The sequence below is a fragment of the Lotus japonicus genome, chromosome 6 (assembly GCF_012489685.1).
Source record: "Lotus japonicus ecotype B-129 chromosome 6, LjGifu_v1.2".
NCBI classification, from domain to species: domain Eukaryota; kingdom Viridiplantae; phylum Streptophyta; class Magnoliopsida; order Fabales; family Fabaceae; genus Lotus; species Lotus japonicus.
The window spans coordinates 29,830,966-29,975,144 of record NC_080046.1 but is presented as its reverse complement, the minus strand read 5'-3'; the positions used below and the strand labels follow the sequence as shown (position 1 = coordinate 29,975,144).

The following is a 144,179-nucleotide window of genomic DNA, read 5'->3' as shown; positions in this document are numbered from 1 at the left end:
TCAGAAGTTAATGCTGAAGTAGTTTCTCGAGGATTGTTTATTGGTAACAGATGCTTACCTTTAACTCCTTGGCCGGTAGTAAACGTTCCACTCTTTCATTTAATCTTCTGCATACGCATTAATTAAATACATTTTCTTTAATTTTTTTTATTTTCATTTTCTCAATCTTTTTAAACTTAGACCTTCTCTAAGGGGAAGTACCTTGTACTTCAAGCTAACTTTTTCACACCCCATGCTTTTTGCTTATGACAAAAAGGGGGAGTATACAGTTTTTGATGTGTAAGCTGTGTTAGTGTGATTTCTTTTTCTTTTGGAGAATGTAAGAGTTCCACTATTTATGACCATAGATCTGTCCGTGGGCATTTGCAAGGAATACATTTTCACTTCTTCTGAAGTGATCATATGCTAAATCGGTTGACTCTGATACTTTTACCTTGCTTTTGACTCTGAATATTTATGCGCTCTGATATTCACACATTATCTATGTCATAAATTCTCACTCTGAACTCTTTTATTATTTAGCTCAGAATCTAGATATTACTAATGTTTTCATTAAGTCTTAGATTCAGGGGGAGCTAAGCTCAGAATCAAGTTGTGACTTGGATTCAGAATGAGCAACATAAACCATTCATCTCAGGATAAGTTTATCTCTATTCTATAAACTCTGAGTGAATTCATTTTATTGTTTAATAATTGTTCATCAAAATACTTGGTTTTGTCATCATCAAAAAGGGGGAGATTATAAGATCAAGTTTTGATCTAGTAGTACAACTCTATGTTTTGATGATTACATGTTAACTATTGTGTATGAACAATTATGGTACTCTAACATTGTTTTCTGAGTGTTCTAATGACAGGCTATGACTCTGGTCTTATTACACATAAATTAGAAGCACTTTGCTCAAAGAGTAACCTCCGCAACGCTTTCGCACTCACTATGTTCAATCTGAACAGTAGATTAAGCTTCAGAAGATCAAAAGATAGTAAAGCTCTGATATGGATTCAGTTCACTTGAAGCTCTGAAGGATCAGAAGCTCTGAAGGTCCAGAAGCTCTGAATGTCCAGAAGCTCTGAAGGTCCAGAAGCTGAGTAGTGAAGATTTTGTAGTCCAAGAGTAAGCTGGCTCTGAAGACCAAATACTTCTCCTTTGAGTCCAGAAGCAGAAGGTACAAAGGTCAGAGGATCCAAGCTTCCTTCTGACTCTGATCACCAAGCTTCACAAGTTCCAATATGAAGCGTCGCTCTGATAAGAAGTCAACTAGAATAAAGGTCATGTCACTATCCAAAGTACAAAAGCAACTGTACCATTCCTGACGACCTTACCTAACTTATTCAGCCACAGCAGAACCAGGAAAACCCAGATCTTCCCTTCAACGGTAGCATTCCATACAAACTTCCAAACCTTATTCCTTGGAGTATATAAAGAGGTTGAAGATGAAAGATGCCGCCTAAGAAAGCTCACGCGATATTCATTTATTTTTCTTAAGCAATCTTTCTTCAAATTGTACCTATTGTGTTTACTATTAGCTTTCTGAGAAGCATTTCTTTGTAAACCCAAACCTTCAAACAGTTGTTTGTTTTTCCTTAAGGAGACCAAGGTTGGTCGGATCCTTGAGAAGACTAAGAGAGTGAATCTTAGTGATAGCTAAGTCAGTGTATTGTTAGTCAGTTTGCAGGTTGCAAGTGCAGTTGTAACAAACTCTAATTAATGGATTGCCTTCATTCTAAGAAGGAAGAAATCACCTTAACGGGTGGACTGGATTAGCTTGAGGGATTTATCAAGTGAACCAGGATAAAATCATTGTGTGCTTTCCTTAACTCTTATCTTAGCACTTTTATCTTTGGTGTTTGAAGAGATTTGTTAAAATCTCAAGTGAGAAAGATTTTAGATTGAAAACACTATTCAAACCCCCCTTTCTATCATTTTTCATACCTTCAAATAGGGACCCGATTGAGTGAAGCCCAAGAACAAAGATTATCAAAGCTATTGAGCGAGAACCTGGATCTTTTTGCTTGGAATCACAAGGACATGCTAGGAATAGACCCGAACTTCATTTGCCACAGGCTAGCGCTAAATCCCGGAATTAAACCAGTGACCCAGACACGCCGGCGAATGGGCGATGAAAAGGAAAAAGGCAATCCAGCAAGAGGTAAACAAATTGCTGGCGGCAGACTTCATCCGGGAAATTAAGTATCCTACTTGGCTGGCGAATGTGGTAATGGTAAAGAAGGCGAACGGAAAATGGCGAATGTGTGTAGACTACACAGACCTGAACAAGGCATGTCCGAAAAATTCTTATCCATTACCGAGCATAGACAAGCTAGTGGATGGAGCGTCGGGAAATGAGCTGCTGAGTCTGATGGATGCCTATTCGGGATATCACCAAATTAAGATGCACCCGTCGGATGAAGACAAAACAGCCTTCATGACCGCTAGGGTAAACTACTGTTATCAAACCATGCCCTTCGGGATGAAGAATGCGGGGGCGACGTATCAGCGGCTGATGGATAGGGTATTTGAGGGCCAAGTGGGGAGGAACATGGAGGTATATGTCGATGATATGATCGTGAAATCGGTTTTGGGATCAAGTCATCATGAGGATTTGACGGAAGCTTTTGGCAGGCTCCGAAAGCATAATATGAGGCTCAATCTGGAGAAGTGTTCTTTTGGTATACAGGGTGGGAAGTTTTTAGGCTTCATGATTACGTCAAGAGGGATTGAGATCAATCCAGATAAGTGTAGAGCGATCCAAGAAATGAAAAGCCTTAGCAGTGTAAAAGAGGTGCAGCGCCTGACGGGACGGATTGCGGCCCTGTCCAGGTTTCTCCCTCATTCAGGTGACAAGTCGGCCCCATACTTCAAGTGCCTAAAGAAGAATGCGGCGTTTGAGTGGAGTTCAGAATGCGAAGAAGCTTTTAAACGTCTCAAAGAGATGTTGTCGCGCCACCCGTGTTATCAAAACCTGCCCAAGGCCTCCCTTTGCACTTGGAACCTTAAAGCAACGTTTTGAGTGAGATTTCGAACTCTCGGAAAATTTAAAGTTTCTCTTTATTTTTCCATCGACCAGCGTTTCATTTCGGAACTCTGGACTGTACGCACGATAGGTTTCACTTTTCGGATGTCCGCCGACGCTAATTTCTTTGCTTCGAAACCCTATTTTCGAGCAATGGATGAAGACTTTTTCTATTCGGGACTTCTATCGAAGATTCCGTCCGCGATGCCAGATTTGTTTCGACGTTTCCAATCTTTCTTCAGAAGGAAGTTTTGTCGTCCGGCGATCACAGCAAAAAGTAGTTTTTCGGGACAGATTTAACTTACACCGCTTTTGAGATTTTCGATATCGTTTTTCCCATATCATAGATATTTGTTTTGAGTTCTGGATTTCTGACGCCAGAATCTCTCTTAGAATTCCTTGGTGAACGTGCTGCAAAAATCGGAATCGCGAAATTTTCATTTTCCCGCGATTTCACCCGCCTATAAATAGGCGAAAAAGCAAAATTTCTCTTCATTTCTTCCTTGTTGGCCGCGAGATTGAGGGGAGCTTGGGGGAGAGAGATTTTCGCGAAATCTTGACCAATCTTCGTGCAGTTCGTCCCTACTTCTAGGTATCAAGGTAACTAACACGATTCCTACCTCTGATTGTTGTTTCTGTTGCGTTTCTGAAGTCGTTTCTGTGCTCTAAGTTTTGAGCTTTTTCTATAATTGTCCGATTTCTCTGATTTCTCGCTTGGGTTATGTTCCTTATGTTCCCCTGAGTCTAAAACCTCTGTCAGTAAACTCTGATTGCGATTCAGTTGTCCAGGATCTGAAAAATTGACTCAAAACTCTTTTTGTCTCACATTTCGAAACTTTATTGTCGTAAAGCTATAATCTGACTTCGTGCCTTTAGGATTTGTTGTCACGGATGTCATGTGGATCGTTGCTGTCAAATCTGTTTTCAGAACGGATAACTTTGAAGTTTTGAGCCTTTATTTTGGACCAAAATGCCCCTGCGTAGTCGTATTTCGGCCCGATTGTCCGAAAATTGTTCTGACAGTTTCTTTGCCTTAGTTTTACCCTAAAACTACCTTGTGAATTGATTTGATCAAAGAAAAAGAGCCGAAGCCCTTTTTCCTTTGAGGCCGTGGACTATTTCCTTTAGGGGGGAGTTTTTCGGTTTCGAAAACTTGTCTTTTCGTACCTGATTGTCCTATTCTGAAGCTTTAATGCTTTGTCTATCGTTTATGTATTGTTTTGCGATCGAACTAATCGATTTTGTTTGGATTCTGCTTTGTTTTTCTCCGAGGTTCAGTTGAGGGAACTTTGGAAGACTCAGAGCAATTGTTTGAGGAGAACTTTGTTTGCGAAGCTGGAACAGCTCGAGGTTAGGGCAACTTACATATATATTAGCTATGATTTCATAATAGGCGTCGATAAATTCGACTTATGCTTTGCTATGATATTGATTATGATGATGGTTTATTGTTATGAATGTTTTCATAACTTATGATGTTGATGTTGTGTTGGATTGAGCGTTTTGACGCGACTTCGGAGTGGAGATTCATTGATCTGGTGATCTTTGACATTTCGGGTTGGATGAACAACCCTAGGCAAGTCCAAACGAGGGGTTTGAGGCTTAGCCATTTGTTGGGATTCGTTTGAATACTTAGACTTTCCCCGGGAAACTTCTTTTGGAGGGTTTTTGGAAAACTTAGAATGATTAGAATTTCGAAAACTAGAGACTCTGGGAGACTTAGACTTTGAGAAGTAAACTCATAACTTGACTAATTCAATTCGAAACGTTTTTACTAAACGAATAATCATAGGAGAACTAAAGGGGAAAATATTTACGAAAGACGGGGAAAAGTCGGCTTTTGTTGTGGGTTTGGAGAGTTTTGGAATTGGGGAAAGCCACTAAGGTGAGCTATGGTGATGATTGAAAGTCACCGAGTACTCTAGTACTCTTGGGAGTGTTGTTCGAGTCGTGCTGTATTGACCGGCACAGACTCTGGGCTTTGTTTGTGGGTTTTGTGGTGGGAGTTGTGTTGTATTGACCGACACTAACTCATGGTTTTGTTGGGATTGGGTTGTGAGCTAAACACTTCCGTGGTAAGGGCGATTCGTTGTTTGGCTAACCATATTGCATCAATCGGGTGAATAACGGGAATGGTTCACCTGTGCATATCATATGGTGAATAACGGGAATGGTTCACCAAGGATGAATAACGGGAATGGTTCATCCAGGATGGATAACGGGAATGGTCCATCCATAGTGAAGAACGGGAAGCTTCACTGAGGCGTGAGACTTCGTGAAAGCATGGAACTTCACTGAAGCGTGAGACTTCGTGAAAGTGAGTAAGCTTCACTGAGGCGTGAGACTTCGTGAAAGCAGAAACTTCACTGAGGCGGGAGACCTCGTGGAGACGGGAACCTTCGCTGAAACGGGAGACTTTGCGGAGGCGTACACCTTTGCTGAAGCGGGAGACTTTGCGGAGGCGTGCAACTTCACTGAAGCGTGAGACTTCGTGAAGGCGCGAAACTTCACTGAAGCGTGAGACTTCGTGAATGTGTGAGATTTCACTGAAGCGTGAGACTTCGTGAAAGCGTAAGACCCCATTGAAGCGTGAGACTTCATGGAAGCGTGAGATTTCATCGTCGTTTACCCTAGGGCAACGACAGGGAACATTGGTTTAGTTGGATACGTGTGTGTTGGGAGGACGATACATTGTTTGACTAACCTTATCACCTAACTTCATATGTTGAGATTATGATGATTTGATGTTGATGAACATCGTTAGGTATTAATGATTGAACTGTGTAGGAGATTCGAGAACATGCTATGTATATACCTTAGAGTAGGCAATACATAACTTATATGTATATATATACAACATATGTATATATCCCCTTTATCACAAGTTGATTGTATATCTATTGTATTCTGTAAGTTGACCCTAGCGCCTTGGCTTTGTTTGTATGTTTGTGTTTGGGCGGTCGGCCTGCTGCCAGGCATCTGTCAGCCGGTTCGTGATGATTCGTTGTGCGGGAAAGACCCGGAGCGGAACGACTATTACTGAAGCTTTCGACGAGGACCCGGACTTCATGCCTGATCGAGGGAGGGTCGATGATAGTAGTGTGGGGTATGGGTGGTTAGAGTCTTTTGGAGTTGGTTGTTACTGTAATAGCTCTGATTCGTTTTGCTTTTGGGACAGGGTAGGTTCCCGATGCATGGCTTTTTGTGTGATTCTCTTACGGAGGGATCACAGTGAGTCAGTCGGACCATAGGGGTCTTTGCTTAGGCCATTTTGAGGCCGACTTTCTCCTGGTGGTTTGTAATTATACTTTTTCTCACTCACACTTCTGGATCTGTAAATATTTGCCTACGGGCACACTACTTTGGAGTCACTGCGAGTGTGTGGGGCGTGGAAGTGCAGCTGAGGCTGTACATGTTTATATTTGATGTATATTGGTTAGTTTAGTAGTTGTGTTTTGTCTTTACTTCTTTATCGTTTTGATTTAAAGGAATCAATCGAAAAAAAATTACCTGTTTTCCGCGTAAAGATTATTTTTGGTTACTAAAGTGACACCTGGAAATCGGGGTGTTACATTGTGGTATCAGAGCTTAGTCGAGTCTTTTGGGAGTCTTTGGGGAATAGGTCTTCTGTGCTAGGTTGTGTGACTCTGCAAAGAGTGAAAATTGATTGTCTGCAGAGCGATTTTCGCTCTAATTGCTTGCGTTACTACTCAATCGGATTGAGTGGTTTGTCTAGTGCTACCGTATGGTTAGTACTAATCGGACGTTCGATGGGATATAGGATGGTGGATCTTAACCGGATGGCGGAGGCTACACGTGAGCATCATCAACGACTGATGGCGACGGCGATGTATCAACAAAGAGGAATGAACCGAACAGGAGCTGGGGGACCAATAAGGTCAGGATCTCAAGGCTACAACAGAAGGGAGAGCTACCATCAGTGGGGACCGTATCAGCGTTTCAAGGGAAGAGATCTTATCTCAAGAGTCTACAAACCAACGACTGCTGATACTGGAGGGGAGCCAGTTGGTGACAAAGGTGTGACATGTACTCGTTGTGGAAAGTTTGGGCATTTTGCTAACAAGTGCTCAGTGACTGGATGGAGATGCTTCAAGTGTAACCGAGAGGGGCATCTAGCTGTGAACTGCAAGACACCCCAGGAGGAAACGTCTGATAGTAAGATGAAAGGGAATGATGCTACCGAAGGGACATGAAACAAGACTCCGGGAAGAGCAGTGACGTGCTACAGGTGCAGGGAAGTAGGGCACTATGCTAGTAAGTGCAAGATCAAGGGAAAACTATGCTTTAATTGCAACCAACCGGGACATTTCTCCAGAGATTGTAAGGCACTCAAGGGCGAATCATCAGGGAATGTTGGGAAAGGAAAACAATTTGCTACAGAGGAAAGGATTCATACCAAGGAGGGGGCAAGAGCTGAGGAGTTGAACGAGGAAGAACGTGGGAACGATGGTAATATTTTAACTGTTCTTTTATTCTAGAATAACTTACTCTTTTCTCTTCGAAGCGAGTGTGACGCGCCTAACTTGTATTTACGACCTAGACTATGATCTTATGATTATTATCCCTAGTAGGACCTTATTCGAAGTTGCTCGTGTTTTAACTATAGGAGTTACACGAGGTTGGGAATAGCACACTAAGTCTAGAAAGTAGCCTTCCACCGATGCGATTATGAGGAAGCTAGTAGTTGAAGAACGAATCTTAGGGAGATTCCGTATGGGTAGTATACGTGTTATGTTGAGGGTGTGTAGTTCCGTAGCGGGATCCTTAAAGGATTTAGTATCAGGATATTTGTGACTACTGGAGGATAGGAACTCATTGACTGTTCCAGTGGGTTTTTCTAAATTTCACCTTCGATGTACTAGGCTTGATCAACTTAATATTGAGGGGGTGATATTCGGAATCAGAGCTGGTTATGGACTTTGATAGAAGGATGTGTAAGATGAATTTGAATTGATTGAGGATTAGTCGGATTTGGGAGGAAAGTTCGTGTTAAGCACTTGATTGTGAAAGATTAAGATTTAAATCTTTGGAATTCGATGAGTGTCGTATAGACATTGATTGGTTAGTTCGTGTGATTACTCCAAGTAGAGGTAGACCAAGTCAAGAGATTTAGTGCTGGAAAAGTATTAAGTAGTTTCTCGGAAGTTATGAAGTCATAGGTTATGTGATTGCTGAGGGGAGTTGTTAGAGACTAAATAAGTTGGATTTAATCATGTTTTAGATGATACCTTGATGGTAGCGAGATTGAGAAGAATTAGCTCTGAACTAGATTGTTATAGTCGAGTTCGAGGAATAAGTTTTGCTAAGCGTTTGATTAATATGTGGAGACATTATAGTCTTAAGAGATGAATTTTCGCTTGAAAAGTGTTGAATTAATGATTAAGTTGGAGAAAGAAAGTTTTAGCATAAGTTGAATACTTGAGGTTGTTGATATGGATTCCAAAGAAATATGCTGAGATTACTAAGTGAGATATACTAAGTTGGATTGAAATCTTACGGTTAAGATTGAATCTTGAGAGCCGAGAATCACGTACGAGTAGGAGATCTTATGGTTGTAGGTGTGACAATAGGAGTTGAATCTTAGAAGATTGAAGACCTGAAGGTGAGTTTCGGGTTAAGACCATTGAGGTGTAGTATAAGAGAGATCTTGAAGTAAGGGAATTCTGGGTTGTGTGGAGTGTTAAGGTTGGTGATCGATTGATGTTGATTATGAGGTTGCGGACATAATGACCATGTGATAAGATTTGAATGATGTTAGCATAATAAGTTGTGGATGTGAAAGCATGACGACACTGGTCAGGTCGTTTGGGTAAGTGAAGGAGTTATAGTTTTTAAGAAACTGATATTCATTTAAGAAGTATTGAAGGATTAAAGGTCATTAGAGGACCAAACTTGGTGAAGGTTTAGGTTTTAAATCTATGAATGTCTGTCTAAGGTGTGTAGGACTCGAAGTTTGTCAGAATTTGATTGAGAGATTAAGAAGTTGAGTGACGAGATGGTGATGGAGTGACAAAAAGGAAAGTGTTAGTATTAAGATGAATACTTGAAGTTGTTATGTTTGGACAAGTTCCTCAGAGTCTAAGAGGGAATGAAACTTTGTTATGGATTTTGATGGTGCACATTACGGGTAACAAGTGAATTTTGCTAAAGTTGAATAAGAATCCTAGGGCTAAGGTTGTCCTAGAGAGCTGAGATTCCTGTACACATAAGAGATTTGGTGGTGTTAGCGGTTACGGTAAGAGTTAAATCTCAGAATGTTGAAGGATCGGATGATAAGATGGCTAGTTAAGTCCCTTGAGGTATAGTTATGATTTAATCTTCTAGAGGATAAGTCTCGATTGGTGCGAAGTGTTAGGGATTTCAGTAAGTGTAAATAGGTTTGAGTGAGGGAAGTTCTAAGGAAGAAGACGATAATAATGGATTGTTAGATATTAAGAAGAGGATTATCTTATAAGTTGTTGATAACTTGATGTTGAAGGGGATAAGATTAGTGAAGGACAAGAAATAAGGACATAAGTCGATTTTTAATTCGAATGGTGACTAAGTAGGAGATTGATTTCATTGTGCGAGTGATGATAGTTACGAAGTTGGATGTGACGTTAATGGACTATTAGATTCCAACGCAATATTTCGTCTAGGAGTTATCGAACGGACAAGTGGAGTTTTGGACTGTAGATGAAGATCACGAGGACGAGTTGAGTATTTACCTTAAGATGACAGAGAGGCACCGAGTTTAAGAAGAATTTCGGACGACCGAAAGTAAAGAAGTAAGTGGCTAAGATGGTGCGACTGCACAGAATGCCAACCGGTATCATTTCAAGCAGAGGTCCGACGCAAGTAATCGAGTCAGACGACATGAGGTTGAATGATGTTTTGTCTTTTGAGACGCCGATAGTTAGCAGTGGGGATAGAAGAGTGAAACAGTTAAGGGGAAGGCAGATTGCTTAAGTAAAGATTTTGAGGAACAATGACACAGGCACTACTACATGAGAATTGGAAGATAAGATCGAGGAACTGTATTCCGGACTTTCTCAGAACTCTGAGTTTCGAGGACGAAACTTTCTTTTTGGAGGGGAGTATTGTAAGACCTGGATTTTCAGAACAAGTTAAGTTTCCGACTCACACGTAGAATCAGTGTAAGCGTGACAGGAGTTTGACATTTGAGAAAGATTAATGAAGAAGAAAGTTCAGGAATTGCTTGAGGAATGTTGCGTAGTTGTTTTCGGAGTTAGTGCGAGTCGTCTGCACACCTGCCTTATGGCGAGCGTGTCCAGAATAGGCTATTTCGCTCTTAAAGCAACGTTTTGAGTGAGATTTCGAACTCTCGGAAAATTTAAAGTTTCTCTTTATTTTTCCATCGACCAGCGTTTCATTTCGGAACTCTGGACTGTACGCACGATAGGTTTCACTTTTCGGATGTCCGCCGACGCTAATTTCTTTGCTTCGAAACCCTATTTTCGAGCAATGGATGAAGACTTTTTCTATTCGGGACTTCTAACGAAGATTCCGTCCGCAATGCCAGATTTGTTTCGACGTTTCCAATCTTTCTTCAGAAGGAAGTTTTGTCGTCCGGCGATCACAGCAAAAAGTAGTTTTTCGGGACAGATTTAACTTACACCGCTTTTGAGATTTTCGATATCGTTTTTCCCATATCATAGATATTTTTTTTGAGTTCTGGATTTCTGACGCCAGAATCTCTCTTAGAATTCCTTGGTGAACGTGCTGCAAAAATCGGAATCGCGAAATTTTCATTTTCCCGCGATTTCACCCGCCTATAAATAGGCGAAAAAGCAAAATTTCTCTTCATTTCTTCCTTGTTGGCCGCGAGATTGAGGGGAGCTTGGGGGAGAGAGATTTTCGCGAAATCTTGACCAATCTTCGTGCAGTTCGTCCCTTCTTCTAGGTATCAAGGTAACTAACACGATTCCTACCTCTGATTGTTGTTTCTGTTGCGTTTCTGAAGTCGTTTCTGTGCTCTAAGTTTTGAGCTTTTTCTAAAATTGTCCGATTTCTCTGATTTCTCGCTTGGGTTATGTTCCTTATGTTCCCCTGAGTCTAAAACCTCTGTCAGTAAACTCTGATTGCGATTCAGTTGTCCAGGATCTGAAAAATTGACTCAAAACTCTTTTTGTCTCACATTTCGAAACTTTATTGTCGTAAAGCTATAATCTGACTTCGTGCCTTTAGGATTTGTTGTCACGGATGTCATGTGGATCGTTGCTGTCAAATCTGTTTTCAGAACGGATAACTTTGAAGTTTTGAGCCTTTATTTTGGACCAAAATGCCCCTACGTAGTCGTATTTCGGCCCGATTGTCCGAAAATTGTTCTGACAGTTTCTTTGCCTTAGTTTTACCCTAAAACTACCTTGTGAATTGATTTGATCAAAGAAAAAGAGCCGAAGCCCTTTTTCCTTTGAGGCCGTGGACTATTTCCTTTAGGGGGGAGTTTTTCGGTTTCGAAAACTTGTCTTTTCGTACCTGATTGTCCTATTCTGAAGCTTTAATGCTTTGTCTATCGTTTATGTATTGTTTTGCGATCGAACTAATCGATTTTGTTTGGATTCTGCTTTGTTTTTCTCCGAGGTTCAGTTGAGGGAACTTTGGAAGACTCAGAGCAATTGTTTGAGGAGAACTTTGTTTGCGAAGCTGGAACAGCTCGAGGTTAGGGCAACTTACATATATATTAGCTATGATTTCATAATAGGCGTCGATAAATTCGACTTATGCTTTGCTATGATATTGATTATGATGATGGTTTATTGTTATGAATGTTTTCATAACTTATGATGTTGTGTTGGATTGAGCGTTTTGACGCGACTTCGGAGTGGAGATTCATTGATCTGGTGATCTTTGACATTTCGGGTTGGATGAACAACCCTAGGCAAGTCCAAACGAGGGGTTTGAGGCTTAGCCATTTGTTGGGATTCGTTTGAATACTTAGACTTTCCCCGGGAAACTTCTTTTGGAGGGTTTTTGGAAAACTTAGAATGATTAGAATTTCGAAAACTAGAGACTCTGGGAGACTTAGACTTTGAGAAGTAAACTCATAACTTGACTAATTCAATTCGAAACGTTTTTACTAAACGAATAATCATAGGAGAACTAAAGGGGAAAATATTTACGAAAGACGGGGAAAAGTCGGCTTTTGTTGTGGGTTTGGAGAGTTTTGGAATTGGGGAAAGCCACTAAGGTGAGCTATGGTGATGATTGAAAGTCACCGAGTACTCTAGTACTCTTGGGAGTGTTGTTCGAGTCGTGCTGTATTGACCGGCACAGACTCTGGGCTTTGTTTGTGGGTTTTGTGGTGGGAGTTGTGTTGTATTGACCGACACTAACTCATGGTTTTGTTGGGATTGGGTTGTGAGCTAAACACTTCCGTGGTAAGGGCGATTCGTTGTTTGGCTAACCATATTGCATCAATCGGGTGAATAACGGGAATGGTTCACCTGTGCATATCATATGGTGAATAACGGGAATGGTTCACCAAGGATGAATAACGGGAATGGTTCATCCAGGATGGATAACGGGAATGGTCCATCCATAGTGAAGAACGGGAAGCTTCACTGAGGCGTGAGACTTCGTGAAAGCATGGAACTTCACTGAAGCGTGAGACTTCGTGAAAGTGAGTAAGCTTCACTGAGGCGTGAGACTTCGTGAAAGCAGAAACTTCACTGAGGCGGGAGACCTCGTGGAGACGGGAACCTTCGCTGAAACGGGAGACTTTGCGGAGGCGTACACCTTTGTTGAAGCGGGAGACTTTGCGGAGGCGTGCAACTTCACTGAAGCGTGAGACTTCGTGAAGGCGCGAAACTTCACTGAAGCGTGAGACTTCGTGAATGTGTGAGATTTCACTGAAGCGTGAGACTTCGTGAAAGCGTAAGACCCCATTGAAGCGTGAGACTTCATGGAAGCGTGAGATTTCATCGTCGTTTACCCTAGGGCAACGACAGGGAACATTGGTTTAGTTGGATACGTGTGTGTTGGGAGGACGATACATTGTTTGACTAACCTTATCACCTAACTTCATATGTTGAGATTATGATGATTTGATGTTGATGAACATCGTTAGGTATTAATGATTGAACTGTGTAGGAGATTCGAGAACATGCTATGTATATACCTTAGAGTAGGCAATACATAACTTATATGTATATATATACAACATATGTATATATCCCCTTTATCACAAGTTGATTGTATATCTATTGTATTCTGTAAGTTGACCCTAGCGCCTTGGCTTTGTTTGTATGTTTGTGTTTGGGCGGTCGGCCTGCTGCCAGGCGTCTGTCAGCCGGTTCGTGATGATTCGTTGTGCGGGAAAGACCCGGAGCGGAACGACTATTACTGAAGCTTTCGACGAGGACCCGGACTTCATGCCTGATCGAGGGAGGGTCGATGATAGTAGTGTGGGGTATGGGTGGTTAGAGTCTTTTGGAGTTGGTTGTTACTGTAATAGCTCTGATTCGTTTTGCTTTTGGGACAGGGTAGGTTCCCGATGCATGGCTTTTTGTGTGATTCTCTTACGGAGGGATCACAGTGAGTCAGTCGGACCATAGGGGTCTTTGCTTAGGCCATTTTGAGGCCGACTTTCTCCTGGTGGTTTGTAATTATACTTTTTCTCACTCACACTTCTGGATCTGTAAATATTTGCCTACGGGCACACTACTTTGGAGTCACTGCGAGTGTGTGGGGCGTGGAAGTGCAGCTGAGGCTGTACATGTTTATATTTGATGTATATTGGTTAGTTTAGTAGTTGTGTTTTGTCTTTACTTCTTTATCGTTTTGATTTAAAGGAATCAATCGAAAAAAATTACCTGTTTTCCGCGTAAAGATTATTTTTGGTTACTAAAGTGACACCTGGAAATCGGGGTGTTACAAGGCAGGTGTGCAGACGACTCGCACTAACTCCTAAAACAACTATGAAACATTCCTCAAGCAATTCCTGAACTTTCTTCTTCATTAAACTTTCTCGAACAGCGAACTCCTGTCACGCTTACACTGATTCTGCGCGTGAGTCGGGAATTAAACTTGTTCTGTAAATCCAGATCTTACAATACTCCCCTCCAAAAAGAAAGTTTCGTCCTCGAAACTCAGAGTTCTGCGAAATGTCCGGGATACAGTTCCTTGATCTTATCTTCCAATTCCCATGTAGCGTCTCCCGTATCGTTGTTCCATATCACCTTCACTAAAGCAATCTGCTTCCCTCTCAGCTGTTTCACTCTTCTATCCCCAATACTCACTGGCGGTGCTTCAAAGGTCAAATCATCCTTCAGTTCAACGTTGTCTGGCTCGATTACATGAGTCGGGTCTGGAATGTACTTCCTCAACTGCGACACATGAAATACATCGTGTATGTTGGAAAGAAACGGTGGTAGCACAATCTGATACGCAACTGGTCCAACACGTCGAGTGATTTGGTAAGGTCCAATGAATTTTGGCGTGAGCTTCCTCGACTTAATAGCTCGTCCAACTCCCGTAGTCTGAGTTACTCGTAGAAACACATGATCACCTTCTTCAAACTCTAGGGTTCTGCGTCTCTGATCAGCATATCTCTTCTGTCTACTCTGTGAAGCTCTCATCTTTTCTCTGATATGCTTAACCTTCTCAGTCGTCTGTTGCAGCAATTCTGGCCCAATCAACAAACTCTCCCCATCTTGATACCAACACAACGATGTCCTACACTTTCGACCATACAAAGCTTCATACGGTGCCATCCCAATGCTCGCATGAAAACTATTGTTGTATGTAAATTCGATCAATGGCAGAAGATCATCTCAGCTTCCTCTGTTATCTAACACACAAGCACGTAGTAAATCCTCTAATGACTGAATAGTTCTCTCTGTTTGCCCATCAGTTTGTGGATGATACGCCGAACTCAATCTCAGCTTGGTTCCTAACGCATCATGAAGAGCTCCCCAAAAGTGCGAAGTAAACTTTGGATCCCGATCAGACACAATACTTGTCGGAACTCCGTGTAGTCTCACAATCTCCGCCACATAAATCTCAGCCAACTTTTCCACATTGTAGGTAGTTCTCACTGGTAGAAAATTCGCTGACTTAGTTAAACGATCCACAATCACCCAAATCGAATCGTGTCGCTTCTGTGTTCTTGGCAAAGCTACCACGAAATCCATGGATATGCTATCCCATTTCCATTCTGGCACGTCTAAACTCTGTAACATACCAGTAGGTCTTTGATGCTCTACCTTAGCCTTCTGACAAGTCAAACATGCAGCTACATACTCGGCCACTTGTCTCTTCATTCCCGGCCACCAAAAATTCAGTTTCAAATCTTGATACATCTTTGTCATTGTTGGTAAATCCGCAAGTGTACGGAATCCACCCGGTTTTAAATATCGAACCACAAGGATTGTGAGTGAATAGATTCGGTTCAAGCTTTGAGTTTGAAGGTTTGTTTTATTGAGGCAAACATATGACGAAGTAGTAATAAGGAAAAAGAAAATATAAATTCAGAAATGCAACAGAAAATGAAAAGAAAGAGTGATTTACTTTGGGTTCTTTCTCAACTAATCAATTCAAGCACATCATTCTAAGCACATGTTCTCATGAATCTCTCCTTGATGTTATAGCCTAAGCAACTACCTATCGATGCCTCGCATAGATAATTCTTTCAAACCAAAAGATAAGCCCAATTCCTTGTGTACTTAAACATTTGTTTGAAGCATAAAGATTATAAAGTTCAGGCCAACAAACCCCAACCCTTCCTCTATTCCTAGCAGCAAGTATAGAAGAGGTAATCCCATAACAAGTCCCTAATCTATAACAAACTTCAGTTCTATTATAGAAAAGCATAAAGCTAGCACATGTTCTAACTTGAAACATAAAGCATGGATATGGGATTCAAGGAAAGAAGAAGAACATGTGGGAAAGAACTTAAGATTATAACTCAAAAGGAAAAGTCTTACAAGAAAACCAAAGTAAAGAAGAGAGATTAGCCAAGCATGGCAAGAGCCATGCTTGGCTAAGAACCTTGAACACAAGCTTGGAAGCCCTCTCTCACTCTCCTAGATGATCCTCTACCTCTGAATTTTACAAAGTATCAAAAAATTACAAAGATTCCAAAAGAAAATGACTAAAATCCTATTTATAGGCAAAATTCACGAGGTTGGGCTGTTCCGGGCGCTCAGGCGCCAATTCAGAGCGCCTGAGCGCCAATTGCATGCCCAAAACATGCTCTCTGGAGCTAATTGGCGCCTACCCAGCGCCTGCCAACGCCTAGGCGCTCCAGCTCGCTTGGAAAAGACTCTTTGACTTTTGTAACTCCTCTTTCAATCCTCTTTAAGTCCTCCTTCAATTCCATGCTTCTTGGCCTTTCTTCTTCTCCAGTTTCTGCTCTCCATACCTAACCAACAAGTCAAGGAAGAATCTAGAAGCTCAAAGAGCTCATTAGCACAAGAGGTCCTTCATTTAACTCAAAAAAATCATGCAAGTCCTAAACTTAACTTAAAATGCAAGAAAACTCCCTATAAAACTACAAAATTACTAAACTAATGCAAATGCACAAATAGAAGTAAAAATGCATGAAAATGCATGAAACACTACATGAGACACAAGAAAAAGACTCAAAACCTACAAGGAAAAACCCTAAAAACATCATATAAACCCGGGTCATCAGTCATACCAGGATGAATGCTCCATTTGCTCTTGTGTCCTTCATCCATGATTAGTCTTCTCCATTCTGGATTGTTGGGTACACAAACCCTGTCTTTGCATCGTAGGATATCGTCAGTTCCTATCTTGAACTCCGGGTCCTTCCCTTGAATTACTAAGTTCCTCTTCTCTAGCAGAAACGCATCTTGCAGTTGTTGCTCTCTAATCTCTTTCATCAGTCCACTGGCGATTCTGATCATTCCGAACTTCAACTTTCCCTCAGACGGTGTCACACCTAAACTCATATCTCGAAATTGTTCCAGTAACTCCAGCTCTTTAACCATCATTGACGAGACATGCATCTTCCTACTCAAAGCATCAGCAACTACATTTGCCTTCCCGGGGTGATATTGCAGCGTAAACTCGTAGTCCTTGATAAACTCCATCCATCTTCGTTGCCTCATGTTCAGCTCCTTCTGATCGAACAAGTATTTAAGACTCTTGTGATCGCTAAATATCGTGAAAGTACAACCATAGAGATAATGCCTCCAGATTTTAAGCGAAAACACAATGGCAGCTAACTCCAAATCGTGAGTCGGGTAGTTCTTCTCGTGAGTCTTCAACTGTCTCGAAGCATAAGCCACCACTTTCCGATGTTGCATCAGTACACATCCCAAGCCTTGATGCGAAGCATCACAGTAGACCTCATAAGGTCCCTCCGGTTGTGGCAAAATAAGCACAGGTGACGTCATTAACCGTTCCTTCAGTGTCTGAAAACTTGATTCACACGCCTCAGTCCATGCAAAAGTTTGATCCTTCCTCGTCAGTTGAGTCAAAGGTCCAACAATCTTGGCAAATCCCTCAATGAAGCGTCTATAGTATCCAGCTAAACCCACAAAACTTCTGATTTCTGTCACTGTCTTCGGTTGTTCCCAAGCCAAAACTGTCTCCACTTTCGCTGGATCCACAACTATGCCTTCCTTTGAGATAACATGGCCTAAGAAATTGACTTCCTCCAGCCAGAATTCACACTTGGAAGGGTTCGCATACAGCTTTTTCTCTCTCAACACTTGTAAAGCTTGGCGCAAATGTTCTTCATGTTCCTTCGCGTCCTTCGAATATATCAGTATGTCATCAATAAACACCACCACAAACCGATCTAAGAATTCATGAAAGATGCGGTTCATGTAATCCATGAAAACAGCAGGTACATTTGTCACTCCAAACGGCATCACTAGGTACTCGTAGTGTCCGTAGCGTGTTCTGAAAGGAGTCTTCGGTATATCCTCAGTCTTCACTCTGATCTGATGATAGCCTGACTTCAAGTCTATCTTGGAAAATACGGCCGCCCCTCGTAATTGATCCATCAAATCATCTATCCTCGGTAACGGGTATCTGTTCTTGATCGTCGCCTTGTTCAGTTGTCGATAATCCACACATAATCTCGACTTCCCGTCTTTCTTCTTGACTAAAAGCACTGGCGCTCCCCACGGTAAAACACTTTGTCGAATGAATCCCTTTGCCGAAAGATCCTCCAACGACTCCGCTTCAAAACTAAACGCCCTAAAATCCTACGTATCGTACCCATAAGGAATTTCCATGAGGTCCTGGCTTCCTTATCGACGCATCGGTAAAACAACTTCCTAGCTCAGCGTGCTATCCTAGACCTCGTGTAACTTCTATAGTTAAATCACGAGCAACTTCGAATAAGGTCCTACTAGGGATAATAATCATAAGATCATAGTCTAAGTAGTAAATACAAGTTAGGCGCGTCACACTCGTTTCGAAGATAAAAGAGTAAGTTATTTCTAGAATAAGAAAACAGTTAAAATATTACCGTCGTCCCCACGTTCTTCCTCGTTCAACTCCTCACCTCTTGCACCCTCCTTGGTGTGAACCTCTTCCTCTGCAACAAGTTGTTTTCCTTTTCCAGCATTCCCTGATGATTCGCCCTTGGGTGCCTTGCAATCTATGGAGAAATGTCCCGGTTGGTTGCAATTGAAGCATAGACTTCCCTTGATCTTGCACCTACTGGCATAGTGCCCGCTTTCCCCACAGTTGAAGCATAGAGGTCCCCCGTCTGGACACTTGTTATTGTAGTGCCCCACTTTCCTGCACCTGTAACACGTCACCGTTTTTCCCGAAGTCTTGTTTCCTGTCCCTCCGGTAGCATCATTCCCTTTCATCTTACTGTCAGACGTTCCCTCCTGGAGTGTCTTGCAGTTCACAGCTAGATGCCCCTATCGGTTACACTTGAAGCATCTTCGTCCAATCCCTGAGCACTTGTTAGCAAAATGCCCAAACTTTCCGCAACGAAAACATGTCACACCTTTGTCACCAACTGGCTTCCCTCCAGTATCATCAGTCGTTGGTTCGTACGCTCTTGAGATAAGATCTCTTCCCTCGGGACGCTGATACGGTCCCCACTGATGGTAGCTCTCCCTTCCGTTGTAGCCTTGGGAACCTGACCTCATTGGTCCCCCAACTCCTGTTCGGTTCATTCCTCTTTGTTGATACATTGCCGTCGCCATCAGTCGTTGGTGATGCTCACGTGCAGCCTCTTCAGCGCGTATATAAGCGTCTTCCGCAGCCTGGTTCATCATTGCGTCGATCAGTGTAGCTATTGCCTCCGCCATCCGGTTAGGGTCCACCATCCTATATCTCATCAAACGTCCAATTAGTACTAACCATAAGGTAGCACTAAACAAACCATTCCATATGATTTAAGTAGTAACGCAAACAATTAGAGCGAAAATCGCTCTGCAGACAATCAATTTTCACTCTTTGCAGAGTCACACAACCTAGCACAAAAGAGCTATTCCCCAAAGACTCCCAAAAGACTCGACTAAGCTCTGATACCACAATGTAACACCCCGATTTCCAGGTGTCACTTTAGTAACACAAACAATTAAACTTTACGCGAAAAACCGGTATATTTTTTTTTCGTTTGATTCCTTTTAATATTAAAGCGATAGAAAATAAAGACATAACCCAACAAACTAAACTAAACGATGTACATCAAATATAAGCAAGTACAGCCTCAGCTGCACTCCCACGTCACGCGCACTCGTAGTGACTCCAAAGTAGTGTGCCCGTAGGCAAATATATACAGATCCGGAAACGTGAGTAAGAAAGTTATAAGTACCATCCACTATGAGAAAGTCGGCCTCAAAATGACCTAAGAAAAGACCCCTACAGTCCGACTGACTCACTGTGATCCCTCAATAAGAGAACCACACGAAAAGCCATGCGTTGTAAAACTCCCTTCGTCGGACGTCCGCGCCTGTCAGTCCGGTCCTCCATGACCCTTCCCCGGTACGTCGCCTGATGATCCACAGGATCGATCACCCAAGCGGTGGGGGCATGACGGTCCACCAACTCATACCTGATCCCTCCCGAGGGAGAGACCATCGAAACCCAATCCACCGTCGACATCTAGCAGCAGGCCGACCGCCCAAACACAAACATGAAACCAAAGCCAAGGCGCTAGGGTCAACTCACGGAATAGAGTAGATATACAAACAACATGTGATTGGGGAATGTATATTTATTATTATATATGTATAAATATATTCCTAGCATGTTATCGGCTCTAACAATAATTCAGTAATGCAACCAACATAGAATTCCAGTCAGGGTGAATGTATGCGTGAAATGCAATTCAATATGATCCGGATAGTTGTTTGGGATGGGCACCATCGAGTCAGTCCTAACACCGGCCTAGTGTTTAACCATTTCCGCTCGGGTGTCGCTTACAAACCCATGCATAGTCGGATCAGCCCGCTATGCCGAAGATACACCCAGGCGTTCTTCGATGAAGGCAATTCCCCAACATTCGTGAAGCATTCCAGTTCTTCACTATTGGTGAAGCATTCCCGTTCTTCACCGAATGATGCATGATGCAATATGGTTAGCCAAACATCGAATCGTCCTCCCAACGCAAGTGTTTAGCTCAAAACCCAATTTCATAAACCAAGAGTTTAGTGTCGGTCAATACAACACAACTCCAACAACAAGAGTACTAGAGTACTCGGTGACTTTCAATCATCACCGTAGATCGCCTCAGTGGCTATCCCCAATTCCCAGTAACTTCAAGACTTGACGACTTTTCCCCGTCTTTCGCAATCATTTTCCCCTTTAGGTTCCCTATGGTTCATTCGTTAATGAAAACGTTTCGAATTTAATTAGTCAGGTTATGAGTTTAATTCTTTGAAGACTAAGTTCTCTAAGGTCTTTAGTTTTCGAAATTCTATTCATTCTAAGTTTTCCAAAAACCCACCAAATGTAACCCCTGGGGAAAGTCTAAGTATATAAACGATGGCTAAGTCTCAACCCTTGAGTTTGGACTTGCATAGGGTTGTTCATCCAACCCGAAAAATCAAAAGGAATCAGTTCAGTGATTCTTCGCTCCGAAGTCGCGTCAAAACGCACAATTCAATACAACATCAATATCATAAGTTATGAAAACAATCATAACAATAAATCATCATCATAAACAATATCAAAATCATACATAAGTCGAATTTATCGACGCCTATCATGCAATCCTATCTAATATGTAAGTTTCCCTAACCTCGAGTTGCTCCAGCCTCGTGGTCTAAGTTTCCTTCACACACTTGCTCCGTAAAACCCAAAGTTCCTTCAACTGAACCTCGGAGATAACAAAGCAGAAATCCAAACAAAATCGATTAGCTCAATCACAATACAACTCATTAACGATAGAAAAAGCATTAAAGCTTCAGAATACAACAATCGAGTACGAAAAGACAAGTTTTCGAAAACGAAAAACTCCCCCCCCACACAAACATGCTCTCGGCCACTATGCACAATTAGGGGGGTCGATTTTTCTTCGATCTAATCTGATTACAAGGTAGTTTTAGGGTAAAACTAAGGCAAAGAAACTGTCGGAAAAATTTTCGGACGATCGGATCGAAATACGGCTATCCAGGGGCGTTTTGGTCCAAAATAAAAGCTCAAAACCTCAAAGTTAAAACTTCGGAAAACAAATTTGACAGCGATGTTCCTAACGACATTTGTAACAACTAATCCTAAAGGCACGAAGTCGGATTGCGACTTTTCGACATTAAAGTTTCAAAATGTGCGCAAAAAGGGTTTTGAATCAGTTTTTCAGATCCTTGACAACTCGATCAAAATCGGCGAATATCGGCAAGTGTTCTAGGCTCTTGGGCAAGTACAGAAGATAACCCAAGCGAAAAATCAAGAAAAACGGATAGTTTTACGAAAGCTCGAAACTTTGAGTACAGAAACGACTAAAGAAACGCAGTAGAAACGATGATCAGAGGTAAGAATCAAGCTAGTTACCTCGATACCTTGAAGTAGGAACGAACTGCGCGAAGATCGGTCAAGTTTCGGCAAAAATCTCCTCTCCTCCTTTCTCTCCTCAATCCGCGGCCTCCTTGGGAAGTTATGGGAGATATTTTGAATTTTTCAACTATTTATAGGAAGGTGAAATCGCGGGAAAATGAGAATTTCGCGATTCCGATTTTTGCAGCACGTTCATCGGTGAATTCTAAGAGAGATTCTGGCGACAGAATTCCAGAACTGAAAACAAATCTCTAACATTTGGGAAAAACGATTCAAAACGATCCAAAAGCGGTGTAAGTTAATCTCTCCCGAAAAACTACTTTTTACTGTGAAGGTCAGACGACAAAACTTCGTTCTGAAGAAATATTGGAAACATCGAAACAAATCTGGCAAAGCGGACGGAAACTTCGTTAAAAGCTCCGAATAGAAAAAGTCTTCATTCAATGATTGAATTTAGGGTTTTGAAGCAAAGAAATTAGCGTCGTCGGACTTCCGAGAAGTGAATACTATTGTGCGCACAGTCCAGGGTTCCGAAATGAAACACTAGTCGAAGGAAAAATAAAGAGAACTTTTTATTTTTCCAAGGATTTGAAATCTCACTTAAACGTTGCTTTAAAAGCGAAATTAGCCTATTCTGGACACTCTCGCCATAAGGCAGGTGTGCAGACGACTCGCACTAACTCCTAAAACAACTATGAAACATTCCTCAAGAAATTTCTGAACTTTCTTCTTCATTAAACTTTCTAGAACAGCGAACTCCTGTCACGCTTACACTGATTCTACGCGTGAGTCGGAAATTAAACTTGTTCTGTAAAGGAATTAGGTTTGGAAGTTTGCATGGAATGCTACCTTTGGAGGGCAGATATGGGTTTTCCAGGTTCTGCTGTGGCTGAATAAGTTAGGTAAGGTCGTCAGGAATGGTACAATTGCTTTTGTACTTTGGATAGTGACATGACCTTTATCCTAGTTGACTTCTGATCAGAGCGACGCTTCATATTGGAACTTGTGAGGCTTGGTGATCTGAGTCAGAAGGAAGCTTGGATCCTCTGACCTTTGTACCTTCAGCTTCTGGACTCAGAGGAGAAGTACTTGGTCTTCAAAGCCAGCTTACTCTTGGACTTCAGAATCTTCACTACTCAGCTTCTTGACCTTCAGAGCTTCTGGACCTTCAGAGCTTCTGATCCTTCAGAGCTTCTAGTGAACTGAATCCTTATCAGAGCTTTACTATCTTCAGATCTTCTGAAGCTTGATCTACTGTTCAGATTGAACATAGTAAGTGCGAAAGCGTTGCAGAGGTTACTCTTTGAGCATTGTGCTTCTGAATTATGTGAAATAAGACCAGAGTCATAGCTTGTCATTAGAACACTCAGAAAACAATGTTAGAGTACCATAATTGTTCATACACAATAGTTAACATGTAATCATCAAAACATAGAGTTGTACTACTAGATCAAAACTTGATCTTATAATACGAGGCTGTCATGGCAGAGGTTCACGGGGGGGGGGGGGGGTTTGCGCTAGTCACAATGGAGGAAGGTCTCTGGCTAGCAAAGTCCTCAGAGCAGGTTTTTACTGGCCTACAATAAGAAAAGACTGTGTAGAATTCGTGAAAAAATGCGAAAAGTGTCAACTGTTTGCAGACTTTCCCAGGGCCCCAGCGGAACAGTTGGCCACGATTAGCTCCCCATGGCCCTTCGCCATGTGGGGGGTTGACCTCGTCGGGCCCTTCCCCACCGCCAGGTCACAAATGAAGTTTATCCTCGTAGCAGTGGATTACTTCACCAAATGGGTAGAAGCTGAGCCCCTTGCGAGCATTACTGCAGCCAAGATCGTAAGTTTTTACTGGAAAAGAATCGTATGCCGAATTGGGGTACCAAGGGCGATCGTTTCAGACAATGAGACGCAGTTTGCAAGTAACCAAACAAGAGAATTATGTGAAGAGATGGGTATTCAGAGAAGGTTCTCTTCAGTAGAACATCCTCAAACTAACGGGCAAGCAGAGTCGGCGAATAAGGTGATCTTGCGAGGTTTGAAGCGCCGGCTCTCGGAGGCGAAGGGAGCCTGGTTGGATGAACTCCCGGTTGTAATCTGGTCTTACAATACACCATTCAGGATGACCTATGGGGCGGACGCCATGTTGCCCGTAGAAATAGACAACAGTTCTTAGATTTGTTGTCGGAAACACACGATGAGGCTCGCATCAGAGAGGCTGCAATGAAGTAGCGAGCTGCGGCGAAGTATGACTCGAAAGTGCGACCGAGGGCGATGCAGGAGGGGGACCTGATGCTGAAAAAATGAACCGGGAGCACTGGAAATAAGTTGAGTCCAATCTGGGAAGGCCCCTACAGAATTTTGAAGGCCTTAAGAAAGGTGGCTTATCACCTGGAGAGCTTGGACGGAAGGCGAGTGCCACGTTCCTGGAACGCGGCAAGCCTGAAATACTATTACAGCTAAAGGATTGACAGGGAGTTGGTCTCGGCGCGAGGATGATCAGTTAGGCGCGTCTCGCGAAGATTGAAGGTGTAAAAACAAAGACATGTTCTTGTTCTCCATTTTGAGAGTTTGTTGGCCAAAGCGCCTAAATGGTAAAAACAAAGACACGTTCTTGTTCTCCATCTCGGGAGTTTGTTGACTATCACGTCTGATTGAAAATACAAAAATTGTATCTAGCAATTTCAATCACACTGAATTGCGGCGAGAGCTAGGTGGGAAAAATTCCCTGAAGGTGGCGATCTCAACACGACCTTGAAGTCTGGGGATCGCTCCGGAAAAGCCGACGCAGTTCGCCGTCACTCGTCGGCAATGTGTGCGGATAAGCTTATTATCCCAAAAATCCCCCTGAAATATGGGCGCGCGAACATAACTAGGCATAAGTCTGGGTAAACCTATATGACAATTGGGTCCCTAGCAACAATAAGTCCTCGCCGGGGCAAAACCGGCGAGGCCACACCTGCTCTTACGGGAAATATTGGTGTGACGAAAGCCTCAGTTCAAAAATTGAGCAGAAGTCCTAGTTAAACAAAGCACACCATCAATGTCGTCAGACGTAATTCAGGAACAAGGGAACTATGGGGGGTGTTGAGAGAAAAGAATGTAAGATCAAGTTTTGATCTAGTAGTACAACTCTATGTTTTGATGATTACAAGTTAACCTTTTGATATGAACAATTGTGGTACTCTAACGTGTTTTTCTGAGTGTGTTATTTACAGGCTCTGACCTCTATTCCATCTCACACAGATCAGAAGCACTGTGCTTAAAGAGTGACCCAAGCATCGCTTTCGCATTGTCCATGTTCAGTCTGAACAGTGGAAAAGCTTCAGAAGATCTGAAGTAAATCAAGCTCTGATAAGGACTCAGCTCACTTGAAGATCTGATGATCCAGAAGATCTGACAACCAAGAGACTCTGAAGGCTCAGAAGCTCTGATGGTGAAGAAGACTCTGACGATCCAGACTCTGAAGAGTGAAGACTCTGAAGTCCAGAAGCAACTGGCTCTGAAGACCATGTACTGATCCTCTGAAGTGAAGATCAGAAGGTACAACGGTCAGAGGATCCAAGCTTCCCTCTGACTCTGATCAATCAGCTTCACAAGTTCCAACACGAAGCGCTCCTCTGATCAGAAGTCTACGAGGTTAAGGTCAAGTCACTATCCAAAGTACAAAAGCAAAGTGTACTATCCTGACGACCTACCTAACATCCTCAGCCACAGCAGAAGCTGGAATTTCCAGAACTGCCCTCCAACGGTAGCATTTCCATGCAACGTTCAACCCTAATCCTTGGAGTATAAATAGAGGCTGAAGATTGAAAGAAGCGGCTAGAAGCATTCACACACGCGCAAGAAATATTCAAATCCTTCTAAGCTTTCTTTCATCTTGAATTTCATTGTGTTTACTATAAGCTTTTCAGAAGCACTTTCTTTGTAAACAAGAACTTCATATACAGTTGTATAGTTTGCCTTTAGGAGATCAAGGTTGATCGGATCCTAGAGAAGACTAAGAGAGTGAATCTTAGTGTGAGCTAAGTCAGTGTATTGTTAGTCACTTGTAGGTTTCAAGTGCAGTTGTAACACATACCTGATTAGTGGATTGCCTTCATTCTAAGAAGGAAGAAATCACCTTAACGGGTGGACTGGATTAGCTTGAGTGATTTATCAAGTGAACCAGGATAAAATCCTTGTGTGCTTTTCTATCTCTTATCTTTAGCACTTAGTTCTCGAAAAGATTTGTTAAAATCTTTAAGGTGGAAGTTTTATCTTGAAAACGTTATTCAAACCCCCCTTTCTACCGTTTTTCATACCTTCAAAGAAAACTCCGGAAAAGCGCTAAAACAAACATAAAACGTAAAGAAATAAAGTTGAATTGATCAAACTTGAAAGCGAAATACAAACAAAGAGTTTTAAATGAAATTAAAAGGTGCAAAACGTTACAATAACTTCAAACAAATTAACATTACACTTTTCTCTCTTATTCCACAGCGTCTCCAAGGTCAACGTGAGCGACTTCCGGCGGATCTTCCGGACCCACCAGTCCGGCAGGGGTAATCCTTTTGAAAACTCCCAGGGGTTCAAGTTTGACATTTGGATGGAGGTGCTTGACCTGGGCTTTACAAATTAGGAAGCCGCGGATACGCTCGTTGGCCGTCGCGAAAGCAGCTTCTCTCCTTATCTTCTCTTCCAGGGCGACAGCCTGGGCATCCTTCTCGGCCAAGAATTTGCATTTCGATTCCAAATCTGACCGGGCCTCAGCAAGTAACTCACCTTTGGTCGCCAGCCCTTCGCGCAGATCGGCAATCTCCTTATCTTTAGCAGTAAGGTTTCCCTCTTGAGAAGCAATAATGGCCTCCTTGGCGCTAAGGTCCTTACGGAGTCCCTCAACCAGGTTCTCAAGTTCCTTCTCCTTCTCGTCCGCCGCTACCTGTGCAAGCTTCGCTTCCGCAAGTTTTTTCTGCATCTTCTTTGTCTTATCCACCTCAGTGGCTAACTTGGTGGACAGCTTGGAGCAGGTCTCGTTGGTTTGAAGGTTGATGGAATGAAGCCTTTCCACCTCTTGGCGGAGCCCCGCAATCCCGGTAAGGGGCCGAGCCTGCCAAGCCACCTAGGCGAACAGACAGCCGGCGTGAAGAAGACTTAACACAGCTTCTTGGGCAACCTCCTGCGGGTTTTGGCTGGGAACTTCCCTCAATTTCTCAAGGTAAGGGTGAGAGAGTAGGAAGGAGAAGGGATCGGCTGAAGAGCTTGCGGAGGGATCCTTTGGGTGGCCCGAGGGAAGTTCCTTCTCCTCGCCGCCAACCTTGGGGGTGGTGAATCATGAGCAGTCTGGACGGGCGGAGGAGACGGCGGGCGGTCAGCGGTCGGAGGCTGCTGGCCCGCCATCAAGGTCAAGGGGCAAGAGGTATCCACAGCAGGGGAAGTGTTCGCCTCGCCATGATGATCGGGCACCAAGGAGTCACGTGTGCTATCCGAGATAGCCGGGGCGGGCGCAATGGGTCCCTCGCCCGCATCAATCAGAGGTGCAACTTGGGAGCCTGTTTAACCCAGTTTCTTTTTCTGGGGTGAGCCCTCGCCCATCGGCGAGCTTCGCCTTTTATCTCCAACTTGGGCCGGAGAAGGTGCCTTAACGTTCCCGGAGAGGAAGGCCTCCAGCAGTTCGGAAGTAGAAAACTTCATCTTCCCTGAAAAGCAAAGGAAAGAATCGTTAGAAGAGAAGAAGATTAAGAGGAAGGTGTGAAGAAGGCGGTAAAAGGAAAAACCTAATCGAGGAAACAGTTTGGATCCTGGGGAAGGGCCAAGCAGGTCAGCGCAACTTAAAAGAGGAAGTTGGGACAAGACACCAATGGCGGAATTCTCTCGAGAGGAGGAACGCGTTTCGAGGGAATTAGACGTGGTTTTGGGACATTGTGTCCAATAAAAAGGGAAAAGGGCCTTCCCATCCTTTTGTGTAAACGACGTGGGGTAGGTGTAAGATCAAGATTTGATCAGTGGTTTCATCTCTATATTTTGATGATTACAATTAAGGTTTTTGAGGATGAACAATTATGGTACTCTAATGTTTGTCTTTATGAGTTGTGACAAACAGGTTCTGATTCTGACCCAAGTCGATTCCATCAAAAGAAGAAGAACCAAGGGTCCAAAAAGAGAGCTCTAAAGCTTATCATGTTCGTTCAGAACAGTGGCAAATCCTTCAGAAGTTCTGAAGATAGAAGCTCTCAAGAGGTACTGAAGAACCGAAGTCAGAAGTTCTGAAGACCAGTTGTTCCAGAAGGAACGGTCCTGAAAGTAGAAGACTCAAGTTCTGAAGACCTGCAAGAAGTTGGCTCTGAAGACCCAAGCTATTCTAGCTCTGACGTTCAGAAGTTCTGAGGAACTTGTTCAGAAGCAGAAGTTGCAAGGTCAGAGGATCCAAGCTTCCGTCTGACTCTGATCAGAAGCTTCACCAACGTCCATCTGAAGCACTCCAGATCATAAGTCAGCTGGTGAAAGGACAGGTCGCTGTCATAGTACACATCGTACATCTCAGCCTGTCTGCCACCTACCTCGTTCAGCCTAGTAGACTGATATTACAAGATTGCCACTCCAACGGACAAAACCCTAGCAACGGCTACACCATATGTCTTGGAGTATATAAGGGTTGAAGATAGAAGAAAGAAGCTAAGAAACTTTGTTGAAACTCTTTAACTCATTCTAACCGATCTCTTAGCAATATTTCTTCAGTGTTCTTAAACATCTGAGTTTACCATTAGCTTTTAGAAGCAATTCTTGTAAACCCAAAAGCTTTTACAAACACTTTGTAAGTTCCTGGAGAGACCAAGTTTGGTCGGATCTTGAGAGGACTGAATCAAGTTTGATTCAGTGTTTAGCTAGTCTTGAGAGGATCGGTAGATCAGCTTCTTGAGAGTATACTAGTGAGAAAATCAGTGTATTGTTAGTCACTTAGCAGGTTGCAAGTGCAGTTGTAACACTCATTGATTTTAGTGAATTGCCTTCATCAGAAGAAGGAAGAAATCACCTTCACGGGTGGACTGAGTTAACTTGAGCTTTTATCTCAAGTGAACCAGGATAAAATACTTGTGTGGTTTACTTCATATTCTTCAGCACCTTGTTCTTATCTTTGAGTTTGCAAAAAGTTTAAAAAGGGAATCCTTTTATTTAAAAACTCTATTCAAACCCCCTCCTTTCTAGTGTTTTTCGCACCTTCAGTTGGCATCAGAGCTCCGGTTCTGATTGAAACACTTAACAGTGATCAGTGATCTAGAACCTAGTGTGAAAAACAACGATGGCCCAAGCCAATACTTCCGCTGACAACAACAACAACACCAACCAACTCAGAGCACCAGTCTTTGATGGTGAAAAGTTTGAGTACTGGAAAGATAGAATCGAAAGTTATTTCCTTGGCACTGACCTAGATCTCTGGGATATGGTCATGGAAGGCTATACTGATCCAGTAGATGCTTCAGGAGTGAAGATCCCCCGTACTGAAATGACTGACGCTCAGAAGAAGCGTTTCAAGGATCATCACAAGGCGAAGTCTATGCTGTTCAGCTCAATATCATACATTGAATATGAGAAGATCTCTGAAAAAGAAACAGCAAAATCCATCTATGACTCCTTGGTCATGACGCATGAAGGAAATGAAGAAGTCAAGGAGACCAAGGCTCTTGCTCTCATAAAACAATATGAGCAGTTTAAGATGGAATCTGGTGAAACCATTGAGGAGATGTACTCAAGGTTTCAAACTCTGATTGCTGGAATCAGAGTGCTAAACAAGAGCTACTCTACTGGTGATCATGTCAAAAAGATCATCAGAAGTTTGCCTAAGGAGTGGATGGCTTTTGTCACTGCACTGAAACTCTCAAGGAATCTGAACTCTTTGAAGCTAGAAGAGCTTGTGAGTCATCTCAGAAGCCATGAGATTGAACTCAAAGAGCACAAGCCTCAAAAGAAAGACAAATCTATTGCTCTTAAGTCAAAATCTGACAAAGCGAAAGCTTATCAGGCAGAAGAGGAAGATTCCTCTGAAGAATTATCAGATGCGTCTGGTGATGAAGAGCTATCTCTTTTCACAAAGAGATTAAGCAAACTCTGGAAGAACAGACATAGCAAGGGCAAAGGACTGAAGAAAAGTACAGGAAGATTTGAATCTTCATCTAGTCAGAAGAAGTCCTCTAGGAAGGAAGTCACCTGCTTCAAGTGCAAGGAATCCGGTTACTACAAGAGTGACTGTCCCAAGCTGAAAAAGGACAAGAGACCAAGAAAAGTCTTCAAGAAGAAAGCTCTTGTGACATTTGATGTGACTGACTCTGATGAAGCTGAGTCAGAAGAAGACGAAGCTGTGGAAGCTCTGATGGCTACCACTAGCAGAGATGTTGAAGCCCAGAATGATATGATAGCTTCAGAAGATGACTCAGACTCTGAGAATGACGATGAGGTATTCTCTAATTTTTCTCCATCTGAGTTAAGAATTGCATTAGTTGAAATAATGGAGAAACATGATGTGCTTTTAAATAAACATAAAGAGCTTAAAAGAAAATATGTTGCTAAAACTAGTACATCAGAAGTTCATGAGAAGCCAGTCTCTGGACTCATTGAAGAGAACTATTCTCTTAAAAATGACAACTCTGTTCTTCGTGCTAAAAATGTCATGCTAGAAGATCAACTTGCATCATCTGATGTTAAGCATGAAACTCTGTATGAGAAAGCGTTTCAAAGGTTCCTAGCCAAAGGCATAGACAGAAGTCTTATGGCTTCAATGATCTATGGCATAAGCAGAAATGGGAACAGTGGCCTTGGCTACTCCCAATCTATGAGAGGTGAGTCATCTGAGCCCAAACGCGAACCCTTGCATAAGCATTTTGTTCCCGCAGGCACTGTCATTCCAGAAAAGGTTACACCCAAGGTGGTAAAACCAAAGGGAAAATTTAAACTTGACATGTCTAAATATTACAATCAAGTTCCCTTGTATTATCCTCCTGTTGCACCCAAAGTTCCGAAAACTTCTGGGAAAACTAACAAGAAAGGACCCAAGATATGGGTACCTAAGATAAAAATTATTCCTGTTGCAGACATCTTATGCAGCTCAGTTAAAACACCTATCATGGTACCTGGTTAGTGGATGCTCGCGACCCATGACGGGCATAAGGTCTATATTCTAAAGACTGATACTGCTTAAGTCAGGAGGAGACGTTGGCTTTGGAGGAAACCAGAAGAGAAAAATCATTGGAAAAGGTTCCATAGGAGATGGGAAATTTCCAGTCATTAATGATGTACTTCTGGTGGAAGGATTATTGCATAACTTGCTCTCCATAAGCCAAATAGATGACAAAGGTTATGACGTGATCTTCAATCAAACCGGCTGCAAAGCTATCAGTCAAATAGATGGATCTATTCTGTTTTCTGGGAAGAGAAGAAATGACATTTACAAAATCAAATCTTCTGAACTGCTATCTCAGAAGGTCAAGTGTCTCATGTCCGTTAACAATGAGCAATGGGTTTGGCACAGACGTCCAGGGCATGCCAGCCTCAGGAAGATCTCTCAACTAAGCAAGCTAAACCTCGTCAGAGGATTGCCTCGTCTGAAGTTCTCATCAGAGGCTCTGTGTGAAGCTTGTCAGAAGGGAAAATTCACCAAGAAGCCCTTTAAAGCAAAGAATGTGGTATCTACAACAAGACCCCTTGAGCTACTTCACATTGATCTCTTTGGACCAGTGAAAACTGAATCCATTGGAGGAAAGAAGTATGGGTTAGTCATTGTGGATGACTACAACAGGTGGACATGGGTAAAGTTCTTAAGGCACAAGGATGAAACAAACACTATATTCACCAACTTCATTACCCAAGTTCAGAAGGAGTTCCAAACTTCAGTGATTACTGTCAGAAGTGATCATGGTGGAGAATTTGAGAACAAAGCCTTTGAAGAATTGTTCAACTCTCAAGGGATCTCTCACAACTTCTCCTGTCCTCGCAATCCTCAACAAAATGGAGTTGTTGAAAGAAAGAACAGAACTCTTCAGGAGATGGCTCGCACCATGATGCAAGAATCAAGTATGGCCAAGCACTTCTGGGCAGAAGCAATCAACACTGCATGCTATATCCAGAACAGAATCTCCATCAGACCAATTCTGGAGCAGACTCCTTATGAGCTGTGCGAAGGAAGACAACCTGATATCTCTTACTTCCATCCCTTTGGAAGTACTTGCTACATGCTCAACACTAAGGAGCAATTGGGTAAATTCGATTCTAAAGCTTTAAAATTTTATTTTCTTGGTTATTCTGAAAGATCTAAAGGTTTTAGAATTTATAATATTGTTCATCAAACTGTTGAGGAATCTATCCAAATTAGATTTGATGATAAGCTTGGCTCAGAAAAGTCAAAGTTGTTTGAAAGATTTGCAGATCTCAGCATTGACCCATCAGAAGCTAATCAACCAAAGGTCAGTCCAAAGGATGTTGCTCCAGAGGAAGAAGCATCTGAAGATGCTCCACCAACTTCTGATCAACTTTAGAAGAAGAAGAGAATAGCTGCCTCTCATCTAGAAGATCTGATCATCGGCAACAAAGATGCTCCTGTCAGAACTAGGTCCATGCTCAAACCTTCAGAAGAGACTCTTCTAGGTCTGAAGGGACTTGTATCTCTCATTGAGCCCAAATTAGTTGATGAAGCTCTTGAAGATAAAGTTTGGATTCTGGCAATGCAAGAAGAGCTAGATCAGTTCACCAAGAATGACGTTTGGTCCTTAATGCCAAAACCCAAAGGTTTTCATGTGATAGGAACCAAGTGGGTATTCAGAAACAAGCTGAATGAAAAAGGAGAAGTCACGAGAAACAAGGCAAGACTGGTGGCTCAAGGCTACAATCAACAAGAGGGGATTGATTACACTGAGACCTTTGCTCCTGTGGCAAGGCTGGAAGCTATAAGGCTACTAATCTCTTTCTCAGTGAATCACAACATTATTCTTCATCAGATGGATGTCAAGAGTGCCTTCCTCAATGGTTACATTTCAGAGGAAGTGTACGTCAAGCAACCTCCTGGCTTTGAAGATGACAAGCATCCAGAGCATGTCTATAAGCTCAAAAAGTCGCTCTATGGACTGAAACAAGCTCCCAGAGCTTGGTATGAAAGGCTCAACTCCTTTCTCCTAAAGAATGAGTTTGTAAGGGGTAAAGGTGACAATACTCTTTTCTGCAGAACCTATAAGGATGATATTCTTATAGTACAAATTTATGTTGATGACATTATATTTGGCTCTGCTAATCCTTCTCTTTGCAAGGAATTCTCTAAGATGATACCGGCTGAATTCGAAATGAGCATGATGGGAGAACTCAAATACTTCCTGGGAATTCAAATTGATCAACGACCAGGAGTCACTTATATCCATCAGAAGAAGTATACCTTGGAACTTCTGAAGAAATTCAACATGAGTGACTGCAACATCTCTAAGACTCCAATGCATCCAACATGTATTCTTGAGAAAGAGGAAGTTTCCTCTAAGGTTTGTCAGAAGCTCTATCGTGGAATGATAGGCTCTCTTCTTTATTTAACAGCTTCCAGACCTGATATATTGTTTAGTGTGCATCTCTGTGCTAGATTTCAATCAGATCCTAGAGAGACTCACTTAACAGCTGTTAAGAGGATCCTCAAATATCTGAAAGGAACCACTAACCTTGGCTTGATGTACAGAAAAACATCAGAGTATAGACTTTCAGGTTTTTGTGATGCTGACTTTGCTGGAGACAGAGTGGAAAGGAAAAGCACCTCAGGGAGTTGCCATTTCCTTGGAGCAAATCTTGTCACTTGGTCAAGCAAGAGATAGAACACAATTGCTCTATCAACTGCAGAAGCAGAATATGTCTCAGCTGCCTCTTGCTGCACACAAACCATATGGATGAAAAATCATCTGGAGGACTATAGTTTGTCTCTGAAGAAGATTCCTATCTACTGTGACAACACAGCTGCTATCTCCCTCAGCAAAAATCCTATTCTACATTCAAGAGCAAAGCACATAGAGGTAAAATATCATTATATTCGAGATCATGTTCAGAAGGGCACTCTATCATTAGAGTATGTTGATACTGACCATCAGTGGGCAGATATCTTCACTAAGCCCTTAGCAGAAGATCGTTTTTTATTTATTCTTGAAAATCTGAACATGGACTTTTGTCCAGAGTAAGGTTCTCTTCAGAACTTCTGACCATAGTGCCACTGAAGTCATCAGATGTTACCTATTCAGAAGGTACTCGATCAGAAGCACGTAACCCACCGGTTAAACTTCTGCGGTAGGCAACAATACACGTGTCACTTCTTCTGTGACATAGTTCCTTGTGTCGCGTGGTGTATCTGCTATAATGATGATATCTACTCTCCTCCACTGTGCTATATTATGACTAATTATTTTAGAAACCATTGGTTTTGCTTTTTACGTTTTGTTTCTTAAAATCTCAACGGTTACCATTAAACCCACTATACGCACACTCTCACACACGATCTACTCCACACATTTACTCAAACGGTTTTCAAACCCTTTATGTGCATCGCATTTCATTCACTCTTCTCCCTCCAATACTTCCTTCCTTCTGAACCCTAAACCTCGCATACCTGAGAATCATGGGCAAATCAAGGAAATCAAAGGCAAATGTTACCGCTTCCTCCAAACTAACTGCTGAAGAGCAAGAGAAACAAAGATTTGAAGAAGCTCAGCAAATTCTGAACACGGCCAATGTGGTCACCTGCGTCAAGAAGGTTGAAGAACTGGTTGTGTGTAACGAAGCAAGAGTTGACTTCGACAACCTGGCTGAGCATGGGTTTGACATCAGGGATCAAGTAGATTTGCAAGGTTGGTCTGGTTATTTCAATAGGCTCTGTGGTCCTATCTATTACAAGTTAGTTGTAGAATTCTTGAAAAATGCCGTCTGCAACGACTACTTTGTCGTTTCTCATGTATTGGATAGGAATATTGTTATTTCTGAAGAATCCATTGCAAAATTCCTGGGAATGAAGTTCCAACAGGGCAAGAGAATCAAAAATGTGGATGCTAATGTTCCTGGCATGAGGAAATTAGTAAATAAGGTCATTTATGACAACTGGTCTTTGGAGAAGACAAAGTATAGCATAAAGGAATTGAAGCCAACAATGAAGATCTGGCAGAAGATTTTCATCTACTGCATTCACCCCAGAACGGGAGGAACTGATTACCTTAATGCAACTCAAAAGGTAATCATGTACTATATTTCTAAGGGTGAGCCTGTATGTCTTCCATTTCTACTCTTCAACTATCTGAAGGAATGTGTTGAGAAGTCAAGAACTACTGCAATTGAGACCAAGAGGTCTATCTCCTACATTCCTTATGGCAGGCTACTCTCAGATATCTTCACCCAGAATAAACTGGTCAAGACTTTGTCTGACCTCGGACTTCATGAGGATCTGGCTATGTCCATTGGAGATGCTCTCAATGGGACTAAGTTGAAGAGAATGCAGATCATTGACAAAGTTCAAGTTGAACCTGTTGAAGAATCATCTGAAGAGGTTCGTCAGAAGAACCACCCTATTGATGACTACCCTCTCTGGTCTAAGAAGGATAATCCAGCCAGCATTCTGGAATATGTGAGAATGCTCAGAAGTAAAGGAGAACCAATCACTCTCGAGGAATTCATCAAGAGTCTTCCTGATAGTCCTCCTGAGGTACCAACAAGGAGGTCCAAGAGAACAACCAGCAGCAAGCCTTCAGATCCCAAAGGCAAAGGGATTCTGATAGAGGAAACCAAGAAGATGAAAGCAGCATCAAAATCTGTAGTCATCAGGGAACCAATTCTAGAACCCTCTCCTGAAAGATCTCCAGTAGAGTCACCTCAGGAATCTCAGTCTGATAGCTCTGAGAGCTCTATGGCTTCTTCCATTGGAACTCAAGAAGAAGAAGTTTCACCTAGAAAGGATGTCAAGAGGAAGGCTGTCATGGAAGAATCTTCTGATGAGGAAACTAAAGATGATGATGTTCCTCTGGCCAAGAGGCAAAGAACTCAAGCAATCCAAGTTGAGGAAGAAGTTGAGCAGGATGATTGTGAGATTATTGGGAATGTGCTCCAGGTCATAAGGGAATCAGCAGAAGCTGAAGAATCTACCAATTCTGATGTAGAGCCCATAGGCAAGAGGATGAAACTGCCTCTGAAGGGTCCACTTTAGAAGAAGGAGTCAGAACCAAAGCAAGCATCTGAAAATGTTGCAGAGGTACAAAGAGAAAGGAGATCAAAGATAGCTTCAGATCGTGCAAGGACTGCTAGACTCACCAGATCTACCATACTCAGAGATTCAAGTAAGGAACTTACTAAAAGCATTAATTTAGATTCTGCTTTAGTAGTTATTCCTGAACAACCTGTACCTATATCTACATCCCTGCCAACCTCAACCCAAACAGTTCCACCTCAAACAGAACCTCACACACAAACCTTATCTCAAGCAGAAACACAAGCTCCTCACTTCAACACCCTAACTGCTACCACTTCCATTCCATCCATCCCAATTCAAACCTCCTCCACATCCACCACCACTGAGTCTGTACCTCTTTTCAATTCATTCATCAAGGGTATCGCTCAGAGTGAGGCCACCTTGATGGACTTAGTTCAACAATTCACACCCAAACCTTCATCCACCTCAAGAACCCTTCTGATAACTGAATCTGGAGAGATTCCTGCTAAGAAAGACGATGAAGATGAGGATGTTCAGATTCTAGAACCTCTTTTCAATGTGCAACCTATCCAGCAGGTAGCCTCCTACTTTGAAGATGTGCTCCCAGATGCTGTTGCTGAATCCTCCTATGTGTCCTTGTCTCACTACTCCACAGTAAACTCAAGAGATCTGAGTTTCACCTCACCTGAGAAGACTGCTACATCCAGGCAAAGACAAGAGACCATTCCTAAGATTGAACGCATGGATGAATCAGATCCTTCTGGACAAAGAAAAGCTCATGTGAATGAATCAATGCCTTTAGGGCAAATGAGAACTGAAAGTTCTAATGCATCAAGTTCTAATGCAACCAACACTCCTCAGCCAATCATGGATCTGGCACCCTCCTTCCGGCCACAGAATCTTATTCAGCTCATTCAGGAGTTCTCTGATGAAGCAACCAGAAGACTGCAATGGCTGTATCAGGTAATTGAGAATCAATTTGATGCCTCTCTGGTTGATGGTATGTGGTCTACCTTCGGACGATGGTCAGAAAGTAGAGCTTCTAAGATTGAGAAGCAGCTTAGCAGGGAGAAGCGTCTGAGAGTTCATGATGCCTCAGAGAGAGCTTATGAGTAGAGGCAGAGGGTGTTACACAAGGTTTGTGAGCCCATGAGAAGGGCAATGGCTGCAAGAACTCATGTTGTCTCTGAACGTACCTCAGAAGATGCTGATATGATTTCAGCATAGGTTGCAGAGGACAGTGCTGAAGAGATCATTATTCATGAGGCTGCAGAGGTTGATGAAGTTCAGATGGAAATACCTACTCAAGCTGCGGCAGAAGTTCAGGCACCTACAGATGTTCCTATTCAAGCTCCAGAACCAGCTTCACATCCGGAAGTTGCTCTCCTGGCTGCCAGAATTGATAGGATACAAGATGATCAGCAGAGACTGTTTCAAATGGTTGAGCATCAAGGACTCATTCAGAGTGAACAAAGTCGGCAGATTCAGGAATCCTCCGGTAGAATGGAGAACATGATGAAGTATCTGATCAAGAATCTCCCATCTTCATCAAAGCCTTGAACCCCTCTCATCTATCTTTCATGCATAATTTATTCATTTTAATTATCTGTGAACTTATCTCATGTTTGACCATGTTTAATTTTGCTACACTTACTTAATGCACCGTCCACTTCTCTTAGTAGCTCACATGCATTTATGATTCGATGAGTTTTCTGCATGTTTTTCTGTTACTTCTCTTATTTATAATCTGTTGCTTTCCTTATTCTCCATCACAACTCAATTCATTTCCTTCTCTCCTCAAATCACAATGTCTACTGTTGATTTGATTTATGAACTTAAGGCCTTGGTATTTGACCAAACCTTTCCTTGGAGCATCGATCTTTCACTCCCTCAAATCTCCCAAGCTCTTGGGAAAATTGAGTATCTGCAGAACTGCTGGCTGACCTCATTTCAGATCCACTGTCTGCAAACTCTTCAGGATGTTCTGAAAGAACTCCTTCGCCTGGCCTCTCGCCGGAAGGATCTGGAAGCTCAATTCGAGAGCATTTGTATGCTTCTTGAACATGAAAAGAGGGAGCGAGAAGATCAAGAAGAAGCAGGTCAAGCTGCTTCCTCCACTCCTGCTATCCATGAAAGTGAGATTCTGAAGGAAGAACTGGCTGCCCAGTTAGCCTCCATTGATCAGGACATTCGTCCTTTGCACCTTCAACTTCTTTCTATGAAGGAGTCTCGTGCTTTCTTATGTATCTAGGACTTGTTCTCCTAGTCTTTTCTATCCTCTGTACTCATTTTCGTTAATTAATAATAACAAGCATCTTATCTGCATTACTTCCTTGTTGTTATTGGTTGTGTATTTCACTCTTTTTGCTTATGACAAAAATGGGGAGTACATAAAATGGTTTTTTGATAAACTTTTAACTTTGCTTATATTATTTAAAACCAGTAGAGGAGAATAAGTATCAAATACTTATAGCACATAGATATTGCCAAGCGTCCTAAAACAAGGAATACATTTTGTTCAAATTTCTGAACTAATATGCCTCTGACGCCTTATTCCAATACACCCGGACAATACTCTATGTCTTCATGTGATCTACGCGAGTTCTGAACCATCAATTTCTGATGAGTATACATCTTTCTACGCGTATCTTCCGATCACATCACTAAGACTCCGAATCTAGACTCTTCATCATCTCATCAAGTCAGATTCTGGGGGAGTCAGGGGGAGACTCCAGCTCAGAATCAAGTGCAATCCTAGATTCAGAAGGAGCAACATAAACCGTTACACAAGGATAAGTTTAAACTCTGATCTCTTCTCTCTTGTGTATTCAGTTTATTGATTAAGAATTGTTCATCAAAATACTTGTTTTGTCATCATCAAAAAGGGGGAGATTGTAAGATCAAGATTTGATCAGTGGTTGCATCTCTATATTTTGATGATTGCAATTAAGGTTTTTGAGGATGAACAATTATGGTACTCTAACGTTTGTCTTTATCAGTTGTGACAAACAGGTTCTGATTCTGACCCAAGCCGATTCCATCAGAAGAAGAAGAACCAAGGGTTACCAAAAAGAGAGCTCTAAAGCTTATCATGTTCGTTCAGAACAGTGGCAAATCCTTCAGAAGTTCTGAAGATAGAAGCTCTCAAGAGGTACTGAAGAACCGGAGTCAGAAGTTCTGAAGACCAGTTGTTCCAGAAGGAACGGTCCTGAAAGTAGAAGACTCAAGTTCTGAAGACCTGCAAGAAGTTGGCTCTGAAGACCCAAGCTATTCTAGCTCTGACGTTCAGAAGTTCTGAGGAACTTGTTCAGAAGCAGAAGTCGCAAGGTCAGAGGATCCAAGCTTCCGTCTGACTCTGATCAGAAGCTTCACCAACGTCCATCTGAAGCACTCCAGATCATAAGTCAGCTGGTGAAAGGACAGGTCGCTGTCATAGTACACATCGTACATCTCAGCCTGTCCGCCACCTACCTCGTTCAGCCTAGCAGTCTGATATTACAAGATTGCCACTCCAACGGACAAAACCCTAGCAACGACTACACCATATGCCTTGGAGTATATAAGGGCTGAAGATAGAAGAAAGAAGCTAAGAAACTTTGCTGAAACTCTTTAACTCATTCTAACCGATCTCTTAGCAATATTTCTTCAGTGTTCTTAAACATCTGAGTTTACCATTAGCTTTTAGAAGCAATTCTTGTAAACCCAAAAGCTTTTACAAACACTTTGTAAGTTCCTTGAGAGCACAAGTTTGGTCGGATCTTGAGAGGACTGAATCAAGTTTGATTCAGTGTTTAGCTAGTCTTGAGAGGATCGGTAGATCAGCTTCTTGAGAGTATACTAGTGAGAAAATCAGTGTATTGTTAGTCACTTAGCAGGTTGCAAGTGCAGTTGTAACACTCATTGATTTTAGTGAATTGCCTTCATCAGAAGAAGGAAGAAATCACCTTCACGGGTGGACTGGATTAACTTGAGCTTTTATCTCAAGTGAACCAGGATAAAATACTTGCGTGGTTTACTTCATATTCTTCAGCACCTTGTTCTTATCTTTGAGTTTGCAAAAAGTTTAAAAAGGGAATCCTTTTATTTAAAAACTCTATTCAAACCCCCCCCCCTTTCTAGTGTTTTTCGCACCTTCAGTAGGCAGGGTGGACGATGACCCGGAAGTACCGGCGGGCCAGGCATGATTCGGGGCCAACCTGGTAAGGGGCAAATCGTTCGCGACCCGGCCGGGGCACCAGAATGACCCAACCATGGGTCTCCAGAGATCTGGGATCTACTTCGTAGAAAAAAGAAAGGCTTAATTGCAACTTTGGTCCCCGACGTTTACCAATGCCACGATTTTGGTCCCCCACCTAATTTAATTACATGGATGGTCCCTGACGTTGTAGGTCGTGTGCAACGTTAGTCCTACCGTTTATTTCTTAATGGAGGAGGCTTACGTGGACGTCCAGTTGGAGAGAGAAAGGAGGTATGAGGAGAGAGGGAAGTACGTGAGTATCACGTGACCCTTATCTGAACCCATTATACCCAAACCCCTGACCTCCCTGGAACGAAGAAGGTAACGCGATTTAGATCCCTAGGGTTTCAGATTTGGGTATAATGGGTTCATATAAGGTTCACGTGAGTTCACGTGATACTCACGTGCTTCCCTCTCTCCTCATACCTCATTTCTCTCTCCAACTGGACGTCCACGTAAGCTTCCTCCATTAAGAAATAAACGGTAGGACTAACGTTGCACGCAGCCTACAACGTCGGGGACCATCCATGTAATTAAATTAGGTGGGGGACCAAAATCGTGGCATTGGTAAACGTCGGGGACCAAAGTTGTAATTAAGCCAAAAAGAAAAGAGGGCAAGGGAAGGCACCACATCAACGCTGCGACAAAGAATTTCAAAGCACTTTAGATAGGCCCGGGAGCAAGGGTGAAGTTGGCAAGGAGAAACGTTAATGTCACAGAGCACTTGGGTGAGAAAGGGTGAAAAGGGAAGTTTAACACCAAGATCAAGAAACAAGTATTCATATACAAAGAAGAAGTGAGAATACTTGGGGTCATTAAACACATGGTGTTGCCAAGGGTGATCTTGCTCTTGGCAGCCGGCGGTGCGAAGGAGGCCCTCTAATAGCGGAGAACAGCAAAGCCCCCCAGCCCTGTGGGCAAGGTCAGAAAGGGATTCGCTGGTAGAAAGTTCCGATGGTTGTTCAAGAACACCCTGGCCAGAAGCCTCGGAGATGGGGGAAGGGAGAGTGGCAAAGGTTGCCAAGCGATGGGCTTTGATTTCCTCTACGGAGGAAAGGGCCCCTGCGGAAGGCATCGTAAAAATAGAAGGAGAAAGAAAGGATAAGAAACTAACCATGAAAGGACTGTGAGAAGAGGAGCAAGGGGGCTCGGAGCTTTGAGTTCGCAAGATCAGCAAAGGGAACCAGTGTGAGAGTCAGGAATGAATGTGGGAATAGTTGATGGAAAGAGGTAAATGATGGAAGGGGAAAGGATTTAAAGGCCGGGGAGAGTAGCGGTTGGGAAACCGTGCCTTGATGTGGCAGGGTAAAATGATTACTCAAGGGAGTGCGGCGAGAGTTTTGGGAAAAGGGAAAATAGTGCATTGAACGAAAGGTTACAACAGTTGAAGCTTATTGGTTTAAATTCAAATTGTCAGGCTCTACCGTGATTCGAAAGGACGTTTCAAAGATAGCGGTTGAGATTCCTTGGATTCGCTGACTTTTGTGTCACTTCAGGGCGCAACGCGTATCAAGGGGTCACGATTCAGGGCACGTGCATAACTACGGCGGGGCGAGCAGAACCAGTATCGTCGCCACAAGCTTGCTTGTGGTCTCAAGTCGCCTAGGAAGCGTGACGAGGCGTTCAAAACTTTAAATTTTTAAACTTTAAATTACCAAGCCATGTTGGCAATTGCTCTTTATTTACGTACCTTATTTTTTAGCACTAGTTAGCTTCTTATGGCCATCGCCTTGTTTCTTCTTGTTTAAAGACACACTTAGCTCTCATGCTTTGAGCTCGGTGTCTTGTGGACTTGTGGACTGGGCGAGACTCCAGGGTCTCTCGCCCAGGAGTGCTGGTGTAAGGTGAGGAGCGGACCAGGGACTTGGGCCTTCATCCCGGAGGCCCAACTGGCCCATTAGAATGATTTAGAGGCGCTAAGCCCAACTCCCCCAACTATAAATAGGGGAGGGATACCAAATGTAAAGGACTCTTAGCTCATTTGAGAAATAACAAACTTGAAATTCAGTTACACTCTCTCTCTAAGCGGTTACGCTCTCATTCTCTCTAGGAATCTCACATCACGTTCCTTGCACCTTAGGTACTATACCTCATCTCGATGTTCATGAAGGAACATGAATGATGTATCAAGTAGAACGAAAGAGTACGGGGTTAAGTTGATAGCCTTGTTAGGAAGCAATCATACAGAAGTCTGAATATCAAAGTTGATCTTTAATGGATGCTCGGTTGGGCGAAAATCACGACCGCTTTCACCAACACCAAAGAATGAAATCTGGTATACTTTTCCTTCAGTTAGCAAAGACTAAAATCGATAAATCAAAGTCTTCCTAACTGCAGCATGAATCTTACAGCCCTGAAATTTAAAAAGTAAACAAACTAAGCAATTTATGAATGCATTCCAAAAATTGCATTAAAACTGAGTGATTCAAAAAAAAAAGCGCTATACCTTGTCATCCATAAGTATCATGTCCATTGAAAAGGGTAGCTTTGAGCCATATAAGCTCGGACTTAGCCATAGACGATTGACTTTCACAACAATTGTCCAGGTCTCTTTGGAGGCATCGATTTTGACCAAATCGTCGATTTTTGAAGCCATCAGAAGAAATGTTAATTTCAAATATATCAAGTGCTGGAAAATGGACGGAATGATGGAGGAGAAATGTAACATAAGGGGGTATATATAGTTGAAATTAGGGTTAATGATGTCTAAAGTTGTCAAGAATATTCCATTACCAAATAGAATATGTATTTTTAATTATAAAACAGCTTTATTTGGCAACCAAAAAATCAAAGTGTATTAATTTGCCAAGGTACATAGTTCGTACAGTATACTCCGGCTCACTCTATTTCTATTTAATGATTATACAAACATATAATCAACTTTATTTTGTGATATTCCACACACGCAAATAGTGTTTAATTATTTTGACTTTTTCAAAAATTCAAGGTTTTGTAATTAGGGAAATAAAACTTACTTGAATTAGTTATTTTAGAATCATTTATCACCTTAATTATTGCTTTTAAATTGGAAACCATTAATTATTAATAAAGTTAATAACATAATTTTGGCTCAAAATTAATTGCATGACTATTTGAATTTTTGTCATAGGATTGATGTGCAATAAAATACCTTTAATTCAATTCAATTAAATTTATTATAAATAAGGAAAAACAGAGTTTTCTGTTTTTAAATATTAATTAGTATTAAATGTTGTATTATGATTTTTTTAAATATGTAAACGAATTAAATGTTTAAAATTGTCAATGATACATAATTAAATTAAGTGATGGTAATCAATGGTTATAATGAAACTGTTAAGAATTAATCAATGAAATTCGAAAAATAATTTCCTTAAACAAATTGTCATTGCATTAATATGTAAAAAACTATTTCAAATAGGATTAAAAAAAAACGGATTTACCATTTATTTAATATAGCATTTAATGTCTTTTATGAGTGTAAATACAAATTAATATAATTAAATGGTCTATTTAAAGAATTTGAAGAAAATAAATAATTATTTGAAAAAAGTGATTTCCTTAAATAGATAGCACAAAGTAATTTCCTTAAAAGGAATTTGAAGGAAATAAATAATTAATTGCAAAACCTTGAATATAATAAACCTTGAATACTATTAAAATAAACCTTGAACCGTAATACAATAAACCTTGTATATTATATTGAGGTTGTGTATATTAACTTAAAATATTACGTTATTAACATTCCCGGATCCCTGCATATTTTAATTGAAACAAATAAAATTTCAAACATTACGTTGTTAACTTTATTTATAACTTTTTCATTTAATGGGGGACAAACAAACAAAATTATAGGAAAATCACTTAGGATAATTAATTTGTGCGAGTCTCTCTGGTTGTGACACTTGTCAGCCAGAGAGGGGGTGAGATGAAATTGATTCTTAAAATGCCATGTGTAAAATTGTTTTGGATAAAGATTTTATATATATATATATATATATATTCACTGAAATTAAATATTAATTGTAGGGCGGAAATAAGTCAATTGGCCTGTTAGGGGTCTACAACTTGGCTCATAAGAGACTTGACCTGACTTGACTTGTTTATTAAAAAGGTTGGGTTTGATATTTTTTAAATGCTTGATTAGCTAAAAAGGACACACCCAAACTATCAAAAAAGTCTACTTGGCTTAACAAGCTGACTTGTTTCTATCATATTTTTTTTATCAATAATATAAATAATATTATTAAAGAGTAATGATATATAAGTTTTGTTATTTGAAAAGGAAATGCAATGATATATAAAAGGCGTATTAGTCGGCTGGTCTATTAGCTCGTGGCCTATTAGTCTTCTTTATTTGAAATTGTCTATTAAATATATTTTTAAGTAGACTTGTAGGTTAGGTAAAACCTTACAACAGGCCAAACCAGAACTTACAAGTTGGTTTGTTGAAAGCATAGTTTCAAAACTCGACTCGGACCGGGTGATCTGACCGGTTGGACCGAGACTCGGTCATCTAATTAGTTCGAGCCTCACATCGGATCGGTTTTGCATGCAGCTCAGTGGGAACCGATTTGGTTCGGTCGGTTCAATTGTGGATTCGGTGACTCGACCGGTTTTTGGTAAGATCGGAGAGTCGTCCATTTCATGTTTTTTAATTTTGTTGAGAATGGGTTTTGCATAGAGCCCAATTTAACTTAAAGTAGAGTTGCCCAACATTATTGATATATTGGGCTTATCTTTTTTTAATTTCTGTTGACTGTCATGCATCTAAGCCCAATTCTTTCTATAGAGTCGTTATCCATCAATTATTTAACTCCAAAAACGTGAAATTATTAATAAAAAAGGTGGTAGGGAGGAATCGAGCACATGACTTGAACGAGGGTTTACGAAACATTACAACTACACCACTGCCTAATTTGTTGATTATACATGCCATTTATTTTATATATGTTAACTTTATAATGTATTGCATTTTTTTCTTATTTTTTATTATGCACCGAGTTAAGCATTCGAACCAGTGACTCATTGGTCCGACCAATGACCCATTAACTCAGTACCACCGAGTTGATGACTGAGCCGAGTTTTAAAACGCTGGTTGAAAGGCCACAAGCTACCATAGATTAATCGAGATTATATGATAATTTGTTCTATTTTTTTTCCTTGTGAAGATTTGTTCGATCCTTCTGCATGCACTTGAATGAAACATGTGCTTAATATCACTCCACATGACACATTTAATACAAACTTCACTAGTTGACTGCGGAACCAGCTCTTGTAAAAGGGGAAGAAAAAACATAACAAATTCGAATCTAACATCTATTGACCCAGTCATTACGGTCTCTCAATATGAGGCACTGAATTTAGATGGAACAATTAAATAAGGATGAAAATAAATCAAGTCAAGTTAGGCTTTGTATGGTCCGAGCTGACAAATAGTCTAATATTGAAAATTTTATTACTTTTAATAATTTATAGTATAATAGTTAAAAAATTGGTTAACTTTTTTTGAATTAGTGTATTGAAAACACCTCTAGTGTAGCACCTAGCATAAATCACCTCAAGTGTGCTACTAAATTTTTTGTTTTCTTTTACGTTATTTTTTGTTGCTATCATTCTCTTTTTTTCTTTTGGTCTACATAGTATATTCTCTGAATTATGCCTTTCAAAAAATCCTTTGTGCTTGGGCAATCGTCGACTTTAGGTAATGAGTTTAAGAAGTGCTCATTGAACCAAATTTTCTGAAATTTTGATAATCAAACTCAAATCAATTAAATTACTTTAAATTTGGACATTTGGTTTAGATAATGAGTTTACTTTTCTTCAAATTAAACTTATGATACAATAGAGATCATGACCATGCATCATGGGCTGCAGCTTTGCATTGGACATCGGGGCGTGTCTAGTAATTTGTCAGGCGTATTCTTTAGAGGCTATTTCGTTGGTGTCGGGGAACTCCTTGTCATCTGTATGCTACACTTATTAAGGATGCCAAGGATTTTCTTAAGCACTGTTGGGTGGCGTTGTTGGTTCATACTTTGAGGAAGGGAAATTCGTATGTGGATTTCCTTGCCATTTGCCAAGCATGGAGCTCTCCATAATGAGCTGTTCATGGTGTTGCCTGCTCCGATTTTGGGGGCTATTTCGTTGGTGTCGGGGAACTCCTTGTCACCTGTATGCTACACTTATTAAGGATGCCAAAGATTTTCTTAAGCATTGTTGGGTGGTGTTCTTGGTTCATACTTTGAGGAAGGGAAATTAGTATGTGGATTTCCTTGCCATTTGCCAAGCATGGAGCTCTCCATAATGAGTTGTTCATGGTGTTGCTTGCTCCAATTTTGGATGCTATTTTGTTGGTGTCGGGGAACTCCTTGTCATCTGTATGCTACACTTATTAAGGATGCCAAGGATTTTCTTAAGCACTGTTGGGTGGCGTTGTTGGTTCATACTTTGAGGAAGGGAAATTCGTATGTGGATTTCCTTGCCATTTGCCAAGCATGTAGCTCTCCATAATGAGCTGTTCATGGTGTTGCCTGCTCCGATTTTGGGGGCTATTTCGTTGGTGTCGGGGAACTCCTTGTCACCTGTATGCTACACTTATTAAGGATGCCAAGGATTTTCTTAAGCACTGTTGGGTGGTGTTGTTGGTTCATACTTTGAGGAAGGGAAATTCGTATGTGGATTTCCTTGCCATTTGCCAAGCGTGGAGCTCTCCATAATGAGCTGTTTAGGGTGTTGCCTGCTCCGATTTTGGGGGCTATTTCGTTGGTGTCGGGGAACTCCTTATCACCTGCAAGCTACACTTATTAAGGATGCCTAGGATTTTCTTAAGCACTAATGGGTGGTGTTGTTGGTTCATACTTTGAGGAAGGGAAATTCGTATGTGGATTTCCTTGCCATTTGCCCAGCATGGGGCTCTCCATAATGAGTTGTTCATGGTGTTGCCTGCTCCGATTTTGGGGGCTATTTCGTTGGTGTCGGGGAACTCCTTGTCTCCTGTATGCTACACTTATTAAGGATGCCAAGGATTTTCTTAAGCACTATTGGGTGGTGTTGTTGGTTCATACTTTGAGGAAGGGAAATTCGTATGTGGATTTCCTTGCCATTTGCCAAGCATGGGGCTCTCCATAATGAGCTGTTCATGGTGCAAATGTTACTCTCTGGTGCGGCAGATTTTATATATGAGAGGGGCTAGGGACTAGGTTTTCATTTCTTGTTTTTGCATTTTTTTTTCATTGGGGCTCTGCTCCGCTCATCTACAAAAAAATAAATCATTTATAATCAATTTGATTTTAAGATTTATTTTATTTAAACTTTTTTTTAAGTGAGGGTGTTATAGACCCACAAGAAACAGAAAAAAAACAAATAGAAAATAAAAAACACAAGCACGAACTACTCTCACTCAAACAAACACCCTTAGAATTAGCCATAAGAAGCTGATCCGATCCAACTGGAGGATTATGCGAGATCACCATAAAGTGAAACTATCTTAACCATGAAATATGCACAAGCATTCCCCTCTCTCAACGTATGAACAATGGAAACATACCACTCCTTGGCCAACATATCTCGTTTGTATCCCAAATTAACGCAATACAAAGATGTTACTACACTTTGATAAATGATTGTATGTCATTCTCCATAACTGTCTTTCACATAATTCGAATATGTTATCTCATCCTTAGGGATCTAATGTTTTTATTACTAGACAAACATCTTCTCGGTGGAATATTTAATAAGGGCAGTTTGTTGTTATTGTTGTTTTTTTAAACTTTGTTTCTTGTTGTTACAACTTGGAAATTAACTCATAAGAGTAGTTTAAGAGTTAATTAAAATAAAAATTAATAAAACTGTAGATCCTAAGATGCAATTCTTCCTCAAATCATTCATCAGACTTTGTTGTAACGTGAAGTTCCTTTCATAGCTTTTATGTTGTACACTGGATGTACGGTTTGCAGAATGCACGTTCTTCTTTTTCTCCGAAGTTTCGTGTTTAAGGTTAAAGGTTCGTTTTTCATTTCCAATTTGCAACTGAGATTCCTTTAATTTTATCTTAAGGGTATGTGTCAGTTTTGGATAATAACTCAGCTTTCAGTTTCATGGAGTTAATTTTCTTCTTTGACATTCTCTTCTCTATAAACTTCTCAATATTCCTTTTGTGTATTTACTTGATTCTGCCACAGGAGGAATGTAGGTTTTATTTACCGCTTGAGAGCATTACCTCACTATGTATGACCCTTATTGAATATTCTTTTTCTCTTTTGTTACAACCCCTTATTGAATTTGATTTTTAGCATTCATTCAATTTTGAACATTAGGGTCACATTCACCAGTCACAAGTTTCAAGCTCTATACATATTTTAAGTATATTGTTGTTAGATATGTTAACATACATATAAGTGGTCCATATGTCATTTTCCAATACCTTCTGCCATTTTATGGAGGTGATATTTGTTTTTCCATATGTTCATATGAGAAAGTTAAGAGTCACCTAGACTTATAAGTATAAAACTGTTATTATTCCCTTTTTATTCATTTTCTTAATCATATAGGTGATCACAACATCCTCCTATGAAAGATGTCATTTTGCTTACCAATTGATAGTAAAATAAGTTTCATGCGACAATGCTATTCACAAATTGGTTTCAAGAGGAACTGTAGCAGGCATCAATTTAGCATAAGATGAACAAATTAAAAATTGGTACATTTTATCACCAAACGCGTAGATCAACTAAAAATAGATCGTTCGAGTTCCTGAATCCGGCTCGAACACGATTGTCTCATTGGAGGGTATATGTTGCTCAACAAAAAAAATAAATTGATTCATTTTTTAATTTAATTGTAAAATAAAGGCTACAAAAAATATTAAGTTAATAACCTGTCCATGAATAAGTTTTAGACAATCCATACTCGGCATAAGTTCAAGTTCTCTGTAGGAACAAATCAGGCTAACAAAACAACAATGAAATAAGATAAGTACGATGGACGATTAACGTAATTGTTTTTTCTATCCTGTCTGGTTCTTAATATTCAAACTTGTAATTTGTGAGAATATCTTATATTCTTATAAAGCTTGTTAGTTTGCATTGTTCTCTCTTGAGATGTATCTACGTTGCCATGGTTATTTGATGCTTCACATGATGGTAAAGACAATTTTGAATAATTTCAAGGGCACTTTAGGCTATTAATAAATATGTTAGTGTTGAACTGAAATATGCTATATGATAGTTCTGAAGTTGTTTAAGGTGATTGAGTTTTTTCGTTTACAGCCATACATTAGAAAATATGGCTTCACAGTTATCAGGAAGCAAATTGGCATTGAGTCATAAGCATGATTGGCTTGTTCTTCTTCTTCTTGCTGCAATGGATGGGGTATTAAACATGATAGAGCCTTTTCATCGCTACATTGGGAAAGACATGATGACAGATCTTATGTTTCCATTGAAAGAAGACACTATACCTATGTGGGGTGTCCCAGTACGTACCTATCATCATCCCAGTACGTACTATCATCACTATGTGCATGTTTGGAAGCTTGTTAGAAAACCACGGTGAAGTCAAAATCATGGTGGACAGACTTCTCATAGCTTTTACTTCCATCCGCCATGATTTTGGCTTCACCGTGGTTTTCGAACGAGTTTCCAAACACATGCACATAATTAAGAAAAAAAACTTAACTTTATGATCATTCTTGGAACAGATCCTCTCCATTATCATCCCCGTTCTTATCTTTGTTGCGTTTTACTTTGCCAGAAAGGATGTCTACGATTTACATCATGCAATATTAGGTACTTCTTTTTCTCCTTTCTCAGTCTGTTATTTGTTTTCTGACTATTATGCTTTTAACCCCTTGTATCTCACTTGAATGGCTTCTTTGATTTTGGACAAATAGGTCTCATGTTTGCTAGCTTGATAACTGGAGTTATCACAGATTCCATAAAAGATGCTGTTGGTAGACCACGACCAAACTTTTTCCAACGATGCTTCCCAGACAAAATACCGGTGTGTTTCATTATGATTCTTGGTATCTAGTAACCTTTTAGCTTCTTATGTTCTTACCTTTGGCTTCTGTTTATTACTTACTTAGTGCATGTTTGGAAATTTTCTATAATTGATTTTAAAGTCAAAATAAACTCTTGCAAGAAGCTTATGTGAGTAGCTTCTAGATGCCATAATTGCTTTTGAAGAAAGAGAAGCTGATGCAAACAAGCTATTAGTCCTATGAGTATGAGTGTGCATGACCTTTTCTTCGCTTATTTCCCTGACATTGGTTCATGCAGGTGTTTGATGAAGACTCTGGTGATGTTCTTTGTACCGGGATTAAGTCGGTTATAAAGGAAGGATACAAAAGTTTTCCAAGTGGACACACTTCTTGTAAGTATTAGAATATCAATTTAAAAAATATTGATTAGCTAATTGTTGATGACATGAAGCCAGTCTAGAAGGTTCACTAATAATCATTGAATATCAAGATTATCCCTTTGTTCAGTAATGTTTGTTTAAAATTGAATGCTTTGGTCTTGAATTTGGTAACTAATGCATGTTTAACCAAATGTAGGGTCCTTTGCTGGTCTGGGATTCCTTTCATGGTATTTATCAGGGAAAGTTAGAGTGTTTGATCGCAGGGGCCATATTGCCAAACTATGCCTAGTTTTGCTTCCTTTACTTACAGCTTCTCTTGTCGGAATTACTCGAGTTGATGATTACTGGCATCATTGGACTGATGTATTTACTGGAGGTCTTATAGGTGATTAGTTACCGTAAATTTCATAATACATTTAGTTCATTGCATTATTTGATCTTCATTTTCTGCTAAGATAATGCCTGCTAGCTAAGTCGCCTTGATTTGTTGTTTCAGGAATTACCGTTTCTTCAATATGCTATTTGCTACTCTTTCCCTTTCCCTCTTATGCACATGGTACTTTTCACTGTTCTTGATTATCTAATATTTGAATTTTGATCCAAGACAACATACCTTGCATGCAAAATTGTGGGGAAAATAAAGCTGAGAGATATAAATATGATATATATTCCAACCTGCAGCTATGTTATGCCTTATACTATTTGGTTGTACCATAGGAAATTAGGAATTCATGAAATTGCCATATTGAGCTCCTGAATTGTAAAGTGTGGACTGCATCATAGAAACAATGAAGAAATTACTTAGTGAAAAACTATGCAGATTATTAGATACCTAAATAGTGTCGTTTAGATCTCAATGGAGTATATTTCATCTTATTTTCTATGTTTTTTCTTTTCTATATTGGGGGCGCCATATGCAAATATAAGTAATCTCCTTGTTCAATTACAACATTATAGGCGCGGACAGCTGATCCTTTCTAGTAACATGACAACTGGAGAGAAATCTCAATCATTATGAATATTTTTTTATTTTGCCCTAATATATTTTGGATGGTTGGGACCTCTCTCCGGTAGTCATGTCCTTAGAGGGACCCCATATATAATAGTGTCATTTCCATAACACTCAATTATTCAGATTTCCTTTACTTATCTGCTGGGTGGTGCTTAGATAAGTGAAGTCTAAATATAATATATTTTTGTGCAAATTAATATGTAGGTTGGGCACCTTATGCATTTTTTCATATGATGGAAGAAGGTCAATATTGTTCCCGACGAGGAAGTCCATCTCCAGTTGCAGAAAGGATAGATGAGATGTCCCTTCAAATGGAGGACATGGAAAGTGGGACGCGCTATAAGTGTGATTATTCCTGATTTTTTTTTTCATTTTATAAATAGCAAGAAAGTCTTGTTTCATCATTTCTCTTGTAAATTATGGAAAATACTAATAGTAAGAACTAAGAACTGTGTATTACTTGGTAAAGGTAAACAAATTTGCACGCATGACTGAGCTCAGAATGAATGAATTTTCAAATTGCTCAGAGTGATGATTTACATATATACATTACTTGTTCACACTAGAGAGACTTAACTGACTTTGTAACTGTTACAAGTTACAACAACCTATAACAGCTTCAGTTACTATAACAGACTTATTCTAACTACCATAACTAACAAATATTGAAGTTTTCCCTTCTATCCCCCTTAAATTCAAGGTGGCTGAATCTTAACTTTAAGCCCACACCTTTGAAACGCTGAGGCAAAGCCTTTGTTAAGGGATAAGCTATCTCTTTAGTTGACGGAATATGGTGAGTTTTTAACTATTTTTGTTGCATCTTATATCAAATGTTCAAAGATTTTGGTATGACAATGAAGAATAGGATTACTAGGAAGCATTACAACACTAAGGTTGTTGCAATAGAAGAACGGAGAAGAGGTAGAACTAAACCGAGCTTCTAAGAGTAAGGACTGAATCTAGGAGAGTTCAGCAGCTACGATAGCTAGACCTTTGTAATCAACATCATGCTAGACCGAGACTCGAGTTATACGAATGTGATAAGTAGTTTGTAGAAGTAGACTTAGAGTCTGTTTGGATGAAGAACAAAAAGCACTAATTGGAGCTTATTCAGTGCTTCTTCTAGTAGATAAGCTTCAATAAGTATCATCTAGTCCGTATCCAAATGGCTTCTTATTGTCATGAGCTTGATCATAATTGATAAGTTGTGGTAGTTGTGGACTTGTGGCATAGAAGTAGACTTATTGTCATGAGGAGACAATAAAAATTCATTAGCAAATTAACAATGAAAAGGTGGAAGTTGTAGTATTTTAAAGGCATAACAAGAATTAAAGGAATAACATGAGAGTTAATAGTAGTATTTTATTGAAACTTAGTTACAGCTAAAAAAATGCTATTGGACTTGAAGTGAATTTGTAACTCATCAAATTTACCATACCTTGAAATGTATTCTTTGCCATTAGAGACCCAAACAGAGATAACCTTTGTGATTAAGGATATAGCCAATTAAAACACAAGAAGCAGACCTGATTTCTAATTTATGTTTGTTGTAAGGCCTCAAATAGGGATGGCAAAGGCAGCCAAAGGTGGAAAACATGTAATATGTTGACTAATGCGTTCCAAAGGCTGCTTTCACGTTTTTGACATTGGAATCCCAAATTTGGCTTTCTAATGCATGCTAACGAAAATTCAGGTGGAAAAAAATATTCTTAATTCTTTTTAAGAAAGGTTTTAGGTTGAGTTTTGTGTATGTAAACAACTTCAGTAGAGCTAGCTCCGTCATGATGTAAATATTTGTGGCTCGAAAGGAATTGCCACTCAAACATAATTGTGCAAAAATGTTGCCTCTTTGAAAAAAAAGCTACACATAAATATATGTTATGTTGCCTTGAGTAAATTTCATCCCGGGTAATCCGCCACTTCAGGTTTCAAATTTATTTCTCCAATGTTATAATGAAGACAGCTAGTGAACTAGCATTTCAATCCAGGATTTCATGCTGTTGTGCCACCTTGAGCACGCGTGTTCATGAAAGGAAGAAAGCTCTCAATGCACTTGCATAAGCTTTTTTTAGCATTCAATGTCATTGATGAAGAAAGAGAGGAAGAAATAGAAAGGAAACAAAAAAGGGGATCCAAAAATGAAGAGGGTAACTTAATCTCCGTAGTCCTTACTAGTTTTTTTCATATGGACTGGTCACCCCCTTCTTGTTTCATCTGAGATTCAACCATGGTTTCTTCCACCACCCTTTTACTTCCTCTGATCTTATACCTCTCTTTCTTTTCCTCCTTCTTCATCTCTCCCTCTCAATCTCACAACAAGGTTTCCTTAAACTTGTACTATGAGAGCCTGTGCCCATATAGCGCCGACTTCATCACCACTTCCCTCCCTAAAATCTTCACCGACAACCTTCTCTCCATTGTCGACCTCCGCCTCGTTCCTTGGGGAAATGCTGATATTATCAAAGGCAACAAAACCTTTAACTGCCAGGTATATAAGCTACTCTTTTTGTTTATCTCTGTTATTTCATTCATGAAAAAATTGCTGCTGATTTTTAGTAATTTCCTTTTATTTATTGATTTGGATTTGGTCATGGATGAGGATTGCAGCATGGCCCTCATGAGTGCTTGCTGAACACCGTTGAAGCGTGTGTAATTTATCTCTTGCCTGATCCGGTAAGAATTGCTTTGACCCTTTGGAAATGATAAGAAACTAAAGAAAAAAATGAACTAACTCTGAAAATGTATGGTTTTTTTTTTCATTTTGAAGTTTTAAAAAGGGTTCTTTTTAATTGGGATGAGGAGCTACTTTGATTATTAGGATTAGATGAAAAACACTGGTAAATCCATTATTTCCATGGTTATGGCACAGGTCAATGTCCATCCAAGACTGTTAAATTTTCAGATCCACTACTGCCCCTGCAGCAGCAAAATAACAAGTGTATAAAAGTTTTGACGAATTTAACCTTACTTAAAGTTTTTTTACCTTTTCCGGATATTTTAATGTTGCAGATCATTCTTATTTTAAATTTCTTATCATATTGTTGGTTCGTTTACAATAATACTTTGCATGTTTATTAATTGTTACAGTTATAAGTATTCATACGTTTCTCACCTTTACTAGCAGGGCAAACATTTTCCTTTCATCAATTGCGTTGAGCATATGGTGCATAAAAACAGGTACAAGAAGTGGAAGTCTTGTATTAGGAAGTTGTTGCTAGATCCAAATCCTATTATAAATTGTTATCGTGGAGAAATTGGAAAGCAAGTTAGTGTTTTTCTCTGATTTAGTTTGTTATCATGTTCTTTAAGAGAGATATTAATATGTATATTCCATTTTTTCTATCATAAGAAAGGCATAAAAAGATTCTAAAGGCCTCTCTCTTGTAACCTCTTTATGCAGCTTGAGCTAAAGTATGCAAATGAAACAAATGCTTTGCAGCCACCTTATAAGTTTGTTCCATGGATAGTTGTGAATGGGGTGCCACTTAAAGAGGTTAGTTTTTCAGTTTTCATTGAATTTATAGCTCTAATAAACAAATTTTGTGTACTAATCAAATTTGTGCTTTACACATATAGGTTATATTGAGAAATGGCAGTAACACGTACACTCTTTTAAGAACACACGTCAATAGTCAATACACTTATGGTTATTGATTTATATTTTGAAAAGTCAACACATTTCTCTCAATTCTTAAAAAATGTATTGTCTTTTCAAAATGTAAACCAACCACAATGAATATTTTGGAGTGTGTCACTAGTCTTTTCAAAAAAGTGTATTGGAAACTCAGAAGAATCTGCAAAATTCTCTTACTGCAGGATTATGAAAACTTCTTAAGCTATGTATGTAAAGCTTATCAAGGTCCAAATAAACCCAAAAATTGCACCCAAGCATCATTCCTTCGTACTGTTCGGGAAGTGGGAGCAATGCCTAAACATTCAGTTTCTTATAAGAAAAGAGTGATGCCAATATCGAAAAAACAAGGGTGAAAGATTATTATATATGTGGGTATATTAAAAGTGTACAAATAAACTTATCTCATGTTAATTCACCATAGATAAGGAAATCAAATTTCTACTTTTCGAAATGAGATAATCTCATATTGAACTTTTTTCTTTACTTTTTTTTCATTTTCGTAAAAAAATTCTTAATCTCTATGAAATTTTAATTGTTTATTGTCCCAAATTTCAAAATCTCAACTTCTTTAACTTTTTTTCAAAAGCAAATCACAATCTTAACAATTACAATCTTGTATCTTAACAAGATTGTATCTTAACAAGATTGTAAAATACAAACCCTCCTAAAGTCACAATCAATAAAGGAGATTGGACAAAAACACCAACCACAAAAGTTAAACCCTCAAAGAACTAAAAAATCTGAAAAACCCATGAATCTCGCACGGCCAAACAAGATTCCAACCACAAACCTAATTCCAACAAAAAACTTCTAGCTTGGAATCTTCATCAGCATGAACGCATGTTTCAAAGCCAAACAGAAAACACCTAAAACCAAAAACCCAAATCGAGCACCAAACAACCACGAGGAAATGACCTCCATTAGGGTACGAAAGCAGCGATAGGTTCAACAAAAAATGGATCTATGAAGTCACAACAAAACCCAACAAAAACACAAACCCTTCTCTGCAACGAAAACCCTCAAGATCAACATTAAAATGTTGAGGTCGGAAAACAAGTGTAGCCTCAACGACCCAATGTCCATCACCAAACAAACCACATCAAAAGAATAGAGGCCTAGGAACCAACCCTGCCTCTGCCGACAGACGCATCAAACTGCACCAACAAACCAGCGATACACATCCACTAGAACCAAAAATTGTCGCACTAATGCCTATTTGGGAACACAGCCCTACCGCCGAGAAGAACCGAAATGTATAAACCGAGCAACAACGCAGATAAGGCAACGTCAAAAGAAAAACTTTCCAACCCAGATCCGCTTCGAGTTGCTCACCGTCACGACCTATAGGGGAGCTTCCACAGCCAGGGACAACCACCATGGAGGAAAGCCACAGCGAAGGAGGGGAAGCCCAACCCACCGTCCAAGCCTGCCAACCAAAATACTCTAAAGCTTTCCCAAAACGACGAGAAGAAGCAAAAAGTCGGTTTGCGAAGTCACCCCTTTGATCAACGACCTCAACCTTCACAAGATTAGAACCCTTGCGCGAAGACCAGCCATCAAGCGTAACTGCCATTGTCACACCATAGCATTCTAGGGATACCGAAACCCTAGCAAGGCCTCTCAATAGAATCTTTTTCTTACTTCCATTCCAGATTTCGACGACATCTGACTAAATTGGAAAGGATGAAATCCCAACCACCTTCGATCGCCTAGTCTGTAGTGGATTTTCCAGCATCATCGTTGAAAGGACCCAAATACTGGTTCGATTAAACAAACCTGAACTACCACATATTCGCGCCACAGTTGAAGACTTGTTAACCACATTACCCGGCACCTTCTCTAGCGCCGCATAGGCTTCGCCGTCATCTCCTTCACTACCTTAGTCACTTTCACTTCCACTTCCACTTAACGCTGACTCGTGCTTTGTATTCCTTATATCTTTTTATCAAGTTCACCAATTATATATATTTTGGTTCTTTTCTTCCCCTTAATGCCCTTTTCCCCTTCCCAAACACCACCTAACCTCCACAGCCTTCGCCCATCTCACCCAAAATTTTTCGACCTAGTTAGTGAAGTTTGCGTGGGGATGACAACAAGATGAGGCAAAGTCAGATTATACTCTCCCCACCCCCATCCCGATTGAGAGCGGAGCGGGTTAGGGGTCAAGTTTAATGAATTGAGGATAACATATGATTCTCAACACCTAGCTCGAGGGTTAAGGGAAACCCAAAACTTCGCTAATTTTAATTTTTTATTTAATCTTATTTTTATATATACTACTCTAAACAAATCATGTTGGAAACACATTTCAATTCAAATGATTAATACGTCAAGAATATTATAAATAAGAAAATTAAGAATTAAATCATAATTTCTAGCGAGTTAAACATTTTATCATATTTCTAATAATATCATTATTACATTGGATCGATTTCGAAGATGGGTTTTAGGCGGGTACTATCATATTAGTATCCCAAACCCATTTCTACCTCTGTCTCTTTTGGTTTTTTTTTTTCTTCTTTTTCTAAACTCATTTAAAGCAAGTTTTTTTTTGTAAGAAAGTTTTCGGTGTAACGTGAAAGGAACCTGAACAACTATTTGCAATTTCGAATGACTTAATGAAGAAGAAAGTTCAGGAAATGACTAAGGATGGTACTATAGTCAGTTTAGGTTATAGATCGAGCCATTTCTACACACGGCTAAGGTCGTAAGTGTCCGAAAAAGGCTATTTCCGCTCCTAGAGCACTGTTTAAGCGAAATTCAAAATCGTTAGAAAAATAAGAACCTTCGAGTATTTTTCCCATGACCAGTGTTTCGCTACGGAACTCTAGACCGTACACACGATAGGTTTGGCTTCCCGGAAGTCCGTCGAAGCTAGGCTTTATCTTCTCGGGGACTTTAATTAAGACTCTGAATGAAGAGTTTTTTATTCGGAGCTTTTAATGAAGTTTCCATCCGCGTAGTATCATTTCTTTCAACAATTGCGATCTTTCTTCAGAAGCAAATTTCTTCATCCGACCCCAACTGCAAAAAGTAGTTTTCCGACGTAGTTTGATTCATACGGAGTTTGAATCGTTTTCTTCAATTTAAAGAACCTCGTTTTGAGTTTTGGCATTCTGTCGCCAAATATTCACTTCTTATCAGCAGATGAAAGTACCAGGATGACTGGATACGCGAAACCTTCAATTTTACTTTTTTAACCTCTGCTATAAAAGGAGGGAAATAAGATATTTTCTCATTTCCCCCAATCAAGAGAGAGAGAGGGAGAGATCTTCGTGAGTTCTTATCTGATCGACCCGATTTCAGTTTCTTTGGATCGACATCGAGGTAACCTTCCTTATTCTTACCTCATTTTCTATTCTCTGATGCTTTTCTCTATGTCTTTCTATGCTCAAAGTTTTGAGCATTTTCCAAAAACATCTTTTTAATTCGATTTCTTCTCTCAATCATCTTCTATGCCTTTCTTGTGTTCCATATTCACCGTCGCTGCGCTCGGATTTTCTCTGAGTCACCGTAGATCTGAAAAACTGTGGAAATACCCATTTTCTCCACAGGTTTGCTTTTTGAACCAAAAATTCACGACTTAATCTAGTGCCTTTAGAATTAGTTGCTATAAACGACATTCTCTACGAACCTATCAAACTTCATTTTCAAAATTTCAACTTTGAGTTTTTGAGCCTAAAGTCTTGACCCAAATACCCCTAATTGCATTTCAATTCCGATAATTTTTCCGGGCATTGTTTTACCCTAGTTATAACCTTAGATTACCTAGGAATTAAATTAGAATGAAGAAAAAGCGCCGAAACGCTAAAATGAAAGGGAGTGGCCGAGAGCACCTAAGGGGGAGGAGAGAAGATTCTTTTTTGCGAAAACTCGTCCTTTCGTCTTAGATTATCATACTCTGAAACTTTTAAAGGTTCATCTAACGTCAGTCATTACTGTTTAGACTGTATTTGACTGTATAATGTTATTTTTGCTCAAAGGCTTAGTTTTGGAAAACTTGGAAGCTATTGAGGAAGCGAGTGAAGAACCCTTGCACTATGAAGCTGGACGATTTGGAGGTGAGGGCAACTTACTTGCTAGTTAATGACTTAGGCGTCGATAACTTCTGAAGGTATGAAAAACGATAGAAAGGGGGGGGGGTTTGAATAACGTTTTAAATCCAAAACTCAATCCACTTGAGATTTAAACAAATCTCTTCAACCACCAACGATAAGAGTGCTAAGATAAGAGTTAAGAAAAGCACACAATGATTTTATCCTGGTTCACTTGATAAATCCCTCAAGCTAATCCAGTCCACCCGTTAAGGTGATTTCTTCCTTCTTAGAATGAAGGCAATCCACTAATCAGAGTTTGTTACAACTGCACTTGCTACCTGCAAAGTGACTAACAATACACTGACTTAGCTATCACTAAGATTCACTCTCTCAGTCTTCTCAAGGATCCGACCAACCTTGGTCTCCTTAAGGAAAATCAAACAACTGTTTGAAAAGTTTAGGTTTACAAAGAAATGCTTCTTAGAAAGCTAATAGTAAACACAATTAGTACAATGTGAAGAAAGATTGTTGTGAGAGAATATTTGATTTTTGCGTGAGCTTCAACAAGGTTTCTTCCAACGGCATCTTTCATCTTCAGCCTCTTTATATACTCCAAGGAATTAGGTTTGGAAGTTTGCATGGAATGCTATAGTTGGAGGGCAGATCTGGGTTTTCCAGGTTCGCTGTGGCTGAATAAGTTAGGTAAGGTCGTCAGGAATGGTACAATTGCTTTTGTACTTTGGATAGTGACATGACCTTTATCCTAGTTGACTTCTGATCAGAGTGATGCTTCATATTGGAACTTGTGAAGCTTGGTGATCAGATTCAGAAGGAAGCTTGGATCCTCTGACCTTTGTACCTTCTGCTTTTGGACTCAGAGGAAAAGTACTTGGTCTTCAGAGCCAACTTACTCTTGGACTTCAGAGTATTCACTACTCAGCTTCTGGACCTTGAGAGCTTCTGAACCTTCAGAGCTTCTGATCCTTTAGAGCTTCTGATCCTTCAGAGCTTTTAGTGAGCTGAATCCATATCAGAGCTTTATGATCTTCAGATCTTCTGAAGCTTGAACTACTGTTCAGATTGAACATAGTACGTGCGAAAGCGTTGCGGAGGTTACTCTTTGAGCATTGTGCTTCTGAATTATGTGAAATAAGACCAGAGTCATGGCCTGTCATTAGAACACTCAGAAAACAACGTTAGAGTACCATAATTGTTCATACACAATAGTTAACATGTAATCATCAAAACATAGAGTTGTACTACTAGATCAAAACTTGATCTTACAATCTCCCCCTTTTTGATGATGACAAAACCAAGTATTTTGATGAACAATTCTTAACCAATAAACTGAATTCACTCAGAGTTTAGAGAATAGAAATAAACTTACCCTGAGGTGAATGGTTTATGTTGCTCATTCTGAATCCCAGTCACAGCTTGATTCTGAGCTTAGCTCCCCTTGAATCCAAGACTTAATGAAAACATTAGTAATATCTAGATTCTGAGCTAAATAATAGAAGAGTTCAGAGTGAGAATTTATGACATAGATAATATGTGAATATCTGAGCGCATAAATATTCAGAGTCAGGAGCAAGGTAAAATTATCATAGTCAACCAATATAGCATATGATCACTTCAGAAGAAGTGAAAATGTATTCCTTGCACATGCCCACAGACATATCTATGGTCATAAAGAGTGGAACTCTTAAATTCTCCAAAAGAAAAAGAAGTCACACTAACACAGCTTACACATCAAAAACTGGTTGAATACTCCCCCTTTTGTCATAAGAAAAAAGCATAGGGTGTGAAAAACTTAGCTTGAAGTACAAGGTACTCCCCCTTAGAGAATGTCTAAGTTTAAAAAGATGGAGAAAAGAATAAAATAAAAAAATTAAAGAAAACGTTTTTAATTAATGCATATGCAGAAGATTAAATGAATGAGTGGAACGTTTACCACCGGCCAAGGAGTTAAAAAGAAGCATATGTTACCAATAAATAAACCTCGAGAAACTGCTTCAGCATTAACTCTTGGAGACTGAACTGAGCTTATAAATAGTGGTTAAAGCAAATCAGTCTTCACATCTCGTTTTCACTTGAATTCAGTATTGCAATGGCATCCTTCATAGCATGCATCGAGCAATTGAGGGAGAAGGCCTTTGATGAAGACCTCTTCATCAATGTGCGCCATCCAGAGGAGCCGAGTGTCTATAGTCTGACAAACCAGCTACTAGGCATGAGCCTGAGTCCAGAAATGGGCAACATCCTCAGAGGCTTCCTCTGATTCGTGGAGGAAATGCAAGTATTCTTCCAGAAGGAGCTGGACCTTTATGAGGAGATCAGAGCAACAGAGGTGGCTCTGGAGACTGTGGCGGAGGGTCCTGAGAGGCAGGAGCTGCGCCGGAGCTTGGTCCACTTAGAACATAGGCAGCATCGTCTGGAGCTTGAGAAAGCAGCGATGCGTAGGCAATGTAGAGCATTGAGGAAAAATCTCCCTTTTAGATGTATAAATGCATTTTATGAATTATGTTTTTAATAAAAGAAACTTGTTTGTTGATTTAATGCGTATGAATGAGAATTAAGTAATGATGAACAAGAATCATGCAAGCATATAGGAAGGAAAAACGATAATTGAATAGAAGAACCAGAGTTAAACGTGAAAACATAGTAACATAGTAGAAAGGCAGAATAAAAGAGAGTTCCTAAGGACTAAGGTTTGGGTGTCCTCTTCAAAAGTTCTGTGCACATCTCTTTCAGACTCTGAAGAAGAGCTTCATGAGAATCAAGTCTTTGTTCAATTAGATCAAGTCTTGAATCTGACTGAGGTTGAGCAGACGGAACAGCTTGATCAGAGAGAGGAACTTGAGCAGATGTGGAGGCAACATCAGTAAATGGAATAATTCCAAGTGCCTGATTTCTAAGTGCCTCATCTTCAGCTTGTAATATAGCTGCTTGTTCCAGAGCTTGCAACCTTGCAGCTTCACGTTGTTCTGCTTCAAGCCTTGCAGCTTCTTCTTCTTGTTCTTTCTTCTTTCTAGCTTCTTCAATAGCAGCATGAAGTTGATTTCTCAACCTTTGTTCATTCATTGCTTCTCTTCTTCTGAAACGCTGACTAGCAGCTTCAATTATTTGATCCCTTTCAGCAGTAAGGAAACCTATCATCACTGCCGCTTGGTCAAGCATCCAAGTGCAATGACGATCCCAGTCTTCAGCAACCAAGTCTGGTTTCTCACTGAGGTCAGTGCGACCTTGCACATTGCGAACCCTTAAAGATGCTTCATGATTAAATAAGTTGATGCAATCTAGCAGGGTGGTTGGTCTGAGTTGGGTATAGGGAACAATGGAAAGATGGGTTTCAGGTGAAGAGGGATGATTTCTACTAGTAGCTTCAGAAACACCATGAGGTGAACCAATTTGCACAGTTTGAGGTTCAGAGTTATTGGTCTCAGGGTTTGGATGAGAAACTTCAGTCTCAGGATTTGGAGATTGGTCAGAGACAGAGTTTTCATTTTGAGGTGGAGGAGAAGGAAGACGAGGTGGTGCTACTGAAGACAAAGGGACTGCATGGATTGGAAAATCAGGAGCTTCCAGAGGTTCTGGCCTTGGTCCAGAGTAGCGGTTTGGACTAGGAACAGTTAAGAAATATTCAGGAAGTTTTGAAACTCTTTCTCTGGAAAGTTGAAAGAATTGGCGTGAAGCTTCAGATTTATTTGAAGGAGAGGAAAATGGAACATTTGTTGGAAAAGATATTGAGGGAGCAGGAGAGAGAATTTCTCTGTCAGAGGGTTCCTGATTTGAGTGATCAGAGGGTTGAGGCTCAGAGTTAGACTTTTCAGTAGTTGGTATCTCTAGAGCTTGTGTCTCAAAAGCCTGTGGTTCAGAGGTTTGTAGAGTGTATGGAAGGATTATGGGTGAGGTTGGTGTGATGGACTTAGGGGTTTAAAGCATTTTCCAGAGGGGTTCTTCCTCAATGGAGGGTTGAAAGAATGAAGCCCTAGGTGGGGAATTGTGTGAAGTGGGTTGATCAATTTGTGTGGTTTCAGGGTTGGAAGCAGCAGGAATTGCATCAAGCAGATTTAAATCATCATCATTAGAAAGAGCAATAAACTTACTTGAAGCTCTGACTGCAGATCTGGTGACTCTGGTAGAGATTGCAGGTTCCAGATGAATGTCTTGCGTTGCAATTCTGACCTTCTTTGCCTTCTTCTGAGGTGGTGGTTCATCATCATCATCATCATCACCATCAGAGGGATCCTGTGTCTCAGAGGGTTCCACTTGCTTTCTCTTTGTCTTCTTCTTCCTGGGAGAGTCAAAGTCTGGAGGTTCTGGAAGATTTCTGAAGAATTCATCCACGTCAATCACAAAGCCTTGTTGCTTCAGATCATCAAGATAGATCCTGATAGCCTCTGGATCATCAGCCTTTGACCAGAGAGGATAGTCCTTCAGAGGGATTCTTCTTCCTCTTGACTTTGCAGTAGCAGGGTTAACCTCAACTTTTGTTTCTACCAATCCCATTCTCTTCAAAGATGTAAGACCTGGATTTACAGAGCAAGTTAATTTCCGACTCACGCGTAGAATCAGTGTAAGCGTGACACGAGTTTGATGTTTGAGAAATATTAATGAAGAAGAAAGTTCAGGAATTGCTTGAGGAATGTTGCGTAGTCGTTTTAGGAATTAGTGCGAGTCGTCTGCACACCTGCCTTATGGCGAGAGTGTCCAGAATAGGCTAATTTCGCTTTTAGAGCAACGTTTAAGTGAGATTTCGAATCCTTGGAAAATTTAAAGGTTCTCTTTATTTTTCCTTCGACCAGCGTTTCATTTCGGAACTCTGGACTGTACGCACGATAGTATTCACTTTTCGGAAGTCCGACGACGCTAACTTCTTTGCTTCGAAACCCTAAATTCAAGCGCTGGATGAAGACTTTTTCTATTCGGGACTTCTAACGAAGTTTCCGTCCGCGCCTCTAGATTTGTTTCGACGTTTCCAATCTTTCTTCAGAAGGAAGTTTTGTCGTCTGACCATCACAGCAAAAAGTAGTTTTTCGGGACAGATTAACTTACACCGCTTTTGGGATTTTAGATATCGTTTTTCCCAAATGTCTGAGATTTGTTTTGAGTTCTGGAATTCTGACGCCAGAATCTCTCTTAGAATTCATCGGTGAACGTGCTGCAAAAATCGGAATCGCGAAATTTTCATTTTCCCGCGATTTCACCTGCCTATAAATAGCTGAAAAGTCAAAATATCTTCATTTTCTTTCATTTGGGGGCCGCGGTTCAAGGAGAGGAGAGGGAGAAGAGATTTTCGCCGAAACTCGACCGATCTTCGTGCAGTTCGTTCCTACTTCAAGGTATCGAGGTAACTAGCTTGATTCTTACCTCTGATCATCGTTTCTACTGCTTTTCTGTAGTCGTTTCTGTGCTCAAAGTTTTGAGCTTTTTGTAAAGCTGTCCGTTTTTCCTGATTTCTCTGTTGGGTTATCTTCCCTACGTGCCCAAGAGCCTAAAACCTCCGTCAGTATTCGCCGATTGTGATCGAGTTGTCCAGGATCTGAAAAACTGATTCAAAACTCTTTTGTCGCACATTTCGAAACTTTATTGTCGAAAAGTCGTAATCTGACTTCGTGCCTTTAGGATTTGTTGTCACGGATTTCGTTAGGATCATTGCTGTCAAATTTGTTTTCCGAACTGATAACTTTGAGGTTTTGAGCTTTTATTTTGGACCAAAACGCCCCTGAACAGCCGTATTTTGATCTATTCGTCTGAAAATTGTTCCGACAGTTTCTTTGCCTTATTTTTACCCTAAAACTACCTTGTAAACTGATTAGATCGAAGAAAAAGAGCCGGAGCTCTTTTCTCCTTATGGCCGAGAGCTATATCAATGGGGGGAGTTTTTCGATTTCGAAAACTTGTCTTTTCGTATCCGATTGTTGCATTCTGAAGCTTTAATGCTTTGTCTATCGTTAATGTGTTGTATTGCGATCGAACTAATCGATTTTGTTTGGATTCTGCTTTGTTTTCTCCGAGGTTCAGTTGAAGGAACTTTGGGTTTTGCAGAGCATTCGTGTGAAGGAAGTTTTAACCACGAGACTGGAGCAGCTCGAGGTTAGGGCAACTTACTATTAGCTATGACTGCATGATAGGCGTCGATAAGTTCGACTTATGCTTTACTTTGATGTTGATTATGTTGATGAACTGATGTTATGATATTGTCCATAACTTGAAATATTGTGATGTTGTTGAATTGTGCGTTCTGACGCGACTTCGGAGTGGGGAATCATTGAACTGGTGATCTTTGATATTTCGGGTTGGATGAACAACCCTAGGCAAGTCCAAACTCAAGGTTTGAGACTTAGCCATTTGTTGTATACTTAGACTTTCCCCGGGAATTGCTTTTGGTGGGGTTTTTGGAAAAATTTAGAATGAAACAGATTTTGAAAACTAGAGACTTTGGGAAACTTAGACTTCGAGAAATAAACTCATAACTTGACTAATTCAATTCGAAACGTTTTCTTTAACGAATAAACCATAGGGAGTCTCAATGGGAAAATGTTTGCGAAAGACGGGGAAAAGTCGACTTTGTAATGGGTTTTGGGAATTGGGGAAAGCCACTGAGGCGATCCACGGTGATGATTGAAAGTCACCGAGTACTCTAGTACTCTTGTTGTTCGAGTTGTGTTGTATTGACCGACACTAACTCTGGGTTTTGGGTGTTGGAGTTGTGTTGTATTGACCGACACTAACTCCGAGTCGTGTTGTATTGACCGACACTGACTCTGGCTTTGATTTTGGGTTTTGTTATTGGAGTTGTGTTGTATTGACCGACACTAAACTCCGAGTTGTGTTGTATTGACCGACACTAACTCTTGGGTTTGTTTTGAGATTGGGTTTGAGCTAAACGCTTGTGTGGTGAGGACGATTCGATGTTTGGCTAACCATATTGCATCAATCGGGTGAATAACGGGAATGGTTCACCTGTGCATCTTTTGGTGAATAACGGGAATGGTTCACCAATGCATTAATGATGAATAACGGGAATGGTTCATCATACGGTGAATAACGGGAATGGTTCACCAAGGATGAATAACGGGAATGGTTCATCCATAGTGAAGAACGGGAATGCTTCACTTGTGGCGAACGGGAACGCGTCACAATCCGGATCATATTGATTGCATTTCACGCATACATTCATTCTGACTGGAATTGTGTGCTGTTTGATTTATTGAAGCATTGTTAGAGCCAATAACATGCTAGGATTATTCATATATATATAATGACATATATATATATCCCCTTATCACATGTTGGTTGTATATCTACTCTATTCCGTGAGTTGACCCTAGCGCCTTGGCTTTGGTTTCATGTTTGTGTTTGGGCGGTCGGCCTGCTGCCAGATGTCGACGGTGGTTTGGGTTTCGGTGGTCTCTCCCTCGGGGGGGGATCAGGTTTGACTTGGAGGACCGTACTGACGAGCGTGGACGTCTGACGGAGGGAGTTCTACGACGCATGGAGCTGAGCTTCAACTTGCCGTCTTCAGTTCGCTGTGGACTCGGTACTGGGAGGGTAGGTTTAGGCAGGCGACATATTTTGTGTAGAGCTCTGATTCATCTTACTTTTGGGACAGGGTAGGTTCCTGACGCATGGCTTTTCGTGTGGTTCTTTTATTGAGGGATCACAGTGAGTCTGTCGGACAGTAGGGGTCTTTGCTTAAGCCATTTTGAGGCCGACTTTCTCTTGGATGACTGTATATTTGATACTTTCTCACTCAAACTTTTGGGTCTGTATTTATTTGCCTACGGGCACACTACTTTGGAGTCACTGCGAGTGCGTGTGACGTGGGAGTGCAGCTGAGGCTGTACATGTGTATATATTTGTATATTGGTTAGTTAGGGTTGGGTTATGTCTTTATTTCCTATCGCTTTATTTAAAAGGAATCAAACGAAAAAAAATTACCTGTTTTTCCGCGTAAAGTTTATTTTTGGTTACTAAAGTGACACCCGGAAATCGGGGTGTTACAAAAGATGTAGGAGTGAAGACATCACCAACAATTGTTGTTAGGTCTTCTGTGCATCCAGCTTTGGTCAGAGCAGATATCAGTTTGCTCTCGATGAAGAAGTCAGATAGTAATCTGCCAAAAGGTATGTACTTGATGGCAGACTTTGGTGAAGCAGTAGTCCTTGACTTTTTGATGCACTCCTTCAGATAGGAGAAGAGAAAGTAAGGCAGACAGACTTTGGGGTACTCCTTGATGAAGAAAAGCATCACCTTCTGAGTGAAATTGATGTAATCTGGAGAGCTTCCCTTTGGTCTTTGATTCATGCAGTTCAGAAGGATCTTGTGCCAGATTCTCAGGTCAGGATGAAGATCCTTAGTCTTGCAATCAGTTTTTCCCGGTCTCCATGTAGAGTATAAGGCCTTGTTGACCTTCTCCTTGGTACTTGTCTTGACTTTTGACTCTTGCAACTGAAATCTGTAGCCACGACTTGTATCTGCACCCAAAAGTCTTGCAAAAGACTTCTCTGAGATGATGATCCTTTTTCCCATAACAAAGGACACAACCTGATACTCGTTGCAATCAACATGCTTCCAGAATTCCTTCACCAGTTTATCATAGATTGGACCATGTAATCTATTGAAATATCCTTCCCAGCCTTGAGCCTGTACTTCAGGACGAAGATCAACCCCATTAGCAGCAATGTTGTCTAGGTCGAAACGCCATTCAACAAGAACTTGAAGTTCTTCTGGAGGGAAGACGCATGTAACTGCACAGCTCCTTTAGGACAAAAGAACAACATCCTCAGCATCTTGGATTTGTGCTTGAGCACCCTCTGTCGATCTGGGACGCAGAACAGGACCTACTTGCCCTGTTGGAAGACCCACTACCATCCTTGGAAACACTCTTCCATCGGCTGAATCAGCCCTTTCACCGGAATCAGCTCTTTCAGATCTCACCATTGTTGAAGGTTGGAGGTTTGGGTAGAAGAGGGATGAATGAGAGAGAGAGAGAAATGAAGAGGATAAGGGTTTTTGCAAACAGGAGAGAGAAGCAAATAACACAAGTGATGGAGAACGTATGTGCGTAGCGGTTTTTAGAAAGTAACCGTTGTTGATTGTAAAACAAAAGTAAAATCAACGGTTGAAAATTAAAGACATCATTATGAACAGTTAATACACAAAACACACGGTGGAGAATAAGCACATCTACACTCATTACAACAGATTATCCGAAGGGCACAAGGAACGAGGCATCAGAATGGACTGACACACGTTTACTGTCTTGTCTCAGAGTAAGCACCAATGGGTACTTAGCATCTGACTAAGTTACCTTCTGAACTAGATATCTTCTGATGAGGAATCATCATAGTCAGAGGTTTTGATCCATCTTCATACTGGACAAAAGTTCATATTCAGATTTTTCCGTATAAAATTAAATCTATCCTCTGCTAAGGGCTTTGTGAAGATAGCTGCCCATTGATGGTCAATATCAATAAACTTCAGAAGAAGTACGCCCTTCTGAACATAGTCTCTAATAAAGTGATACTTTACCTCAATGTGTTTTGCCCTTGAGTGTAAGATTGGATTCTTACTGAGTGAGATTGCAGCAGTATTATCACAATAAATTGGAATGTTTCTCTCAAGGATTTGATAATCCTCTAGCTGATGTTTCATCCAGAGCATCTGAGTGCTGCAAATAGCTGCTGAGATATATTCTGCCTCTGCAGTGGATAGTGCAATAGTAGACTGCCTCTTGCTTGCCCATGAGACTAAGTAACTTCCAAGAAATTGACAATTTCAAGAAGTACTCTTCCTTTCAGTTCTATCTCCAGCATAATCAGCATCACAGTAACCTGAAAGCTTATACTCTGATGTTTTCAAGCCAAGGTTAGTGGAACCTTTCGGATATCTGAGAATTCTCTTAACAACAATTAAGTGAGTTTCTCTAGGATCTGATTGGAATCGAGCACATAAATGTACACTAAACAGATATCTGGCCTGGATGCAGTTAAGTATAGAAGTGAACCTATCATTCCACGATAGAGCTTCTGACATACTTTTCCACTGGCATCTTCTTTCTCCAGAATGCATGTAGGATGCATATGAGTCTTAGCAATTGTTGATTCTGTCATATTGAACTTCTTCAGAAGTTCCTTTGTGTACTTGCTCTGATGGATGTAGGGTTGCTTCTGGTTTTTGATCAACTTGTATTCCCAGAAAGTACTTGAGTTCTCCCATCATACTCATTTCAAATTCAGCCTGCATCATCTCAGAAAATTCCTTGCAGAGAGATGGATTAGCAGATCCAAATATAATATCATCAACATAAATTTGCACAATTAAGATATCATCTTTGTGAGTTTTGCAAAAGAGAGTTGTATCTACTTTACCCCTTACAAACTTATTATCCAGAAGGAATGAGCTGAGTCTCTTATACCATGCTCTGGGAGCTTGCTTCAGACCATAGAGAGATTTATTCAATTTGAAAACATGGTCAGGGTTCTTCTCATCTTCAAAACCAGGAGGTTGGTGCACATACACTTCCTCTGAGATGTATCCATTCAGGAAAGCACTCTTAGCATCCATCTGATGAAGAATTATGTTGTGATTTACTGTGAATGAGATCAGCAGTCTGATAGCTTCCAATCTTGCTACTGGAGCAAATGTTTCAGTATAATCTATTCCTTCTTGTTAACTGTAGCCTTGAGCAACTAGCCTTGCTTTGTTTCTGACTACATCTCCTTTTTCATTCAGCTTGTTTCTGAAAACCTATTTGGTTCCAATGATGTGAGCGCCTTGAGGTTTCTTGACAAGGTTCCAAACATCATTCTTGGAGAATTGATTCAATTCTTTTTCCATTGCCAGAATCCAGTCTTTGTCTTGAAGAGCTTCATCAATTGACTTTGGTTCAATTAAGGATACCAATACTTTCAGACTAAGCCGAGTCTCTTCAGAGGGTCTGAATGCTGATCTTGTTCTGACTGGTTGATCTTTGTTTCCCAGAATCAACTCCTTTGGGTGAGAGGCAACAATTCTGCTCTTCTTATGAGGCTGTGAATCAGAGGGACCAACTACCTCTAGAAAGTCTTCCTCTGGCTCAGCTTCCTCTGGAGCTTTGCCTTTATCATAAACATTTATACTCATATCTGCAAACTTTTCAACTAGCTTTGACTGATCAGAGTCAAGCTTATCATCAAATCTAACATGAATAGATTCTTCAATAGTTTTAGCATCAATATTATAAATTCTAAAGCCTTTAGAACGTTCAGAGTAACCAAGTAATAGACATTTAGAAGATTTAGAATCAAACTTATGCAATCTATCCTTAGTATTCAGAGCATAGCAAACACAACCAAAAGGATGAAAGTAAGAAATGTTGGGTTTTACTTTCTTCCACAATTCATAAGGAGTCTTATTCAGAATTGGTCTGATAGAGATCCTGTTCTAAATGTAACATGCTGTGTTTACTGCCTCAGCCCAGAAGTGCTTTGCCATGTCAGTTTCTTGAAGCATGGTTCTAGCCACCTCTTGAAGAGTTCTATTCTTCCTCTCAACAACCCCATTTTGTTGAGGAGTTCTAGGACAAGAGAAATCATGTGCAATTCCATAGGAATCTAACAGACTCTCAAACTTGTCATTCTCAAACTCTCCACCATGATCACTTCTGACACGCATAATTCTGCAAGCCTTCTCGTTTTGCACTTGGGCAATAAAGGTAGAGAACACAGAATGAGACTCATCCTTGCGGGATAGAAATTTTACCCATGTCCAACGGTTGTAGTCGTCAACAATGACCATCCCATATCTCTTGCCACCTATAGACTCAGTTTTCACTGGTCCAAAAAGGTCGATATGCAGAAGTTCCAACGGCCTTGAGGTGGAAACAACATTCTTTGCCTTGAAAGGGACTTTTGTAAATTTGCCTTTCTTACATGCTTCACAAAGAGCATCTGAAGAGAACTTCAGAGTGGGTAAGCCCTTGACAAGGTCAAGCTTACTCAGCTGAGAAATCTTTCTCATACAGGCATGCCCTAACCGTCTATGCCATACCCATTGCTCTTCATTAACAGAAAGAAGGAACTTTACTTTCTGAGTTTCCAACTCAGATAATCTGATCTTATAAGTGTTGTTCCTCCTCTTGCTGTTAAACAGAACAGAGCCATCGATCTGACTTACAGCCCTGCAAGACTTTTGATTGAAGATAATATAATAACCCTTGTCAGCTAATTGACTTATGGACAATAAGTTATGATTTAAGTCGTCTACCAACAGAACATTATCAATGCATGGACTATTATCAACACCAATAGTACCAGAACCAACAATTTTACCCTTCTCATTACCACCAAAGCCAACTTCACCTCCAGGCTTAAGTTTTAGCTCTTGGAACATACGCCTTTCTCTCGTCATGTGACGCGAGCATCCACTGTCCAGATACCATGATTGGTGTTTCAGTGGAGCGATCAAGGATATCTGCAACATAGATAATCTTATCCTTAGGTACCCATTTTCTGGGTCCTTTCTTGTTAGTTACCCCAGAGGTTCTGATGACCTTGGGTTTCTCAACATGATAATGTAAAGGGATTTGAGCATGACACTTGAGCATAGAAGGAGTTCCCTTTTTACGAGAGGGTTTAGCAACTTTAGCAGGCAATGATTCAGGCAAAGTGGTACCAGAGGGTACAAAATGTTCATACAAAGGTTTAGCCTTAGGCATAGGAGGCTCATTTCTACTGGGTCCAGAATAGTCAATGCCACACATTCCATTTCTGCTTACGCCATAGATTATTGAAGCCATCAAGCTTCTATCTACACTTTTAGCTAGGAATCTTTGAAAAGATTTTTCATATTTGGATTCATTTTTAATATCAAAGGCATCACAAGCAACAACTTCTTCTAACTTAAGGATCTGGTTTTTAAGCACAGAGTTAGAGTTTGCTAAAGCATGATTATTTTCTTTTAACTCAGAAATAATTTTATCATTTTCAGCAGAAGTCTTAGACACAGCAGAGAAATATTTGTTCAACTTTTTATGCTTAGTCAAGAGAGAGTTATATTTATCCATGATATCAGACAAAGCACATTTAAGTTCAGAGGTAGAGAAGGAAGCGAATACCTCATTTTCATCGTCAGAGTCTGGATCTTCCTCTAATGCGGATTCAGAGTTAGTTGCTTCTTTTGACTCTGCTTCCTTATTCTTGACAATAGCCATGAGTCCTTCAACAACTTCTCCATCAGAGTCAACATCCTCTGACTCTGATTCATCAAAAGTCACCATGAGTCATTTCTTAGCTTTGAAATGCTTCTTTGGCTTCTTGTCCTTTTTTAGCTTAGGACAATCACTCTTGTAGTGCCCTGACTCTTTGCATTCAAAGCATCTGACTTCCTTTGATGAAGACTTCTTCTGACCAGAAGAAGATTCATTCTTTCCTTTATTCTTTCTAGAGCCTCTGTGCTTGCTCTGCCTGTGCTTCCAGATGCGGTTGAGCTTTCTGGAGATCAGGGCTAGCTCATCTTCATCAGAATCCTCAGAGTTTTCTTCAGATTCTTCTTCTTCTGCTTGGAGAGCTTTAGCCTTTTCAGATTTGGATTTCAAGCCTATAGACTTCTTCTTCTGATCCTGATGTTCAGCACGCTTCAGTTCATGGCACTTCAGTATGCTTATGAGTTCTTCCAGACTCATCTGATCAACATCTCTTGCGAGCTCCAAGGAAGTTATCAGAGGCATCCAGCTTTTAGGAAGGCCTCTAAGAATCCTCATGACATGATCAGCAGTTGTGTAACTCTTGTTGAGAGGTCTAATTCCAGCAATGAGTAACTGAAATCTAGAGAACATGTCCTCAATGGACTCACTGGATTCCATTTGGAAGGATTCATACTTTCTGATCAAGGACAACGCCTTTGACTCCTTCACCTTCTTGTTTCCTTCATGGGTCATCTTCAAGGAATCAAAGATACCCTTAGCATACTCACGATCTGTGATCTTTTGATATTCTTCATAAGAAATTACACTGAGAAGAATAGTTCTAGCTTTATGATGCAATGAGTAAAGCTTCTTCTGCTCTGCATTCATCTCTGTTCTGGAGATATTCTTACCATCACCATCAACTGGACGCTCATAGCCATCCACTATAATATCTCAGAGATCTGCATCAAAGCCCAGAAAGAAGCTTTCAATCCTGTCTTTCCAGTACTCAAAATTTTGACCATCGAACATAGGAGGCTTTGCACTGTAGACATCTTTTTGCGCTTCAATGGTGGCAGCCATCTTAGTGACCGGCCCGGATCACTGAACACTGTTAGGTGTGGTAATCAAAACTTGCGCTCTGATACCAATTGAAGGTATGAAAAACGATAGAAGGGGGGTTTGAATAGCGTTTTAAATCCAAAACTCAATCCACTTGAGATTTAAACAAATCTCTTCAACCACCAACGATAAGAGTGCTAAGATAAGAGTTAAGAAAAGCACACAATGATTTTATCCTGGTTCACTTGATAAATCCCTCAAGCTAATCCAGTCCACCCGTTAAGGTGATTTCTTCCTTCTTAGAATGAAGGCAATCCACTAATCAGAGTTTGTTACAACTGCACTTGCTACCTGCAAAGTGACTAACAATACACTGACTTAGCTATCACTAAGATTCACTCTCTTAGTCTTCTCAAGGATCCGACCAACCTTGGTCTCCTTAAGGAAAATCAAACAACTCTTTGAAAGTTTAGGTTTACAAAGAAATGCTTCTTAGAAAGCTAATAGTAAACTCAATTAGTACAATGTGAAGAAAGATTGCTGTGAGAGAATATTTGATTTTCGCGTGAGCTTCAACAAGGTTTCTTCCAACGGCATCTTTCATCTTCAGCCTCTTTATGTACTCCAAGGAATTAGGTTTGGAAGTTTGCATGGAATGCTACCGTTGGAGGGCAGATCTGGGTTTTCCAGGTTCTGTTGTGGTTGAATAAGTTAGGTAAGGTCGTCAGGAATGGTACAATTGCTTTTGTACTTTGGATAGTGACATGACCTTTATCCTAGTTGACTTCTGATCAGAGTGATGCTTCATATTGGAACTTGTGAAGCTTGGTGATCAGAGTCAGAAGGAAGCTTGGATCCTCTGACCTTTGTACCTTCTGCTTCTGGACTCAGAGGGGAAGTACTTGGTCTTCAGAGCCAACTTACTCTTGGACTTCAGAGTATTCACTACTCATCTTCTGGACCTTCAGAGCTTCTGAACCTTCAGAGCTTCTGATCCTTTAGAGCTTTTAGTGAGCTGAATCCATATCAGAGCTTTATGATCTTCAGATCTTATGAAGCTTGATCTACTGTTCAAATTGAACATAGTACGTGTGAAAGCGTTGCGGAGGTTACTCTTTGAGCATTGTGATTATGAATTATGTGAAATAGGACCAGAGTCATGGCATGTCATTAGAACACTCAGAAAACAACGTTAGAGTACCATAATTGTTCATACACAATAGTTAACATGTAATCATCAAAACATAGAGTTGTACTACTAGATCAAAACTTGATCTTACAACTTCAACTTGTTTATTTGATTGTGTTGATATTGTTTGAGTTGAATTGGAAAATGTTTTTTGAGGCTTCGACCGTTGTTAAACTTGAGACTTGTGTCTCATTTTCTGGGGCTTCGGCCGACATATGTGTTTATGATTTGATTTGCTTCTATGATTGATGTTGACTGAATCACATGCTTTATATGTGCTAAGTGGCTAATCGTAGGATGTGTTGATATCTGTGAATAAGCTTTGTTGGATTGTGCTAACTGATTGTGCAACTACTTATATATATTGGGGAATCGTCGGAGTGTGGGAAAACGTGAGTTTAAACCATGCTAGTGACAGAACCTTTAAGGGAATGATTGACTGGTCGAACCAAGGTTCGCACCTTTAACGTTTTAGGAGATCGAGACCTTCTCAGGGAACTACACGGGTTTAATGGAAATCTTAGAACTTATAGAGTTAGAGACAAAAAGGAATAGAAATTGTTTTACAAATGAAATTCATAATACGCGAAACAACATTTGAACACTTTAACATATTGATAACTTATTGAATAATGCTTAGAGCTTGGATAAGAGTTTTGGGAATATGAGAAGTGTTGATGATCCTAGTTTTGGGGAAACCTTGTGTGCTTTAGCACCTTTTGCCAATGCGCAGTTTAATGTTTAGGCTACCTAAGAGATAAGTCTGGGAAACTAATAAGTTTCTAAGTACTTTGTACTCTTTTGCTCGAAGAGCAGTTCGACCATCTAAAAGATGAGTCAGATGACTCGAGTAGTCATCAAGGGTGTTTGCACTCTTTGTTATGGGAATTTGAGGTCGATAATTCGACAATTACCTTAGGCTATTTTAGAGACTGTTAGAACATGTTGCCATGCATTTTGTCAAAACAACCGATTGTCGAAGCAGATGCCGTGGCATCTGACCTCGTGAAGCTAGGGCATCAGTCGTCAGCTTGTGTTTCTGTTGTAGGCCTTCTGAAGATTTACTGAAGATATGTTTTTGAGTTACTTGAGGAGCAAGTAGCTATTCCATAAGGGTTTATTTGTTGGGTAGTTATTTGTTGAAACAATCTTTGTTAAAAGATTGGTTTCTATCTTTACTTGTGCAATAAGAAACCGAATCTATCAAGATTGCGTTTTGAATTGCTGTTACTGCAATCTGTTTCTTCAGCCCGTGCCAACCCTAAAGCCCATGCTACCGCTGCTGAAGTCTATAAAAGGATGAAGACCTAAAACATGAAGTGTTGAAGCTGATAGAGAGAGATTGAGTGTTTTAGGATTTGTTAATTGTGCTTTGTCCTTTGTTGGTTGTGAATCTGTCTTTGCTCACTGATTCTATAAAGCAAAGAGAGATTCTGTGTGTTTGATTGCGTTCAAACTCTACTTGTTTATTGTGTTCACCAATCACTGTGGCAGTGATTGAGAGAAAGTGAGAGGGGCTCTCATACTTAGGTTGAGATTCTAAGTAGAAATACACTGGGTAGATTAGGAAGTGAACTATGAACTGAGTTGTTCATGAGTGTCTGTAATTCCTGAATCTTGAGATAGTGGATTTCCTTTCTTTGGGTGCAAACCCTCCAGATGTAGGTGAAAGTTTTCACTGAACTGGGTTAACAATTACTGTGTGTTATTGTTTCTGTTGTTAAGTTTTGTTTTACTGTTAAGCGGTTGTCAAACCTCTTGTCCCAGCATCGTGCAGGACAATCGTATCAGAGGGAACCTGAATTACAATTGGCATCAGAGCAGGCACCCTGTTCTGGTTGGGTGAGCTCCAGGGAGTTTTATTCAAGTTCTCATGGATAACAAGGAGGGAGGATCAGTCAATAGGCCACCCATTCTGGATGGTACTAACTATGACTACTGGAAGGTTCGCATGACAGCCTTTCTCAAATCAATTGACAACAAGACTTGGAAAGCTATTGTCAAGGGTTGGAAGCACCCCACTAAGGCTGAGGTTGAAGGCACTTCTACTACTGTTGTGGAAAAACCTGAAGAAGAATGGACCAGTGTTGAAGATGAAGCTGCTCTTGGAAATTCAAAGGCTCTAAATGCTATCTTCAATGGAGTTGACAAGAATATGTTTAGGCTGATCAATACGTGTACTGTGGCAAAGGATGCTTGGGAAATTCTGAAAACTGCACATGAAGGAACTACTCGAGTAAGGATGTCAAGGCTTCAGATGCTTACTACTCAGTTTGAAAATTTGATGATGACTGAAGAAGAGACTATTTCAGAATTCCACATGCGTGTCCGTGACTTGTCTAATGCTTCATTTGCTTTGGGAGAACCTATGTCAGATGAGAAGCTTGTAAGGAAGATCTTGAGATCTCTTCCTCAGAAGTTTGCTATGAAAGTCACTGCAATTGAGGAGGCTCAAGACATTGAGAACATGAAGGTTGATGAACTTATTGGCTCTTTGCAGACATTTGAGTTGAAACTGAGTGGAAAATCTGAGAAGAAGAATAAGAGTATTGCTTTTGTGTCAAACACTGATGAAGGTGATGATGAAGATTATGCGGGTGAAAATCTTTCTGAGGCTCTGGTCATGCTAGCAAGAAAATTCAACAGAGCATTGAGAAAGATTGACAAAATAACCAGGCCTAATGTCCAGGACATGAAATTCGATAACAAACCCAAATATTCTAATTCACAGAGGAAGACCAAAGAAGAAGAAAGATCTGGTCAGAATAAAGGAGTGCAGTGTCATGAATGTGAAGGATATGGTCACATCAGGTCTGAATGCGCCACTTATCTAAAGAAGCAGAAGAAAGGTATGATGGTAACTTGGTCAGATGAAGACACTGAAGATGAGGAGGAGATATCTGCAAACAAAGTCAATGCTTTCTCTGGAACCGTCTATGAGTCTGATACAAGTGATGAGGACATTACAGATGAGGAACTGGCTGAGACTTACAAGCTGCTACACATCAAGTGGGAAGAAGCATGTAAACTTGTGAGAGAAAAGAAAAGTGAGATAGAACAACTTATCTCTCAGAATGAAAGGCTGAAAGAGCTCAGCACAAAGCTAAAGGAAGATCTGGAGGAATGGCAAAGTAAGTTTAATAATGCTGACGTTATGGAAAAGGCTAATCTAGTGTTGATTAATGCAGGACTTCAAGAGGAAGTGGCAACTTTGACAAGAAAGCTTGAAGCTACTCACAAATCCGTTAGAATGTTGAACAGTGGTTCTGATATGCTTGATGAAATTCTGAAAAAAAACTAGCAAGCAAGGAGGGAGTCTGAAGGGAATTGGCTTTGACTATAGAACAACAAACAAAGAAAATCAGAAAGGTTCAAAGAAATTTGTGTCTGCTGCAAAACAAACTGAATTCAAGAAGTCCAGAAATTATCAGGTGTCAGATTCATTGCCTCGACATGCACCTCTGCATGTGAAACCCCAGCTTAAGCTTGATAAAACTGTACCTTGGAAGTGTCACTACTGTGGTAAGAATGGTCATATAAAGCCCTACTGTTACAGGTTATATGGTTATCCTCAGATGCACGATAAAAAGCCTGTTCAGATGAGGAAGCAATGGAAGCCCAAGGGTGAAGTCAGATGTCAGGTAGCCTACACGTCTTTCAGAGCATCATCAAAGGAAGATTGGTATTTTGATAGTGGCTGTTCAAAGCACATGACAGGAAACAAGAGCTTCTTGCAAGACATCAGAAGTCACTCCACCAACTATGTTACTTTTGGAGATGGAGCTAAAGGAAAGATCAAGGGAGTAGGAAATCTTGTTAGCACAGAATCTCCTAACTTGAACAATGTGTTACTTGTAAATGGTTTAACAGCCAACTTAATCAGCATAAGTCAACTGTGTGATCAAGGATATGATGTGAAGTTCAATAAGATAGAATGTGTTGTGACCACTGATGATGAGAGAGTTGTGATGAGAGGAGTCAGATCAAAAGACAACTGTTATATGTGGACATCAGAAGATAAAGCTCATGTTTCCAGATGTTTGTTAACTAAAGAAGATGAGGTGAATGTATGGCATCAAAGACTAGGACATCTCAACTACAGGAGCATGCAAAAGATTCTTGCAGATGAAGCAATAAGGGGATTGCCCAATTTGAGCTTGGGAGAAGGAAAGCTATGTGGAGAATGTCAGATTGGTAAGCAAACCAAGGTGCCACACAAGATGCTCCAGCATCAGACCACGACAAAGGTTCTGGAATTGCCTCACATGGATCTCATGGGTCCCATGAAGGTTGAAAGGTTGGGAGGAAAAAGGTATGTGTTTGTCTGTGTAGATGATTTTTCAAGGTATACATGGGTTGAATTTATGAGAGAAAAATCAGAGACTTTTGAAATAATCAAGAATCTATGTATGAGACTTCAGAATGAGAAGGACTGTGTGATTGTGAGAATCAGAAGTGATCATGGAAGGGAGTTTGAGAATTCAAAATTCTTGGAGTTCTGTGGAACAGAAGGTATTAGCCATGAATTTTCTGCCCCCATCACTCCACAGCAGAATGGAATAGTTGAAAGGAAAAATAGAACTCTCCAGGAATCAGCTAGAGTAATGTTACATGCTAAGAAGATTCCACACCAGTTCTGGGCTGAAGCTATGAGTACTGCCTGTTACATACATAATAGAGTCACCATCAGGGCAGGGACATCCTCCACACAGTATGAGCTATGGAAAGGTAGAAAATCGTCTGTAAAATACTTTCACATATTTGGAAGTAAATGTTATATCCTTGCAGATCGTGATCCTAAGAGGAAGCTTGATCCTAGAAGTGATGAAGGAATTTTCATGGGATATTCTATGAACAGCAAAGCTTATAGAGTTTTTAACTCTCGCACAAGGACCATGATGGAATCTGTGAATGTGACTGTAGATGATGAACCAAGCAAGAAGGAAGAAGAAGTTCTGAATGAAGATGATGATGGTACTGATGTTCCAGCCGATGCTCCAGCAACCGCCCTCGACAATGAGTCAGAAACAAGTGCTGATGAAAAGGAAGACAAAGATATCACATCAAACAAAGCTCCATCAATCAGGGTTCAGAAGAATCATCCTCAAGAAAACATTATTGGTAATCTTCAAGAAGGGGTGACTACCAGATCCAGAAGTATAATTGCTCACAGTTGTTTCATCTCTAAGATAGAACCCAAGAATGTCAATGAAGCTCTCACTGATGAATACTGGATAAATGCTATGCAAGAAGAGCTAGAGCAGTTCAGAAGAAATGAAGTGTGGGAGTTAGTTCCTAGACCTGAAGAAGTAAACATCATTGGTACTAAGTGGATCTTCAAGAACAAATCAGATGAAACTGGAACTGTCACAAGTAATAAAGCAAGGTTAGTTGCTCAAGGATATACTCAGATAGAAGGAGTTGATTTTGATGAAACCTTTGCTCCTGTAGCTAGACTGGAATCTATAAGACTCTTGTTAGGTGTAGCTTGTCTCTTGAAGTTCAGACTATATCAGATGGATGTGAAGAGTTCTTTTCTGAATGGCTATTTGAATGAAGAAGTCTATGTTGAACAACCTAAAGGATTTACAGATCCGCATCATCCAGATCATGTGTACAAGTTGAGGAAGGCGTTGTATGGTTTGAAGCAAGCACCTAGGGCTTGGTATGAAAGGTTAACTGAATTCCTTGTAAGCAATGGTTACAGTAAGGGTGGAATTGATAAAACTCTGTTTGTAAAGAATGACAAAGGTAAGCTCATGATAGCACAGATTTATGTGGATGACATTGTCTTTGGAGGAATGTCGAACTCAATGGTGGAGCATTTCGTCCGACAAATGAAATCTGAATTTGAGATGAGCTTAGTTGGTGAATTGAATTATTTTCTAGGACTACAAGTGAAACAAATGGAGGATTCTATGTTCATATCACAGAGTAAGTATGCTAAAGGGTTAGTCAAGAAGTTTGGGCTTGAAAAGGCTGGTCACAAGAGAACTCCTGCTGCTACACACATCAAACTTTCCAAGGATGAACAGGGGGAAGATGTTGATCAAGGTCTCTATAGAAGCATGATTGGAAGCTTGTTGTATCTCACTGCTAGCAGACCAGACATCACATTTGCTGTCGGAGTTTGTGCTAGGTATCAGGCAGCTCCTAAAGCCAGTCATCTGCTACAAGTCAAGAGAATTATCAAGTACATCAATGGCACAAGTGAATATGGTATTCTCTATACTCATGATACAAATTCCTCTTTAGTTGGATTCTGTGATGCAGATTGGGCAGGTAGTGCAGATGATCGAAAGAGCACATTTGGTGGATGTTTCTTCCTAAGGAATAATTTGGTTTCATGGTTTAGCAAGAAGCAGAATTGTGTCTCATTGTCTACAGCTGAAGCAGAATATATTGCTGCAGGAAGTAGTTGTACACAACTCATGTGGATGAAGCAAATGCTGAAGGAGTATGATGTTGAACAGGATGTCATGACATTGTACTGCGACAATCTCAGTGCAATTAATATCTCTAAAAATCCCATACAGCATAGCAGGACCAAGCATATTGACATTAGACATCATTTTATTAGAGACTTGGTAGAGGATAAAATTGTTAATTTGGATCATGTTACAACTGACAAGCAATTGGCTGATATTTTCACAAAACCCCTTGATGCAATCACTTTTGAAAAATTAAGAGGAAGTCTAGGGATTTGTCTTTCTGATGCATAGCAATTAGCGTGCTCCAGTGTGTTAACGGCTAGTTTATTCTTGGTCATCATTAACTGCCGTTGTGACATCAGCAGAGAGAAAGTTACTTCATGGTTCACTTATCCTATAACTACCTCCAACGGGCAAATTGTGTTCTCTCAACCGCTTGTGCATCTATCTTCTTCAAGATTTATCATCTCTCATTTGCAATTCTGTTTCGTTGTTCTGTACTCTGTTTGTAATTGCTCTCGATTCATCATGTCTCAAAGTTCAGGAAAGAAGGAATCTGTCAAGGCCAAGATTGAAAGAACTGCTAAAGGAGTCAAGTGTATGGGTTTGAAGAGTGATTCTTCTCAACCACCTTCTGTGTCCAAGAAAGCTCCCAAGAAGATGAGATCACGAAACCCAACGTGTAAGGTCTACAAATCACAGGTAAAGAATAGCAAAGCCCCGAATGTTCCTATCCTTGAGGATGTTCCTGACGAAGAGGAAATCAATGATGAAGATTCTCCTGTGAAATCGCCCCCTGATGTTGTGCCTGATGTTGAGACATCTGGGTCTAAGGAAAGTTCTGCTCAAGAAAATTCTGGAAAGGATTCCACTTCTCATGAAGATTCAGGTGGTGCTACCCAGCCTGATATCTCTGTATCATCCTCTTCAAAGGATGCTGATTCAAAGAATGATAACTCTGCGGGTATCAATTCTGAAGAGCCAATCCAGGATCCAGCCACTGTTCAGAGCATCTCTGATGATGCTTCTGATGATGTTCCTCTGACTGAGACTTTTGCTGATAGTGTTGCTGCGAGGATGAAGAAGAAAAGAAGGATTTCTTCTCCTGAAATCACTCCTACTCCATCAAAGAAATCCAGACAGGCCAGTGTGAAGAGTAAGGGAAAGCAAAAGGAAGAAAAGACTCCCACTGAGAAGAAGAAGAGGAAGATTCTAGTTGAAGTTGAAGACTCTGAGTCAGATGTTGAAGTTGGTATCCAGGACATTCGATCTTCTGAGAAAAAGAAGTTTTCTGGTAAGCGTATTCCTCAGAATGTTCCTGCTGTTCCTATTGATAGAGTGTCTTTCCACTCAGAAGAGAACGTTCAGAAGTGGAAGTTTGTCCGCAAGAGGAGAATGGCCAAGGAAAGGGAAGTTGGTTCTGATGTTCTTGAATGCAGAGATGTTATTGCACTTATTGAGAAAGCAGGTCTGATGAAGACTATTCAGAATGTTGGAAGGTGCTATGAGAAGCTTGTGAGAGAGTTCTTGGTGAATCTCTCTGTTGATGTTGGACTTCCTGAAAGTGCAGAATTCAGGAAAGTCTATGTGAGGGCTGAATGTGTGATGTTTTCACCTGCTGTTGTCAATCAAGCACTTGGCAGAAGTGCTATTGAATTTGTTGATGAAGAAGTGTCCATGGATGATGTTGTCAAGGAGCTTACTGCAGGTCATGTGAAGAAGTGGCCCAGCAAGAAGTTGTTGTCTACTGGAAATCTCAGTGTGAAGTATGCTATCCTTACCGGATTGGTGCTGTGAATTGGGTTCCTACTCAGCATACCTCTGGTGTTTCTGCAATGCTTGCCAAGTTGATCTACAGGATTGGCAAGTCTATTGCTTTTGATTTTGGAACTTTTGTGTTTGAGCAGACATTGAAGCATGCTGATACTTGTGCTGTGAAGCTGCCTGTTTCATTTCCTTCACTTCTTACTGAGATCATTCTGAAGCAACATCCTCAGATTCTCAGGGCTGATGATGTGGCTGTGTCTCGTGGTGTTCCAATCACTTTGGATCAACGTTTGTTTATGGAGCCACATGTTCTAGACATTGCTTTACCAACCAGCAGAACATCTGCTCCTCCTGTGACTGAATCTGGTACTAAGGCCATAATTGCTGAATTACAGGAAGTTTCCAAGGCTTTGGAGGAGACAATCAGGGTGAGCACTGCTAGGAAGCTTAAAGTTGATGCGTTGCTACACAAGCTTCAAGAAGAAGAACGTCAAGGTGGTGAGCACAGTGCTGCTGCTACAGCTGCTCAGAAAGCGAGGAATGAAGAGGAGGAAGGATATGAAGAAAGAGCAGAAGGGTCTGGGGAGGAGTCAAGTTCTGAAGACTAGTTTGCTCTGATCGTGTGCTATTTTCCTTTGTTTTTGGATGCACCCTTTGCAAATTTGTGCTAAAAAGGGGGAGTAGTTGTAGTTGAGATTGAAGATTCTTCTCCTATGAGTGTTCTGATCGTGTTAACTTTGATAGTGTTAGCTTTGGTTTGTTTAATTTGAAGACAAGTTCAAGATCATGGCTATGTTTGTTTCAAGAGGCATTTTCTGATAGCAGGATTTCTGATAGAGAGGCATTTTCTGATAGCAGGATTTCTGATAGCTTATGTGTTGCTAACTTCTGATAGCAATAGTTCTGAAACGTTGCATCTGATTAGCAGTATTTCTGACAGCTTATGTGTTGCCAACTTCTGAAGGCAGTATTTCTGAAACGTTGATGTATTAAGCTGATTTATTTTGGTGTCATCATATGCTAAGGCCTGATTGTACTTCTGGTTGTGTGTTTGTGCTGCTAAGTGTTTTTGTTCCAACTATGTCTTCTGAAGAATGGTAGTTGGTTGTGTAGTTGCATCAGTTGAGGGGGAGATCTGACTAAGGGGGAGAATTGTTTCTCTAGTTTTTATCCTCTCTAATTGTGAGTTGTTTTAGACAAAATTTGACAAAGGGGGAGATTGTTAGAACATGTTGCCATGCATTTTGTCAAAACAACCGATTGTCGAAGCAGATGCCGTGGCATCTGACCTCGTGAAGCTAGGGCATCAGTCGTCAGCTTGTGTTTCTGTTGTAGGCCTTCTGAAGATTTACTGAAGATATGTTTTTGAGTTACTTGAGGAGCAAGTAGCTATTCCATAAGGGTTTATTTGTTGGGTTGTTATTTGTTGAAACAATCTTTGTTAAAAGATTGGTTTCTATCTTTACTTGTGCAATAAGAAACCGAATCTATCAAGATTGCGTTTTGAATTGCTGTTATTGCAATCTGTTTCTTCAGCCCGTGCCAACCCTAAAGCCCATGCTACCGCTGCTGAAGTCTATAAAAGGATGAAGACCTAAAACATGAAGTGTTGAAGCTGATAGAGAGAGATTGAGTGTTTTAGGATTTGTTAATTGTGCTTTGTCCTTTGTTGGTTGTGAATCTGTCTTTGCTCACTGATTCTATAAAGCAAAGAGAGATTCTGTGTGTTTGATTGCGTTCAAACTCTACTTGTTTATTGTGTTCACCAATCACTGTGGCAGTGATTGAGAGAAAGTGAGAGGGGCTCTCATACTTAGGTTGAGATTCTAAGTAGAAATACACTGGGTAGATTAGGAAGTGAACTATGAACTGAGTTGTTCATGAGTGTCTGTAATTCCTGAATCTTGAGATAGTGGATTTCCTTTCTTTGGGTGCAAACCCTCCAGACGTAGGTGAAAGTTTTCACTGAACTGGGTTAACAATTACTGTGTGTTATTGTTTTTGTTGTTAAGTTTTGTTTAACTGTTAAGCGGTTGTCAAACCTCTTGTCCCAGCATCGTGCAGGACAATCGTATCAGAGGGAACCTGAATTACAGAGACAATATTCTTAGCTAGACACTTACGTTTGTGAGGACGATACGATGTTTGGCTAACCATATCGCATCATTCATTCATGTTTGAGGTTATGTGGCGGGAAACCGAACCTCGGTGGAACCAGTGGTGATTGAAAGATCAGGTTTCCACATAAGAACACCAAGAGTGTTTCTTAAGTAGCAGACTTAGTAGCTAACCTACGGGTTAAGGCCGATCTGACTACATTTAGGTTGTAAGTGACACCTGAGCGTTATGGTTAACACAAAGGCCTGTGAAAAGACCGACTCGAAGGTGCCTAGCCTGTCCGGAGCTTTCTTTTAGCATGAAATTGCATTTCAAACCATGCACTTGATGATTTGATGATTTAATGATGATAAACATCGTTATGTGTTTTGATGAGTTGATGTTTTGCGTATGTTGTTATTACAACCTGAGGATATGATATTATATGTCATGATAAGATTTATCGAACTTATATGTATCTATCCCTTATACTTTATATGTTGTCTGTATTATCTACTTTATTCTGTGAGTTGACCCTCGCACCTTGCCTTGTGTGTATTGTTTATGTTTGTGCGGTCGACAAACTGCCAGATGTCTCTAGGGGAATGGTTCACGTTGGTTCGCCCTTCCGGGGGAATCCGATACTAGATAATTGATCGAATCGACCTTGCCGCATGGGAGTTGGACCCTGCCAACCACCGTGAGATTGATGGACATGGAGACCTGACGAAGGGAGTACTACGAAAGTATACAGTATCCTTTGACCTGCCACCGATTGTTCACTTTAGACCTGGCTGTGGGATGCGGCCACCTACACCACTGTCGTCGTCGTCTAAGGATGATGATCCGTCCGAGATTGATGTTGTTGTTGAGACACCCTCTAGACCGACACCTCCTGCTACTATGGACCCTACATACATTGCGTCTTCTTCGAGGCTCGTTGAGCCAAAGGAGGAGCCATTCGTCATACCTTCTACTCATCTGGGTGCGTCCACTTCCTCTCGTGGATATCGCGTGCAACCTTTGGTTCACGTGATTGAGGAGGAGATTGCCACCGATGTGGTTGACTTGGAGACCGGCTTGACTAGGGCGGCGCGTAAGACTGTGAGGAGGGAGGTTCTCGATCTGGATGTCGACATGATCATTGTGGATTCCAACACTGAGGGTGACTACACGAGTGAGGAGGGGGAGGAGGGTTGGGAGACCTGCTTCTTCGCGTGACTGGGTTTTAGGTGTATATAGTCGTAGCTCTGGTTCGTCAGTTGTACATTTTGGGACATGGTAGGTTCCCGACATTTTGCTTTTTGTGTGGTTCTCTCTATGGGAATCACAGAGAGTAGTCGGACGATAGGAGGTCTTGAGGAGGCTGTTTTGGGCTAACTCTCCCACATTTGGTGGATTGTAATTATATCACTTACACTTGATCACTGTTTGCGTACACTTTGCCTTCGTGCATACTTCTGTCACTTGCAGGTATTGGTGATACTTATAGTTACAGCATGGGCTGTATATATAGTTTATCGGGGTGATGACCCGGGTTTATATGATGTTTTTAGGGTTTTTCTTTGTTAGTTTTGAGTCTTTTTCTTGTGTCTCATGTAGTGTTTCATGCATTCTCATGCATTTTTATCTTTTCTTGAGTCTTTGTTTTGTTTTGGTAATTTTGTAGTTTTATAAGGGCTTTAGTTGCATTTAATTAGAGTTTGAGAGTCATAGGCAATTTCCACTTGTTTTGGAGCCTTTGTGCAAAACTAACCTCTGAATTTCTAGATATTTTCCTAGCTTTGTCATCAAGTTTTCAGGTTGTAACAGCTGAAGATGGAATGTCTAGAGGTTTGGAGAATTGAAGAGAGGCTTAAAGAGGAGTAAAGAGGAGTTAAAATGAAGATCAAAAGGTTTTCCAGCGAGTCAGAGCGCCTAGGCGTGCTCTATTGGCGCCTAGGCGCCAATTGCTTTTTCCAGGGTTCTGGAATTGGCGCCTAGGCGTGCTTAATTAGCGCCTAGGCGCCAATTACCTTCCAGGGGCCATATTTTCAGCATGAATTGGCATTCAGGCGCTCTGAATTGGCGCCTGAGCCCCCGGAACAGCCCAAACTCGGGATTTTTGCCTATAAATAGGATTTTAGTCATTTTCTTTTGTAATCTTGGATACTACTTTCATTTTTACATAAACTCAGAGGTAGAGGAGCATCTAGGGGAGTGTGAGAGGGCTTCTAAGCTTGTAATTCAGGTTTTTAGCCAAGCATGGCTCTTGCCATGCTTGGCTAATCTCTCTTCTTTTGCTTTGGATTTCTTTGTAAGACTTTTTATATTTGAGTTATAATCTTAAGTTCTTTCCCACATGTTCTTCTTCTTCCCTTGAATCCCATTTTCTGAATTTCAATCTAAGCTTGTATGCATGCTTGCTTTTTGCTTTTCTATAATCAGAACGGAAGTTTGTTATAGATTAGGGAACCGATTTGGGATTACCCCTTCTATGCTTGCTACTAGGAATAGAGGAAGGGTTGGGGTTTGATGGCCTGAATTTGCATGATCTAAAACCACATATAAATGACTAAGTACACAAGGAATTGGGCTTAGCTTTTAGTATGAGAGAATTGCTTATGTGAGGAATCAATAAGTGAGTAACTAGGCTATATCATCAAGGAGAGATCTATGAGAACATGTGCTTAGAATGATGTGCTTGAATTGATTAGTTGAGCAAGAACCCAAAGTAAATCACTCTTTCTTTTCATTATCTGTTTCATTTCTGAATTTATATTTTCTTTTCCTTATTTCTACTTCGTCATATGTTTGCCTCAATAAAACCAACCTTCAAACTCAAAGCTTAAACTGAATTTAGTCACTCACAATCCCTGTGGTTCGATATTTAAAACCGGGTGGATTCGTACACTTGCGAATTGACCAACAAGTTTTTGGCGCCGTTGCCGGGGATTGTTTGTGATTTTTGGTTTGAGTTACGAGTTTGAGGTAAAGTCTACCTAAGACTCAAACTTAGGGCTGAATGGGAGACAACCCATGTTTCTTTTTTCTGTTTTACGTTTTGTTTCTTCTGTTTTTTTTTCCAGGAAATAAAAAGGATACAATGGCGCTCGAGCGGTGGCAATTAGCACTTGAGCACCTTGTTTTCCAGCATTTGAAAGACCAAAGGAGAACACTTGGAAGCACTCAATCACTTGGAAGGAGGTTCTTTTCTTACTCTGAATTTTAGTCCATGCATTTTTAGCATATTTTTCTTTTATAGATTTTGTTTAACTTTTTTATCATGCATTTTGTTTTTATAGAGTCTTTCATACCTTGGTCTTTTTACCCTTTACTCAAATGACATGTTCCCAAGTCTTGCTCACTCACATGACGCTGGTTTTGAAAATGTTTTTAAGTGGATACTTTGTGCTTTCTTTTGGGGAGTGATTGTATGTTGGGAAAGAGAGGGAGAGACTTCAGTCTTCTAAGTGTTATTTTGAGGATAGAGTTGATGTGAGCTCACAAGGGTCCATCTTTGACCCTTCACTATATAATTTCCCTGGAGGATCCTGACTCACTTGCACTTCTTGGTTCTGTGTTTCATTTTATGCCTCCTTGAGTGTAGCTCTATGAGACTTGCATTTTTGAGACTGGTAGGTTTTCTCGGACTTCAAAAATTGTTTTATAACATCTTTGTCCCTAGTTGACCCTTTTGAGCCTTATGGAGATTTCCTTGGTATCTATGTTTAATGGGCTGGTTGTTTGGAGGATTCAATGGGGAGTTGTGGTTCTTAACTCTTGATGGAGCTTGTTTATAAAAAGTGCAATTGTCTCTTGCCCCAAAGGAAAAAATTGAAAAAAAGTCAAAAGAGAAAATGAACGGAGTTCCAAAAAAAAAAAAGAAACAAAAAGGGGTTAAGAGACTTGAGTGCTAAGTATCAATAGCTTGAAAGCTCCGGAATTCCAAATTGGACCACACTCAAATCTTGTGCAACCTTAGTCTTCCTTAGGGACCACCTACCTTGTGCTTTACCTAGCCAACATCATAACCCTTTTGAAGTCTCATTCAATAATGCATTGTCAACTTTAGTTGCTCTTGAGGAAATGATTCTCAGAACCTATGAACTTGCTTGTGTGCTCAGTGCACTAAACAATTGTCTCATGCTAGGATGTTAGCTCTAAATGCTTCTCATAGTGGACTCTAATTCTTCTTTATCTAAGAGTAGCATAAAATTGATTGTTGAATCTTTCTCTTGGAACTAACTGCATTTACTTGATCCCCCGGTTTTCTAAAAATGTATCCTTCTTTTGGCATGTGTGTTGGGAGCAATTCTTTGTGCTTGAGGGCAAGCTAATCTTAGTGACGCTCGAGGGCGAGCTGTCGTTGAGTATAGTGGTGTGATGACCCGGGTTTATATGATGTTTTTAGGGTTTTTCTTTGTTAGTTTTGAGTCTTTTTCTAGTGTCTCATGTAGTGTTTCATGCATTCTCATGCATTTTTATCTTTTCTTAAGTCTTTGTTTTGTTTTGGTAATTTTGTAGTTTTATAAGGGCTTTAGTTGCATTTAATTAGAGTTTGAGAGTCATAGGCAATTTCCACTTGTTTTGGAGCCTTTGTGCAAAACTAACCTCTGAATTTCTAGATATTTTCCTAGCTTTGTCATCAAGTTTTCAGGTTGTAACAGCTGAAGATGGAGTGTCTAGAGGTTTGGAGAATTGAAGAGAGGCTTAAAGAGGAGTAAAGAGGAGTTAAAATGAAGATCAAAAGGTTTTCCAGCGAGTCAGAGCGCCTAGGCGTGCTCTATTGGCGCCTAAGCGCCAATTGCTTTTTCCAGGGTTCTGGAATTGGCGCCTAGGCGTGCTTAATTGGCGCCTATCCAGGGGCCATATTTTCAGCATGAATTGGCGTTCAGGCGCTCTGAATTGGCGCCTGAGCCCCCGGAACAGCCCAAACTCGGGATTTTTGCCTATAAATAGGATTTTAGTCATTTTCTTTTGTTATCTTGGATACTACTTTCATTTTTACATAAACTCAGAGGTAGAGGAACATCTAGGGGAGTGTGAGAGGGCTTCTAAGCTTGTAATTCAGGTTTTTAGCCAAGCATGGCTCTTGCCATGCTTGGCTAATCTCTCTTCTTTTGCTTTGGATTTCTTTGTAAGACTTTTTATATTTGAGTTATAATCTTAAGTTCTTTCCCACATGTTCTTCTTCTTCCCTTGAATCCCATTTTCTGAATTTCAATCTAAGCTTGTATGCATGCTTGCTTTTTGTTTTTCTATAATCAGAACGGAAGTTTGTTATAGATTAGGGAACCGATTTGGGATTACCCCTTCTATGCTTGCTACTAGGAATAGAGGAAGGGTTGGGGTTTGATGGCCTGAATTTGCATGATCTAAAACCTCATATAAATGACTAAGTACACAAGGAATTGGGCTTAGCTTTTAGTATGAGAGAATTGCTTATGTGAGGAATCAATAAGTGAGTAACTAGGCTATATCATCAAGGAGAGATCTATGAGAACATGTGCTTAGAATGATGTGCTTGAATTGATTAGTTGAGCAAGAACCCAAAGTAAATCACTCTTTCTTTTCATTCTCTGTTTCATTTCTGAATTTATATTTTCTTTTTCCTTATTTCTACTTCGTCATATGTTTGCCTCAATAAAACCAACCTTCAAACTCAAAGCTTAAACTGAATTTAGTCACTCACAATCCCTGTGGTTCGATATTTAAAACCGGGTGGATTCGTACACTTGCGAATTGACCAACAAGTTTTTGGCGCCGTTGCCGGGGATTGTTTGTGATTTTTGGTTTGAGTTACGAGTTTGAGGTAAAGTCTACCTAAGACTCAAACTTAGGGCTGAATGGGAGACAACCCATGTTTCTTTTTTCTGCTTTACGTTTTGTTTCTTCTGTTTTTTTTTTCCAGGAAATAAAAAGGATACAATGGCGCTCGAGCGGTGGCAATTAGCACTTGAGCACCTTGTTTTCCAGCATTTGAAAGACCAAAGGAGAACACTTGGAAGCACTCAATCACTTGGAAGGAGGTTCTTTTCTTACTCTGAATTTTAGTCCATGCATTTTTAGCATATTTTTCTTTTATAGATTTTGTTTAACTTTTTTATCATGCATTTTGTTTTTATAGAGTCTTTCATACCTTGGTCTTTTTACCCTTTACTCAAATGACATGTTCCCAAGTCTTGCTCACTCACATGACGCTGGTTTTGAAAATGTTTTTAAGTGGATACTTTGTGCTTTCTTTTGGGGAGTGATTGTATGTTGGGAAAGAGAGGGAGAGACTTCAGTCTTCTAAGTGTTATTTTGAGGATAGAGTTGATGTGAGCTCACAAGGGTCCATCTTTGACCCTTTACTATATAATTTCCCTGGAGGATCCTGACTCACTTGCACTTCTTGGTTCTGTGTTTCATTTTATGCCTCCTTGAGTGTAGCTCTATGAGACTTGCATTTTTGAGACTGGTAGGTTTTCTCGGACTTCAAAAATTGTTTTATAACATCTTTGTCCCTAGTTGACCCTTTTGAGCCTTATGGAGATTTCCTTGGTATCTATGTTTAATGGGCTGGTTGTTTGGAGGATTCAATGGGGAGTTGTGGTTCTTAACTCTTGATGGAGCTTGTTTATAAAAAGTGCAATTGTCTCTTGCCCCAAAGGAAAAAATTGAAAAAAAGTCAAAAGAGAAAATGAACGGAGTTCCAAAAAAAAAAAGAAACAAAAAGGGGTTAAGAGACTTGAGTGCTAAGTATCAATAGCTTGAAAGCTCCGGAATTCCAAATTGGACCACACTCAAATCTTGTGCAACCTTAGTCTTCCTTAGGGACCACCTACCTTGTGCTTTACCTAGCCAACATCATAACCCTTTTGAAGTCTCATTCAATAATGCATTGTCAACTTTAGTTGCTCTTGAGGAAATGATTCTCAGAACCTATGAACTTGCTTGTGTGCTCAGTGCACTAAACGATTGTCTCATGCTAGGATGTTAGCTCTAAATGCTTCTCATAGTGGACTCTAATTCTTCTTTATCTAAGAGTAGCATGAAGTTGATTGTTGAATCTTTCTCTTGGAACTAACTGCATTTACTTGATCCCCCGGTTTTCTAAAAATGTATCCTTCTTTTGGCATGTGTGTTGGGAGCAATTCTTTGTGCTTGAGGGCAAGCTAATCTTAGTGACGCTCGAGGGCGAGCTGTCGTTGAGTATAGTGGTGTGATGACCCGGGTTTATATGATGTTTTTAGGGTTTTTCTTTGTTAGTTTTGAGTCTTTTTCTTGTGTCTCATGTAGTGTTTCATGCATTCTCATGCATTTTTATCTTTTCTTGAGTCTTTGTTTTGTTTTGGTAATTTTGTAGTTTTATAAGGGCTTTAGTTGCATTTAATTAGAGTTTGAGAGTCATAGGCAATTTCCACTTGTTTTGGAGCCTTTGTGCAAAACTAGCCTCTGAATTTCTAGATATTTTCCTAGCTTTGTCATCAAGTTTTCAGGTTGTAACAGCTGAAGATGGAGTGTCTAGAGGTTTGGAGAATTGAAGAGAGGCTTAAAGAGGAGTAAAGAGGAGTTAAAATGAAGATCAAAAGGTTTTCCAGCGAGTCAGAGCGCCTAGGCGTGCTCTATTGGCGCCTAAGCGCCAATTGCTTTTTCCAGGGTTCTGGAATTGGCGCCTAGGCGCCAATTACCTTCCAGGGGCCATATTTTCAGCATGAATTGGCGTTCAGGCGCTCTGAATTGGCGCCTGAGCCCCCGGAACAGCCCAAACTCGGGATTTTTGCCTATAAATAGGATTTTAGTCATTTTCTTTTGTAATCTTGGATACTACTTTCATTTTTACATAAACTCAGAGGTAGAGGAGCATCTAGGGGAGTGTGAGAGGGCTTCTAAGCTTGTAATTCAGGTTTTTAGCCAAGCATGGCTCTTGCCATGCTTGGCTAATCTCTCTTCTTTTGCTTTGGATTTCTTTGTAAGACTTTTTATATTTGAGTTATAATCTTAAGTTCTTTCCCACATGTTCTTCTTCTTCCCTTGAATCCCATTTTCTGAATTTCAATCTAAGCTTGTATGCATGCTTGCTTTTTGCTTTTCTATAATCAGAACGGAAGTTTGTTATAGATTAGGGAACCGATTTGGGATTACCCCTTCTATGCTTGCTACTAGGAATAGAGGAAGGGTTGGGGTTTGATGGCCTGAATTTGCATGATCTAAAACCTCATATAAATGACTAAGTACACAAGGAATTGGGCTTAGCTTTTAGTATGAGAGAATTGCTTATGTGAGGAATCAATAAGTGAGTAACTAGGCTATATCATCAAGGAGAGATCTATGAGAACATGTGCTTAGAATGATGTGCTTGAATTAATTAGTTGAGCAAGAACCCAAAGTAAATCACTCTTTCTTTTCATTCTCTGTTTCATTTCTGAATTTATATTTTCTTTTTCCTTATTTCTACTTCGTCATATGTTTGCCTCAATAAAACCAACCTTCAAACTCAAAGCTTAAACTGAATTTAGTCACTCATAATCCCTGTGGTTCGATATTTAAAACCGGGTGGATTCGTACACTTGCGAATTGACCAACACGGGGTATGTCTTAAGTTTTGAACTAAGTCCTCGTTGGACAAGTCTTGCTTTAAAAAGAAAAAAAAAGTACTTGCATTTTCTGCACTTAGTTTAGAATCGGTTACTATTGTGGCTACCCGAAAGTCGGGATGTTACATTTTTCTCATCAAACTTTGGTGGGGTTGGGATTTCCATGAGTTTAAGTTTGAGCTGAAGTATAAGGAGTTCAATTTAACACCGATATCACCTAATTTTCACCCCCTTTAATGTAGTAAAGGACCGAAATGGCCTCGCGTATGTTTACTATTGATTTTTGAGAACTCGAAAAGTGATGTAAGTTAATGTTCTGGAAGACTTGAAACATTATCATTTTACTTTCTTTCGGGATCTAAAACCTGTAATATACTCCCTTCGTTCCAGAAAGTTTGTAGTTTTAGGTTGTGGCACATAGAGTAAGAAAGTAATTATTGATAGTATAATTTGACTAGATTGCCCTTATTTAAATTTACTAGTATGATTGCAATTATTAAGTTATACTTAGATAGGGAAGAATGTAATTAATAGAGAAGAGTTGTGGTTGGTTAATATGAAAGGCGATAAGTGAGAGAAAATATATTAAATGAGGGTATAGGTGGAAAAAAAATTAGCAAAAAATGCATTGGTTTTCTAAAACAACAAACATTTTGGAATATTGAAAGAAGGTCCAAAACAACAAACATTTTGGAACGGAGGGAGTATTTCCTTGTTTTACGTTCCGGAAGATGTAATTCTTAATATATAAAATTGTGTGTCCTCGGATCTTGAAAACTTGGAATTAAAAAGCCTATGATATATGTTTTGGGTTTTGCGGTTCCCGAGAGACAAACTTAAATGATTTTGACAACTTGAAGACCCATTAATATGCTTTTACAATTTTGGTTTTTAGAACCTAGAATTGTTAAACTAATTTGAGTTCAAAATTTTAGAATCTGGTACTTTCAATACAGATTTGCATTCTGAATTTTAAAACCTGGTATGTCAAAATACATACCGGGAATTAAAAACTGAAAATATTTACTTACATAAAATTGAAAACCCGAAAAATATGGATCTAAATCACCTAAGAAAGTAGAATGCGAAGAAAATGAAGGCCATGTAGAACGCGATGGAAGAAGAAAAGGAAGAACAAAATGAATGGAGTGTGGAGAGAGAGTGAGTGTGGTCTGGTGGTGAGGAAGAAGAAAATGAAGGATAAAGAAATGAAAAGAGTATGGTGTGATGGGGATAAGTAGTGGGGGGTATTTTGGACTTTAAATTAAAATTATTAAGTATGGTGAGAAATTGAGTGAGGGGAGTTGTTATTGGTGCTACCCAACATTTATTCATGTCACATCTAAAGTGGTGAAAATACTAAAATACCTTTAATGGAAAAATATCTTATCCAAATCACCAACCACAACACTTTCATTTGAATTTCTCTCTCTAAACCACCCACCACCCTAACTATTCTTCTTCTCCCTCCCTAACGCTTGAACAATCTCCCTCCACTCAAGGCTCCTTCTTCCTTTCTTCTCCATTACCCATGGCAAGCACAGCTCCTTCTTCCTTTCTTCTTCTCAATTGCCGTCGCTCGCCGCTTCGTGTGCACAAGCAAGCGAGATTGCTTCCTTTATCGTTTTCTCCATTTTTACGCACTTTAAAATACGTTGTGTTGGATTTTCTCGTATTTTAAAATGTGTTTCAAATACACTTTAAAATGCGTTTTAGTCGCATTTGAAAATGAAAATGTGTTTCAAACGCACTTGAAAATGCGTTACGGATACATTTTAAAAGTGCGGACAAAAAAATATAATTTTTTTTTTCAGATTTTATAAATTTAAAGTTGACATAATAGATAAATGTGAGAGTGACATCAATAAGAACTCCCTTAGTGAATTATATGCCTAAACTTGTGGGATGAATGTATACCGGTAGCACGTCTACATTAGTTTCATGCGTAACACGCGTCATCAATTCTCCAACTGGCTGCAGTCCTCTGTCTTCGTGCTCTTAGCTTCACAACTCACAAGCAAAACCAACAAAAAATCTCGACCCCCTGTAACTGTAACTGTCCTGTGCTGGGGTCACAACCCAATTCTCATTCCCAATCTGAGATTCAGCTATGGTTTCTTCATCCATCATTTCTCTTCCTCTCATCTTATACCTCTCTTTCTTTTCCTTCTTCTTCGTCTCTCCCTCTCAATCTCACAACAACAACAACAACAACAAGGTTTCATTGGCCTTGTACTATGAAAGCTTGTGCCCTTACTGCTCCAATTTCATCGTCAATTACCTCCCCAAAATCTTCACTGATGACCTCATCTCCATCGTTGACCTCAACCTCGTTCCATGGGGTAACGCCAAGCTCAGAAGTGCCACCAACTTTACCTGCCAGGTATTCTACTCTACTCTTTGTGTTTGCTTTATTATGCTCGTTTTGGCGTTTTCTCATTCATGACAAAACTGCTGCTCATTTTATCTATTTATTTATTTATTAATTTGGGTTTGGTCATGGATGAGTATTGCAGCATGGCCCGAATGAGTGCTTGCTGAACACTGTTGAAGCGTGTGCAATTGCTGCATGGCCTGAACTGGTAAGAATTGCTTTTCACCTTTGGTAGTTAGACAGACAGAGAAATCAGTGAACTATCTAGGAACATGCATGTTTTTTTCTTGTATTTTATCCATAATTTCCATGGTTATTATAGCAAGGACAGTTAAATTTTGGGAAAAAATTAGGATTATGCTCTCTTTCTATTTATGTGTCTGTGATCTATTGAAACAATTAGGATCCTTAATAGCCACAAGAGAGACTGGATTGTTTATCCAAAAAAGAAGAAGGAAACTGCTTGAAGGGAGACAACTGAATGAAGCACCATTTGGAGAGAGCTAGAGATCACATGACAAGTTTGCTGATGAATGTAGACGTCCCACATGACACTAAGGTCGGGGATTGGGTCTATTTGAAAACCAGACCCCATAGACAAGGGTCAATGCCTCTAGGCTGCACCCCAAATTGGAAGTTAGATATTATGAGCCATATTTGGTGGTAAAAAAGGTTGGTGCTGTAGCATTTCAACTGCAACTCCTTCCTCAGGCATGCATACATCCAATTTTTCATGTGTCCTAGTTAGAATTGAAAACAGAATTAGGAGGAAAGAAATATTTGTATTGTGAGAAAAGAAAAATTACATGGATCACTTACCTTGGGCAGAATACTTATCCAATTTTTCATGTGTCCTTGGTACTCAAAGCCTAAAGGTCTTTAACACTAGGCCGATTGTATAATCCTGTTGCGGTCCTTGGTACTCAAAGCCTCAGCATACATGGGAAAGTAAGGGATCAAGTGATAAGTCCAATGGCAAGGAAAATCTGAAGACGAAAAGCAAAGAGATGATCCAAGGCCAATTCCCATAGTTCAACATTGAGGATAAGGTTGTTTTTCTTGAGGGAGTTATTGTTAGGATCCTGAATAACAAGAGAGAGTGGACCGTTTATACAAGCAAGAAGAAGAAAACTGCTTGAAGGGTTTATGCTACTTGTCAAGACAATGGGTTAGTTAGGAGTCAGTTATGTTAGTTTGGGGTTTGTTTGTTAGTATTCAAGGAAGCTTGGGTTAATTATGACTAGAGTTATAAATAGTAGTCATTTTGGTAATAACTAAGGACATATTTAGATATTCACTGGGTTTGATTATCGGAGACCATCTCAGTTTGTTAAGGGGAGTTCCCCTTGTCTCAGTAAAACAAATATTTCTATCGTCACTCTTAATTTGATCATACTGTTCACTGTTGTTTGTTTTAAAAATACAGCAAGTTTTTTACTCTTCTGAATATTTTAATGTTGCAGATCACTGTTAATTTCCCCTATCACTTTATTCTTGTTTGTTAATACCCATAACCTATCAGAAATGGCCTTACTTGTTTAAAAATACAGCAAGTTTTTTACTTTTCTGAATATTTTAATGTTGCAGATCACTCTTAATTTGATCATACTGTTCACTGTTGTTTGTTATAATAATACTTTGCAACTTTGCATGTATACCACTGTTAGAATATTTATATATTTCATGCCTTTTTGCAGAGCAAGCATTTTCCTTTCATCTATTGTGTTGAGGATCTGGTGTATCAGCATAAGTACAACGAGTGGGAGTCTTGTTTTCAGAAGCTGGGTCTGGATTCAAGACTTATTGACCATTGTTATAATAGTGAATTTGGTAAACAGGTTAGTGCTTTTTTCTTATTTAGTTTTAGTCCTGGAAATATCATGCTATCACAGAGATATAAGTATGAAGATTTTCCATTATCTTCATAAGAAAGACAAAGTGTTCTAAACGTTTTAAATAGTCTTTAGTTAGTTAGTTATACTTAGTGAGTTAGTTAGAATGTTATTGAGGCATGTGGCCTATAAATAACAAACATTAGAGAGTTAGGGGTATCTTTTGTATCATTTGGGTATTGGGATTAGGAAGAGGGTGTGGACTCTCTAGAGAGTGTGGACTCTCTCTCTTGTATTGTGCTCTAGTTCCCAATTTGGGAATTAGGGATTTGTGAGAAATAATATCAGATTTCAGGGTGGTTCTATCATTGGTATCAGAGCACCAATCTAGGTGCCTGAACCACAAATCTGCGCATGGAAGAGACAAAGAGCAAGCTGAGAATTTCAGAGGAAATTCCAATTTTTGGTGGAGATGAAGCTCTGGAATGGATACAACGTTTGGAGGTTGTGCTACGAGGAGTTTCAGAAGAAGAGAAGTTGCAGGCTTCAATGGAGGCTTTAGAAGGAAGAGCTCTTACCTGGTTTCAATGGTGGAAACGTTGTAATCCGAATCCATCATGGGAAGGGTTCAAAATTGCAATGGTGAGGAGGTTTCAGCCCTCAAAGATTCAGAATCCATTTGAGTTGCTTCTTTCTCTGAAGCAAGATGAAACGGTGGAAGATTATGTGAAAGATTTTTAGAAGTACGTGGGTGCTCTTAGGGAAATTGATCCAGAATTTGTCAAAGGAATCTTCTTGAAAGGATTGAGGGAGGAGATCCGAATAGAGGTACGATTGATCGAATCTTACTCTCTTCCTGAGGTTATTCACAAAGCCATTCTTATTGAACAAGAAAAGAGAGAATCTGAGGTTGCAATCAAGCGAACAGCGGCGGCGACATCACGGAGAGATCCTGATGTAGCAGCGGCAACAGCCGAGAAAGTACCGGACGCAGAGGAAGACTTAACTTTTGAGTCGCAGAAACCCATTCTTGAAGCGGAGGAGGCGGTGATAGCGCCAGCGGAGTCGTCGCAAGGGAAACTGGAGATCGCAGTGGTTACTGTGCAGGAAGGAGAAACAGAAATCAGAAGCAAGTCTGAAGCTTCCGATAACCCAATCGGAGGAACGGCCAAGGTGTTAACAGCGACAGAGTTCAGATTTTCACGTGGGTTACCATTCGTGGGGCCAGGAACGCTCCAACGGCCGCCATCAAAACCACCTAGCAACGTGATGCGCCAGGAGGTTGGTGTGCCATGGTGGGTGACGACGAAGGCGGAGATGATCTTCACTTGCCACGAGAAGGGAGAGGAAGATGAAACAGAGTCGGGTCTTCTCTGGTCAAGTTGGGCGGCCGAACGGGCACCGGCAGCGCCGCCGAACTTTGTCGTCAGGGGCGTTGGTAACTGGGTCTTAGCGCCACTGGTTGTGTCGAGTTGTGTGGCGATGGGAAATCACGAACGCAGAGCAAGGTGGGAAGAGTTTGTCGTCAGGGGTGGATGGGAATGTTTCTGGAATGTGCCAGCAGCAGAGGTGTGGCCAGAGAGGATGAGGTACCAGCTGGACTTCTGCCCTGACAGAATGGGCCATACCCAACTAAGGAAGAATTGGGCCTTGCAACCGAATAGTGGAGTGATGGGATTAAGGGTAAGCCTGTGGTCAATGTATATGTTAGGAAGGAGAAGGACTCAAACTGAATTAGTCCTTTAGGGTTATTTTTGTAATATCTTCAGTTTATAAGGACTGAATTAGAATAAGTGAATATTGGGGGTAACAGCTTTATATAGCTGATAGTTAGAGTTAGAGAGTTAGTTTTCTGGTTGTTGGTGGGCTCTAACTGAATTGAGGAATTCAGTTGTAACTCTCATCTCTCTCTCTCTCTTCTCTCTCTTCCTGTAACCGTTCTTGATTCCCCAATCTGAATAATATTCATCTCAATTTTGGAAGATTCTTCACTGTTCTTGTTTCAATTCTGTTCTTCAAATTCCAGATCTAACATTGGTATCAGAGCACCGATTCTGGTGCCCTGATTTCGCTTCTGTTGTGGAAATCGCCAATCTCTGTTCTAGCAAACATGGTGAACACTCGCGCATCTGGTTCTAGCGGCGAAGAAGGAATTCCAGAGAGGGAAGCTTTCAGAACTCGCATGGAGTTGAATGAAGCTAGGACGAAGCATCTGGAAGATGCGATTGAGGAGAATGCGGTTAGAGCAAAGAGGATCGAAGAATCTCTCTATGCGGTGTTGTCCAAGCTTGGAGTTACCACCGTTGATGAAGCCTTGAGCCGCGATTTGCGAACTGCAATTGGAATCGATCCTAGTCTTGAGCGCGATAAGGGAAGCAATCGATGGAGGAAGCTTGAGATTCTGATTTTTGGAGGTGACGATGCTTATGGTTGGACGCACAAGCTGGAGAGGTATTTTGAGCTGAGAGGAGTTTCTGATGATGATAGAATGCAAGCTACCTTGATCGCTCTTGAAGGCAAAGCTCTCAGTTGGTTCCAATGGTGGGAAAGGTGTAATCCAAATCCTACTTGGGACGGTTTCAAACTGGTAGTGATTAGGAGGTTCCAACCAGCTATGATGCAGAATCCATTTGAACTTCTTTTGTCTCTTAAACAAACTGGAACTGTAGAAGCTTTTGTAGAGGAGTTTGAGAAGTACGTGGGAGCACTCAAGGAGATAGATCAAGATTTTGCTAAAGGAATCTTCCTGAATGGCTTGAAGGAAGAGGTCAAAATGGAGGTAAAACTCTTTGAACTTCCTACTTTAACTGCAGTTATACAAAAATCTCTGATGATTGAGCAGAAAAATTTGGCTTTGGGAAAATCTGCTAGTTATAATTATCCAAGATCAAACAACTACAATAGAACTGGAACATACAATAAAGTAGTGACTATTGATACCAAGGGAACCAGTGATAAAAAGCTGGAAACTGTGGCTGGTAACTGTAACACCCCGATTTCCAGGTGTCACTTTAGTAACCAAAAATAGACTTTACGCTGAAAACAGGTAATTTTTTTTTCGTTTCTTTCCTTTAAATCAAAGCGATAAAGAAGTAGAGACAACACCCAACAACTAAACTAACCGATATACAAATATATATACATCTGTACAGCCTCGGCTGCACTCCATGTCACGCGAAGCCGCAGTGACTCCAAAGTAGTACGCCCGCAGGCAAATATACAAACCAGAACTGTGAGTAAAAGTATCAAAATACAGTTATCCAAGAGAAAGTCGGCACTCAAAAATGGCCTGAAAGGAAGACCCCTATACTCCGACAGACTCTCTGTGATCCTCCTCAAAAGAACCACACAAAAAGCCACACATCGGAACCTACCCTGTCCCAACAAGAAACTGACGATCAGAGCTCTACACAAAAATGTCGCTAATCCTAACCTACCCTCCCAGCTCAGCTCACCAGTCATCCTCCTCCTCATCGCTGCTCGGCGAGTAGCTCTCCCCACTGCTCTCGGAGTCAGAGTCGGAATCCACCGTAATCATCTCGGTGTCCAAGTCCATAACCTCCCTCCTCACTGTCCTGCGCACCGCCCTAGTCGAGCCGGTCTCCACATCCACCTCTCCTGTGAGAACATCCTCCTCCTCCACCCTCATCAAGGGGTCCACACGGTAGCCGTGCGGTGAAGAGAAAGATAAGAGACGTGAGACAGATGGGACAACAGACTCCCTCCTCGGCTGTACGAGCCTAGAGGACGACGCCACGTCGGTAGAAGCGATGGCAGTAGCCGGAGGTGGCACAACAGGTGTAGAAGCAGCAGCAGGCTCGATCTCCTCTGGGTCCTCCTCAACAGAAGGTGAAGTCGGAGGTGGTGCAGGTGGTGCATGTCCAGTGCCTGGTCCACAATGAACTGAGGGCGGCAAGTCAAAACTCAGCTCCATACGCCGTAGCACTCCGCTCGTCAGGCGTCCTCGCTCATCCGTCTGGTCCTCCATGACCCTTCCCCTATACGTCGCTCGGTGACCAGCCACATCGATCACCCAAGCGGTGGGGGCATCCCTATCCAGCAACTCATATCTGATCCCCCCCGAGGGAGAGACCGTCGAGAACCAGTCGGCCATCGACATCTGGCAGCAGGCCGACCGCCCAAAGACAAACATACAAACAAAGCCAAGGCGCTAGGGTCAACTCACAGCAATAAGTACATATACACACAACATGTGACAGGGTATATATATATATATATATATATATAAGTTGTTATATAAGCATATAAGTAATCCTAGCATGTTATGGCTCTAACACTACTTCAATAAACAAACAGCACACAGTCTCAGTCAGCATGAATGTATGCGTGAATGCACAATATGAATCCGGATTTGTGACGCGTTCCCGTTCGCCACAAGTGAAGCATTTTCACTATGGATGGACCATTCCCGTTATCCATCCTGGATGAAATCCATCCTGGATGAACCATTCCCGTTATTCATCCTTGGTGAACCATTCCCGTTATTCACCGAATGATGAACCATTCCCGTTATTCATCATTAATGCAAGGTGAACCATTCCCGTTATTCACCATGATATGCACAGGTGAACCATTCCCGTTATTCACCCGATTGAATGCAACGTGGTTAGCCAAACAACGAATCGCCCTTACCACGAAAGTGTTTAGCTCACAACCCAATCTCAACCAACCCAATGAGTTAGTGTCGGTCAATACAACACAACTCGGAGTAAGTGTCGGTCAATACAACACAACTCCAACAAGAAAACACAAGGGTCTAGTGTCGGTCAATACAACACGGCTCCACAACAATCCCCAAGAGTACTAGAGTACTCGGTGACTTTCAATCATCACCATAGCTCACCTTAGTGGCTTCCCCCAATTCCGATAACTCTCCAAACCCACAACAAAGTCGACTTTTCCCCGTCTTTCGTAAATATTTTCCCCTTCAGTTCTCCTATGCTTAAACGTTAATAAAAATTGTTTCAATTCGAATTAGTCAAGTTATGAGTTTATTTCTCAAAGTCTAAGTTTCCCAAGTCTTTAGTTTTTCAAAGCTCTATCATTCTAAGTTTTCAAAGATCAACCACCCAAAATACATTTCCCGGGGAAAGTCTAGGAATTCCAACGAATCCCAACAAATGGCTAAGTCTCAAACCCCACATTTGGACTTGCCTAGGGTTGTTCATCCAACCCGAGATATCAAAGATCACCAGATCAATGAACCTCCACTCCGAAGTTGCGTCAAAACGCTCAATCCAACAAAAGCACAACATCACAAGTATGGAAAAGCATCATAACATCAACTCATCATCAAAAACAACATCAGATAAAACATAAGTCGAATTTATCGACGCCTATCATGCAGTCATAGCTAATATATAGTAAGTTGCCCTAACCTCGAGCTGTTCCAGCTTCGCAAACAAAGTTCTCCTCAAACAATTGCTCTGAGTCTTCCAAAGTTCCCTCAACTGAACCTCGGAGAAAAACAAAGCAGAATCCAAACAAAATCGATTAGTTCGATCGCAAAACAATACATAAACGATAGACAAAGCATTAAAGCTTCAGAATAGGACAATCAGGTACGAAAAGACAAGTTTTCGAAAACGAAAAACTCCCCCCCCTTAGGAAATAGCCCACGGCCATAAGGAGAAAAGAGCTTCGGCTCTTTTTCTTCGATCAAATCAGTTTACAAGGTAGTTTTAGGGTAAAACTAAGGCAAAGAAACTGTCAGAACAATTTTCGGACAATCGGGCCGAAATACGACTACGCAGGGGCATTTTGGTCCAAAATAAAGGCTCAAAACTTCAAAGTTATCCGTTCTGAAAACAAATTTGACAGCAACGATCCTCATGATATCCGTGACAACAAATCCTAAAGGCACGAAGTCATATTAAGTCTTTTCGACAATAAAGTTTCGAAATGTGAGACAAAAAGAGTTTTGAGTCAATTTTTCAGATCCTGGACAACTGAATCGCAATCAGAGTTTACTGACAGAGGTTTTAGACTCAGGGGAACATAAGGAACATAACCCAAGCGAGAAATCAGAGAAATCGGACAATTTTAGAAAAAGCTCAAAACTTAGAGCACAGAAACGACTTCAGAAACTCAGCAGAAACAGAAATCAGAGGCAGGATTCATGATAGTTACCTCGATACCTAGAAGTAGGGACGAACTGCACGAAGATTGGTCAAGTTTTCGCGGAAATCCCCTCCCCCCTTGCTCCCCACGAAATCAGCCACAAATGGAAAGAAAATGAGAGGATTTTGCTTTTTCGCGCTATTTATAGGCGGGTGAAATCGCGGGAAAATGAAAATTTCGCGATTCCGATTTTTGCAGCACGATCACCGAGAAATTCTAAGAGAGATTCTGGCGTCGGAATTCCAGAACTCAAAACAAATATCTAGGATTTGGGAAAAACGATATCGAAAAACTCAAAAGCGGTGTCGGTTAATCTGCCCCGAAAAACTACTTTTTGCTGTGATGCTCAAACGACAAAACTTCCAACAGAAAAAAGATTGGAAATGTCGAAACAAGTCTGGCAACGCGGACGGAATCTTCGTTAGAAATCCCGAATAGAAAAAGTCTTCATCCATTGCTCGAAAATAGGGTTTCGAAGCAAAGAAATTAGCGTCGGCGGACATCCGAAAAGTGAAACCTATCGTGCGTACAGTCCAGAGTTCCGAAATGAAACGCTGGTCAATGGAAAAATAAAGAGAATCTTTAAATTTTCCGAGAGTTCGAAATCTCACTTAAAACGTTGCTTTAAGAGCGAAATAGCCTATTCTGGACACGCTCGCCCTAAGGCAAGTGTGCAGACGACTCGCACTAACTCCGAAAACAGCTACGCAACATTCCTCAAGCAATTCCTGAACTTTCTTCTTCATTAATCTTTCTCAAATGTCAAACTCCTGTCACGCTTACACTATTTCTACGTGTGAGTCGGAAACTTAACTTGTTCTGAAAATCCAGGTCTTACAATACTCCCCTCCAAAAAGAAAGTTTCGTCCTCGAAACTCAGAGCTCTGCAAAAAGTTCGGAATACAGTTCCTTGATCTTATCTTCCAATTCCCATGTAGTAGTGCCTGTGTCATTGTTCCTCAAAATCTTTACTTAAGCAATCTGCCTTCCCCTTAACTGTTTCACTCTTCTATCCCCACTGCTAACTATCGGCGTCTCAAAAGACAAAACATCATTCAACCTCATGTCGTCTGACTCGATTACTTGCGTCGGACCTCTGCTTGAAATGATACCGGTTGGCATTCCGTGCAGTCGCACAACCTTAGCCACTTACTTCTTTACTTTCGGTCGTCCGGAATTCTTCTTAAACTCAGTGCCTCTCTGTCATCTCAAAGTAGATACTCAACTTGTCCTCGTGATCTTCATCTACAGTCCATCACTTGTTCGTTCGATAACTCTTAGACGAAACATTGCGTTGGAATCTAATAGTCCATTAACGTCACATCCAACTTCGTAACTATCATCACTCGCACAATGAAATCAATCTCCTACTTAGTCACCATTCGAATTAAAAATCGACTTATGTCCTTATTTCTTGTCCTTCACTAATCTTATCCCCTTCAACATCAAGTTACCAACAACTTATAAGATAATCCTCTTCTTAATATCTAACAATCCATTATTATCGTCTTCTTCCTTAGAACTTCCCTCACTCAAACCTATTTACACTTACTGAAATCCCTAACACTTCGCACAAATCGAGACTTATCCTCTAGAAGATTAAATCATAACTATACCTCAAGGGACTTAACTAGCCATTTTATCATCCAATCCTTCAACATTCTGGGATTTAACTGTTATCGTAGCCGCTAACACCACTAAATCTCTTATGTGTACATGAATCTCAGCTCACTAGGTCAACCTTAGCCCTAGGATTCTCATTCAACTTAGTAAAATTCACTTGTTAACCATAATATGCATCATCAAAATCCATAACAAAGTTTCATCCACTCTTAAGCTCTAAGAAACTTGTCCAAACATAACAACTTCAAGTATTCATCTTAACACCAACACCCTCCTTTTGGGACTCAACCACCATCTCGTCAATCAACTTCTTAATCTCCCAATCAAATTCTGACAAACTTTGAGTCCTTCACACCTTAGACAGACATTCATAGATTTAAAACCTAAACCTTCTCCAAGTTTGGTCCTCTAATGTCCTTTAATCCTTCAATACTTCTTAAATGAATATCCGTTTCTTAAAAACTATAACTCCTTCACTTACCCAACGACCTGATAAGTGTCGTCATGCTTCCACACTCACCCCTTGGTCCTGATATCCATAATCATAACTTATTATGCTAACATCATTCAAATCTTATCACATGGTCATTATGTCCGCAACCTCATAATCAACATCAATCGATCACCAACCTTAACACTCCACACAACCCAGAATTCCCTTACTTCAAGATCTCTCTTATACTACACCTCAATGGTCTTAACCCGAAACTCACCTTCAGGTCTTCAATCTTCTAAGATTCAACTCCTATTGTCACACCTACAACCATAAGATCTCCTACTCGTACGTGATTCTCGGCTCTCAAGATTCAATCTTAACCCTAAGATTTCAATCCAACTTAGTAAATCTCACTTAGTAATCTCAGCATATTTCCTTGGAATCCATATCACCAACCTCAAGTATTCAACTTATGCTAAAACTTTCTTTCTCCAACTTAATCATTAATTCAACACTTTTCAAGCGAAAATTCATCTCTTAAGACTATAATGTCTCCACATATTAATCCAACGCTTAGCAAAACTTATTCCTCGAACTCGACTATAACAATCTAGTTCAGAGTTAATTCTTCTCAATCTCGCTACCATCAAACAATCATCTATAACCGGATATTAAATCCAACCTATCTAATCTCTAATAATCCCACGTCAGAAATCACATAACCTATGACTTCATAACTTCCGAGAAAATACTTAAAGATTTTCCAACATCAATTCTATTGGCTTAGTCTACCTCTACTTGGAGTAATCACACGAACTAACCAATCAATGTCTATACGAAAATCATCAACTTCCAAAGGTTCAAATCTTAATCTTGTACAATCAAATGCTTAACACAAACTTTCCTCCCAAATCCGACTAATCCTCAATCAATTCAAATTCATCTTACACATCCTTCTATCAAGGTCCATTATCAGCTGTGATTCCGAATATCACCCCCTCAATATTAGGTTGATCAGGCCTAATACATCGAAGGTGGAAATTTAGAAAAACCCACTGGAACAGACAATGAGTTCCTGACATCCAGTAACCACAAATATCCTGATATCAAGTTCCTAACGATTCTGCTACGGAACCACACACCCTCAATCCATGTAAAAGATTAATCCTTCCTCGTCAATTGAGTCAAAGGTCCAACAATCTTGGCAAATCCCTCAATGAAGCGTCTATAATATCCAGCTAAATCCACAGAACTTCTGATCTCTGTCACCATCTTCGGTTGCTCCCAAGCCAAAACAGTCTCCACTTTCGCCGGATCCACAGCTATGCCCTCCTTCGAGATAGCATGGCCTAAGAAATTGACTTCCTCCAGCCAGAATTCACACTTGGAAGGGTTCTCATACAGCTTTTTCTCTCTCAACAATTGTAAAACTTGGCGCAAATGTCCTTCATGTTTATTCGCGTCCTTCGAATAGATCAATATGTCCTCAATAAACACCACCACACGCCGATCTAAGAACTCCTGAAAGATGCGGTTCATGTAATCCATGAAAACAGCAGGTACATTCGTCACTCCAAACGGCATCACTAGGTACTCGTAGTGTCCTTAACGTGTCCTGAAAGCAGTCTTCGGTATATCCTCAATCTTCACTCTGATCCGACGATAGCCTGACCTCAAATCTATCTTGGAAAATACGGTAGCCCCTCGTAGTTGGTCCATCAAATCATCTATCCTCGGCAACGGGTATCTGTTCTTGATCGTCGCCTTGTTCAATTGTCGATAATCCACCCACGATCTCGACCTTCCGTCCTTCTTCTTGACTAAAAGCACTGGCGCTCCCCATGGTGAAACACTCGGTCGAATGAATCCCTTTTGCCGAAAGATCCTCTAACGACTCCGCTTCAAAACTAAACGCCCTAAAATCCTACGATTCGTACCCATAAGGAATTTCCCTGAGATCCTAGCTTCCTTATCAACGCCTCGGTAAAACAACTCCCTAGCTCCGCGTGCTATTCTAGATCTCGTGTAACCTCTATAGTTAAATCACGAGCAACTTCGAATAAGGTCCTACTAGGGATAATAATCATAGGATCATAGTCTAAGTAGTAAATACAAGTTAGGCGCGTCACACTCGCTTGAATATAAAAGAGTAAGTTATTCTAGAATACGAGAACAGTTAAAATATTACCATCGTTCCCACGTTCTTCCTCGTTCGACTCCTCAACTCTTGCTCCTCCCTTGATATGAATCCTTTCCTCTGTAGCAAGTTGTTTTCCTTTCCCAACATTCCCTGATGATTCGCCCCTGAGTGCCTTGCAATCTTGGGAGAAATGTCCCGGTTGGTTGCAATTGAAGCATAGACTTTCTTTGGTCTTGCAGTTCACAGCTAGATGCCCCTCTCGGTTACACTTGAAGCATCTCCGTCCAATCACTGAGCATTTGTTAGCAAAATGCCCAAACTTTCTGCAACGAGTACATGTCACTCCTTTGTCACCAACTGGCTTCCCCCCCAGTATCAGCAGTCGTCGGTTTGTACTCTCTTGAGATAAGATTTCTTCCCTCGGAACGCTGATATGGTCCCCACTTATGGTAACTCTTCCTTCCGTTGTAGCCTTGGGAACCTGACCTCATTGGTCCCCCAGCTCCAATTCGGTTCATTCCTCTTTATTGATACATTGTTGTCGCCATCAGTCGTTGATGATGCTCACATGTAGCCTCCGCCATCCGGTTAAGATCCACCATCCTATATCCCATCGAACGTCCGATTAGTACTAACCATACGGTAGCACTAGACAAACCACTCAATCCGATTGAGTAGTAACGCAAGCAATTAGAGCGAAAATCGCTCTGCAGACAATCAATTTTCACTCTTTGCAGAGTCACACAACCTAGCACAGAAGACCTATTCCCCAAAGACTCCCAAAAGACTCGACTAAGCTCTGATACCACAATGTAACACCCCGACTTCCAGGTGTCACTTTAGTAACCAAAAATAAACTTTACGCGGAAAACAGGTAAATTTTTTTTTTCGTTTCTTTCCTTTAAATCAAAGCGATAAAGAAGTAGAGACAACACCCAACAACTAAACTAACCGATATACAAATATATATACATCTGTACAGCCTCGGCTGCACTCCATGTCACGCGAAGCCGCAGTGACTCCAAAGTAGTACGCGGGGGAGAGACCACCGAGAACCAGTCGGCCATCGACATCTGGCAGCAGGCCGACCGCCCAAACACAAACATACAACCAAAGCCAAGGCGCTAGGGTCAACTCACAGCAATAAGTACATATACACTCAACATGTGACAGGGTATATATATAAGTTGTTATATAAGCATATAAGTAATCCTAGCATGTTATGGCTCTAACACTACTTCAATAAACAAACAGCACACAGTCTCAGTCAGCATGAATGTATGCGTGAATGCACAATATGAATCCGGATTTGTGACGCGTTCCCGTTCGCCACAAGTGAAGCATTTTCACTATGGATGGACCATTCCCGTTATCCATCCTGGATGAAATCCATCCTGGATGAACCATTCCCGTTATTCATCCTTGGTGAACCATTCCCGTTATTCACCGAATGATGAACCATTCCCGTTATTCATCATTAATGCAAGGTGAACCATTCCCGTTATTCACCATGATATGCACAGGTGAACCATTCCCGTTATTCACCCGATTGAATGCAACGTGGTTAGCCAAACAACGAATCGCCCTTACCACGAAAGTGTTTAGCTCACAACCCAATCTCAACCAACCCAATGAGTTAGTGTCGGTCAATACAACACAACTCGGAGTAAGTGTCGGTCAATACAACACAACTCCAACAAGAAAACACAAGGGTCTAGTGTCGGTCAATACAACACAGCCCAAACAACAAGAGCACTAGGTGTCGGTCAATACAACACGGCTCCACAACAATCCCCAAGAGTACTAGAGTACTCGGTGACTTTCAATCATCACCATAGCTCACCTTAGTGGCTTCCCCCAATTCCGATAACTCTCCAAACCCACAACAAAGTCGACTTTTCCCCGTCTTTCGTAAATATTTTCCCCTTCAGTTCTCCTATGCTTAAACGTTAATAAAAATTGTTTCAATTCGAATTAGTCAAGTTATGAGTTTATTTCTCAAAGTCTAAGTTTCCCAAGTCTTTAGTTTTTCAAAGCTCTATCATTCTAAGTTTTCAAAGATCAACCACCCAAAATACATTTCCCGGGGAAAGTCTAGGAATTCCAACGAATCCCAACAAATGGCTAAGTCTCAAACCCCACATTTGGACTTGCCTAGGGTTGTTCATCCAACCCGAGATATCAAAGATCACCAGATCAATGAACCTCCACTCCGAAGTTGCGTCAAAACGCTCAATCCAACAAAAGCACAACATCACAAGTATGGAAAAGCATCATAACATCAACTCATCATCAAAAACAACATCAGATAAAACATAAGTCGAATTTATCGACGCCTATCATGCAGTCATAGCTAATATATAGTAAGTTGCCCTAACCTCGAGCTGTTCCAGCTTCGCAAACAAAGTTCTCCTCAAACAATTGCTCTGAGTCTTCCAAAGTTCCCTCAACTGAACCTCGGAGAAAAACAAAGCAGAATCCAAACAAAATCGATTAGTTCGATCGCAAAACAATACATAAACGATAGACAAAGCATTAAAGCTTCAGAATAGGACAATCAGGTACGAAAAGACAAGTTTTCGAAAACGAAAAACTCCCCCCCCTTAGGAAATAGCCCACGGCCATAAGGAGAAAAGAGCTTCGGCTCTTTTTCTTCGATCAAATCAGTTTACAAGGTAGTTTTAGGGTAAAACTAAGGCAAAGAAACTGTCAGAACAATTTTCGGACAATCGGGCCGAAATACGACTACGCAGGGGCATTTTGGTCCAAAATAAAGGCTCAAAACTTCAAAGTTATCCGTTCTGAAAACAAATTTGACAGCAACGATCCTCATGATATCCGTGACAACAAATCCTAAAGGCACGAAGTCATATTAAGTCTTTTCGACAATAAAGTTTCGAAATGTGAGACAAAAAGAGTTTTGAGTCAATTTTTCAGATCCTGGACAACTGAATCGCAATCAGAGTTTACTGACAGAGGTTTTAGACTCAGGGGAACATAAGGAACATAACCCAAGCGAGAAATCAGAGAAATCGGACAATTTTAGAAAAAGCTCAAAACTTAGAGCACAGAAACGACTTCAGAAACTCAGCAGAAACAGAAATCAGAGGCAGGATTCATGATAGTTACCTCGATACCTAGAAGTAGGGACGAACTGCACGAAGATTGGTCAAGTTTTCGCGGAAATCCCCTCCCCCCTTGCTCCCCACGAAATCAGCCACAAATGGAAAGAAAATGAGAGGATTTTGCTTTTTCGCGCTATTTATAGGCGGGTGAAATCGCGGGAAAATGAAAATTTCGCGATTCCGATTTTTGCAGCACGATCACCGAGAAATTCTAAGAGAGATTCTGGCGTCGGAATTCCAGAACTCAAAACAAATATCTAGGATTTGGGAAAAACGATATCGAAAAACTCAAAAGCGGTGTCGGTTAATCTGCCCCGAAAAACTACTTTTTGCTGTGATGCTCAAACGACAAAACTTCCAACAGAAAAAAGATTGGAAATGTCGAAACAAGTCTGGCAACGCGGACGGAATCTTCGTTAGAAATCCCGAATAGAAAAAGTCTTCATCCATTGCTCGAAAATAGGGTTTCGAAGCAAAGAAATTAGCGTCGGCGGACATCCGAAAAGTGAAACCTATCGTGCGTACAGTCCAGAGTTCCGAAATGAAACGCTGGTCAATGGAAAAATAAAGAGAATCTTTAAATTTTCCGAGAGTTCGAAATCTCACTTAAAACGTTGCTTTAAGAGCGAAATAGCCTATTCTGGACACGCTCGCCCTAAGGCAAGTGTGCAGACGACTCGCACTAACTCCGAAAACAGCTACGCAACATTCCTCAAGCAATTCCTGAACTTTCTTCTTCATTAATCTTTCTCAAATGTCAAACTCCTGTCACGCTTACACTATTTCTACGTGTGAGTCGGAAACTTAACTTGTTCTGAAAATCCAGGTCTTACAGTAACCCTGTAGTTGGAATCTCTGGTGCTGTGGGAACAGCTAGAAGTGGGGAATATAAACATCTCACTAGTGCAGAAATGAGGGAAAAAAGGGAAAAGAGGCTGTGCTTTAGGTGTGATGAGCCTTTTAGCAGAGATCATAAATGTAAGAACAAACAATTAAAGATGATAATCCTTGGAGAGGAGGAGGAGGAGGAACCAGGGGAAGTTGAGGAAGAAGGATTAGAACAGCTCAACTCACTACAGTTATCATTGTACTCTATGGCTGGATTGACCACTGCTAAATCTTGGAAGATTGCAGGACAGTTTAGAGGTCAACAAGTGGTAGTTATGGTTGATTGTGGGGCTTCTCACAATTTCGTAGCAGAGGAGTTCGTATCTAGCATGCAACTTCCAAAGAAGGATACCCCAAGTTACACTGTGGAGGTGGGAGATGGCCATAAAGTTAGGTGCCAAGGAAAGTGTGTTGACTTGTTGCTTACTGTGCAGGGAGTTGATATTGTACAGGATTTCTATTTGTTCACCTTGCAGGGAGTAGATTTGGTTCTTGGCCTTGATTGGTTAGCTAGCTTAGGAGAGGTTAAAGCAGATTTTGGACAATTGAAGCTAACTCTTAAACAGGGCAATGAATGGGTTACAATCACTGGAGATCCTTCACTTACAAAGTCTCAGTTATCTTTGGCAGCCTTCAGGCAGGTTTTGAAAACAGAAGAGGAAGGATTGGTACTGCATTGCACAGGAACCAGTGAGGAGCAGAAGCTTGAGGCTCCAATTCCAGTGGAATTGCTGGAAGTTTTGCAGCAGTTTGGTCAAGTGTTTATTGATCCAGAGGGGCTGCCACCAACCAGAATTCATGATCATGCCATTCATCTTAAGGAAGGAGCTGAAATTCCCAATTTGAGACCTTACAAGTGCCCTTATTTTCAGAAGTCAGAGGTGGAAAAGCTGGTTGGGGATATGCTTCAGGCTGGAGTGATAAGGCCAAGCATCAGTCCCTACTCAAGTCCTATTATTTTGGTCAAGAAGAAGGATGGAGGGTGGAGATTTTGTGTGGATTATAGAGCCCTGAACAAAATCACAGTGCCTAATAAATTTCCTATTCCTATCATTGAGGAGTTCTTAGATGAAATAGGAGGAGCACAAATCTTTTCTAAACTAGACCTCAAATCTGGTTACCATCAGATTAGGATGAGAACTGAGGACATTGAGAAAACAGCCTTCAGAACTCACGAAGGCCATTATGAGTTCTTGGTTATGCCATTTGGCTTGACCAATGCTCCTTCGACGTTCCAAGCCTTAATGAATGCAGTCTTGAACCCAATTCATACAATGTTATTGAGGCACGTGGCCTATAAATAACAAACATTAGAGAGTTAGTGATAGGTACTCACATATTAGATAGTTAGTTAGAAGGTAGTAATAAGGCTTGTTGCCTATAAATAAGGGTGGTTAGTGAACATTATGGGATCTTTTGTATCATTTGGGAATTGGGTTCTAAAGAGAGAAGTGGTTCTCTCTTGGGTTAGGGAAGGTGTTTGGTATCCTTCCTTGTATCTTTCCCCTAATTCCCAATTTGGGATTAGGGTTCTTCATCAATAATACTTCTACATTTTCTGGGTTCTATCATTGGTATCAGAGCACCGATTCAGGTGCCTGGCCAAGAAAATCCCACAATAAAACAACATCAAGAAGGAGATGGCTGCAGATTTCGGGAATTTTCTCTCACCAAGGGAAAAGATGGAAATCATTGGCATGTTGCGAGAGTTGCAGAAAGAATTCGCAGAGAGCAGAAAGGAACACGAGTCAATTAAAGAGCAGTTGAGAGATCTGAATGAGCGAAGGCAGAAGATGGAACAAGAAAGGCAAGAATCAGAGGCGGCAATCGAGGCGGAGCAAGCGGCGGCAGCGGCGGCGTTGTTGAGGGGAAGTGAGACCGCAACTGTGGCTGGGAAAGCATCTAAAGAAGAGGAAGACTCAACCTCTGCGATTCAGAAACTGAATCTTGGAACAGAGGGTGAATCGGAGACGACAGCGGGGGAAGAGCGAGTAGCGGCGGAGGTATCGCCGGCGAATTTGGAAACCACAACTGAGACTGATTCAGCGGTGGCGGAGGCGACTCAGAAATCCATTCTTGAAACAGAGGAGATTCAGAGTCAACAGAGGAAGGAGAGAGAGTTGTCGCGGAGGAAGGTTGGGCGATCACGGGGACGTCACGGAGGATGACGGCGGCGGAGACACTATTCTTGAGTTTCAAGTCGACGAAGAAGCACGAGGAAGATGAAACAGGGAAGGTCGTCCTCGTTCCGTCAATGGCAGAAATCCAGGAACTGAACATTCAATGGGAAAAGGAGGAGGGATTCGCCGTTTGGCCCCAACCCATCGATTTAGTGTTCAACAGAATTGTTCCAAAATTGGGGGTGAAGAGAGGCAAGACTCTGTATTTCCAGAATGATGGAGCATTTGAGAAGGTGTTTCAACCCGGAGCAAAGGCCACATCGATGGAAACCAGCAAGCAACCTCCATGGAAGCGACCACGCGCAATTCTTGGTGCGCCGGAGAAGACAAAGTGGCCACCAGCAGAATCGCCTAACTTGGAGGCTTTGGGGGCGTTGACGTGGACGGTGTTGGTTGACACTTGCCGCGAGAAGAGAGAAGCAGGTCCAACAGAGTTTGAACTTCTCTGGTTAGGAAGGGCGGCCACACGACCACCGTCAAAGCCACCGGACTTCGTCGTCAGGGGCAGTGGTAGCATAATATTCACATCGCTGGATGTGTTGAGTCGGGAGGTGATGAGAAACCACATCTGTGAAGCATGGGGGGCAGAGGACACAACTGAACTGACATTTTTGGGTCAACTGTTTGACCAAAGGAGCCCAGCCCAAAGCACTTTTCACCTCACAAAGGGAAAGATTTGGGCCAACTTATCAACTTTTGGGTCAAAACCCAATTTGCCCATGTACTTGAAGCAGGGAACCAGAACTCATTTCAAAGAGTTACAGACAACTATGTTGTTGACTACAGTTTGGGCATTGAAGAAGATGGGATTGCTGTGTCAAAATTATATTTCAGCTTTGATTGTGAGATGCAACACAGGTATGCATATAAATTTTTTGGTAGACTGGAACAAGACCATTGTAGTACGAACAAATGGAATGTTGAAGCTTTTATTGCTAGTTTAGGCCATTTACAACATGGTACAGGAAAGAAGCATGACAGTATTTTTGGGTTATTAATTGATCCGGGGGGACTTTTGCTTTCACCAATTCATCAAGAGGCTGTAGCAGGCATTGAGTATCATGGTGATTTGGAAAATATTAGTTTGGAGGGGTTTTCTTTTGGAAATTTCTATGGTTTGCTATTCCAATTGGTGGTGATCACCAATTCATACATAGTTGTGATTATTTGCTTCATGCGCTGGGATCCAGGAGGAAACGGGAATTGTCAGTTTTGGATCTTTGGCATAGCTGTATTTGGGATTGTTCACTGTTGTAGCTTGTATTTTGTTACAGCCACAATTGCAAGGGAAAGGGAGGATTGTGCTATTTGTATTAGTTGAAATATTTGGTAATATTATTGATATGAAAAACTGTACAGGGATTCCTCTTCTTATAGAGGGAATTACATAATGTGATTGATCAAAGTCAAAGAAGGAAATCCTTGACTAAAGAGAGAATTAGGGAGAATGAATGAAAATAAGAAACTACCTAAAATAAACTAAGTACAAACAGGAAACAACATAATTATATACAAACCAAAATATAACTGCTAATTAAGAGCATTAAATGCTCTATTTCACAGTCTGTTGACACTCCCCCTCAAGCTGGCCTAAAGATATCCTCCATAGACAGCTTGCTAGTTATGTTGTCAAAGGATTTCTTGGGTAATCCTTTGGTTAGGATGTCTGCCGATTGCTCTGCAGTGGGAACATATGTAATACAAATCTGCCCACTTTCTATCTTCTCTCTGATGAAGTGTTTATCAACTTCGACATGCTTGGTCCTATCATGTAGGACCGGGTTGTGTGCAATAGATATTGCAGACTTGTTGTCACAATAAAGCTTTATTGGAGGAGAATTGAAAACCTTTAATTCCTGTAGAAGCTTTTCCACCCATAATGCCTCACAAATTCCATGAGCAACTGCTCTAAATTCAGCTTCTGCACTACTCCTTGCTACAACGGTTTGTTTTTTACTTCTCCAACTAACCAAGTTTCCTCCAACAAAGGTGCAATAGCCTGATGTTGATCTTCGGTCTGTCACACTCCCTGCCCAGTCTGCATCAGTGTAGGCTTCTACCTGAAGGTGCCCACGGTTTTTATAAAGAAGCCCCTTCCCAGGTGATCCCTTCAAGTATCTTAAGATTCTAAAAACTGCCTCCAAGTGTTCATGACCTGGTGCATGCATAAACTGGCTTACCATGCTTACAGCAAAGGCAATGTCTGGACGGGTGTGAGATAAGTATATTAGCCTTCCCACTAGTCGCTGATACCTTCCTTTGTCCACCATATTTTCTGTTTCAGCTGGTTGCAGCTTTAAGTTGGGCTCCATGGGTGTTTCTACAGCTTTGCATCCAAGTAATCCTGTTTCTTTTAAAAGATCCAGAATATACTTTCGCTGGTTCATAAAGATACCTTCCTTTGATCTTGCAAACTCAATTCCAAGGAAGTATTTCAATGGGCCAAGTTCCTTGATTTCAAAAACTTTAGCAAGTTTCTCCCTCAGATTTTTGAGTTCCAAGCTATCATCACCTGTCAGAATAATATCATCAACATATACAATCAAGATAGCAACCTTATTATCTGCTGAATGTTTATAGAACAATGTGTGATCAGCTTGGCTTTGGATATATCCAAGCCCTTTTACCACTGTTCCAAACCTCTCAAACCATGCTCTTGGAGATTGCTTCAGCCCATATAATGACTTCTTTAGTCTACACACCTTATTTCTTCCAAGTTCTTCTTCAAATCCGGGGGGAAGACTCATAAACACTTCTTCCTCTAACTCCCCATTCAGGAAAGCATTCTTTACATCCAATTGATGTAAAGGCCAGTTGTAACTTGCAGCAAGGGATATAAGAATCCGAACAGAGTTAAGTTTAGCAACTGGAGCAAACGTCTCTTGATAGTCTACTCCATAAGTTTGAGTGAACCCTTTTGCCACCAATCTCGCCTTGTACCTCTCTACACTTCCATCGGCCTTGCACTTAATGGTAAATACCCACTTACAACCCACCTGTTTTTTGTCACGTGGCAGGTCTGTTATTTCCCAAGTTTCATTCTTTTTCAGTGCACTCAACTCTTCTAAGACTGCTAAATTCCAATTGGGATCATCTAGTGCTTCCTCAATGTTTCTAGGCACAAACAGATCTGTTATTTTAGAGGTAAAAGCTTTGTGATTCGGTGAAAGATTTTGGTAGGAAACATATTGGGAAATGGGATGGTTTGTGCTAGATTTTTCTGATTTTTGGGTGCAGGTTCTGGTTCCTTTTCTAATAGCTATGGGTAATTCAATAGTAGAAGTGAAAATGTCAGTGTTACCTCGAATTTCTTGTGGTATTCTTACTTGGCCTTCTTCCGGGATTTCTGGTTGGCTTGGTGCAGAGATGATGGATTGGTCTTTGGTCCTTTTAGGATACTTCCGAGTATAAACATGGAACTCCTTTTTTTGACTGTGGTATTTCTTTCTCTGTTTGGGCTCCACCTAAGTCTGGCATAAGATTTTCTTTAGAAATTTCAGAACTTGTTTCCACATGTTCTTCCTTGTTGCATTCATCAATAAAATTTGTATTCTCTGTGTCTACAATAGGAATGGGCAGCGGTTCATGCAAAAAATTGTCTTCACTCACATTATTATTCTCCCCCTGAAGGGAATTTTTTTGAAAAAAGGTTGATGTTCAAGAAAGGTAACATCCATGCTAACACAAAGCTTCTTTGTGATAGGATTAAAGACTCTATATCCTTTTTGGTTTGGAGAATAACCAACAAAAATGCATTTTTCTGCCCTTGGGTCTAGTTTGGACCGAGATGTGGAAGGTTTATGCATAAAAACTGTACAACCAAACACCTTTAAAGGCATATCAGTATGTAATCGACATGCTGGAAAAATGGTTTTGAAATTTTCCAAAGGTGTGCGATAATTCAACACACGAGTGGGCATTCTATTTATAAGATAGGCTGCTGTTAGGACAGCATCTCCCCACAAATACTTTGGAACATTACTCTCAAACATAATGGCACGAGCTACTTCAAGGAGATGTTTATTTTTTCTTTCAGCGGTGCCATTTTGTTGAGGAGTATTTGGACATGTCGATTGATGCTGAATGCCTTTATTTTTCAGAAACTCATTGAGATTTTGATTGAAGTACTCAGTTCCATTATCACTCCTCAAAATGGAGATCTTTGTATCAAATTGAGTTTCTACCATTTGTGAAAAACTTTTAAATATATTAGGAACTTCAGATTTTTCATGCATAAGGTAGACCCAACACAACCGGGTGTGATCATCTATGAAGGTTACAAACCACCTTTTTCCAAATTGAGTTGTAATTTTTGAAGGCCCCCAAACATCACTATGGATTAAGTAAAAAGGTCTAGATGCATGATAAGGTTGAGAATAATAAGGAGCTCTTTGATTTTTTGCAAGAACACAACTTTCACATTCAAGAGAAGAACAATTAACATTTTTGAATAAATCTGGAAACAAATGCCTAAGATATTGAAAATTCGGGTGCCCTAGTCTGTTATGCCAGAGCATTATTTGGTCCCTAACAGAGGTGCAACTCATACCACAAAGACCCTGAGCTGCTTTATTTCTGAAAGTATCCTCAAAGTAGTAAAGTCCATCCTTCATCTTAGCATTGCCAATCATCTTCCCCGAAATCCGGTCCTGAAAAACACAATGAGTGTCAAAGAATGTCACACTGCAATTGGAATCTTTGCAGATTTTGCTAATAGAAAGAAGGTTGCAAGATAGTTTGGGCACATGTAAAACTTTTCCTAAGTCAATGTTATTGGATAAGGTAATCTTCCCCTTCCCTGCAATTGCGGAAAAAGAACCATCTGCAATTCTAATTTTTCCATTTCCAGAACAAGGAGAATAGGTTTTAAATAAAGGAGAAAGGCTAGTCATATGATCTGAAGCACCTGAATCAATGATCCATGGTGCATGAATATTTGAGGTGCAATTAAGGGAGCTAGGGGTAGAAAAATTACCTGTTTGTGCCACAGAACCACTAGGAGTACCAGATAAAAAATTAGAATTTAACAACCTTATGAGTTCCTCAACTTGTTCCTTTTTCAAGGAAGTCTTTTCTGCCTCATGAGCTGTAGGGAAAGATTTTTGATTTTTAGGACCTGACTTGCCACCCTTTAGATGTGCTGGCCTCCCAATAATTTTCCAGCAACTTTCCCGAGTATGACCGGGTCTGTTGCAGTGATCACACCAGCGGTTTGAGAAGTTCTTCTGGTTAGTAGAAGTCTTAAGGGCAGCAGTTTCTACAGCAAGAGCATTGGTCTCAGAAGGAGGTGCATCCGTTTTGGTCTTTCCCATCATCACACTTCTGCGAGTTTCCTCTCTTCTAACTTCAGCAAAGACCTCACCCAATGAAGGTAAGGTTGCTCTCCCAATGATTCTGCCACGAACTTCATCTAGCTCTTCATTCAGACCAGCAAGAAACTGAAATATTCTACCTTCTTCCACGGTTTGTCGATGGTGTTTGGCATCCTCTGCAGAGTTCCACTTGTAAGTGTTGAAGAGATCTAGATCCTGCCAAACTCGCTTCAAAGAGTGGAAGTATTTTGTCACGTTATTACCTCCCTGCCGAATTTCTCTGACTTTCAAGGTGAGTTCATAGATCTGAGATTTGTTCTCAAGATCTGAATACATTTCCGTGACACTATCCCATAGCTCTTTGGCTGTGGAATAACACATGTAATTGCTGCTAATGTCCTCCTCCATGGAGTTTACCAGCCATGTCATCACCATGGAGTTTTCAGCGTCCCAAACAGCATATTGTGGATCAGCAATATCTGGCATGGGTTTCTCACCAGTGAGATACCCAAGTTTTCCTCTGCCACGAATATACAACTGGACAGATTGGGACCACCGGAAATAGTTCGACCCATTGAGTCGAAAAGTGGTGATTTGGACAGAATGAGATTCACCGAACAGGACTCGCTGCTCCTGCCTTGGAGGCACAGAATGAGATTCGCCGAACAGGACTCGCTGCTCCTGCCTTGGAGGCTGCGAGACTTTGGGAACCACAATCTCCTCCGTATTCTGATCATCGCTGGCTGAGGAACTGTCAGCCATGGATGCAAATCAGATGCGCAGAGATCTTTGCTCTGATGCCAAGTTGAAATATTTGGTAATATTATTGATATGAAAAACTGTACAGGGATTCCTCTTCTTATAGAGGGAATTACATAATGTGATTGATCAAAGTCAAAGAAGGAAATCCTTGACTAAAGAGAGAATTAGGGAGAATGAATGAAAATAAGAAACTACCTAAAATAAACTAAGTACAAACAGGAAACAACATAATTATATACAAACAAAAATATAACTGCTAATTAAGAGCATTAAATGCTCTATTTCACAGTCTGTTGACAGTATTCAACTCATACAGTTGCAACCTTCTGAATTAATGTCATTTAAGAAGACATCTAATCAGCATTTGTTGGCTAGTTTTGGGAAGATACCCGCCACTTCTTTCATGTTGGGATTTGCTTTTAAAGATGCTACTACAGTGCTATTTCAACCTCTTGGCATCAACTGGAATTTCTGCTACTTGTTTTTCCAGCAATCGGACTAACGCCACATTAGTTTCAGCAGGACAGTGAAGATTTTCCCCAAGTCATACATGTTTTGGACTTTTTGCTTTCGGCTATGGGACCCGGGTGGAAGATGTGATTACCACTCTTGGGAGTTTGGAATAGCTGTTCATGTTTATAGCTTATATTCTTCAGTCCCCTTTTGTATTCAGTTCTTCACCTTGAGGACAAGGTGAATTTTCAGGGGTGGAGTATTGATAGGTACTCACATATTAGATAGTTAGTTAGAAGGTAGTAATAAGGCTTGTTGCCTATAAATAAGGGTGGTTAGTGAACATTAGGGGATCTTTTGTATCATTTGGGAATTGGGTTCTAAAAAGAGAAGTGGTTCTCTCTTGGGTTAGGGAAGGTGTTTGGTATCCTTCCTTGTATCTTTCCCCTAATTCCCAATTTGGGATTAGGGTTCTTCATCAATAATACTTCTACATTTTCTGGGTTCTATCAGTTAGGGGTATCTTTTGTATCATTTGGGTATTGGGATTAGGAAGAGGGTGTGGACTCTCTAGAGAGTGTGGACTCTCTCTCTTGTATTGTGCTCTAGTTCCCAATTTGGGAATTAGGGATTTGTGAGAAATAATATCAGATTTCAGGGTGGTTCTATCATCTTCTAACTTCTTTTATATGAACCTTGAAGTTTTACCGACACTTCTAAATGAAACATATTTGTTGAAACTTGACGATTAGAAAGTTTGAATAATCCTGCAGATGCTGAATTCGTGGGACCTTTGATTCTTTATTTAAACAAGTTCCACCAAGATGAATAGATAATTGAATCTCAGTCATGTCAAATAGCAGGAACTGGTTCTATTATGTAAAATTGGTATAGTATATGTATATCTGGTGCTAGTGACAAATTCCTTTTTCCATACATTCCCTAATTTGGAAAATGTTAGTTGTTAATATGATCTCCAGCTACTAACAAAGATACAATAGATGGGCTGAATCAATATATCACTGTTTGTCTGAAAATTAATGCTATATCTTGATGGTAAATAAAGATATAACATATGTGCTATAACTTTTACCTTCTTTATGCAGCTTGAACTAAATTATGCAGCTGAAACAAATGCTCTGCAGCCTCCTCATACGTATGTTCCATGGGTAGTTGTGAATGGACAGCCACTCTACGAGGTTAGTTTTGCAATTATGTATCTGGCCAAATATTCACTATTCCCTGCGTTTGATTTTTTCGCGAAGCTATATAGCTCTAATAAACAAACTATTTATAACAATAAAATTTGTGCTGACCATGAAATGATGAATGATGGAAATTGAAAAGAATTTGCAAAATTATTTTGCTGCAGGATTATCAAAACTTCTTAAGCTATGTCTGTGAGGCTTATCAAGGCACACATAAACCCACAAGTTGCACTAAAGCATCATACCTTAGTACTGTTGTGGAAGCAATGCCCAAGCATTCAGTTTCTGATATGGAAGAGTGATGCCAACATGGGAAAAATAAGGTCAACAACAATTATGTCATGAATGCACAAGATGAACCTTGGAGATGCAATTTAGATGTGTCAATCCCAGCTACTTGTGATCTAAAAGCAGTTTGTTCCTGTTATCATGTTGTTATCCCAAGAGAAGTGCAAATAGATGGTACTTTCTCATAAAATACCTGTGTGTATATTGTAGTTACATGATGGTTGTCTGTATGTGCAATAAAATGTTTTTGCTATTCCCTTGGTATCACAGTTCTTACTATCCCCTCACCCAGAAACGAGAAATGGTAGTGTCTAATTTACTCCATGGTGTTAAATAACTCCTTGCAAGATGGATGAATAACATTTAAAGTGACTTGAGAATTTTACCACTTTTTACTAAAAAGTTTTAGTTAATTGCTTTGTAAAATAAGTGCTATTGGTTCACCTAGGATGTGATTATAATCTCATGGGGAAAGTTAGACCACCTTTTATATTGTAATAGAAAGTTACTCTGAGTATTTTTTTTTCTTTGTAATATAATTTCTACTGCAGACGGAGGAAAATCATATTCAATAAGAAAATTGAAGGTAGATTGCATTAATCAGTGCTGTAATCGTTTAGTAGTCTTTGAAAATGAGAAAGTAGACTTTTTGTTTTCGGGTTCTAAATACCATTGTTCTTTATACAAAAATAAAAATAAAATACACCCACGTCCCCTCTCCTCTCCCTTCCCCTACCTCCACAACCCCTTCCCCAACCACAGAGCCGAGCGGATTTGTGCACGAGCAGAAGCACCACTAACTACAATTTAACATAATTTAGCAAACAATGATTATAAAGAGACCCCTGGCAGCCCAAAGGGATCTAAGCAAAGGTTGGAAGCTTGATTTGTCAACAATGACACGTCATGCTGGGGGCTCTTGTTCTAGTCGGATCTAAAATGCATACAACTTGATGGCATCGCAACTGACTTGCTAGGTTGTGCTCTTAAGCAATACACCGTGAGGTCGGCTAGCATGACCCGGTACAAGAGCAAACCACCCGAAACGACTGGAAAAGTGTTTGACCGGCCTGACGTAAGTACGAGATATATCTTAAGCACAGCGACACTAAGCCTATCTCGCCCAAACTTTCCATCACCCCTCCTCCCCCATCTCACCCAAACTTTTCTCACCTAGTCAGTAGAGTTTTTGTAGGCATGACAATAGGATGAGGTGGAGTCAGATTTTGCTCTCCCCACCCCCATCCCGATTGAGAGCGGAGCGGGTTAGGGGTCAAGTTTTATGAATTGAGGATAAAATATGATTCTTAACCCCTAGCTCCGAGGGTTCAGGGAAACCCAAAACTTCGCTAATACTAATTTTTTATTTAATCTTATTTTTATATATATTTGTCTAAACAAATCATGTTGGAAACCCATTTCAATTCAAATGATTAATACGTCAAGAATATTAGAAATAAAGAAATTAAGAATTAAATCATAATTTCTAGCGAGTTAAACATTTTATCATAATTCTAATAATATCATTAATACATTCGATTGAGTTCGAAGATGGGTTTTAGGCGGGTACTATTGTATTAGTATCCCGAAACCCATTTCTATCTTTGTCTCTTTTGATTTTTTTTTTCCTCTTTTACTAAACTAATTTAAAGCTAGTTTTTCTCATCAATTTGGAGTGGGGTTGGGGATTTCCATGAGTTTGAGTTTAAGTATAAGGAGTTCAATTTTACACCAATATCACCCAATTTTCACCCCCTTTAATGTAAAGGACTAAAACGACCTCACCAATTTTCACCCCCTTTACTATTGGGTTTCGAAAACTCGAAAAGTGATGTAAGTTAATGTTCTGGGAGACCTGAAACCTTATCATTTCACTTTCTTTTAGGATCTAAAACCTGTAATGTATTTCCTTGTTTTACGTTCTGGGAGGTGTAATTCCCAGGATATAAAATTGTGTGTTCTCGGATCTTGAAAACTGGGAATTAAGAAGCCTATGATATGTGTTTTGGGTTTTGCAATTCCAAGGAGACAAACTTAAATGATTTTGAGAACTTGAAGACCCCTTAATATATGCTTTTACAGGTTTGGTTTTTAGAACCTATAATTGTTTAAACTAATTCGAGTTCTAAATTTTAGAATCTGGTACTTTCAATACATATTTACATTCTGAATTTTAAAATTCGGTATGTCAAAATACATACCGGGAATTAAAAACTGAAAATATTTACTTACAAAAAATTGAAAACCCGGAAAATATGGATCTAAATCACCTAAGAAAGTAGAGTGCGGAGAAAATGAAGGCCATGCAGAACGCGATGGAAGAAAAAAAGGAAGAATAAAATGAATGGAGTGTGGAGAGAGTGAGCGTGGTCGGGTGGTGAGGAAGAAGAAAATGAAGGAGAAAGAAATGGAAAGAGTTTGGTGTGATGAGGATGACTAGTGAAGGGGGAAAATTGAGTGAGGGGAGTTGTTATTGGTGTCACTCCCACATTTGTTCATGTCACATCTAAAGTGGTGAAAATACTAAAATACCCTTAATGAAAAAATAACTTATCCAAATCACCAATCACCGCACTTTCAACTGAATTTCTCTCCCTAAACCACCCACCACCTTAACTATTCTTCTTCTTCCTCCCTAGCACTGGAACAATCTCCCTCCCCTCAAGGTTCCTTCTTCCTCTCTTCTCCATTACCCGTGGCAAGCACGACTCCTTCTTCCTTTCTTCTTCTTAGTTGCCGTCGCTCTTCGCTTCGTGTGCATAGGTAAGCAAGATCGCTGCCTTTATCGTTTTCTCCATTTTTACGCACGTTAAAATACGTTGTGTTGGATTTCCTCGTACTTTAAAATGAGTTTCAAACACATTTCAAAATGTGTTTGAGTCGTACTTGAAAATGCCTTACGAATGCATTTTGAAAGTGCAGACGAAAAAAATATTAAAGATTTTCTAATATTATAAATTTAATGGTGACACAAATAGACAGATGTGAGAGTTACATCTTTTTTTTTTTGAACGAAAGCAACATCATATTTAGAAACAGCTTCAGGAGGAACCTCCTCGATCCAACTAACCCGCGAATGAGGGTCACATCAATAACAACGCCCTTAGTGAATTATATGCCTAAACTTGTGGGATGAATAGATACCGGCTGTACGTCCAAATTAGTTTAATTTCATGCATAACACGCATCATCAAATCTCCCACTGGCTGCAGTCTTCTGTCTTGGTTCTCTTTCTTGGCTTCACAACTCACAAGCAAAACCGAAAAAAGATCTCGAATAGCTACTGGCGTGACCAACCACACTTGGTACTGAATCGGGGGTGGGGGGTTTCGTGCAAGGCTGTCATGCAACAAAAATAGCTACTTAAGTAGTAGAATTTTCAAGACTAACCCAACTCAACTGATTCCCAATCTGAGATTCAGCTATGGTTTCTCCATCCATCATTTCTCTTCCTCTCATCTTATACCTCTCTTTCTTTTCCTTCTTCTTCGTCTCTCCCTCTCAATCTCACAACAACAACAACAACAACAAGGTTTCATTGGCCTTGTACTATGAAAGCTTGTGCCCTTACTGCTCCAATTTCATCGTCAATTACCTCCCCAAAATCTTCACTGATGACCTCATCTCCATCGTTGACCTCAACCTCGTTCCATGGGGTAACGCTAAGCTCAGAAGTGCCACCAACTTTACCTGCCAGGTATTCTACTCTACTCTTTGTGTTTGCTATATAATGCATGTTTTGGCGTTTTCTCATTCATGACAAAACTGCTGCTGATTTTATCTATTTATGGATGAGTATTGTAGCATGGTCCGAATGAGTGCTTGCTGAACACCGTTGAAGCGTGTGCAATTGCTGCATGGCCTGAACTGGTAAGAATTGCTCTGCCCCTTTGGTAGTTAGAGGCACAGAGAAAACAATGAACTAACTGGGAACATGCATTTTTTTTTCTTGTATTTTATTTTTATTTTTGAAAAGGGTTATTTTTTAATTGGGATGAGGAGCTACTATAATGATTAGGATAAGCTGAAAGATAATAAGTTTATGTTTGGTTTGATTTCACTTTATCACTTATCCCAAGATATCAACGCAGAAACTAGAATTTGTCACGTTGTGTTTAATGTGTATTGAAGAAGCAAGATTTTGCCACTCCGAGTTCGATTCCCCGATCACTTTATTCCCCTTGTCTCAGCATTACAAATATTTCTTTCGTCATATTTCTGTTTTGGATTCCCCTATCACTTTATTCTTGTTGGTTAATAGCCATAACCTATCAGCAATGGCCTTATTTGTTTTAAAATTACAGCAAGTTTTTTACTTTTTCTGAATATTTTAATGTTGCGGATCACTCTTAATTTGACCATACTGTTTTCGTTATAATAATACTTTTCAACTTTGCATGTATATCACTGTTAGAATATTTATATATTTCTGGCCTTTTTGCAGAGCAAGCATTTTCCTTTCATCTATTGTGTTGAGGATCTGGTGTATCAGCATAAGAACAATGAGTGGGAGTCTTGTTTTCAGAAGCTGGGTCTGGATTCAAGACCTATTGACCTTTGTTATAAAGGTGAAATTGGAAAACAGGTTAGTGCTTTTCTCTTATTTAGTTTTAGTCCTGGAAATATCATGCTATCATAGAGATATAAGTATGTATATTTTCCATTTTCCTCATCCGAAAGATATTCAAGTGTTCTTAACGTTTTAAATAGCCTTTCTCTTCTAACTTCTTTTATATGAACCTTGAAGTTTTACCGACACTGCTAAATGAAACATGATTGTTGAAACTTGACAATTAATCATGCAGATGCTGAAAATTGGCGGGACTTTGATTTTTTATTTAAACAAGTTCCACCAAGAAGAATAGATAATTGAATCTCAGTCATGTCAAATAGCAGGAACTGTTTCTATTATGTGAAATTTGTACAGCATATATGGTGCTAGTTTTTGAACTGATATCTGTTGCCAGTGACAATGCCTTTGATCTGGTATTTTTCCTGTGGTCATCTACTACTTGTTTTTGTTCAAGTTGACAAAATCAAATAACTAATAGAAACTTATTCTAACAATTATTTCAAAAGGTTGGTCCTGGTTTTGGTTTTTGCAGAACACTCTGTTATATGATATTTGAATTACCTTGTATTCATAAATGATTTAGAGCATCTTTTCTGCAATATAGCTTCTAAACAGTAATTTTTATTCGTGATAATTTGACAAATTCCTTTTTCCATATATTCCCTAATTTGGAAAATGTTAGTGGTTAAAATGATCTCCAGCTACTAACAAAGATACAATAGATGGGCTGATTCTATAGATCCCTGTTTGTCTGAAATTAACACTATATCTAAATGGTAAGTAAAGATATAACAGATGTGCTATATAACTTTTACCTTCTTTATGCAGCTTGAGCTAAATTATGCAGCTGAAACAAAAGCTCTGCAGCCTCCTCATACGTATGTTCCATGGGTAGTTGTGAATGGAAAGCCTCTCTACGAGGTTAGTTTTGCAATTTTGTATCTGCCCAATTATACAATATTCCCTGTGTTTGAATTTTTAGAAGCTGTATAGCTCTAATAAACAAACTATTTATAACAATAAAATTTATGCTGTATACAATGAATGATGGAAATTCAAAATAATTTGCAAAATAATTTTGCTGCAGGATTATGAAAAATTCTTAAGCTATGTCTGTGAGGCTTATCAAGGCACACATAAACCCAAAAGTTGCACTAAAGCATCATACCTTAGTAGTGATGTGAAAGCAATGCCCAAGCATTCAGTTTCTGATATGGAAGAGTGATGCCAAATTCAGGTCAACCTCTATATCATGGATGCACCAGATGAACCTTGGAGGTGCAATATAGATGTGCCAAGCTGCTTATGCTTTAAAAGCAGTTTGTTCATGGTATATGTTATCCCAAGAGAAGTGCAAATAGATATTACTTTCAAATAAAAAACCTTTGTGTATATTGTAGTTACATGATGGTTGTATGTATGTGCAATAAAATGTTTGCGCGATTATCACATTTCTTAGTTCTTACTATCCCCTCACCCACAAACGAGAAATGGTAGTGTCTAATTTACCCCATGGTGTTAAGTAACACATTGCAAGATAACATTTAAGATGAGTGACTTGAGAATTTCACCACTTTTTACAAAAAAAAGTTTTAATTGTTTTGTAAAAAGAGTGCTATTGGTTCACCTAGGATGTGGTTATAATCTCATGGGGGTAAGTTGGACAAGCTTTTATATTATAACTAGTTGAATACCCGTGCATTGCACGGGTGACTTTATTATTAAATTTGGGTATTATTATTATTATTTTTATTTTTTTTTAATTCCTGGAGAAAATTTACACAAAATACCTCTTATGGTAGTAATTACCCAGTTATTTTTGTCAAAGCTCCTGTGATTCAAGCAGTTTCATGGGATCGAAGATGGTTTCTTGGGGTCAGTCACGCCGGGGCAGGTGTGTGATTACTGTAATTGCTTAATTCGATGGTCAAATCCGGAATATGTGGTTATTGTAGTGATTGATGAGTGATATGTGAAAGTTCTGTGTTGCCATTTCCTTGATCTTCTTGCCATTACTATCGTATATGAATTTTTTTTCAGAATTTTCTAAAAAAAATTTATAATTGCCCAAATATATTTTTAAGAACTTTGTAATTGCACAAATATAGAAATATTAGTTAGAAATATATATATATATATATATATAAAGTATTTTTTATACCATGAAAAAATATTTTTAATGGATTTTTAATACTTTGTTTATGGATATCATATATTATTATGTTCTAAAAAAAATAAGTGATGTTGATGTTAATTGAGAAAAAACTTTTGGATTCAAAAGAGGTCATGTTTTATCACTTGTTGACCATGTTAACTTTCGTAGACGTCGAGCAGGGGTTTGATTTGCTTGCTGGTTTTTGCTGTGTATATTTATAGCTCTTTTTTGGGAGTTGCTCCCTAAGATGTTGTTGGTTTGGTTTTTTTTTTTGTTTTTTTTTTAGTCTTTGATTTTTATTGTCCTTGTCAATGTTTGGCTGATATTTTTCGGGGTTGGTTTTACTTTTAACTGAATTTTAAAACTATTTTTTAGGATAAAGTAAAACTTTCTTAATCAGAAAGCGATATTAGATTGTTTATGACATTAGGAAATTAACCAGGAGACCCTCTTTAACTCATGTATGGACATAGTTATACAAAGCTAACTTTGTTATATTGTTTTTCACAACATTAGCGAACAACTTCACATGAACCAAATTGCAGGCAGGCAAAAACTTGACTAAGGTCCTTATAATCCTTCACAGTTACTGCAAGTGGGAGCGTGATGCCCCTCGTGATTTCCACCCGTCATGTAACAAAAGAATATGTATTTCATAAATCAGAGATGTAAACCCAATTGGATGACAAATATGGATATCTCATCTCAAGAACAGGCTCTCGGCTAGCATAGAATCCAGCGTAAGGACAAATTGGGAGCATGTTGAAGACATGATCTGACTTTAATCATCCCTTACAATTAGGTTGAAACCAACAAAATTCATGACGTATCCATTCCTAGGATAACATCTAGGTTCTTAAGAGTTAGGCATACTAGGTTAGTATGGTACTAGGATAACATCCTATGCTTAGTCAAAGAAACAGTTAGTACTCATCACAAGATAGCATCTAGCATACTATGCAATATGATTAAGCAATAACTTCAATCAATTTTTAAGCGAAAAATCGCTTGCAGACAATCAATTTTCACTCTTTGCAGAGTCACACAACCTAGCACAGAAGACCTATTCCCCAACAACTCCCGAAAGACTCAACCTGGCTCTGATACCACAATGTAACACCCCGATTTCGGTGGCGTCACTTTAGTAACCAAAAGTAAACTTAATGCGGAAAAACGTGAATATTTTTTTTTCGATAATAACTAAGACAAGACTGAATTAAATAAAACCCAAATGCGAAAAGCAATAGAACTAATATACAATATATAAACAGCCCCCGCTGTAAGTAACAACCTCGTCACGAGTAAACCTCCAGTGACGGTAATAGAAGAGTAGCGCCCGTAGGCAATATGTACAAACCGAATATAAAGGTAAGTGTCCGCAACACTTTCCCTCAAAACTGAGAATAAGCTGACCCAATGGCCTGAAAATAAGACCTCCTAAGTCCAACCAACTCTCTGTGATTCCCATAAGGAAACCACACAAAAAGCTATAGGTGGGAAACTACCCTGTTCCCAAAGAAAACAAATGATGTTCAGAGCTAAGACTCTACTCCTACACTAATCCCATCTCGAGGAGCTCACACCAGCACTAAAACCTACATGCTAGCATGATCGTCGTCCGAATTTGAAATCCAGAACGACCTAGTCTATGTACACCATCCGTCCTCCTCTCGCAACCGCGATACGCTCCATTCCCGTATCTCAACCCTAGTTCCTCCCGAAGGATGAACCATCATGAATCAGCCCGCCGAAGACATCTGACAAAGGGCGTTTGTTCGCCAAAGCACACACAGAAGACGCGAGGGTCAACTCTAAAGAACTATGTAGATAATAAACCCAATAGGTACAAGTAATAGATAGCCACTTAGGCTTATAGCTAGAGATGTTATTCCTAGGGTTGCATGTTCCATAATAACATAAACGCAATAATAGCAGATAGCATGTTCCAAATAGGTTTAACAATTACCAATCACACTCAACAACTAAATTAGTATGCATGTTGCATGATATGTATGCAGGTTAACCCAGTCAACCAATATGCAATCCGGAACGGATGGACATCAACGGATCAGCCCTAGCACCAGCCACGGTGGGACCATTTCGGCCCGCGTGCCTCTTATTCCAACGACAGCGGTAGTCAGATCAGCCGTAACCCGTAGGTCTGCCATTTCGGTCTGCTACAAGAGACGTCTACAGACGCTCTTACACGGAAATCCGGGTCTTATGACCATTTTGGAGTCCGACGAGGTCCAGAGTACGTCCTGTGTTAATACCTCATTAATGTTGCATGAATGCAGGATGATTAGACAAACAACGTCTCCGAATCTCACTCGACACGTCGCCACGTGTTCTAGGTAAATTAAAGTCTCTAAAAGCTTACCCTAAGGTAAAGTCGATTCTGCGACAAAAGACACTTCTTCACAACAACACATAATCCACGATGATCTCCAAATCATCCGACTCATCTCAATCCGATGGTCACAACTGCTCAACGAGCACAGAGTATCACACTCTCGGAAACTAACGGTTTCCCGGACTTATCCCCAGGATAGCCCAACAACATATAGCTGCTCCAACAGCACAAGAACATCGACCTACTCAACACTTCTCAACTTCCTCAATGATTGGATCCGACGACACTTCTCGTTTTCCAAAAACTAAGATTTGCATCCAAAGCTTCCTTTCGAGTTTATTATCTTTATTTAAAGATTTAGAGGTTATTTAATGTCTTATGAGTTTTCTTTTCAAAATAATAACCTTTTTAGTCTTATCGCAAATCCTATAAGTTCTCGGGATCTCCTAATCCCCAAATGACTCCAGAGAATGTCTCGATCCATAAACATCCTAACAAGGCCCGAATCTCATTCGTCCTATCAAGCTTTCTCAAAACTCTCAAAATAAAATCGGCATGACCTACCCGCTATTCTCACCGTTCAGAAACTCAGATTTCATTGCATAAGTATAAATAACTCAGCACAACCAATCAACATGTCATATATCAATATATTAAGCAATAACCACATAGCACTTAGCATATAAGGCATGCACCACACATCCTAAATTACCCAATTAGCACTTAGCATGAAGATTCAATCTCAAAAGTATTCAGTAGATTCATCATCTACATTGTCAGCCGAAGCCTCAGAAAACATTTTCCAATCACACACAATCCAGTGCATAAACAGTAAACAATGTCGAAAGCATCGACCCTAAGTATTAACTAGAGATTCAGTGAGAAGCCCTCACCTGTAGGTTCTCCAGAGTTATCTCCTAAAGCTCCTTCACAATCAAAGCCTTGCTCCGCTGGAAATTCCTCAAAATCACCTTTAGAGCAAAACCACAGAAATACTATCAGAATCTATCGAAAACTAAGCTATCGATACTTACTAAGGTTACTCGAAGTAATCTATACTCTAAGGTACGATAATCTAGCGCGAAAGACAAGTTTTCGGAAAAGGAAATTTTCCTCCTCCTCCCCCTATAGGCTCGGCCACTTTAGGTAATTAGGGAACTCGATTTTTCTTCGATCAAACTTGGTTCCTATGCTATCATTAGCCGTAACTAAGGATATTCTGAACTCGGAAAAATTATCGGATCAAAAACTGTCGCAGGGGTATTTTGGTCATGATTTTTAACTTAGAAATTTCAAAACTGAAATCCCAAAAACCAAATTTTGCAGGGACGTCACCAACGACGTTTATGACAACTAATCCTACTAGCACTAAGCTAAGGCGATAGTTTTCAGCCTAAAGGTTGAAGCTTTACTCCAAAAACTCCAAAAATGGGTATTTTAGGCTAAAATTGATTCCGGCGGAAATCCGGCGACATTACGGAAAATCTAATCCAGCAGAAGTGATCTTGGGCACATAAAGAAGAGGTTTAGAATCGGAAATGAAAGATTCGGGATAGTTTTGCAAAAACCCATAAACTATCAGCTCAGAAAAGGCTACAGAAAAGCTATGGAAAAAGCGATCGGAGGTAAGGATTAGCGACTATACCTCGAAACCTTGAAGCAGCAACTAACGGATCAACGATCAAGCAAGTAATGAAGAAAATCCTTCTTCCTTCTTCCTTGGTGAAGCTCGCGGCCTTGAGGAGAGAAAATGGAGGAGTTTTGTGTTTTTTTCTCACTTGTTTGCTATATATAGAAGTTGGCAAAACGCGGTAAAATGAAAGTTTCGCGAATCTGATTTTTCCGGCGTCATTCTCCGTGAATTCTAAGATATGTTTTCGCGAAAGAATTCCAAAACTAAAAAGATGTCTCCTTGTATTTTTGGCATCTAATGCATAGTCGGTGTAAAACTATTTTACCCGATAAGTTGCTTTTTGCATCGAATGTCGGAATAGAAAATTTCCTTCGGAAGAAAGATTGAAATCATCAAGAGAAATGGGTGTACGCGTGTGGAATATTCATTTGAAGCTCTGAATAGAAAAAGTCTTCATTGTCGAGAAATTCTAGGGTTTTGAAATACCAGGGTTTCGGTTTCGGCAAACTTCCGATGATTGGAATCGGACGTTCGTAGATCCTAGAGTTTCGCCTCGAAACGATTGTTATATATGGAAAAAGAGAAGTTCTAACATTTCTCTGAAGATTTTTGGAATTAACTTCCATCGTGCCTAAAAGTGAAAACTAGTTATATACTAGGGTTTCTGACCTAGGTTTAAGCGTAAAACGATCGTGCTATAACTTTTATCGATCATAATGCAATCCTTGAACTTTTCCTGAACTTTCTCCTTCATAAATATATTTCATTTAATGAACTTTTGTTCAGGTTTCCCTTCACATTACATCAACCCTAATCGTGAATAAGAAATTTATTCACTTAGCATAAGCTTAAAAACTTGGGCCTTACATTACTACCTGTAAGGCCCAAGTTTCAAGCTTTGGATAAGTGAATTAAATATAAGGGTTATTTGATTAAAATAAATTTGTGGAGGATAAGGTTCAGGAAAAGTCCAACAATTTATCGAAACACCGATAAGAGTTATCGCACGACTAACATACGCTTAATCCTAGGTCAAAGGTATTAGTGAATAGTTAATTTACGCTTTAGGACACGATGGAAACTAATTCCAAAAATCCTCAGAGAAATGTTAGAACTTCTCTTTTCCGTCCTTAAACAATCATTTCGATGCGAAATCCTGGAAAGTACGAACGTCAAATTCCAATTCTCGGAAGTTTGCCGAAACGGAATCCCTGATAGTTCGAGAAAACCTAAGATCGACAGACGATGAAGACTTTTTCTATTCGGAGCTGCAAAAGAAGATTCCACCCGCGTTCTCCTATTTCTCTCATCATTCCTAATCTTTCTTCAGAAGGAAGTTTTCTCATCCGACGATCACTGCAAAAAGTAGTTTTTCGGGATAATCCGACTTACACCGACTTATGCCGATTTTGGATCTTTTGGTTTAATTCCAAGAATCCTGTTTTGAGTTCTGGAATTCTGTCGCCAGAACCTATCTTAGAATGCGCAGAGGAACGCGCAGGAAAAATCGGAATCGCAAAAAAATCTTTTTCCGCTTTTTCCAAAACCTATAAATAGCTTGAAAATTAGATTTTTTGCAAAAAAAATACCCATTTCCCCTCCCCAAACCCGCGAGCATCTAGAGAGAGAGAGAGATCCGGATCTTCGTCGTTTCTTGCCCGTTTGCTTCACCGATCGTCACTAATCGAAGACCTCGAGGTAGGTAAACTATACTCTCCTTCGAATCGACGTTTCTGTCCACTTCTCCTACGACTTTCTGAGTTCAAAATTTTGAGGTTTTTGAAAAACTGTTCAAATACGCTGATTTCAGTGTCTAAACTTCTTCCCTGCATGCTCCTGAGCGTGTTCTGCGGATTAGATTTTGTCGAATGTCGACGAAATGCCGCCGGGATCAATTTCTACCTTAAATACCCATTTTTCGGCAAAGTCGCAACCTTTACGCTCTAATCTATCGACTTGGCTTAGTGCTAGTAGTATTTGTCGTCATAAACGTCGTTGTGGACGTCCCCATCCAATTTGTTTTTCAAAAATCCAATTTTGAAATTTTGAGCTAAAAATAATGACCAAACTACCCCTATATCAGTTTTCGATCCGAAAATTTTTCCGAGCCTAGAACCGTCTTAGTTACGGCTTATGTTAACCTAGGAACCAAGTTTGATCGAAGAAAAATCGACCCTCCCAATTAAAGGAAGTGGCCGAGAGCTATATCAAGGGGGGAGGAAATCCGACTTTTTCGAAAACTTGTCTTAACGCGTTAGATTGTCGTACCACAGAGTTTGTAATGTACCGTGTAACCCTAGGACTTATTGCTTGCTGAGTTTCTGACTCAATGTGTTGATTTCTGTGATTTTGGCTTAAGGTTCTTTTGAGGAGTTTCCTGGAGATCAAGGCGAGGAACGTGAAGGAGTTTGTGAGGAAAACGCTGGAGGAGCTACAGGTGAGGGCTACTCTCTGAATTACTAGATAATGCTTTAGGTGTCGATGAAATTCGACTTGATTTATGTGTTATGCACCTAATTGCTAAATGTCTGAAATGATTTCTGAGGCTTCGGTCGAACTTGTTGAATACTTGATGCCATGATATTGTGTGCTAAATGTTTCACATGCTATGTGCTACATGGTTAACTTAGGATGTATTGGAATATGCTGTTTATGCCTATTGGTTGAGCTGTTTCATTGATGCTATTCCACTCGGGCCTATGTTTCTGGAAAGTGAGGATTACGGGCAAGTCATGCCGAATTTTTATGAGATTTTGAGAGAGTTTGAAAGGACGAACGAAGTTCGGACCTTGTTATATTTTAATGGATCGAGACCTTCACAGAAATTAATTGGGATTATGGGATCCCTGAAACTCATAGGAAGTATCATAAGACTAAACGAAATCTATTTTCTCAAAGAAAATTCATAAGACATTAATCAATCTCTAAACCCCTTGAACAATGATAACAACTTTAGATAAGAGCTTAGAGCCTGAATATTAGTTTTGAGAAATGAGAAGTGTCGTCGAGTCCAAGTCTTGAGGAAACTTACAAGTTTCCGAATATGCTTATACTCTTTTCGCTCGATGAGCAGTTTAATGTTTGGCTATCTAAAGTTTAGCCGGAGACTATAAGTTTCCAAGTACTTCGGTACCTTTTCGCTCGATGAGCAGTTTATTGATTGGCTATCTAAAGTTTAGCCGGGAACCATGAGTTCCAAAGTACATTCTTCTTCTTTTTGATTAATTCATTTTGTCGCAGAATCGACATTTGCCTTAGGGTAGGCTTTTTAGAGACAATAAGTTAGCTAGAACACGTGACGACGTGTCGGGTGAGGTCGGAGACGTTGTTTGGCTAATCACTTGCATTCATGCACTCATTTTGAGGTTAATACACGGCGTGATACCGGACCTCGGTGGATTCCAAAATGGTCATAAGACCCGGATTTCCATATTTAGGACACTACGGTGGTCCTTAGTAGCAGACGGAATGGCAGACCTACGGGTTCACTGCTGATCTGACTACTTTTGTGTGGTGTAAGAGGCGCCCGAGCGGAATGGTCCCACTTTGGCCGGTGTTAGGGCTGACTCGATGGTGTCCATCCTTCTTCCGGAATGCATTTTGTTACCCAGCATTGCATTTCATGCAACATACATGCTGACTTAGTTGCTGAGTGTGATTGGTACCTGTTTATCCTATTTGAGGCATGCTACCTGTTATTATGATCTTTTATATTCATTGTGAAATATGCAACCTTAGGATGTTATCCCTAAACTTATAAGCCTGAGAGGCTAAATAATTATTATCCTATATATCTGGTTTTATTATTTATATAATTCTTTGGAGTTGACCCTCGCGTCTTCTGTGTGTGTTTGGGCGGACTACGCCATTGTCAGTTGAGTATGGCGGACCGGTTCACGATGGTTCACCCTTCAGGGGAAACTAGGTTGAAGAAGCTTGATCAGGAGGACTACGGTTCAGGGGTGGTCGACCCCGCTGGCCACCGAGCGACTTACTCGAGATGGGATTAGTGTAGGAGTAGAGTCTTAGCTCTGACCGTCATTGTTTCTTTGGGGACAGGGTAGTTTCCCGCCTATAGCTTTTTGTGTGGTTCCTCTACGGGGATCACAGAGAGTTGGTTGGGCTAAGAGGTCTTGTTTTAGGCCATCTGGGCTAACTCATTCTCATTTTGAGGGATAGTGTTGCGGACACTTGACTTTTCTTTTGGTTTGTACTTTTGCCTACAGGCGTTACTCTCTTTTACTTTCCGTCACTGGAGGTTTACTCGTGACGTGGTTTACAACTTACAGTGGGGGTTGTAATCATATTGTATATTAGTTCTGTTATCTTCGTTTTAGAGTTTCTTCTCTTTCTGTCTTTACTTACATTATCGAAAAAAATAATTCATGTTTTTCCGCTTAAGTATTTCTTTTTGGTTACTAAAGTGACGCCACCGAAATCGGGGTGTTACACTACCCTCCAAAAAGAAAGTTTCAACCTCGAAACTTAAGGGTTAGTAAAAAGTTCTGGATACTGTTCTTGAATCTTCTCCTTCAGCTCCCATGTCGCATCACCGGTGTCTTTGTTCCACATGACCTTCACTAACTCGATCTCTTTCCCTCTCAACTGTTTTTGTAACACCCCGATTTCGGTGGCGTCACTTTAGTAACCAAAAGTAAACTTAATGCGGAAAAACGTGAAATATTTTTTTTTCGATAATAACTAAGACAAGACTGAATTAAATAAAACCCAAAAGCGAAAAGCAATAGAACTAATATACAATATATAAACAGCCCCCGCTGTAAGTAACAACCTCGTCACGAGCAACCTCCAGTGACGGAAAGAAAAGTGCAACGCCCGTAGGCAATATGTACAAACCAAATAAACAGGTGAAGTGTCCGCAACACCACCCCTCAAAACTGAGAATAAGTCAGCCCAGATGGCCTAAAACAAGACCTCCTAAGTCCAACCAACTCCCTGTGATTCCCGTAAAGAAACCACACAAAAAGCTATAGGTGGGAAACTACCCTGTTCCCAAAGGAACAAATGATGTTCAGAGCTAGGACTCTACTCCTACACTAATCCCATCTCGAGGAGCTCACATTAACACTCAATCCTACATGCTAGCATGATCGTCGTCCGAATTCGAAATCCAGAACGACCTAGTCTACATACACCATCCATCCTCCTCTCGCAACCGCGATACGCTCCAGTTCCTGCATCTCAACCCTAGTTCCTCCCGAAGGATGAACCATCATGAATCAGCCCGCCAAAGACATCTGACAAAGGGCGTTTGTTCGCCAAAGCACACACAGAAGACGCGAGGGTCAACTCCAAAGAATTATATAAATAATACCACCAATAGATACCATTAAAGGATTAGCCACTTAGGCTTATAACTAGGGATAACATCCTAGGGTTGCATTATTCCACAAAGAATATAACGACAGTAAAACACAGTTATCATGCATCAAGTAGAACTAACAAGTATCAAACACACTCATCACTAAGTCAGTATGCATGTGGCATGAAATGATATGCAGGTTAACCCAGTTAACCACATGCATTCCGGAAAAGGGATGGACATCAAACGGATCAATCCTAGCACCAGCAACGGTGGGACCATTTCTGCCCGCGTGCCTCTTATACCACACAAAGGTAGCCAGATCAGCAGTAAACCCGTAGGTCTGCCATTTCGGTCTGCTACTAAGAGTCACCTAACAGCGCTCTTACGCGGAAATCCTGGTCTTATAACCAATTTTGGAATCCGCCGTGGTTCGGTATCTCGCCGTGTTTAAACCACTTAATGAGTGCATGCAATGCAGTGATTAGCCAAACAACGTCTCCGACCTCACTCGACACGTCGCCACGTGTTCTAGCTAAATTAATGTCTCTAAAAGCTTACCCTAAGGTAAAGTCGATTCTGCGACAAAATACAATAATCATAAAATGAGTGCAACCACTCACGATGACTCTTCGGGTCATCAATGCTCTCACGAAGTCTCACGCTTCAGTGAAGTTTCATGCTCTCACAAGGTCTCACGCCTCAGTGGAGTTCCATGCTTTCCACAAGGTCTCACGCCTCAGTGGAGTATCCCGCATTCACAAGGTCTCACGCCTCAGTGAAGCTTCATGCTGTTCACGAGGTCTCACGCCTCAGTGAAGATCCATGCTTTCCACAAGGTCTCACGCCTCAGTGGAGTATCACGCATTCACAAGGTCTCACGCCTCAGTGAAGCTTCTCGGCTCATCCCTTGGATGGCTAACAAACTGCTCAACGAGCGAAGGAGTACCAACATACTCAGAACTTACCAAACTCCTCAACACTTGGATCCGACGACACTTCTCGTTTTCCAAAAACTAAGGTTTGCATCCGAAGCTTCCTTTCGAGTTTATTATCTTTATTTAAAGATTTAGAGGTTGTTTAATGTCTTATGAGTTTTCTATTCAAAATAATATCCTTTTTAGTCTTATCGAAATTCCTATAAGTTCTCGGGATCTCCTAATCCCCAAATGACTCCAGAGAATGTCTCGATCCATACACATCATAACAAGGCCCGAATCTCATTCGTCCTATCAAACTTTCTCAAAACTCTCAAATAAAAATCGGCATGACCTTCCCGCTATTCTCACGATTCAGAATTTCAGATTATAGTGCAAAAGCAGAATTAACTTATCATAATCAATCAACATGTCATAGGTCAATATCTTAAGCAATAACCACATAGCACTTAGCATATAAGGCATGCACCACACATCCTAAATTACCCAATTAGCACTTAGCATGTAATTCACTCATCAAAAACATTCAGTAGATGCATCATCTACATTGTCAGCCGAAGCCTCAGAAAACATTTTCCAATCACACACAATCCAGTGCATAAACAGTAAACAATGTCGAAGACATCGACCCTAAGCATTAACTAGAGATTCAGTGAGAAGCCCTCACCTGTAGATTCTCCAGGACGATCTCCTAACACTTGTTCACAATCAAAGGCTTGCTCCTCTGGGAATTCCTCAAAATCACCTTTAGAGCAAAACCACAGAAATACTATTAGAATCTATCGAAAACTAAGCTATCGATACTTACTAAGGTTACTCGAAGTAATCTATACTCTAAGGTACGATAATCTAGCGCGAAAAGACAAGTTTTCGGAAAAGGAAATTTCCTCCTCCCCCTTTAATAGGTTCGGCCACTTTAGGTAATTAGGAGACTCGATTTTTCTTCGATCAAACTTGGTTCCTATACTATCATTAGCCGTAACTAAGGGTATTCTGAACTCGGAAAAATTATCGGATCAAAAACTGTCGCAGGGGTATTTTGGTCATGATTTTTAACTTAGAAATTTCAAAACTGAAATCCCAAAAACCAAATTTTGCAGGGACGTCACCAACGGCGTTTATGACAACTAATCCTACTAGCACTAAGCTAAGGCGATAGTTTTCAGCCTAAAGGTTGAAGCTTTACTCCAAAAACTCCAAAAATGGGTATTTTAGGCTAAAATTGATTCCGGCGGAATTCCGGCGACATAACGGAAAATCTAACCCGGCAGAAGTGATCTTGGGCACATAAGGAAGAGGTTTAGAATCAGAAATGAAAGATTCAGGATAGTTTTGCAAAAACCCATAAACTATCCGCTCAGAAAACTCTACAGAAAAGCTATGGAAAAAGCGATCAGAGGTAAGGATTAGCGACTATACCTCGAAACCTTGAAGCAGCAACTAACGGATCAACGATCAAGCAAGTAATGAAGAAAATTCTTCTTCCTTCTTCCTTGGATGAACTCGCGGCCTTGAGGAGAGAAAATGGAGGAGTTTTGTGTTTTTTTCTCACTTGTTTGCTATATATAGAAGATGGAAATTCGCGGAAAAATGAAAGTTTCGCGAATCTGATTTTTCCGGCGTCATTCTCCGGGAATTCTAAGATAGGTTTTGGCGAAAGAATTCCAAAACTAAAATGAGGTCTCTTTGTATTTTTGGCAACTAAAGCATAGTCGGTATAAAACTATTTTACCCGATAAGTTGCTTTTTGCATCGGATGTCGGAATGGAAAACTTCCTTCTGAAGAAAGATTGAAATCATCAAGAGAAATGGGTGTACGTGTGTAGAATCTTCATTTGAAGCTCTGAATAGAAAAAGTCCCCATAGTCGGGTGATTCTAGGGTTTTGAAATACCAGGGATTCGGTTTCGGCAAACTTCCGATGATTGGAATCGGACGTTCGTAGATCCTAGAGTTTCGCCTCGAAACGATTGTGATATATGGAAAAAGAGAAGTTCTAACATTTCTCTGAAGATTTTTGGAATTAACTTCCATCGTGTCTAAAAGTGAAAACTAGCTATATTCTAGGGTTTCTGACCTAGGTTTAAGCGTATAACGATCGTGCTATAATTTAAATCGACTTCAATACGATCCTCAGACTTTTCCTGAACTTTCTCCTTCATAAATTTATTTCATTTGGTAAACTCTAGTTCAGGTTTCCCTTCACAATACATCAACCCTAATCGTAAATGGAAATCTCTTCCACTGATCCTAAGCTTAAAATCTTGGGTCTTACATTACTACCCTCCAAAAAGAAAGTTTCGTCCTCGAAACTTAAGGGTCAGTAATAGTTCTGGATATTATTCCTTGATCTTTTCCTCTAACTCTCACATAACACCGTCCGTGTCTTTATTCCAAATAATTTTCACTAAAACACTCTGCTTTCTCTTCGATTGTTTCACTCTTCTAGCCCCAATGCTGGTTCGACGGCGTCTCAACAGACATAACATCTTTCAACTTGCCGAGGTTTAACTACAATCGTCAATGATGACACCACTAAAACTCTTACTCAAATATGATCTTCAGCTTCTAACTTCTTGTTAAACGCATTGGTGCAGAACTACTTTCTAGGTTTACCGTGTTATTCTTAACCTCGTGTAATTTCTATAGCTAAAATACGAGCTACGGTCAAATAAGGTGTTAATAGGCGTAATAACTATAAGGTCAAAGCTTAGACAGTATAAATAAGTTAGGTGTGTTTGCACACGCTACGAGAGTAATGGAATATATTATACTGAAATGAGAAGAAATGGTTAGAAGGTTACCATCGTTCTTGCGCTCTCCTCTGACAAACCCCTCAGCTCTCTCACCGTCCATGGTGTAAACTCTTGCTTTAGCAGCAGGACGCTTTCCACGAGCAGTGTTCACGGTTGGCTCCGTCTTGGGTGCTCTGCACTGATCGGCAGTGTGCCCCATTCTGTTACAATTAAAGCATTTGGGCCTCTTGTCGGGACAAGCATTAGCATAATGCCCCGGCTCCCCACATCTGAAACAGGTCGTCTCCTTCTTCAAAGTCTGATCTCCGGGACCTCCAGCAGTACCCGTCATGGGTATGTAAGATCCTGAAGTAAATCCTCTTCCAGCAGGACGCTGATATGGCCCCCTGCTCTGAAATTTCTCTCTGCCCTGAAAATTTTGAGAGCCCGACCTCATCGGCCCTCCAGTTCCAGTCCGGTTCATTCTCCGGTTCTTCATCAGTTCCACTTCCGTGGCTTTCTCAACCAACGACTGGAATCGCATGATTCCCAGCTGCCTCACTGAGTCCTCAATATCAGGCCTCAGTCCATTTACAAAGCGCTTGCACATGTAGCGCTCATTCAGATGATCATGAAAGAATTGAAAATGCTTCGCCAAAGATTCCAGCTTTGAAGCAAATTCCGGTACTGACATACCTCCCTGACGGAGTGTCAGAAATTGTGACTCCCGCTCATCCCGAGCACTTGTTGGAAAATACTTTTCCAAGAATGCGGTCCGGAATGAGTTCCAGCTAATCTCCTCGTGATTGTCTTCCATAATTCCTCTGGTGCCCTTCCACCAGTACTCAGCATCCCCGAGTAGCAGATAAGTCGCCATGCCCACTTTGGCACCCTCAGCAGTTTGTAGTACGCCGAATATCTTCTCGATTTCCTGAATCCAGAGATCCGCTTTGTCTGGGTCAGTACCACCAGAGAACTTTGGTGGGTTTTGCCTCCTGAAGTCATTGAGGCCTTTGTTCTGGTCCAGAGTTACTTCCCTCTGGCGCTGATGCTGTTCACGTGCCTCCTCAGCAGCACGCCTCATAGCATTATCGTTCGCTTGTGCCGTCACAGCTTGGGCCATAGTGGCCATCATCTCAGCTAACTGGTTAGTGTTCACCATGTTCTGTTAAGTTAGACAAACAGTTAGTACTCATCATAAGATAGCATTTCCATAACTATACAATATGATTAAGCAATAACTTCAATCAATTTTTAAGCGAAAAAACGCTTGCAGACAATCAATTTTCACTTTTTGCAGAGTCACACAACCTAGCACAGAAGACCTATTCCCCAACAACTCCCGAAAGACTCGACCATGCTCTGATACCACAATGTAACACCCCGATTTCGGTGGCGTCACTTTAGTAACCAAAAGTAAACTTAATGCGGAAAAACGTGAAATATTTTTTTTTCGATAATAACTAAGACAAGACTGAATTAAATAAAACCCAAAAGCGAAAAGCAATAGAACTAATATACAATATATAAACAGCCCCCGCTGTAAGTAACAACCTCGTCACGAGCAACCTCCAGTGACGGAAAGAAAAGTGCAACGCCCGTAGGCAATATGTACAAACCAAATAAAAAGGTGAAGTGTCCACAACACCACCCCTCAAAACTGAGAATAAGTCAGCCCAGATGGCCTAAAACAAGACCTCCTAAGTCCAACCAACTCCCTATGATTCCCGTAAAGAAACCACACAAAAAGCTATAGGTGGGAAACTACCCTGTTCCCAAAGGAACAAATGATGTTCAGAGCTAGGACTCTACTCCTACACTAATCCCATCTCGAGGAGCTCACACTAACACTCAATCCTACATGCTAGCATGATCGTCGTCCGAATTCGAAATCCAGAACAACCTAGTCTACATACACCATCCATCCTCCTCTCGCAACCGCGATACGCTCCAGTTCCTGCATCTCAACCCTAGTTCCTCCCGAAGGATGAACCATCATGAATCAGCCCGCCAAAGACATCTGACAAA

At 40.4% G+C, this 144,179-nt stretch overlaps 5 protein-coding genes across 5 annotated transcripts; all 5 read left to right on the top strand.

Annotated features, from left to right (window-relative positions):
- Positions 1 to 46,995: 46,995 nt before the first annotated feature.
- On the top strand, positions 46,996 to 52,183 carry LOC130724012 (probable lipid phosphate phosphatase 4). The gene is made up of 8 exons (XM_057575170.1): positions 46,996 to 47,984; positions 49,627 to 49,834; positions 50,058 to 50,145; positions 50,250 to 50,359; positions 50,638 to 50,731; positions 50,916 to 51,104; positions 51,216 to 51,275; positions 51,936 to 52,183. The coding sequence occupies exons 2-8, from the start codon at positions 49,643 to 49,645 to the stop codon at positions 52,088 to 52,090; spliced, it is 888 nt and encodes a 295-aa protein (XP_057431153.1). The 5' UTR covers positions 46,996 to 47,984; positions 49,627 to 49,642; the 3' UTR covers positions 52,091 to 52,183.
- Positions 52,184 to 53,958: 1,775 nt separating this feature from the next.
- On the top strand, positions 53,959 to 59,660 carry LOC130726821 (gamma-interferon-responsive lysosomal thiol protein-like; the record flags this gene model as incomplete). The annotated part of the gene is made up of 6 exons (XM_057578126.1): positions 53,959 to 54,219; positions 54,339 to 54,404; positions 54,856 to 54,996; positions 55,132 to 55,224; positions 55,548 to 55,698; positions 59,644 to 59,660. Coding segments are annotated over exons 1-6 (729 nt in total), but the record flags the coding sequence as incomplete, so codon positions are not given.
- A 35,935-nt stretch (positions 59,661 to 95,595) lies between these two features.
- LOC130724622 (gamma-interferon-responsive lysosomal thiol protein-like) lies at positions 95,596 to 122,827 on the top strand. Its single transcript, XM_057575897.1, has 5 exons — positions 95,596 to 96,063; positions 96,197 to 96,262; positions 97,752 to 97,892; positions 122,053 to 122,145; positions 122,319 to 122,827. The coding sequence occupies exons 1-5, from the start codon at positions 95,791 to 95,793 to the stop codon at positions 122,454 to 122,456; spliced, it is 711 nt and encodes a 236-aa protein (XP_057431880.1). The 5' UTR covers positions 95,596 to 95,790; the 3' UTR covers positions 122,457 to 122,827.
- Positions 97,901 to 101,355, top strand: LOC130724621 (uncharacterized). The gene has a single exon (XM_057575896.1). It carries the CDS (start codon positions 99,997 to 99,999, stop codon positions 100,912 to 100,914), a length of 918 nt encoding a protein of 305 aa, XP_057431879.1. The 5' UTR covers positions 97,901 to 99,996; the 3' UTR covers positions 100,915 to 101,355.
- A 2,830-nt stretch (positions 122,828 to 125,657) lies between the features above and the next one.
- Positions 125,658 to 128,540, top strand: LOC130723864 (gamma-interferon-responsive lysosomal thiol protein-like). Its single transcript, XM_057575007.1, has 5 exons — positions 125,658 to 126,139; positions 126,247 to 126,312; positions 126,887 to 127,027; positions 127,844 to 127,936; positions 128,103 to 128,540. The coding sequence occupies exons 1-5, from the start codon at positions 125,867 to 125,869 to the stop codon at positions 128,238 to 128,240; spliced, it is 711 nt and encodes a 236-aa protein (XP_057430990.1). The 5' UTR covers positions 125,658 to 125,866; the 3' UTR covers positions 128,241 to 128,540.
- Positions 128,541 to 144,179: the final 15,639 nt, after the last annotated feature.

Coding starts and splice junctions, on each gene's coding strand:
- LOC130724621 (XM_057575896.1), top strand. CDS start 99,997: ATGGTGAACACTCGCGCATCTGGTTCTAGCGGCGAAGAAGGAATTCCA.
- LOC130723864 (XM_057575007.1), top strand. CDS start 125,867: ATGGTTTCTCCATCCATCATTTCTCTTCCTCTCATCTTATACCTCTCT. Junction 127,028..127,843: donor AAGGTGAAATTGGAAAACAG/GTTAGTGCTTTT, acceptor TTCTTTATGCAG/CTTGAGCTAAATTATGCAGC. Junction 127,937..128,102: donor ATGGAAAGCCTCTCTACGAG/GTTAGTTTTGCA, acceptor ATTTTGCTGCAG/GATTATGAAAAATTCTTAAG.
- LOC130724622 (XM_057575897.1), top strand. CDS start 95,791: ATGGTTTCTTCATCCATCATTTCTCTTCCTCTCATCTTATACCTCTCT. Junction 96,064..96,196: donor CCACCAACTTTACCTGCCAG/GTATTCTACTCT, acceptor TGAGTATTGCAG/CATGGCCCGAATGAGTGCTT. Junction 96,263..97,751: donor TTGCTGCATGGCCTGAACTG/GTAAGAATTGCT, acceptor GCCTTTTTGCAG/AGCAAGCATTTTCCTTTCAT.
- LOC130724012 (XM_057575170.1), top strand. CDS start 49,643: ATGGCTTCACAGTTATCAGGAAGCAAATTGGCATTGAGTCATAAGCAT. Junction 50,360..50,637: donor GCTTCCCAGACAAAATACCG/GTGTGTTTCATT, acceptor TGGTTCATGCAG/GTGTTTGATGAAGACTCTGG. Junction 51,276..51,935: donor CTTTCCCTCTTATGCACATG/GTACTTTTCACT, acceptor ATTAATATGTAG/GTTGGGCACCTTATGCATTT.